Below are 144,179 nucleotides of genomic sequence, written 5' to 3'. Positions count from 1 at the left end.
CTCAAAAGATTGAAATTCTATAATCTAATATCAACAGGAAGCCAAGATTGTACTATCACTATCTAGACTATAGTCAATGCACAACCAATTGAGGTTGTCAAATGATTTTTCATCTATCACTACTCAATATGTTGGACTATGGTGAAGATCATGAGAAGTGTCTACATCAAATAACTCAACAAATCAATGACTCAACCTTCTAAAGACATATTCCAAGCCATACATTGCAATTAGTGATCTTAGTTATTTAGCATTAATTTTTGTAAGGCTAATTAACCTCTCCAAACTTACATATTTTGGAGGTAGTTATTAACCAAAAAGGAGTATTTATTAACCTCTGTGTCTACATAAGGAGTCATTTTGGCTTTGTAGAGGAGACTCTTTGGACTTTTGAATACGAGAAGACTTAGGTTAGAATTTTGATGATAAGATAATATTTGGAAAGTATGTACAAATTTTTTCTTTGTAATAAAATATTCCTCTTAGATTCTTGGTGCAAGAAAATAAAGGAAAATGTTATTTAAGCTTTCTTCTTTCAAAATCTAAATTGTTAAAAATGTTGATTCTCTTTGCAGTGAGCATTTTCATGGTATTGTACAAATGTTTATGAATATTTGGAGCAACATTGTGCTAGTGGTAATTCTCAAGTGTAGATATTGATTGTTGTTATTAGTGGTTTAAGTTATTCCAAGAAATCTTTGAAGTCATGTTGTGCATTCATCATCAATGGATTTTTATTGATCTTTTAAATTTTGATTTCATCTTTATTTGAAAAAATTTAAAATTATATCATATGAGGGAGCTACCCCTATAAAAACAGAGGAAGGTCACATATCAATGGCCTATCCAACTATTGTAAATAGTTTTCCACATACATTTTGTTGGACCATTTTCAAGTGACAAATCTATTTACTAACAGATTGGGATGCAACACTCAAGATTATAATGAAGGTCCATAAAATATTTTTGGACAAACACATTATTAGTGTATTACCCATGACATAAGTGTCAAAAAAAGGGGGATATTGAATAAAAAGGAGGATTGAGAGACAAAAAAAGAAAGAATACACAAAGGGGGAGTAAATGTGAAAATAGAAGAAGACATCAGCTCAACAAATTTACTCTCAAGAGTAGTAGATTTAGATACAATAAAGAACAATAGACTTAAGGTGGAGTTATGAAGTTTTGAGGTGTGACTGATAAGTCATCAATTTTGCAAAATTTTAACATTTTGAAATTTTGTATGCAAGCTAAGTAAAGAATGTAGATAATCTGAGTTATGCTCATAAGTTAAGGTTATATATGCATGAGAAAGTATTTTTGCCACACACTTTAAAGGGGGATATTGTTGATCTCATTTTGGTTTTGACATATGAGTGAAAATACACTTAAGTCATTACATAATAGTACTTAGTGCATGCTAAGTAAGTACTGTATATTGAGCATAAGTTAGATAATGCATGTCAAGAAAAATACACAATATGTGTCGAGTCACTCCAAAGACGAGAAAACTAATACATGTCAAGTGATTTAGATGCCAAGTGAATAGTGGATGTTGAGTCATTCAAAGGATGTATTACAACATTGAAGATACAATGTATGTCAAGCATCAGAGGCTTCAAGTGTCAAGTAAATAGTTTTGGACATAGTTATTCATAATGGCACAAACTTCTATGTAAACCATTTTTGGGTTGAATTAAGGATTATTTTATGATTCTATAAGATAAGAATGAATCTACATTGAGAATCCCTATGAAATGCATGTAACCAATCAGATTAAGGGATAGTCTAATAAAAAAAAAAGGTGAATCATAGTCATTTATTTCTAACTAACCTTAGGTCACCTATATCTTCTTAAGGAGGCAAACCCTAAAGGAATTAGTGTGTGAAGGAAGAGGTTTGCATGCATAGATAGAGTATTCATGTCATTACACTTATAAGGTTGTTAGTATTGGAGACATAGAAATTAGATATTTGTATAGAAAAAATGGGTGAATCATAGTCATTTATTTCTAGCTAACCTTAGGTCACCTATGTCTTCTTAAGGAGGAAAACCCTAAAATAATTAGTGTGTGAAGGAAGAGGTTTGCATGCATAGATAGAGTATTCATGTTGTTACACTTATAAGGTTGTTAGTATTGGAGACATCGAAATTAGATATTTGTAGAGAAAACTATGTGTAGATGGAGTATTGAAGGAGGAAAACAAAATCATAGAGAGAAAAGGGTTAACCCATGCCCTAGATTTTCCAAATGTGTTCAAAATAGAATGGATTAAAATTTTACTTAACAGAATACATAATCACTCTATATGGTTGGAAACTGGCCTTATCAAGATCACAAAAAAGATCATCCACCAAGAATCAGGGTATCCTACCCTTAACAAACCTAAGACAATGGGAAGTGATGCTATTGATGAATATGTTTAGTTTGGTATTTTAGTTTACATGGAAATTGTGAGATGGATGTGTGGTAAAAGTTTTAATGGTTAGATTTTTTAAGTACTGATTCACCTCCACCCGTAACCCCCCCCACCTTAAAGTTTATTTCTCATTGTTAATTCCAACAACCTACTCTACAATCTTTGTCCAATAATGGTAGGGATGGGAGAAAGTAAATCTATACTCAAGGATAAGGAAAAAAGATGATATGTACCTGAAACATTTAGATGAAATTTCCATTGAATCTCCAATTGTTCTTTTAATGCCTAGATATAAAATTCCATAACATGATCCTAAACATAGAAATGTGAGGAAAAGGTTGTGAAAAGGGTTTTCCTTTCTCAATTCCCTATTTAGGGAATATCATTTAGATATGATAGAAATTTTACAAAGGAAATAATGTAAAAATGTAAATTGTTGATGTACCTCACATACAACCCTAATAAACAAATGTAGAAATTTTCAAATTGATCAAGATGCTTGAATATTCTTTAAATCTAAAGGGTTGACCTTAGATTGAGATACAAAAATAAGGATACCCTAAAAAATGGATAGATATATTATTACAGCTCCAAGATCTAGAACATAAGTATGGTTGATAACAACAAGCAAAGGAGAGAGAAGGATGAATGGATCTTCTTATTTGGTTGAGAATTCCTCTACTTTGACATTGTGGGAGAGAAACATGCATCAATTGGAGAATATTTCTATGGATCTTAATAAATTGAGAGTTGGAAATATTGAATTAGATGATTTCCTTCAAATCTTATGTAATATCCCTTGCCCAAACTGACTGATTTTAGCTCAAGGAATATTGTCAGACACTTGTATGCTACTTTTTAATGCTAAGAAATTTTCAAATGATATTACAATGCCTCTTACAATGAACTAATATGCAAGTGCAATTATTTTGGTACTTTCAATTCATATACATGGAAACTAGATAAGGAATGCATACCTACATCCAACTAAAATTTTGAAAAATAATTGACATACAACTATTATGCTAATCATATTTTTTATTAGATGGACATTTTATTAAACAAATGGTATACAACATATATCTCATTTATTGAATTCATTCTCATGTACAATGATTCTATGAGTTTATCAAGACAAATGGGCTTACAATAATGACTACAATAACACCAAAATTTGATTCTACATTATCACAAAAAAATTAGATGCATAAAAATTGCAATGCTAACTACTAATAGTTTCAAGAGGAACTTGATGATAGTGATGCCCAATGATGGAAATGAATCAAATGTAAATACTTTTGTACGGCATTGTGCATGCATACTATAGGAGCCAAAAATATATTCTCCAATTTAAGCACAACTAGAACTCCTGAATTAAAGCTCTCTTGAATACCAAATCTAGTGTATATTTCACCACCTCAAATGGTTGCAACACTAAAGAGTTGGCATTCTCCAATGACTAACTAAAATCAAAAACCTTAGTTTCTTCTCTCAACTTTATATTAAATGCAATTCACAATAATTGGATGATTAACAATGAATCTCTCACCTCTATTTATTCTTTTCCTTCACCCTTCTAGAAGGAAATAAAATATTATTTAATTGCATTCTCTAGAAGCTTCCCCTTTCCAATACAATAATTAGTTCTATTTCTACAAAAATGTACTCTCTAGAAGCTTCTCCCTTGCAATGTTGTAGTGCTTGCCCCTGGTTCACATTTTGTTATCATTGCTGAACTCTTTTAGAACTAGTTTTATGTTGTTGGTTAGCAGCATTCTTTTAAGATTATCAGATATTGTGCTATGGATTCAGTTTATTATGTGATGAGATTACTTAGACTCTACATTTCATGTATGTATGATGATTATTTTTAGTGTTCACAATTATTGATGATGATTATTACATTGCTTTTAATTATTAATGATGATTAGTAAGATGATTTATTATCATATGTGCTTTCTTATGGATACTTACCCCATACTTGCATGTTTATGGTGTGCGTGTTTGCCTTGTGTGTTTTCTTTTTTATGGCGTGTCTGATGTGGTTAAGGAAGGGAATCGTAGTCACCTGCTAGTCGGGATTTACACAATGCACCACTTCCTACCATTGTCTGTTTAGTTTGGTATATATTGTGTTTGTACATGCATGGTTTTTATGCAGGTTGCAAGTACCGGGTATCAACTTCCCTGAATTTCCAGGATGAGCATACCCTATCATCTCAATGATAAGAGAGGGGAGATAAATTCTCAAGTCCAAATCCCAACCCTTTGAGCCATTTGTCCTAATTGGAAAATTAGGACAAGTATCTGAGTTGAATACCCACCAAATGTGTCGGATGACATATTTCGTGATTTTTAACCCTTTAGATTTATTTTGTATGATTTGTTCTATGATGGGTTTTCATATTTTATCTTGGAGGTCTATGGTGAATTTTCTATTAATTAAGTCTTAATAAATAGATTTAATTAATAAATTATTTATTTGAAAAAATTAATAAAATATCATGATCTTTGATATTTTGATTGTAATTAATTAAATGTGAATTATTGAGGAAAAGGAATTAAATAAAAGAAAACTAGAAATTAAAATTAATAATAATTATAAAATAATAATAAAGTAATAAATAAAATAATAATAATAAAAGTTATAAAAATTAAAATGAAAGTTATAAAATTTAAATAAAGATTATTTAAAAAGTAAATTGGAGTTATAAGCTTGCATGGGCATTAACATGTGTCATCAACACGGGGGTTAGTGCATCAATTAAGCACAAGGTGTCTACAATTCTATGACTCATCAAAAAAGAATTGGAAAAGACCCATGCTTAGTTGGTGACACCTTTCAACGGTTTCAAGAAGCAATCCAAAGGTTTCTTGAGAGCTCTTGATATTCAAGCATTCATAGAAGCTTAAATGAAAAGCTTAATGGAAGCTACAAGCTTAATGGAAGCCTCGAGTTACAAGCTAAAAAAAAATAGAAACTTCAAAGCTTACATGCATGGGAAAAGATTCATATGTTCATATATTTTCTACTTGCTTCTATGCTCCTTCTAGCTCTTCTAATCACTTGGAAGATTCGATCGGCTTGGATTATTGGAAGAATTGTGAATGATGGAGAAGGAATGTATTTTCTATGGACTTCTAAAGCATGACAAATTAGCATCAGTGTCTAGGTGCACTCGTGATATTCTCATATTCCCTTTGCACTCTTTCTCTTCCTGTCTTCATCATATCTATTTTATGTGTCTGAATACTCTCTGTATTTGAAATTGGAATCTAAATATTTTATTTGGATGAGAAGAAAACAATAGAAAAATCTTAGATCCAATTAAGGAGAAATAATTAGATCTTAATCGGGTTTGGGTTCGAATTTATATTGTGAAATTAGATAGACAAGATTTGAAATTAAAATAAAAATTTTAAGTTGAAAATTTGTATGATTAGATGTAATCTTTCTATCAAATTATATTTTCAGATGCGTATGGACAAACCTATTAGATAGATGAATGGGTAAATTTAAAGAACAATTACCTTTTAAGAAGAAATTTTTAATTGTTCTGTCGCTGCCCTTTGGATAGACCCGAACTCAGTTATTCATAACTTTTTATCGGGATCAAATTTATTCGATTGCTCTAGTCAAAAGTGGCGCAACTTGGCTCTCTCCAACATATTTAAATTTCAGCCCGATCCAAGGGTTCATTAGGGAGATATGGTCATCGTACTGAGACTATTTTATTCAAAGACAGATATTTCTCTATTTCTCATAACCAAGAGTTCTTTATGCTTAACTTCACAAAAATAATATATATCAAAGCATGGAATGAATTAAGATATTATTGCAATCTTCCCTTATTAGAATCTTATTAATATGCAATATAATTAAATCAAATTTAATTAAGATTAATTAATAGTAGAAAAAGTGTAATTAATTACTAGACAATCTAAGTAAATGGATGAGAGAAAATTAAAATAAAAGAGATTTTAATATAGTTTATATAGTAGACTTTTTATAATGTATATTGAATACTATTTAATATATATTAAACAATTTTAGAGTTGTTTAATGAAGATGATAATGTTAAGAATTTGGAGATTATTCATGTTAAAATCTACAATGAGTCTTATTGGTTTGTGATAGGGATCTCTTTCAAACAACGTTTATATAGACAAAATATTATTAGAACAATTAGAAAATGGAGTCTAATGGTTGATTTTAATATTGATTAAATAATTGTAAGATGATCATTTATATTATGTTGATTTAAATTTAGAAACTCTGAATGATATTGGATTAAGACTGAATTATTATGTTATTGCTTAATATGTTTGAATACCTTAATGGACTTAAGAGTTAGCCAAATATTAACTAATGAGTTTATGGAAAGATTCTATAGATTGAGTATGTATAGTTTGAGGAGTTTATTATTTATTAATGTTTATAAGGACTAGCAAACTATTAATAAATAATGATTTAAATAGATATCAACAAATTTGATTAGAGTTAATCTAGGGGAGATTATTTATTGATTGAAGTTTGGTAAAAGATAATAATTTTTAGAGTTGGATTATAATTGATTTTTAATCAATTGATATTCATTGAGTTGATATTATAACTATGATATTAATAATTAAGTTGTGCGATAGAGTCTTATTTGAAAAGATTAATGATAATACGAATTTGTTAAGGGAATGTTGGTATTCTTTGAAAGATGACGAATATGGTCATTTAAGATTTTCAATAATTATTATTGAATTATTAATATGATCTTTTGAGTATTGAATTATAGTTGACTTTTACCATACAGAATTATAGTTAGTTATTAGTCAACTGATATTAATTGGAACGTTGCTATGATTATGTAATTATTAATTAAATTAATCAATGAGAGTTAATTAGATTTAATTAAGAATTAAGTTAAGTAATGAAGATTTAATTGATGTGATTCTTTTAACGAGGTTGTAAAATATTGATATCAAAGTTGATAGGCCTTATTCTCATGACTTGAATAATAACCTTAGATGTGTTAATGGTGAGACGTAGTAATATTGAATTGAAAACTATTAAATGACAAAAGTCATGGAATCATATACCTATGTTAATTGGTAAATTAAATTGATCATTTTAATTAAGTTATAATCTTCTTAATCGAAGATTGATAATTGGTTCTTTTATGATGAATAATGATCCTTTGATTATGTTGAAATGTAGAAGTAACATTAAGGAAGAGTTGATCAATTAGTACTATGGATCTAAGCGAATAAAGCAAATGATTTAATGAGTAAATATTTATCTTTAAGTTATTCTCAGAATGTAATTCTTAATAATGGAAGGATAATGCTATCGGGGAACAAATGGGTTGACTTGTAGGTCAAATGATAACTTTATACACTTGAAAGTATACTTGCAAACAGAAAACTGAAAACCCCTACACATTATTCAACTATGTGAATTTAGTAAACCAAAACATGTGTTTGCATCGTGTATTCTATATGCTTCTTGTTTTGGATTTTGGGTTGACTAGTGTTGACCAGTCCTAGGTTGTTACCAGAGGCTCGGGGGTTATGAGATGTGATGGCATGTTGATCTTATTTGGTCTTGATATTTATAAGCCCATCCATGGTTATGTGATCATATGCTCTATGAAATGTTTGTATTTTTTCTTCAGCCTTCATGTGTGAAGCTGAGATGTATATATATCTGAGATGCTTGAGCTAATCATTTTTGATTCATCGATCAGTTATCCTTGGATTACTTTCTAGTCACCATGATGGAACTGAAATATGGATTTATTTCTTGATGATGTCATATTGTGACATGTTTGACTCAACCATTTTGGAGTCTTCGATCAGTATGATTTTGAGATATTCTTGGTTGCTTGTTGAGAACCATTTATCTTGAGATATATTTTGGTTATTGAGAACCAATTGATACTTATGATTATCAGTGATGCCTTCAGTTGCCAATAGAGAACTGTTGTGGTCTTGATTTTCTATGGATGTTTTTTCAGATGCTCATGGAGATTTGATGATTCTTATCTTGGAGATTTGATGATTCTTATTATGGATATTTGATACTTTTATGCATATTTGATGATTTTATTATGGATTATCTTTTATGATTTTGAGATTTATGATTCCATGAGCTTAGGGTAGGTAATCTACTTGTAGTGTCGAGAAGTGGCTTGCAATGGGGGCCGGGGCCATAAGTGGCTACCAGGGTAACTCATTGTAAGTTTGGTTAATAAGTGATAACATTTACACACTAAATAGGGATTAAATGAACCTAAAAAGATAATTTTTTTGATGTTCTCACCCATGCCTTGAGTGCTTGTACAAGCTAGGATGGGAGTAGTGAGAACACATGGTTGCGATCGTGCATTCCGTAGTATGCTTTATCAGTATGAGAGGATACTAGTGGCCGCATGAGATCAGTATGGACCCGTGGAGTTTAGCTAACTACTAGGGTAACTTGTATGTGATAAATGCGATGACACTTTTCCGCTTGCAAAGTAGGTTTCCTACATGTCTTTGTGTGCCTCTGAGAATTAGATGTCAATTTTGTGATTAGAACCTTTGAGTTAGTATACTTTTAGGATTCTTGAATTTTTTATGCTATGTGTATTGATATCCTATTTGGGACTTGAGATTATCTCCTTAGCATGGTGGGAATGGACCACTTAGGTTACACGCGATCGGGTGGTAGTGTATTTTCACTCTTATCATTTGAGATCCATCCGAGACACGGTGGCTAGAGTATCCTTGGTTGGTATTTATTCTTCATTATGTTCTTGGAGCATTATGATAAATAATATACCTTATGATGGATGTATTTACTGTTATGTTTCTTATATTGATGATTTGCTTTATTTTGCATATGTTAGTTGATGATTTATTATGCTTTACTTTGCATGTTAGTAGGATGTTTTAAGAGTGACATTCCTACTATGTTAATACCGATGAACTCTTCGGTGCTTTGGAATGTTACGCACGGAGGGATGGCTAGGATCCACGATGGTCTAATGATGTTATTTATGGTTGGGAGGAACCATGCACTTAGTTATTTATGTTTGTGATGTATGGTTATCTTTTGTGATGGATGTTTATATCTTTTGTGATGATGTATCATGTATGATATGTGGTTTCATTTATGTTATTGCATCATGGATTAATATTAGATGATGATGATGTACTTTATTTACTTGGATGTTTATTCTTTTAAGCTTTTCATACTCTGTGATATATACAGTGGATGATTGAGCTAAACTAAAATATAATTACAAAAGGACACTTGTATATTGTTTAAGTACATTGGATGTATCATTGTTATTTCATAAGGATGGGATGTTAGATGAATATTTAATTTAGATATGATACAATGTTAAGAGATCTTTAAAGAATGTAGCCTGTTATGTATATATGTTATGTTTATTTTCATTTGAATTGTTGCTTTTGCTTCCGTGAATGTTATGAATGGTTTTATCTTTCATGTTTTAAAAAAAAATTGTTTGGCAAACTTAGTAAAATTCTTCGGATCCCTTGGCAGGGCATTACAAATGCAATTATTAATTATGCTTCTAGAAAATTAAATTAATTAAATAAAATGTCACCTTTTAATTTTAATTTTTTTAATGAATTTATAAGAAATTAATTTAATCAATTTCTCCTTATTTCTCCACTTAGTCTTTGGAGAATGTAAAGGCTAAGAACTCCACTGCGATGCTAAAAAGATGGGAACATTATTGGAATAATCAAATGGGAACAATACTTTTGAGAGGGGAGGTGAATCAGAAGTATCACACTTTAACCTTGAAAACTTTCGACTAAAAATAAATTACATGCATGTAAACATATCAATTAAGCATAAAATAAACACATGCATCAAAACACATAACACCAAATTTGGTAACCCAGAATCCCTCTTAAATGAGAAGGTAAAACTAGGGTAGGGATGATACCCACAAAATGACTATAGCAATAATGTTTGACCACTTCTGATGGTTGACCTTATTAAAGGCTTTACACTATATCAATAGTGACCTATTTAAAGGATTTACAAACACTTTAAATGAAATGTCACCATATTAAAGGATTTTATCACCTTTTCAAAGGATCTACAACCTAGCTATTAAGATAACCTATCAACATAGGATTTTCCTTCTAATACAATTGCTGGAGAGTATTAGACTAATAAACCTAATAGCTTACAATCCTTGATTGCAGAATTCAAGCACTTGATCTACTCTCTCTAATCTTGATCCTCTAACATCTGATATCTATTCGATGCCCTTGTTCTTTTTTGATCAACTGAATACTACAATACTGCATTGTTCCTCTAAGTCTTTTCACACTTTCCTCTAAGTTTCTCTGTAGTGTACCCTTACACTACTCTCATCCATGCATAAAATGGGGTTTTGTTCTCCTTTTAAAGATATTGAAGACTTAGGGTTAGTTATGACTCTATGATCCATATTAAATCTTTAATTCCCACTCATTCCTTGCACTTTTCTTATTGGTTGCATGCCTTCTCCATTTTTCTTATTGGGTGCATGTTGATTGCATAGGTAAATGAAAATATTTGATTTTATCTTTTAATCCCTTCATGATTCATCCAAAAATAGTTTACATTTGAGTTTGTGAAGGCACAAACTCATATACAAATTCTATGTCACTTGGCACATACTAGATTATGGTTTTCTTGGCACCTATTGCATTTTGGCTTGCTCAACATCAACTATGACTGGGCACCTACATATCACTCGGCTCATATGGTTCACTCAAAACCTAAAGTCACTCAGCACCTGTATCATACTCGGCACCTAAAGTCACTTGACACCTATTGGAATTCTAGCTTGGCATATACTATAGCTCAACATATATAGTGTACTCAGCTTCTATATGAAAATTGGTTAAGTGTGTTGACACTCAATTGTCAAAATCATTCTGAGACCAACAATCTCCCCCTTTGACATGAGTGTCAAAAACACTTAACTAAGCATTATGCTTAGTTTTGATACTCCTCCTGAGCTGATGTGCCTATTCCTATAACCAAAATTTTGTGCTATATGTGTCTCATGTTGAGTACCCTGCTTCTACTTCCTATACTATATCTTCCATTCTTATTTACAACTTCCCCAAAATATTATTTCTCCCTTTTTCTATTTACACATTATATCTCCCCCATAATTAATTCTCCCCCTTTTTGACACTTATGTCAAAAGGTGCTAAGGGTTAAGACCATATTTTGCAAAAAATGTACTATTTACCACCATAATCATATTAAGAGTTGCATCCCAATTCTCCAAAGCAATTTCCAATGACTTGTACTAGATGTTAGTCTCTCTAGAAAGATGTACAAGTCCATCTAAAGTAGAAAGATTAGGATCTTTCTTTAAAATAGTCTCTGCATAGGCTTATTCTTTATGGAGTACTTCCAAATATGGGGTAATGGAAGACTGTATCTGCATTAGTTTGGCCTTAATTTTGGCCTCCTTAGCTATCAACATAGCTAGTTCCTTCTATATATGAAGTGTTTGAGCAAAATGATTCTCACTCTAAGATGGATCATTTGGTAGCTGAGTGCTAGAAATCTTTAAATTTCTCTCCAAGCTCTAGATTCTTTGGCTTGTCTCCTAGGTGAAGTATGAAAAGTCACACAACATTTTGTATAATGAGAATACATTCTCAAGTACCTTTTTCACTTTGTCAATCTTCTATGCTAATTTGACCTATGAAAGTGCTATTTCACTTGATATTTTCTCGTTCACTTTCTCTTGCTATTTCTTCTCAGACCATTCCATAAGTTTTACATTGGTTTCTTGGTCTTCATTTGTCACATGTTCTACAATTTTTGACAATTGTTCCATTATTGGCTTGGTCTCATCAGGTGACTACAAGCTAAAGGCATCCAAAAGGATGTCCTTGATCTCATATAATGCTTGCTTTTGTTTATACTCCTTCCTGAGTATCTTTTTCCTTTTTCTCCTATTCAAGGCTTCTTGCATTTCAATAATTTGCTCGATGCTTATTGTTTTTGAGTCATAACTAGGTATGACTATCTCTCCATCTAACTCAAGGTCTCCATAGTAAATACCCTTGCCACCTTTGTTGAGCTCGAGTTTGGTGAAAAAGTTTTCAATGGCATTGCATCAGTGCTTGACTTCTAAATGACTTTTGTAGGAGTGCCAATAGTTGGTAGTTCTACCAACGTCTATATGGTGGCTTGCTCCTCTTCCTTTGATGTGTCATTGTATTCATCTAATCTCCCTTGATCAATTACAATTAGTTGGGGAATAATTTGTATTTGTACTATAGGATTATATATAGTAATCTATCATGTTTGCTCTATTGATGTATCTTTCTCTACTTCTACACTCAAATTTTGTTGCATGGTATCAACTGTGTCAACTATTGGAGGCATGAGAAGTTAAACTCTTGTAGCTATAGAGATTATAGAAGATGGTTCTTGTGGATTCACCTTGTCTCTAATTAGATCTACTACTACCTTTTGCAACTCATCTACACTCACCAATACTAGATTTGTGCATAATTGTGTTTGTAGTGTTGATTGGCGAAGAATCTTCTTGAGATCCTCTATAGTTAAAGGGTTGATGTTCTGAGTAGAAGTCTCAGGAACATGCTTCATAGTTATAGTATGTACAAATTTGGTAATGACATGAGGAGGGCTAGGAGGTGACAATTGTGTGTCTTGCACACTCTAATCTGTTTGCTATTCACCAGCTATTGCCATTTCATCTTGTTTCTCTGTCTCCTCCTCTTCACCTTTTTCTTTCTCCTCTTCCTCTTTCTTCTATTCTTCTCCTTTCTCTTCTTCTTTCTTCTCTTCTTCTCCTTTTTTTGTTTCCTTTTCTTCCTTTTGTTTCTCTTCCTTCTCCTTCTCACTAGCCTCAACCTTATTTGCTTTTACATCCTCCTCTTCTTCTCCATCCTTGTCATTTGTCAAGTTATATATTGACTTTCAAAATCTTTTAGAATTATTGACAACTTCTTCAATTTTATTTTTTAAAATGCTAAAGGCTCTATACTTTGGTGCAAACTTGCCCCAATGTTTCTTATTAAAGGTTAGCAATTTGACCTCTAGTCAATTTTAGCATCACTTGTGACAATATGGATTCTCTTATTTCTTTTTCCATCTTCAAGAAATAATGCCACTTATTTTCAATAATTTCATATAAATTATTGGGCATACTGCTATCTAATTCAAGAGTTGTGTTCTTGAATTCTACCATCATGGCATATAGTAATTATTCTACCTTATTCTGATCTTCTCTACTTAATTTATTGAAATCAATGCTTTTCAAATCAGAGAAGTCTACATTCTTAATATTTTCATAAATTTTATCAATATGTGACTTGGGAGGATGACTTATCACTCTAAACTAGTTGATTTCCTATCATTTTGTTCTTTCCTCATCCTCAGATTCTAGTTATGCAACATATTTTCTTCTTGGTTTCTTTTGCACTTGACCAGTCTGCTCAGTAGCCTTCTTCTTCTCTTTCATTTGCTCCTTGGCTTTTTGAGTTGAGGCCCTTGTAGTGGCTCTTTTCACTAGTGTTGGCTTTTCTTGGGTTGTCTTAGCAACCTTCTTGGCTTTGGGTTGGGTTGTAGGCTAAGTTTTAGCTTTTCTTTTCTTGAGCTTGGCTTGAGTTGGTGCTTCCTCTACTTCTTCTTTCTTTGCACCTTCTTCCTTTTCTTTATCAATTCTAGTAGGCCTTGCCCCTATTCATCTTCTTCACTCTCATATTCTTCTTCTTCTTCCTCAACTACCCCTTCAATACCTTCTCCAAATTTCTTCTTCAATCTCCTTACTAGTTTATCTTTCTTCTTTAAGGTGTAAGTAGTTTTTAGCTCTACATCTACTTTGGAATGCACAACATCATTTGTCCCAAAGTGTGATGCTTCCTTATCAATATCCTCTACAAGAAATGTTGTGATTGTTGTTGATGCTTCATCAACATCTAGCTCATAACCCAATGGTCTTAGCCATCTCACCCTCAGAACTGCTACTTGGATATAGTTATAATCAGTATCAACTAAGAAGTAGATATCATTGATAAGTTGTTCCCCTAGGGAAACTAGTATCCTCGATCTTTATTTCATGGATTTCTTGAAATCCTCAAAATAAATTATGATTTGGGCTTTAAAGTTATCACCCATTTGCTCAATGTGCTCATTGATTTGAGTAATGGCTAACTTGTTTGATTTCCAATTAACTTTCGCAATAGAAGGAAACTCTTCCAAAACATAGAAAAATATTTAGACCAAAACTAAACCAAACTTACACTAAGCACCTTTGGATCTTCTGATTGCTCCCAGATTCTCTATGATTTTCTATAACAACAACTCTGCTAGATCATATGTATGATCTTTCTTGACAAGTTTATATGCCACATCCATAACAATACATGGAACACTATTCAATCTACTAGATTGATAAAACTTATGAGATATGATTCTTATAGCAAATTAAAAAAAGAGATCTATGATTGTATCAATAGTCATGCCCCTTTGTTCTATTTTTCCTTGATGTTCATTTCAATAGCTTCTTTTGAATCACTTCACAGGGTCTTGTGTAGATCTAGGGTTGGAAAACTTATAACCCTATCCACAATTTTTTTAGTTATCTTGATAGGTCCTCCTTCTAGCCATAAGAAACCATTGTGTATTCTTCTTAGAACAATTCTTATCCATTTAATTTTAAAAATTATGGGAAAAACTAGGGCATGGGTTAAACCCTTCTTCTCAACTATTTGAAATTCTTCCTTAAGCACTCAATTTTCACATAGTTTATCATATGCTTGAAAAATCTCTAGGTCTCTTATTGGAACTATCTTGTAATTGTAACATTTCCTTATATATTGCACCATTATGACTTTGGGTGGAATCATGGATAATGCACCAACAAGGTCATTTTTATAAGCAACTTCTAGAATTGGTCTAAAATCTAGTTGTTTGACCTCATTGCTAACTGACTAAACCTCAAAACCTTCCTTTTCCTTAGGGTTTTTAGACCTGGAAGCCATTTTGAAAATCTAGGGTTTCAAAAGATATAAAACTTTATGTCTACACAACTTGACACTAGAATAGTACTTTAGATCAATGAAATCTATGCTTGATCTATGTTGAAATCTATGCAAAAGGCTTCAATTTTGTTTGTCAATCACTTCTACACTTGTCTTGTTCTTGCCTTGCATTTGAATGATGAGAAATAATCAAAATTTTGACACTTATACTCTTTCTGAACCTAGCATTAAATGCTTAGTGCATATAGCTATACACTCAACTCTCAAATATTTCAACATAACTCGACTTTCGTTGGTTTTCCATCACTCAGCTTCTACTAGATTTACTCTTCACTCAGCTTCCATTGAAATTCCCCAACTCAACATCAACTATCAACTCAATCACAACTAACTACTTGGCATGCACTAGAACTTTACTCAATATTTGAGGGAAACTTAGCATTATTTACAAAAACTTCAAGTTTGACTTTGCATCTCTATTCATGTTGTTTTCTTATTTGTAGTGCTTATTTGTCTTGGGACTAATGTTTGATATAGCTTTGTATATTAGTCCCATACACCTATCCATGCTTAGTTGGATGAGGTGTGACCACTTGACCTCTTGGGTAAAGTGATACCTCCATTTGATGAGGTACACTCGTCTTTCTTCTTCCAAGTCTTGTTCATGTGTCCTCTGATGTGTTCAACATCTACCTTCTCTTTTCCTTTGTTGACTTCTGACTTGGGTGCCTTTGAGTTTGTTGGGAAATTCCTACTAATATGACCAATCTTTAAGCAATTAAAACATGTGGTTTGACTTAACCATCTACTGTAGTTCCCTCTAAAATGTGTCCTTATGTAGTTTCTAAGAATGTGTCCATATTTCTGATAGTAATGATAGTTATACTTGGTGTTATAGTCCCAATTGTGATGATGACCATATTTACCTTCTCATATTGCCTAATTTGATGTCCACATAGGCTTTGATCTATACTCAAAAGCTTTATGTCCATATTTCTTGCAATTGTAGTAGTGACCTTCAAATTTTGGTGTCTTGATAGTCCTAGTCTTGCATTCATGTGCTTGATGTCCTTGGTTTTTGCACTTGTGACAATAGCTTTCATTCTTAGGTTTATCATGTTGATCGATCTTCTTACTCCTACATACATTAGTAGTGTGTTCCTTTTTACCACAAAAATGACAAGTAGGTTTAGTGTTTTTACCTTTGTTACTCCTTTCTTCTACAGTCTTGGAAGACTCTCCTTGTTTAGTATTGGTGTAACCAAGTTTTGAAGTATCATTATTGGCCCTTGGTGATTTTAGTAGCTGCTCAAAGTACTTGATAGACTCATTTGGTTTGTTGAAACTTTTTGCAACTTCCTTCTCTCTTTTCAAGTTATTGTGTAGTTGTTCATTTTGTATCTTCAGTGTAGAGATCTCAATGTCTTTCACATTTAGCTCATGATGTGCATTCATCATTTGACTTAAGGTGTCTGGTTGCATGTTTGAGATTCTTTCAATGTCAATTGTCTTTTCTTCCAGTCTATTGGTAAGATTTCTCTTGTCATCTTCTAGCATAACCTTGTCTTCAATGGCTCTTTTTTTCTATTTAGTTACTTGACAAAGCATTATGGCTTGTGATTCTTGTTCAAGCTTGAGTGTTCTGATTTCTTCTACTTGAGCTCTATTCTTCTCTATCAATTCTACTATTGCTACATCAAACTCTTTGGAATCTCCATTGGCAAACACTTTTGCGGTCTCAATCTCCTTGTAGTGTATGTCATTTTTAGCTATGGTTATATCCTTCCTTCTTTTCAAGGATTTTCTTAATTCTTCTCTAGCTTCCTCCAAGTTGTGTAGGGAAAGGTGCACATCAATCACCTAATTCTCTATAATCTTCCATAGTTTGAAGACTTCCATCTTCAAATCTTTTCTCTAAGTTGTTATGCTTTTCCTTTTGAGAACCTTGCTCTAATACCAATTGTTGGAATAATCAAATGGGAAGAATACTTCTGAGAGGGGGGGTGAATCAAAAGTATCACACTTTAACCTTAAAAAATTTTAACTAAAAATAAATTGCATGCATGTAAACATAACAATTAAACATAAAGTAAACACGTGCATAAAAAAATATAACACCAAATTTGGTAATCCAAAAATCCTCTGAAATGAGAAGGTAAAACTAGGGTGGGGATGATACCCACAAAATCATTGTAGCAATAATGTTTGACCAGTTCTGATGGTCTGCCCCGTTAAAGGCTTTAAACTATATCAATATTGACCTGTTTAAAGGATTTACAAACACTTTACATGAAGTGTCACCCTGTTAAAGGATTTTATCACCTTTTCAAAGGATCTACAACCTAGCTATTAAGCTAACCTATCAACATAGGATTTTCCTTCTAATACAATTGCTAGAGAGTATTAGACTAATAAACCTAATAGCTTACAATCCTTGATTCGTAAATTTAGGCACTTGATCTGTGCTCTAATCTTAATCCTCTAAGATCTGATATCTATTCGATTCCCTTGCTCTATTCTGATCAACTGAATACTACAATGTTGCTTTGTTCCTCTAAGTCTTTTCACACTTCCCTCTTAATTTCTCTATAGTTTACCCTTACACTGCTCTCATCCATGCATAAAATGGGGTTTCATTCTCCTTTTAAAGATATTGAAGACTTAGGGTTAGGAATGAATCTATGATCCATATTAAATCTTTAATTCCTACTCATTCCTTGCACTTTTCTTATTGGTTGCATGCCTTCTCCATTTTTCTTATTGGTTGCATGCTGATTACATAGGTGAATGAAAAGATTCAATCTTATCTTTTAATTCCTTCATGATTCATCCAAAAATGTTTTACATCTAAGTTTGTGAAGGCACAAACTCATATGTAGATTTTGTGTTACTCAACACATACTAGATTACTGGTGCTCGACACATGTATGATTCTAGTTTGCTCAACACCTATTACATTCTGGCTTGCTCAACATCAACTATGACTCGAAACCTACATATCACTCAGTTCATATGGTTTACTCAACACCTGAAGTCACTCAACACCTATATCATGCTCATCACTTGAAGTGAATTGGAACCTATTGCAATTCTAGCTTAGCACATACTATAGCTCAGCATATATATTGTACTAAGCTTCTATATGAAAATTGGTTAAGTGTGTTGACACTCAATTGTCAAAAACATTTCAAGATCAACAAACATTATAGTCTACCATCCCTAAAGTTTCTTTTCCTCAAGAAACTTCATGTCTAGATGGTGCAAAATCTCCTCATTCTCCCATGTCACATCCTCTACTAGTAGGTCTTTCTATTTTACCAAATACTCCCTTATAGTATGTCACCTCAATTTTATTTCCCTAATATCAATGATAGCCTTTAACACCAATACCAATTTTTTCTCATCATCCAAGGGTGGAAGCATTGTAGAAGGAACAATATGATGTCCTAGCACCTTCTTGAGGTGTGACACATGAAAAATGTTGTGTAGCTCACCTTGCTCTCTACCGACAAATCCAACTCATAAGCCACCTCTCCCACTTTCTTGGTAACCCTAAAAGGACCATAGTATCATTTCTTAAGTTTGTTGACACCACTCTTCTTGAGAGTGTATTGACTATAAGGCTGCAACATAAGATACACCATATCTTCAACTTCAAAAGTTTTCTTAGTCCTCTTTTGGTTTGCATTCTACTTATGTTGATTTTGTGCCTTGGTTATATTATCCTTGAGAGTCTTAAAAATGTCTTGACTCTCCCATAAAATACCACCTACACTAGGCACTTTACCATTGTTCAAAAGCAAATCCATAAAATTGGTACCTTATACTCATATAGAGCCATAAAGGGTGACATCTAGATAGACATGTGATAAGTGATATTGTAGCAATACTCACAAAGATAAATCCACTTTACCCATGCTTTTTGTTTCCCTTCTATATAATTTCTAAGATATCCCTCCAACCATTTATTCACTATCTTTGTCTAACCATCTATCTAAGGGTGATAAATAGCACTTAGAGAGATCTTTGCCATACATAACCTAAATATCTCCTACCAAAAGTGACTCATAAACCTATTATCTTTTTCACTCACAATTCTTTGAGGTAAGCCATGTAATCTGAATATCTCCTTGAAGAACAATGCTAACACTGGTGTAAAAGTATATGTAGTAGTGATCAAAAATAAGTGTTCAAAATTTATAAGAAAATCCACAACCATATATATGCCATCCCTACATTGGGCTCTGGCCATTCTTGTGATGAAGTCCATAGATAAACAATCCCACTTCCTATCAGGAATTGGAAGTGGCTAAAGTAAATTGGCTAGATAGGAGTGTTCCTGCTTCTTTGACAGGCAAGTGGGACACTCCCTAACATACTGAAGTACCTCTACTTTGAATCCTTTCCATGTGAAGTGCTCTCTAATCTTCCAGTATGTCTCGTAGAAACTAGGATGTCCTACAATAGGTGAATCATGAAAAGATTTCAGAACCATCCTCCTCACTATTGAGCCTAGAACCAAAAATATTCATCCTTTGTAAATGATGAACTCATTCACAAGGGTGTATCTACTATCCTAAATAGTTGCATCTATGAATTTTCTTATCCATGCATCCTTTGCATACTCTACAAGGATCAAGTATCTCTAATCCTTTGATATATCTATTAATAAGCACAAATGGGGCCTATGTGATAAAGCATCAGCAACTACATTCTATGTCCCCTTAAAATATGTACCCATGTTTTCTGCCTATCATTGAGATCTCATTGCCCCAAAACATATTTTAGGCTATTATGGTTGGTTTTGATACAAAATTTTCTACTTACCAAATATTCCTTGAATTTAGCCAAAGCATGCATAATGGCTAACATCTCCTTATCATATATGTTGAAGCGCTACTCTAGCCCTTTTAATTTCTTTCTCTCATAAGTAATAGGGTGCTTCTCCTACATAAGCACTACTCCAATGCCCTCTATAGAAACACCATAGTCTAGCTCAAAAGGTTTGCTAAAATCTAGTAATGCTAACACTGGGTAGAAATTCATCAAATCCTTAAATTTCTCAAAACACTCATGTGCATTAGGAGTCCACAAGAAAGCTCCCTTTCTTATCAAATCTGTCAAGGATATTGCATGCCTAGGATAGCCATCCACAAACCTCCTATAGAAACCACATAATCCTATAAATCTCCTTAACTATGTGAGGTTCACGAGTGAAGGCCACTCCATAATGGCATGAATGTTTTTAGGATCCATGTGTATGCCTTCTACACTAATGATGTGACCCAAATAAAATGATTCCATCATACCCAAATCACATTTCAACTCCTTTGTATATAAGGACTCTCTACCCAATATATCTAATACTATGTCTAGATGAACCAAGTGCTCCTCCCGAGATTTACTATACACCAAGATATCATCAAAGAAGACAAGTACATATTTTGTCAAATGATAGTGGAAAACTCTATTCATTGTTGCCTAAAAAGTAGTAGGTGCATTAGTTAGCCCAAATGGCATAACTACAAACTCAAAATGGCCACAATGAGATCTAAAGGTTGTCTTCTCAATGTCCTACTCTCTAATTCTAATATGGTGATATCTTGATCTCAAATCTATCTTTGAGAAGAAACAAGCTCCATGAACCTCATCTATCAACTCATTGATCTTGGGAATGGGGTACCTATTTTTAATTTCCTTCCTATTAATAACCCTATAATCAATGCACATCCTTAATGTCCCATCCTTCTTCTTCACCAACACCACTAAAGAAGCAAAAGGAGACTTACTTGGCCTAATGTGGCCCATAGCAACTCCTTTATGATTTTTTCAGTTTCATCCTTCAACCTCTTCAAATTCCTATAGGGTGTAATCATGATGGGCTTAGCCTCCTCCTCTAACTCAATGATGTGCTCAATACCCTTGTTTGGTGGTCTACCTAGTGGAATATCACTAAACACCTAAGAGTTTTAAACACCTAAGAGTTTTTAACTCTAAGCACCTAAATATTAGGAGGATATTTAGTCTACTATCCCTTCTATGATGGCATTAACATGCACTCTATTACCCACTCTACCTAATTATGTTGAATCAATCTAGCCATCCTTTGAAAAGAGACCATTATGAAATCACTGTCCCTGATTGCCTTAAGAATATGTGTCTTCCCATTCACTTTAAACCATCTCCATCTCCTTGAGAATAAGAGTGAACTCACCAATATCATGCAACCAACTCATCCCAAGGACTATATCTATATCTCCCATAGGTACAACATAAAAATCTTCCTTAAAGGAATAATTATTAACTTTCAATTAGAGTCTAGTGATCTTACAATCACAATTAGGGACATAGCCATCTGTTATGCTCACACTAATTCCCCCAAACTCCTCTATTTGTATGTCACACTTCTCCACCAACCTAGCATCAATGAAATTATGAGTGGCACCAATATCAACCAAATTTATAACTCATTGTCTAACAAGTACTCCTCTCATTTGAAATGATCCTTCTTGCTTAATACTAGTGAGACGAGCTTCCCTAAGTTGCTAATCTCCTTCCCTATCCATGGAGTCCATTTTACACAAGTTTTCAGCCTTGTGTTCATTTTTTTACCATCTATTTCCTCTATATTAGATTTCTGGTCTAAATTATCTGATTTTGATTCCTCATAGTATGCTCACATAACTCTGTTAGCTTTGCCCTTATGCCTAAGAGGATAGTCATGGTTTTTATCATAGGGTTCCTTATAGTAGAAACATAATTTTTTCTTCCTCAAATAATTTAATGTTTCCCTATCAAAAGGTGTTGGATTTTTATCCTTAAAATCATTTTTAAAATTGGTCCTCTTTGGATTTTTATTAAATGATTTGTTATCCTTACTAGAAGATGTTGATTTGGACTTAAATTTACTTGTTGGGATTGCATGTTCTATACTTCTTTCCTTCTTCATAGATTCCTATAAAGAAATGAGATCAAATGCCTTTATCCAACCTCTTAGTTGTTCAGATAGGCCATCAATGAAAAAAACTATCAATCTACACTCTAAAATGTTTGGCACCATAACTGCCAACCACTAAAATTCACCAATGAGATACTCAATTTGCTTATTTGTTTCAGCTATGCTAATTCTTAGAAGTAAAGCTCTAGATCTTTCTTGTCAAATCCTTCAACCAACCTATCCACAAAGTCTTGGTACTTTGTCACCTAATTATGTTGAAGTGTTACTATACCATGGTACTACCACCAATCATGTGATACTCCCTCCAAATGCAAAGTGGTGTATTTGATAGTTTCAATCTCTATCATTGGTCTCAATGCCAAGAATGTGTCAAGCTTATGAGTCCAAGCTTGAGCTGCCATCTTACCACTCCCATCAATTGTAGGCATAGTAAGCTTTCTTGTAACTCTCTTTAGCTCACTATTTTGACCCCTAGGCATCCTTTCTTGTCTAAGAGACCTATAATGCTCTCTTCTCTAATTTACAAAGAATTCAAAGGTTATCCTCTCTTGAACCTATGGTGCCAATAATTCCCCATCATCATTTGTAGCCATAAGGATATCTATAAATGTCTCATCCTCAACTTCCTTTTTTGGTTCTTGTACTAGTTCCTCTCTAAAAAAATTAGGATGTGTAGGCCTCTCTACTATTCTAGAAAGAGTTCTATGAGTTCTAGGTAATCCTACTACACTCATTTTATCCCCTTGTTCCTGATTCCATTTGTCTTTTTGGGTTCATGCACTCAACCATGGTGATGAGTTCTTGCAAAGCCTGAGCCATTTTCTCTTGTTCTATAACCATTACTCTAAAAAATTTCCTTGTTTCCTAATCCTCATTCCTATTTTCTCTTGGTGGGCTAGGCTCTTTCCTGTCACCCATGGTGTCTAGCTACCTGATAAAATCTTATTCCCTATCAAAAAAAGCTTGCCTGATAGTGAAAAATTTGTGAGAGCCAAGCCTAGGTGGCTTGTGATTGCCTAACCCTTTGATTAGCAAGATTTAGCTTTAATACCAATGTAATAGCCCTTGCCCAAACTAACTAATTTTAGCTCAAGGAATATTGTCGAACACTTGTATGCTTCCTTTTAATACTAAGAAATTTGTAAATGATATTTCAATGCCTCTTATAATGAACTAATATGCAACTACAATTCTTTTGGTACTTTCAATGCATATACATGGAAACTAGATATGAAATGTATACCTACAGCCAAATGAGATTTTGAAAAACAATTGACATACAACTATTATGTTGATCATAAATGCTATTAGATGGATATTTCATTAAATAAATGGTATGCAACATTTATCTCCTTTATTGAATTCATTCTCATGTACGATGTTGCTATGAGTTTGCCAAGACAAATGGGCTTATAATAATGACTATAATAATGCTAAAATATGATTTTGAATTATCATAGAAAAATCATATGCCTAAAAATTACAATGCTAACTACTAATATTTGCAAGAGGAATTTGATGATAGTGATGCCCAAGGATGGAAATGAATCAAACATAAATATTGTAGTGTGGCATAGTGCATGCGTAGTATAGCAGCCAAAAATGTATTCTCCAATTTAAGCACAAATAGAAATCCTAAATTGAAGCTCTCCTAAATACAAATTTTAGTGGATATTTCACCACCTCAATGGTTGCAACACTAAAGAGTTGACATTCTTCAATGGCTAACTGAAATTAGAAACCTTAGTTTCTTCTCCCAACTTTATATCAAATGCAATTTACAGTAATCAGATGATTAAGAATGAAGCTTTTACCTCTATTTATTCTTTTCCTTCACCCTTCTAGAAGGTAAAAAATATTATTTAATTGCATTCTATAGAAGCTTCCCCTTTCCAATACAATAATTACTTGTATTTCTAGAAAATAAACTTTCTAGAAGCTTCTCCCTTGCAATGCAATAATTAATGTGTTTTTAGAAAATTAAATTAATTAAATATAAAGTCACCTTTTAATTTTAATTTATTTAATGACTTCATAATAAATTAATTTAATCAATTTCTCCTTATTTATCCACTTAGCCTTCAGAGAATGTAAAGGCTAAGAACTCCATTGAGATGCTAAAAAGATAGGGACATTACATCTTAAACCTACATCCTTAATTTCTCAACTTGATTTCTTTTTTTTTAGATGGAAAAATTCAAGTTCATTATGATATATCACATGAGAGGGTAGGATTTCCATTTACACTTTGCTCCCTATTTTTAGGATTCTAATTTGATATAAGATTACCACAATAGAAAATCCTCTAAAAATGACCCCAATGTTAGGATTTATACATAATTTGGGCCTTAAATCTTAGAAAAAATCACCATTGGTGACATCTCTAATATAAAACAAGGCCAAATTTGATGCAAAGGCATCCTAGGCTTGTTTGCAATCCTATATGTTAGGATTAACCTCAAATAGAAATAACAATTACATAGAAATATCAATATGATAAACTAATAAATCTCATAGAAAAGAATACAAGAAACCAAGATTTAATGTGGTTCACCAAAACCCTAGGCTATGTCCACCAAACAACAAGTCTAATACTATTATGATCCAATGATTACAACCTTATTACAAATTGTAATCCCTTACAACTCAATAGCACCACAAGAAGCAATTTTTTCATCACAAATAATAAGAAAAAGGCCCTAACCCTAAGCTCTTGTATAAAAGTATTTTTATCACTTTAGGGTTATAATTAATTATTACATGTTGGTAATAATTAATTAATTATTACAAATATTTTTTCTCCGAAGAATTATGAAGTATGTATAATACTTCCTTGAATCAATCACTACAAACTAGCATGGTAGATACTGGTGCTCGATATGGTTTTCAAAACTTGGCATGGTCTTTGGAACTTAGCATGGCCTCTAGCACTTGGCATGGTCTCTGGAACTCAACAATGCTTAGGAACTTACTGGTGTTCAATTTTGATTTACTAACACTTGGCTTGGTCATAGATTTTGTTGTTGTTGAGTTGTCTATGAGCCAAATTTAGGATTTAAATTTTGTAGTGGTATTTAATTTAGTGTTGTATCCAACCTTTGTCTTGACCTATATTTAATGTAAAGTATTTAATTTAGTTTATAATGAGTTGGGCCAACTTGTGGCTTAGTTGGGTATAAGAAAGGGGTCTTTTAGATTCTTTTGGCATGATGATTCATTCCAACTTAGAGAAGGGAATGAGGTATAGATGTGAATTTTGAAGAGCTAGGGTGTGTCTTAGGAACTAGAAGATTGCTTGGTGGACCTAAGGGTATAAGTCTGAAATTCTTCTTGGTGTTCTTATCTAGTTGTGGATCTAAACTAGTTGGAATGGGTGTGTGGTAATTGGATCTTGCAAGATCTTGTGCATGTAATTAGTTATTTTTGAATAAAGAGCTATGATTTGGTATCAAATCTTGCATTCTTGTTGCTGTTTGGTGGGTTTCCAATGTGGGTTTTTTTGTTGGGGGCTTGGGCATCTCTTTGGGGATTCTTCTACCTTGCACTAGATTAGTTGGTATTAGAGAGAATGTTGTTCCTATGTGTGTAGACAGGTCACCGAAGTTGAGGTAGTTTACACTAGGATTTTTGGAGAAGGTTGATCTTGTGGAGTTGATTGATCTTCTAGATTTGTGGATCAATTTCTTAGGGTTTACAAAAATATTAGAAGATTCCTCCAAGAAGATTAGACCCTAGGGAAATTGATGATCTTAGAGATGCTATAGAAGAATGGATCTTAGAGAAGATTAGAGTAGAGTTCACATTTGAGATTGCATAGATGAAAAGTGACATGATTGCTGAAATTGTGAGTGCTTTAGGTGGTGTACCTAGGAATGTGGTTACTAAAGGTAGTTATGAGGAAGTTGTTAAAGACTTTGAAGTCATTAAATCTAGTTTTGAGGAAAAAATTGATTGTGTGGAGAGAACTATTAGAACTAGGGTTGGTCAATTTGTTGGACATGGATCTCAGTTGAAGCTAAAGCATAAGATGGAGCTTTCTAATTTCTTAGGTACGTTGACTCCTAAAGACTTGATTGATTGGATTACTAAGCTAGAAGACTACTTTGAGCTTGAGGATATTGAGGATCCACTCAGAGTGAGGTTGGCACAAACTAAGTTGAAAGGACATGCTACTCTTTGGTGGAAGAAACTACAAAGAGACAAAGAAGAAGAAGGTGAAATGAAGATCTCTAAATGGAGATTGATAGTAACTAATTGAAGACTAAGTTCATTCCTTCTGATTATGAGCTTGATTTATTTAAGAGGTTGTAGAATCTAAAACCAAAAGATATGTCTATGAGATATTATACTAAGGAATTCTTCAAGTTGACTATTCAGTCTAGTCACAAAGAATTTTTAAAGGAAAAGATAGCTTAGTAAATTAATGGTTTGAGATTCAATATTCAGGATGAGGTTGGTATGCTAAATATTTCTTCAATTGGGGATGCTTATCAGTATTCCCTAAAGGTAGAAGATAAGTTGAAGAGGAAGAGTCAAGGTAATGCTAGAGGAAAAAAGAAGCAAGATAACTTGGTACAAGCTAAACCAAGTACACAAGGTGAACCAAAACTCATAGATCAAAAGAAAAGAATAGGTGGAGGTGGATTCAAAGGTAATTGTTTTAAATGTGGTAAAGAAGGGTATAGATCTTTTGAATGTCTAATTGGTAGGATAGCTACTATTGTGAATTAGGTTGTAGTCTAGGACAATCATCCTAAGAAAGTAGAGATTTTTCTAGCTAGATGAGTATTGGTTGGTAAGAGAACATTGGATTCTTGTCAGAGGACTAGTTTATTCAGAACTTGTTATAAGGGTAGTGGTAAAGTTTGCAAGGTGATTGTGGATGGTTGTAGTATGGATAACCTTGTTGCTAGGGAGATGGTTTAGAAACTTGATCTGAAGAGTGCAAGACATCCTTATCCTTATAGGATTGGTTGGTTGCAAGGTGAACATTAGTTAGTATAAGGATCGAGTATTGTATGATAATGTGGACATGAACATTTGTCATGTGTTTCTTGGTGACCTAGGCAATATGATTGTAGGGTTATGCATGATTGTGTCAAGAATGTGTTTACTATTGAGAAAGGTGGAAGGAAGTTTCCCTAATTCCTTTTTAAAATGAAGATCTTAGTAGGAGGAACCTGAGTATTGGTAGTCAAGTTGAGTTGGTAGTTTCTAAGAAGGTTGGAGATCAGTATGGAAATTAAACCTATAGCACACTGAAGATGGATGTGAAGAAGAAAAAGAAGAAAAAATGAAAAAGTGTAAAAGTTGAAGACTTAGAGGATATGTGAACCAATTTTGGGTTTATGTGATGAATCCTAGATGTTCTTCCAGCTACTAAGAACATCTTTTCAAACTTGGGGTGACTGATGTAGGAGCATCCTAGGCTTGCTTGCAGTCTTACATGCTTGAAGGGATTTTAGCTTAAAGTTGTGGAGTTCGGTAGATACTAGTGCTCAACATGGTCTCTAGAACTTGGCATGGTCTCTGAAACTCAACAATACTTGGGAACTACTAGTGTTCGACTTGGTTTTGTTGACACTTAGCTTGGTCTTGGTTTCTGTTGAGCCAATTTGTTTGTGAGTTGACATGTGGAATTTAATTTGTGTAGGGGTATTTAATTGAGTGTGTTAGCCAATTTGTAGATTGACCTATATTTAATGTAAGGGATTTAATTGAGTTTTTAATGAGCTAGGCCAACTTGTGGCTTAGTTGGGTATAAGTAAGGGGTCTTGTAGAGTCTTTTGGCATAATGATTCATTCCATCTTAGAGAAGGGGATGAAGTGTAGATGAAAATTCTAAAGAGCTAGGGTTGTAGCTTAGGAACCAGAGGATTGCTTAGTGGACCTAAGGGTACAGGTGTGAAATTCTTCTTGGTGTTCTTATCTAGTTGTAGATTTAGACTAGATGGAATTAGTGTGTGGTAATTGGATCTTGTGGGATCTTGTGGGACTAATATTGTTATTATTGCTTGTATTTGGCCCTAACCCAGAAGACCTTACAGTCAAGCATATTACATGTAAGGGTATGTGCAGGATCATGGTGTGCCAAAAAGTGACGATGTGAAAAAAATAGAGTTTGAAAATGTCTAAAAGCATTTCAAATTTTTCTCTAAGTTTTTTCCACCCATACTAATACCAAAACTAAAAAAGTAGACCCCAAGCCTTATCAAGTATCCAATTTGATATCGATACTCGATATAATCAGATATCTGATATAAAAATTGAATATCAGATAATATTAGGTATCCAATATCAAATCAAATACTTGATAATTGTGCTATTATTTAAAAAAAACAAAACCTAAGGGTTGTTGTTTCGACAATGTTTTCACATTTTTAACTTAGATATCTGATTGTAAAACAAATACGCAATAAGGTAAGAGACTTTAGGTTTTTAATTTATGTTTTCAATCAATTTTATCATAAATTTATTATATTTTATTATAAATTTGTTAGTTTTAATTGAATTTGTTAAAATTTAGGTTTTTTTTAATATAAATTATGTTTTGTGAATTAATAGGTATGGCTAACCAAAAGATAATACTGAGGCAAGGAATATTGTTCCTTGTAACCACCCACCAAAAAATCCAATGCCCCCTCAAAATCATCCACAAAATGATCCTTTACCCCCTCAAAACCCTCTTTGAATCAAGGATTTGATATTTAAAAATCTCATTGAATTGAGGGCTTTGCAAACAATATATGATATTGTACTGGCATTGGCTCCTATATTATCCATGTTAAACACCATAGTGAATAACATTGAAACACATATCACGAAACAAAATGCTGCTCTTCGTTGGCATGACAAAATGCATGAGATGTTTGATGATGGGTTGGACTATGATGAGGTTGTCACACTTAATATAAGTAAAGAGGATTTGGTTGCCCTTTTTGTAAACCCAAAAATCAATTTACCAATCGGCCACAAAAAGCCCAAACTATCCATTAAATGGTGCACAAATGATGCCATACATGAAATGATGGGGACACAACCCAAGAACGGAATGGACACAACAAAAAAGGGAAAATTATATTAACTGAGAAAATAAGCTAGTACAACAGTATAGGAAAATAAACTTCAAAACATGCCCTAAGGGCTTACAATAGCATAAATCTGGAAATAATTTCTCCTTTCAGTACCTCCTCTCAAACTCCACTCTGAACTGCCTTTTACAATGCCAAAAATCTCCTTAAATAGACCCCGAAGGGTTAAAGACTAGGAGTTCATTTTAGAAAGTGCTAGTAGGCTTCCACCAACCAAATAGAAGGTTCTGGAAGCTACGGTAGAAGTTGGTGCAGATCTAGAAGAATCTAGAAATGGTAACCAAACTTTCGGGAGGCATAACTTTTGAATCGTAGCTCCGATTGATGAACTGTTTACATTTTTGAAAAGCTCTCAAAGAACTCTATAGCCCTATGGAAAAGCTTCACTCATCCCACATTTTTTTCCCTTTTCAAGGCCATTTAATGCCCCTAACCTGACTTTGAAGCATTCTTAGGAGGTCTCCAAAACTCGAAAAACTGCAATAACTTTCAAACCGTGGGGCCTTTTGACCTGATTCTTTTTTTGGAATGCTCTAAATCACAATTACATTCATCTAGCCAATTCACACCTTCTAGGTTACCAAAATGATGGCCAAATTGCATGCTCCTATTTTTTCAGGATTTTCTAGCACATTGATAGTTGAACTATGAGAGTTGGAACCTTTATTTGACCCAAATGGGTATCCAAAAATGTAAAGACATGAAACAAAAACTAAGTCTAAGTACATTTTTTTGGGTGACATAGGATTTCCCTTATACCTCTAGATGCTCCTGCATCATGAAAACTTTTGGGATTGTTGGGGGATGGTTTTTGACATCCCTCCACATAGCAATTTAGAGGTGTCATTTTATTTCCTTAGAAAATTGTATGCAAAATTTGTGTTGGGCCTCAAGGTAAACTATTGCAGCATGAAGCCCAACATGGGTGTAGGATTAGGAGCTCCTTAGGATAAACCCTCTTCTTAGTGGAAGAAAGCTAGCACTTTTGTCCCCTGTATTGATTTCTTCCCCCCTCCTCTAGTGTAGTATCCCAATATCATTGCAAAGGCTAGATCTAGCACTATTAGAGCCATCCATAGATTGAGTAGCCTATTGATATACTAGGCTAGGTCAATGTTGCCTCCCTATGTTGATGATGTTGGCATGAGGTCATCATCGACAAGCTCATCACATGTTATGTACAAGAATATTTGTTTGGGTCCCATATGTGATCATTCTAAATATTAGTTTGTATTTGACAAGGATGCACTAGATGCATGTGCAAAGGCTATAGGCCCTGATGTGAGAGAGGAGGGGCATGTAGAGGCATGGACTCCTTCTATGTTGGTATGTTTACACATTTTTTTGGTATGACATATGCAACTTAAAGTTAATCTTTATAATAGAGTAATTTTAATTTTTAAGCCATACTAACTTATACATGTATGTAATCTTCATTAATGGTTGATGACTGAGGAGGAGCTAAGACAAGTTAATGATGCCATGCTCTTAGCTATTTCATTTGGCCTTGAGACATCTACAGTACATGTGTTCTAATTATTTTTCTATTTGATATTGTAGTATATATGGTTTCTAATCTTTCTTTTATCTTATATGTATCACCTATCCCTAGGGAACAAAGTGCGGGGGATGAGCCAAGACCCATTGACAAAGGAAAGTTAATTAGGTGCTTTCTATTTGATGAAATATCAATGCATTCTTGTAATTTTTTTGTGGTAGTGTAATTTAATTACATTCTTTATTATATAGGGCATGGCTACTAGTGATGAGCCCATGCAGATTTGGCATCATAGATAATCAGGCATTTACATTTGCATTGAGAGCCCCATTGTATGTATAAATATCATTTTATTTTAATTTTTCTTATTTTCTTAAATAAATTCAAAACTGATTTCTGTGATATTAACAACTAGTATTTTGTATCTCATAGGAAACTCCTAGTGCACACGAGGTTGGACAATAGACTTTTGTATCTTTGATGATGCAGCCATTGTATCCTAAGGAGGAGCCTACACTAGTAAGTTGTAGTTTGAATTATTGATTATATATTATAAATTTAGCATGCTATGAATTATAATGTTATATTTAAATTTGTAGATTCATCTAACAAACATATTTGAACATACATAGGCCACAATCTGCAAGGTACAAGCATTGTTGAGGGCATATGAGAGGACTCCTGATAGGTGTAGGAGGTCGATGAGAGAGGTATTTATGACAAAATTTTAATAGTATAAATCTTCACTAAAGAAAAGATCATTATGCATTTAGGTAATTCAATGTTAGATACAAAGAATCATATAAATTTAGTAGTCTAACATTGTGTTTTCCTTTTTTGTTTATGTAGGAGGCATCTGATCCACCTAGTCTAGCGAAGAGGCTACATTTTGATCATCCACCAGCAACCTAGGATTTTATATTTGTCATAGGATGCATCATCAAACATTTTGAGATGGCATATGCCATATTGTTTACAGAAACATTGATATTATACACATTCTGATGGCATGATCAGCCACATTTTGTATATGGATCTATGTTTTTTGATAAATAGTTGTGTAATTTTTCTATGGATACATGAAATTTGATATCTATTTGTGTAATTTGTCTATCAATACATGTATTTTGATATATATTTTTATCATTTATGAGCACAATGATATACAAATTAATTTTGTAGCTAGTATTATCATGGATCATGTGTATTATTTGTGTTTATGGAATATCATTAATTTTGATCATATTTGTTATTTTTTATTCAAATGCAATAATTTGTGAATAAAATTTTAACAACTTTTATTATCAAATTTGGATGCAGTGTTTAATTTGAAGTGCTATCATGACATAAACACACTTGTTAACCTCCTACACAAGGTTCACATAACCCCAAATCTGATTTTAAACTCCACCTTCAACCTTGAAACTAATTCTTGGCTTCAAATCTAATCTCAACACATTTAAGGACTCCACTTCTCAACCATGAATTCTATTCCCAACCAAGAACTCATTCCTAGACTCATAATCTTTGATAACTAGCCCTTCACTTTGATACTATTCTCATACTACAACTTTTAAATTTCAACATAACCTCAAAATATCCCAACTTAAAAGACTTGATTGGATAAAACCTTTTTAACTTGGTTCCCCAATACCATATCCATATGAATAACATCTATACATTTCTCAAATTAATCAGACTATCCATTCTGATCCATTTAACAAAACTTAGGAACCAAATCATCCAAAACATTCCTTCTTGTTGTCCTTTGTATAGACACAAACACAAGCATTCATAACTTTTGAACCATACTTCATTTCCTCAATCCAACCATCAATTAATGCATTCTATCATTTCACACCTTATATAGGTCTTTCCAACCTTGAATGGTCATGCTCAAAGCCCTAACTAACTCTTTGCACTCATTTTCACTTTGCAAGAAAAATTGAAAAAGTTGCAAAAGTTGCAAAATTACAATTTTTACCAATTTTGGCTATAAAATTAAATTCTTAATTAGATGAGTTCACCAAACTTGGTAAGGGGTTATCGATAGCCTACATGAGCTTTGAGTTATGACCCTTGGAAGATCAACCTCAAAATGCACATAGAGCACCTTGGAGACTCCTTGGTACAAGGTGGTCGTAGACGATCAAGACTCTCCACACCTAGAGAAAGGGTGTCACTAGGGTTCACCTATCCATCTAGAGCTAATGGAATTGATAATTTAATGCCAAGATCAATGGTTTCAAAGTTACACTGTGGTACACCTATGAATTGAGGCACACTACGAGTTTTGGCATCAAGCAAGATCATTATGCCAAATCTAAATAAAATGTGATCTCTCACAAATGAGATAGGTTATTTTAGGCCTCAATATGATCATCCTATAGCATTCAACCTCTCACTGATAGCCCTCATGAGCTCCGAGTTATGACCTTCGAAAGATTGACCTCAAAACGTACCTAGAGCACCTTGGAGACTCCTTGGTATAGGGTGGTTGTAGATGATAGAGGCTCTTTGAAGTTAGAACAAGGCTGTCACTAGGGTTCACTGACCCATCTAGAGCTAATTTCATTGATGATTTGATGCCAAGATCAATGGTTTCAAAGTTACACTATGGTGCACCTATGAACTAAGGGACATTGTGAGTTTTGGCATCGATAAAGATCGTTGTGCTGAATTGAAATAGAATGTGATCTCTTGAAAATGAGATAGGTAATTTTAGGCCTTAGCATGACCATCTTGTAGCATTTGATGTTTCATTAATAGCCCTCATGAGCTCTGAGTTACGACCCTCAAAAGATCAAACTCAAAATGTACTTAGAGAACCTTAGAGACTCCTTGGTATGGGGTGGCTACAAATGATGGAGGTTCTCTATAGTTAGAACAAGGGTGCCACTAGGGTTTTCCCATCCATTTGGAGCTAATGGTGCTGACAGTTCAATGCCAAGATTAGTGGTTTCAAGTTACATTATGGTGCACCTATGAACTAAGGCACACTATGAGTTTTGGCATCGACCGAGATTGCTATGCCAAATCCAAATGGAATATGACCTCTAAAAATTGAGATAGATTATTTTAGGCCCTAGCATGAATATTCTATAGCATTTGTGATGTCTTATCAATAGCCCTTATGAGCTCCAAGTTATGACCCTCGAAAGATTGACCTTGAAATGCACTTGGAGCACCTTGGAGACTCCTTGGTATAGGGTGGCCATAGATGATAGAGGCTCTTTGTTGCTAGAACAAGGGTCTCACTAAGTTCACCCACCCCATCCAGAGCTAATGGCACTAACAATTCAATTCCATGATTAGTGGTTTCAAAGTTACATTGTGGTGGACCTATGAACTGAGGCACACTATGAGTTTTGGCATCGAACAAGATCATTATACCAAATCTAAATAGAACGTGATCTCTCAAAAATGATATAGGTTATTTTAGGCCTCGGAATGATCATCTTGTAGTATTTGAAATTTCATCAATAGCCCTCATGAGCTCTAAGTTATGACCCTTAAAATATCAACCTTGAAACACACTTAGAGCACCTTGGAGACTCCTCAATACAAGGTGGCTGTAGATAATGGAGGCTCTTAATGGCTGAAAAAATGGTGTCACTAGGGTTCACTTGCCCCTCTCTACATGCATCCTACACAACTAATAAAACATGTGAGCATTCTTGAATTGACCTATACAATTATCTAACCAAATGATATGTCTATCCATAGCAATTGCATGCTCCTATAAGAAATCAAATTAATTGGTGAAACAATGTTGCACAAACTCATGAGAGTGAGATCTATCATGACTCATATAAAAATGATACTCGTATGTTATGTGGATGAAAATAGCAATCTAAATGGAGTTGTAATACTAAGATTGTGTCTCATTTTGAGGTTGCAATGTGTAATTCTCAACAAAGTCAACAACTGATATAATAATTCCAATGGGAAAAGTCTCTTTACACATTCTAAATTGTTGATCCAACCACTGAGACCTATAACTAGGTATTGCATACTTGTAAAAAATATTTGTCTTGAAATATAAAATAAAACTAGCCACGCTAATTTATTTTTCAACCAATTCACATCTAGAGCCCACAACCCCCACTCTTCAATGTGTATTTCATGGTTTCATAAACCTTTTTTTATTATTGTTTTTCCAAGATCTTGTTTGCACCCCTCATGGAAACAAGTGCCAAACTTGGATAAGCCACCAATTCTCAACACTTCTCAATTAAGAAGTCATTTCTATAAAAGAAAAAACCATCAACTCAACATAAAAATTGATCTAATAAGTCTCTTGATAACTTTGGAAGCCCACTAGCACCACAATTCTCCAACATTTCTTTACTATGCAAAGTAGAATGGATGGAGCATAATAGTTCATGGTGCATAGAAAACATGACATGATATTTAGAACAGCATGTATTTCAAATTTTAAGTGGCACACAATAAAATGGCTTTAAAGATTCAAAAGCCCTTTGTGATATATGAAGAGTTGGATGACTCTCTCTAAATTGTTTGAACAACATAGTTTGATGTTCCTCCAAATAATGTTTAGGATGTGGAGTGTGGTCTCTAATGCCAATTATCAACTTTAACACATCTTTAGTATTGGGTGATACTCTTGAGCTAGAGTGCCAAAATTGAGTAATTTCTTCCTTCGCATCATTGGATAGCTTCTTATCAAAATGTCAAAATCTCCCACCAAAAGCCCATGTTTCATTTTGAACAGGATCATCAATTCTCTATCATCTACTAAGTGCTCTTCTCAAAGTAGTATGATTTAGGTCCAAGTCGATACATGTTTGTCTCATATATCTACCATTTCTCAAATGATGACTTAAAAAAGAGGTTGTAATAACCCTTTGAGCAGCTCTCTTATCCTTCTCCCTGCTAGTTTTCTCAATGCTATTGAGAGCACTAAAAATATTCTTCACAATAATAGAATTTCTTTCCAATTTTTTATTGACATGAATCTTCAATTTGGAAAGTATACATCTCATTTTTTGCATCTTTAATAAGTGCATAAAAAGTTGACATTGCTCCACCACTGTCTTGTTGCCAAAAAACATCTTATATAGTCTTGAAGCCCATAGCCGAATGATTCTTTCTGATTTTTTCCCTTCCAAATTGTAAATAATCATTTAATCAATTTAAATTATCCATTTTGGTGTTCTAGAACCTTCATGTCAATTATAATTAGGAGATATGTAAGGTTCCTATGCATTGTCATGTTTAGCATGGTCAATCATACAATTTACATTATGACCTGGTAGCATTTCATTCTCCAAATATTCATTCTCTAAATTTTCAATAGCAATATTATTGTTATTAGTTGGTACATTATCATTCCCCAACTACACATATTCATTATCTGACTCTATGATTTCACCTTCGACCAATACATCATCAACTTGACTCACATTTAACATGCCTTATCTTTTCCTTTGGTGAATTACCTTGTCCCTTTCCCTATATGTTGCAACATCTTCATTGGATAACTTCCTTTTGCATTTAGCCTTTCAATGAGTACTACTCCCCATTCAGATGACAATATTGGACCTAATGATATATTATCCAACCTTTTTCGATTAGTTGGTTTTAATGCATCGAGAGGGGTCATAGGTTAACCTATGACCCCTATCCATGTATTTCATGACAACATATGTACCTAGGAGTCCTACGGCCCCTAGGGACATACGTTATCATGAAATGCATCTATAGGGGTCATAGGTCAACATATGACCCCTCTTGACACTTTGGAACCAACCAAGCACTTGACCTATGACCCCTCTTGACACATTGAAATGTGTCAAGAGGGGTCATATGTTGACCTATGATCCCAATCAATGCATTTCATGATAATGTATGTCCCTAGGGGCCCTAGGACTCCTAGAGACACATTTGGTTAGATCTAATGTGTCAAGAGGGGTCATAGGTTAACCTATGACCCCTCTTGATGCATTTCATGACAACATATGTCCCTAGGGGTCCTAGCCCCCCTAAGGATGTGTTTGGTTGGTTCCAATGGGTCAATGTCATGACAATGTATGTCCCTAGGGGCCCAAGGACCCCTAGGGACACATTTGGTTAGTTCTAATGTGTCAAGAGGAGTCATTGGTTAACACATTTCATGACAACATATGTCTCTAGGGGCACTAGGGCCCCTAGGGATGCATTTTCTTGGTTCCAATTATTCACACATTTCATAACAACATATGTCCCTAGGGGCCCTAGGACCCCTAGGGATGCATTTGGTTGGTTCTAATGCATCAAGAACCTATGACCCCAATCAATGCATTTCATGACAACATAAGTCCCTAGGGTCCCTAGGGACATATTTGGTTGGTTTCAATGCATCGAGAGGGATCATAGGTTAACCTATGACCCCTATCAATGCATTTTATGACAATTTATGTCCCTAGGGGCTCTAGGACCCCTAGGGATGTATTTGGTTGGTTCTAATGCATTGAGAGACATCGTAGGTTAACCTATTACCCATCTTGATGCATTTCATGATAATGTATGTCCCTAGGGGTCCTAGGTCCCCTAGGAATGCATTTGGTTGGTTCCAATGAGTTGACAAGGGTCATAGGATAACCTATGACCCCTATTGATTCATTTTATGACAACATACATCCCTAGGGGCCACATTTAGTCAATTCTAATGTGTCAAGAGGGATCATAGGTTAACCTATGTCTCCTCTCGATGCATTTCATGACAGCATATGTCCAAAGGGGCCCTAGGGTCCCTAGGGATGCATTTGGTTGGTTCCAATGCATTAAGAGGTATCATAGGTTAACCTATGACCCTTATCAACACATTTCATGACAACATATGTCCCTAGGAGCCCTAGGACCCCTAGGGATGCATTTGGTTGGTTCTAATGCCCTTAAATCTATGACCCCTATCAACACATTTGATGACAATGTATGTTCCTAGGGGCCCTAGGGCCTCTAGGGATGCATTTAGTTGGTTCCAACGTGTCGCGAGGGGTCATAGGTTAACCTATGACCCTTATCGACACATTTCATGACAATGTATGTCACTAGGGGTCCTAGAGCCCCTAGGGACATATTTGGTTGGTTCTAATGCATCGAGAGGGGTCATGGGTTAACCTACGACCCCTCTCGATGCATTTCATGACAAAATATGTCCCTAGGGGCCGTAGGACCCCTAGGGACTCAATTTGGTTGGTTCAAATGTGTCGAGAGGTGTCATAGGTTAACCTGTGACCCCTCTCGATGCATTTCATGACAACATATGTCCCTAGGGGCCCTAGGACCCCAAGGGACCCATTGGGAATGTGTCGAAAGGGATCACTAGGGGCACTAGGGACATATGTTGTCATGAAATGCATCTAGAGGTGTCATAGGTTAACCTATGATCCCTTGTGATGCATTTCATGACAATATTATATTTAATAATAATATAATACTATATATTTTAATATAATAATAATATATTATTAGATTATATATTTAATAATAACAATAACCATATATATTATTATATATAATATTAATCATATATATTACTACATTATATTTATTTATAATTATTATTATTATATTTATACCTATATTATATTTATTAATAATAATCATACATATTACTATATATAATAATATTTATGATCATATATAATAATAATAATAGTTAATAATAATAATCATAATCATATGTAATAATAATATTAATGCCCACACTTCCCAAAAATAAATGTCCCTCTAAAACCCTCTAAAGTCTTGCACTAAAACTTTCCTCTCAAATTTCCCTCCAAAATTCCCAATTGAAAGTTCACACTAATTGAATACCCAATTTCATATCGGGTATTCGATTTCAAATTAGATACCCAATTTGACTTTGGGTATTTGATTAGTCTCGATATTTACCAAGCCTATTTGGTCAACCCAAAAAACATGTTTGAGAAGGGTTTCACCAACACTTAGACTTTAGGTAGCCATCTGACAATATTATTTTCATTGAAATTGAATGAAACAAAAAGGGTTTTTTTTATAATACTCTCAAGATTCCATCAATATAATTCCTATTAAATTTTGAGTTTGATAAGTATTTATTAGTTAATTTACAATGAAGATGATTGTAAAGTGCTAATTGACATACTGATTAAAAAATAGCTATAACTTTCAAATAGTATAACATTTGTTAAATCCAAAAGTTGTGTCACATTCGATGCTTCACCTAGTATAAGGGGGAAAAAAATTAATTTGGTAAAGTTTTCAATTAGTTAAGGTGGTCAAACATGGGATTTTTTTTCAAAAATGTTTTAGCAGAAAATTCATATTTAATTATTTATTTGGAATAAAAAAATCCAAAAATGTGTGTCACATCTGAGCATGAGTCTACTTTTTATATCAATAATTATATTAAAAAATATTATCATTTAATTTTGATTAAAGTGGTTAGACATACAACTACTTTTTATTTTTGCCCTGAGATTTTTGTAGTACTACTTTAAAATCCAAACTTTTGACCAATCAAATATTTTTTTCTCTAGATAAGGCCTAGAAACTACATTCAATTTCCTACATATTATTTTCTTACAACTTTTTGATATAAATTCTAGAACCACTTTAAAATTGTGTGTCAAATTGACATAACCCTGATTTGTTGGTTTTTCACTACCACTTAAGGCCATAGTTTGGTTGACCATGATCTTGCACTTACCCATAATTAGTTATTTATGAATAAAGAGATATGATTTGGTATCATACCTTGCATTCTTCTTTCTTTTTGTTGTGTTTTTGCTATGGGTGTTTTTGCTAGGGGCTTGGACATCTCCCTTGGGGATTCTCCTTCCTTACACTATGTCAAATTTTCATAGAGAGATTGGGGATAGTAAATATATGTAGGAAAATAAAATATAGGTCATAAGGATAAAGAATAACAATAATTTGGACCTCAAAATGAACAAAATGTGGCCTAAAAGGTCTTCAAATATACAGTTATGAGTGCTAACATTTTAGGTCTACATAGATATTGCATTACAGTCTATAATTCTTTAGAATTGTTATTATTTTCCTTATAAAAACTAACTACAAGCATAACTTTCCTAACTATTTTAATAACTACTTTATTTATTTATAAATTATTAACCTAATCCTAAACTAATTATTACAAATTTCAAGAAGACTAATTTTCAACTTTCTCTCTCTAAATAGACCTCTCCATCTCTATTTCCACCTCTACCTTCATATTTATCTCTATCCCTATCATATTCTCCATCTCTATCTCCTCCTTTGTCTCTCTTGTTCTACCCCACTCTATCTCTCCATCTTTCTATTTATATCTTCCACTTTTCCCTCTATCCCTATTGAAATAATAACATGAACCTTTTGGGAATAGATCCTAATTACCTTCTAATTTGTAGGCATTTTCATTTATATTTGGAACCTTGTAAGTGATTACAAAGATAATTTGAAGATATCAATTCACTATTTCTAAACCTTTGTTGCATAAATGGTTTCATTTTTAAATTTCCACCAATTCACTACATGAACTATACAAATCATTGACCAATATTGTTTACATACATGTAATCTTAAACAGCTCTCTTTCTCTCTCTCCACCCTACACAATCTTCTGTCTATTTATCTCTCTAACTCACTTATGTTTTCTAGGTTATATCTATACCTATATCCTTCTATTTTATCTTTATCTCTCCCTTTTTCTCCATGTCTATTACTCCCACTTATTTGTTTCTCTCTCTCTCTCTCTCTCTCTCTCTCTCTCTCTCTCTCTCTCTCTCTCTCTCTCTCTCTCTCTCTCTCTCTATGTGTGTGTGTATGTATGTATGTATGTTTGTGTATGTATATATATTGATTTGTCTATTTTTTCTACTATCTACCAAATCTTTATCTCTCTATTTATTTACATATCCTTCTCTACATATCCAGCCCTTTATCAATATCTCTCATCCCCTCTTCATCTCACTCACTTTCCATATACTAATCTCTTACTCCCTTGTTATCTTCTTAAATCTCTCTCCTTTCTTCTCCATCTATCTCTCAATCTTCCCAATCTCTATATCTCACCATATGTTCATTCTCATTTCCTCCCTATCTACCTATATATATTTATATATCAATTTCTATTCTCTTCATTTCTCTTCCATATCAAGATCTCTCCCTTTTTCTTCCCAAAATACCACTATATCTCCCTCAAATATATCTCCTATCTCCCCCACTCCTCATCTTTAATTTTTTATCTTCATTTCTCTCTATTTATTTATATATCTCATTATCCCTATATAAATCTATCTTACTATCTAAATCACTTTAGCTCTCTATGTCCCTCCATCCCTTTGTCTAGTTCTCCATATGTCTCTCCTCCCTCTCTCCCCGTCACTATCTCTATGGATGTCTCTTTCTCTATATACATTTATTTCTCTCCTTCCATACTCTCTCTCTCTCTCTCTCTCTCTCTCTCTCTCTCTCTCTCTCTCTCTCTCTCCCCCCCCCCCCCCTTCCTCCTCCCATTATTTTATTGACAATGGAATTTCATTATATTTCTATTTCAAATATTTTTCTTTTTTTAAAACAATAGAGACATTTTCTAAATGACCTATTGACCTTATCCATAGAATAAATATATGTAATAATAGACCAATTTTTACATCATACTTCTTCATCATTATCAGTATACACCAAGATGTAGGTATAGTAAAAAAGGTTGTGAGATGAAAAATGCTTTAGTCATTAAGTTTTATGGGTCAAAATTTTTGAGATACATTTCAAAACTTTCTACTAGCTCTCAGCCCTATGCTTTACTTTGGATGTATACTTAGACAATGTAAATGTTCACCCTTTCATCATTTCAAGGGACCAGAAGTATTGTATGGTCACTATAATTTCCAACCAAAGTGAATGTTTTCTAAAAATATTAAAATTTGACCCTAATATCTTTCTAATGAATGTCCACTCTACCATCTTTTTAGGGAACTTATGAATGTTGTGATGGCCACTATAATTTGCATCCAAAGTTGTTGACTTGAAATAAGAAAAGAAACATAATAAAAGATAAACTAAACTAAAACATAAAAATGAACTAGAAAGATAATAAAAAATGAAACACATAGGGTTATAGTGATTCACCATAAATTTTCGCTATGTCCACTCTCAAATGGGAATTCTCTTTATGATTCACATGCCAAGCTAGAAGATAGAAAGAAGGAAATATGAAGGGTCATGTGGGTCATGTGACCATTAGGCTTTACATTACCAATAATCCCCCATTGAAGTACAACTACCATAGCCATGCACTCTAAATCCCCTATGTTCACTTCAAAATTCATGGTAGAACCATGCATGTCAATTACCTAAGAATCTTTAAACTTTGTTCACCCAAATACAAAGTAGTTTTTGTCAAATAGGCCTAAGTCAAAAAAATCATCTCCTAATAGTTTACTCAAAAAATTAATATTCATTAACCTATATTGGTTAATGAAACTTCCAACATGTGAAAATGGTGCTCCTTCATAGGGCTGTGCACAAAGATTGTGTACAAAAAAGTGGACACCACCAAAAAAAACACAAAAAATGTCAATAATCCAATTTGGTTATTTAAAATTTCAAAAAGCGATCAAGCTTGGTAACCAAGCCTGCCCAAAATTTATAAAAAAATAAAACCTAATCAGGTTTTAGATGTTCAAATAACCCGATCAAGTTTTGAAGAAGTAAAAATGGGCTTTACTTTGGAGGCCATAACTTTCACATCTAGGAGTTCGCTTGAATCCTTTCAAAATGCATTGGAAAGGTATTGAAGAGATATATAATGTAATGGGAAAAAAAAATTCTAGGACATCAATATTTTTCTTTCCATCCATTTGAATCAAATATTTTGTAATATAAGTAGTCATTATTTCCCAAACATAGATCAAATATGTAGATAAGAGTGCTATCATATCCCTCCCCCCCCACACCCCCACCCCCCCTCTCTTACTAACTCTTAAAATCTCTCTCTTTCATACATTCAGACACTCATTAACTTACAACATTTATCTCTTACTATCTCTTACTAATTCTTAACATCTCTAATTATCTTACTAACTCTTAACTCTCTCTCTATCTCTCTCTCTTATTTAGAGATATAAATAAGTTAAATGTTATGAGTTAGAGAGCTAGTAGAATTTTGGCAAATAAATTACTATGTGACTAGAAATTTTAGTCATGAGACTGAAATTTTTTGTCATGTGACTAAAAATTGTCAAATTCTAGTAATCTTTTGCAATTTCTAAGTGACTAATTTGATCATCACATAAAATCACAAGGTTAGACAAAGATTGGTGACTAAATAAACGATCAAATAAATGACTAAATAATTGGTCACTAATAATTAGTTTCCCAAACAAATGACTAAATGAATGATCAATGATTGTTTTATCATATTAATACATTCTTTAAGCTTTTATAACTTTCATTACTCACCAATGAAGTTTTTGTCCTATTAATACATCATTATCAATTAACTTCCTTGAATGCCATTTCAATTAATTTTGAACTAGAAATGAACTCAAAATCACCCCAATCTATACTCAAACTCCTTAGAATCTATTTATGAACTTTTGAAGAAAATTAAAACCCTCATTGCACTCAAAAGAAAACTCCAAGTCTATCTATATATATCAAAAAACTAATTATCAATTAATTATTTTATAATCTCAACATATACTTGCTATTAATCATTAAAAAAAGTTACAACAACAATAATGGGGGTTGATTCAAACCATCAAGGGTAAGATAGGGTGATGTATGATAAACTTAAAGATTGTATCAAATGACACAAAATAAGACAAATTGGACATTAAAACAACAAGTTTATGGTAAAGCTACAATAATTTAGTAATAATATATACATCAAAAAGTTAATATTATTTTTTTCAAAATAAACAATATATATTAACTTAAATATAATATTTAAAATACATAAAATTTGTACACACTTGTTTTATTTTACATCTTCATTGATTAATGAATGTGATCAAATGTACATTTTAAGAACTGAATAAACATCAATATCAAATAGTTTATGATATAATAATTGATATCATGATATTTTAAAGAAGTATATCATAAAAATTAATAAAACCATCAATGTTTACATCAATTATCTATGATATGAGATCTAGGATCTAAACCCTTCTAGGTAAAACCTCATGAAAATCATTGTTTTAATATTTCAAATATGAACTTAATTCTAGACAGATCGAAGGGAGAGTGAAATAGAATTTGTTTCTCCAACTTAATTATGATCTTACTGGTCCACCACTAAATACACAAAGCTTACACCAGTAAATTGGGCTTTCAAAAATTGAAAAGTTCATTAGCAGTTCACAATCCTCAAGAATATTGGTTTTGTATATCTAGACACCACCAAGAATACAAAAGAAATTAGGTTTAGATAAATTTATCTTTTATATGTCAATTCTCTATCTCCTTTGCATGTATTATATTTGAGATTAGTTTGGCATGTTCTCTCTATTGTGCGAAGAAGTGGCTCAATGCTTCCAATTGTGATGTGTGATGGGTTGAAGCATCCTTTGAGTGACCAAGCATCTATTCATTCTAGCTATGACCATCTGGAACTTGGAAAGAAACAAGGTGGTTAATTCTAGGTATGACTTATTTATTTCCAAGTTGCATCTTTCCTTTGGTGCTTCCTTTCATAATTGATTTCCTCATGCCAGAGAAACCTTTCCTAAAATGTAGAGGTGGTGTATGTGATGGCAGTGATTCTCATCAGTGGTTCATTTGCACATGTGTGCTACTAGATTCATATATTTCCCTCTTATCAGTATGTACTAAATCTTCGAAGGTCCTACTCAATCTCTGAAGGTCCTACATATGTTTGTGCCATTTCTGATCTTATGCATTTATTATGCACAAAAAGGTAAGACAATCCTCAAAAAAGTTTAATTGGGAGGTGTAAAGCTATACTGAGAATATTTACCAACATCTTCCATGTGTATCAAAATTGCAGCTTTGGAATAGGGTATGGGCATACATCAATGCATTATGGAAGGGATTTCTTTTTTAAACCTTATAATTTCAATTTCTATGGTACAAAAGTATAAAAAAATAGAATTGTAGACAAGGTAATCAAACCATTTGACAAAATACCTAAATATTTTATGTATTGGAATGTAGTAATTGCAAGATATATCCTAAATGTATTTTATGTTAGGATTTAGAAAATGTCAAGAAGGAACTTATAGGCTTAGATGCAAAGACAATTTTGTAAACCACTAACAGTATTCTCCCTACCTATGCTAAGATAGAAGCTCTAGAACAAGGCATGGATGTCAATGAGAAAATGATAGAAGGGTCAAATTTTATTAGTTTATATCTATTCAAAAATGCTTTGGTAGAAAATAGACCTGCTCACAAAATGTGGAAGCATAGACAATGCACAAGAACTACTTGATGATAGGCCTCAAATAAATGTGATCTCATGGACTATGAGAATTGCAGGATATGCTCATGTAAATGAAGAAATTGATGAGGGAGATGAAAATTTTAGTAGTGCAGTCACCTATGATAGTAATACCTTCAACAAGATTAATGAATTCATTTGATCATCATGGAACTCAAGGAAACCATAAAGTGATTGGTTGTAGGTAACATTGGATCAATTGTTTTGACTGTAAAATTAGTTTAGTGAAATTTTTTATAAGGACTATAATTTTCAGCTTTTCCCATTACATCACTTTGATTTCTACCATCAATTGATATTTATGGAGTGGAATTTTCTAGCACAAAGCAAATTTGATAGTTCTATTCATGTAGTTTTTCTTATTATTAATAATCTCAGTTTCTATGGATAAGCACATTGATTGATTTAAATAAGATGAACATTGAAATAGATTATTTAAGCATATTGACCTCATTGATTTTCATTTCCTCTATTGCATATCATGCTTTGTTTAGAATGACATGCACAAAAAAGGCCATTGTTAGTATAACTTTACCTTTTTTTAGATTGACATGCATATTGTATCCAAAAATTAAAAAATTTGAAGTTAGAGATAAGTGAACAGACTCAAGAACTAGAGTACCAAAATATTTGATTCCACTACCAAATTTTTCATGATCATAGATATGTCAAATAGGGTTGTTTTAGAGACAAAAGAAATGGAACCTAAAGATCCTTAAAATTTATTTGAGTATTAACAAGCTAAAGAGGAAAGAGACAAGAGACAAGAGACAAGAAACAAAACCCTATCATGGAGCAAGAGACAAGATTGTATCATATTAATTATCTCATTGAATGAAAGACTAAATTGCAACTTGACAAACATCAACTACTAAAGAAAGAAATAATCAATGTGAAGCCTGACATACTATTACAACCTACTAAAGTCTCTATGGAGGTTTTCAAGTTTTAGATGACTTGCTAAAAAATTGTAGTTATAGTTTTGGATCTTATGATTCTAAATTTCAAATGGTTCCTCTAGGGATCTTTTTCATGCTCCTAATGGAACATTATTGTTGTTCTTAAGAACTACCACTTCCAGTCTACACCATTACTATTAGAGTTATTATAAAATCTATGATCATCACTATTGTATGGAACTTGGACCATAATTTTGTTTGAGAACATGTGAGACAAACCTTAGGCAAACAAAAGGAGAAAGGAGACTATGCACTATTTTATGAAGGAGAAATATCAAAAAATATCTAGTAATACCTACAAATACTAGTGTCTTGTCAATTACATGCTACAAGATTTATGAATGCTGCAACAATTTCCATATCTGAGAAGGTGCAATACAAATATCAAGAACATATACCAGCATAGTTCTCCTCAAGATTGTGGAAATATATAGATTCCTAAGAACATTCCTTTACAATAATTTAATTTTTTTTTGGAAGTATAATAGCCCTTAAATTTTATGATTTTAAATTTATCATAGTTATTCAATCTTTCTTAAATAAAGTACCTTTTGCCAGTTTCAGTCTTAGAGAAAAGTTATAGTCTTCTTTTTGACATGAATGTTTTAAAGGCATATTACACATAAACAAAAAAAAAAGAGTCCTCAAAGTCTCACCATAAGTTTTCTTTACTTCCTTTCGAGTTGGAAATACATGATAGTTATAATGCCCTTATAAAACTCCTTATTAGGATACCTAGTCATTCAATCACATAAAAAATGTCCACTTATAGTACAATCTTGAATATATATATATATATATATATATTGTGGTATTAAGACAAAATTTTTCTTACTCTTTCATTCTCTTGAGTGTGAGCTACAAGTGAGTCATAATCCTATCCATTTTTCAACCAAGTTGGAATAAGAATAATGTGATAGTTCACAAACTTTATCAACAAAGATAAAATAAATATAACTATCTTCATGGTAGAGAAAGCATTAGATAGAACATTGAAGACTATGATTCTAATAGATCAAATTGAAAAAAAATAAGGGTAGTTTTGGAATTCATGAACTGGCCTCTATAAAATTTTGAATGATCATGTGAATATCATGAGAAATCCTATCTAACTATTTTATCCCTGAGTAACACAATTTATTCATATTTCTATGTTGTACCATGTATATGCAGACAATGTAAAGTTGATTTATTCCTTCCATTACAAATGAATGACCATATTTGGCTAGAAATTGTAAGAGTCGGAATGGGCCTAGTTGGGAAGTTTGAGAGAGAGAACTATAATAGAAGAATGAGCTCATTTAAGAATAAGATTTTTATATTTACAAATAATCCCATTGGTAGACGTAAGAACATAAAATAAATGTGGAAGTGAATAAAAAATGGAGATCCACCCTTGTAACAAAACACTAATACAACTTACTTTTTCTAAACAAAATTAGTAAATAATTATATTATAAAAAATAGAGATATTTATAATTTAAGAGTAAGGGACATGTGATATTTAAGGTCATCTCATTGGTGAATGATCAGAAAAATATGCGTTACTTTCTTCAAGAGTTAGGCAAGTCTCTTGTTACTTCCTATAGGGTCATTACTTGTATTTTTTGCCAATGATTGACTCAATTTATTTTACACTTTCTACATTTTTATTAATGTCATCATTTAATAAGTAGTAAATTTTTTCACATATAATAATTCTATTAGGATTCATCTATTTAGTTTTACTCATTGACTCATGTTTCATGAGTAGTGGATCACCAAAACCCATGTCTCATGAAAATGAATAGAACTCTTACTACTCATTAAATATAGGTAATTCTCATAGAGGGGATGTACAAGGACTTCCTAGGAGGTCACTCATCCAAGTACTAGTACTCTAGCTCAAGAATGCTTACATACAAAGTTTGCTCCATAGTTAAGTTGGCTCTTCTTGCAATTCCATTTGGAAAACCTTTAGGAAGTGTTAAATGAAAAAAGTATTGTTGGGCTATATTTGTGACTATAAGAGATTTTTTAACCTTTATTTGGCATCCATATTTTTTGGTGTTGAATCTATTGTGATTTTGAGTCAATAGATAACCTAGACCATAGATTAAAAAGGAAAAAAAATTACATAACCTTCAAAATTGTTAGATAGAAGACATTGAATTTGAATTTGAATTAGATAAACTTAATTAGGATTTGGAAAGCACCTTATGCTAATTTTTATTGTGTCACAAATATATACACAATTTTTTATTTGACTTGAGCATTTGAAATAAATAATAGCACTCTTTGGTTGGATCTCCTATTTTCTTAGACATTTAATCACATTGACTTCTATCTCTTCTCTATGCTGACTTCACCTCTTCTAGATGTAGCTTCATCCTTTGGTAAGCTTGTTCCTTTTAGAATCTTTGATCTCTCTTTTATGCGATGAGATTAACCTCTTTTTAGAGTTAGCATTTCATCCTTTCAACTTGGATGACTTCACTATTAAGAGGTGGCATCTATCCTAGTGGCAGCAAGTTTCACTTCATTGTTGTTGAAAACACTTAGATAATTTAATTGGGACAACTTCATGGGTCCATGCTTTCCCTCCTAATGGTTGCTATCTTTAGCTTTTAAATTTGAGTATTTTTTCTTACCTAGTTTAGGTTTCTTTATTGAAGGCTTTAGGTTTTAAAAAAAATTGAGATGATGGAGGAAATCAATTTATTCAATCAAGCTTTATTAAAGCATTTGAGTTATTGGAATCTTGAGACACTTAAATGGGTATTATTTGAGTGATTGGTATCTTGAAACACTTAAAGTTGAATTATTAACATGATAATCTAATGAATGTTATAAAACTATTCAACTTAGCTTTGTGATGTAAAAAACTTGGACTCTAATTAAGAACATAAAGTGATCCTAGTGATTTGGAGTTCCTTAGAAACTAATTTAGGTTGGAAATTCAAACTCAGTTGAAAATATTGAAACTTGAAGAAGAATAGAAGCTAATTGTATGATGGAAATGGACTGAAGTAGCACATGAAACTCAACTCTAAGTGAGCTATTTATACCATCAAAATTCAAAGAAAAAAATGAGATAAATTTGGATATTCAGCTTGACTTTTGGAAGTCTTGGATGCTTTGAAGCCGAGAGGTTGAATAAGTGATGCTTTGGTTTTGAAAACCTAATGGAGCTATATATATATATATATAGTTTTGAGTGTCATTGGATCTTGAAATTTATTTTTTATATTCAAGCTATGAGGTATTAAATGTGGAAACTAAAAGGAAGAGCTCAACCAAGACATTTTGAGCCTTGGCCAATAGCAAATCCTTTTTGTTGAAATGAGATGGTGAACTCCTTGGTTTAGAATAGAGAATCAAAAACTCAAAATAAAATAAAGAAAAACCTAAATGGAAAACAAAATAAATAGACAAATATTTTGTTAATGCAAGATTGTGATTTGGCCTAGTACAATCCAATATAAAGATGACTTTGGAACCAAAAACAAGGAAAATAATTCTACTTCTACCATATTGGAGTAGAGTGGGTATTAAATGCATTTCTAGCACTAATAGCTCTAAGATATTCCTCATTTGTATTGTCATAAGTTAGAACTATTGTTGTTATCATGTCTATACTACAATGTGATATAGCTAGGATTATATAGATGTTGAGAAAGGGAAAATAGGTGGAAACAAATTTTCTTTTCAGTTTAGAAAAAAGCAATTTGTTGTATTTCAAAGGTCTTTTGAAAAAGAAGGTTGAAGAATTAGTAGCCAAGAAGTGTTATGATATGGGGGGATGCAAAAATATTAAAAATATTTTGAAGAAGTATTTTAGTAGATCTTAGGCTATTTTTTCAAGCTATCTATTCTTGGAGGCAGCTGGGTACAAATTTTACTATCAACTAGAAATTTTACATTAGCATAGATTAAATAGAGTATAATAAAAATAGAATAGATGGAAAGTAAAAATCCAAAGATATTACTTGCTCTATTGTTCATGCACAAATTTTACAAGATGAAGCACCTAGAATTGCACATTTTATTGAAAATCATACCTCTCCTATAAGAAAAATTGCTATGGAACTCTGAGCTCAAGTGTCATGTCTTAAGAATTTGGCATCTCTAGAGTTCTTATTCCAAAAAAATATATTTTGAAAAATATATTGATAGTAATTATTGTTGTTGTATTGATTAAGTATTTTTTTCCTCTAAAAGTTTCTAAATATTACATTACAATGTTTTTCCTTTGGGTATAATCAAAACAAAAGACAAAGATTGTGTGATGGAGGAATGTGCATATGGGAAGGAGAAAGGTGTAAGCTTTTGTGCCTAAAGGCATTAAAGGTATCTATAAATGGGCTTTCATGAAATGCTTTTTATGCCTATTTTAAAGGTCTATTTGTTTGGTTTTGTCACACATTTGATTGAAAGTAATTTAATATTATTTTATGCATTGGCACTCTTTTCTAGATGATATAGAAGCATCTAGTAGTAGTCCAATATGCCCTCCCCATCAACTTATGTGGCAAGTTTGGATCCAATGTGATGTGATGAAACTAAACTTGGATTTAGATGATCAAATTGGAGTTTCTCTTAAATATATTCATAAGATATCCATTTTATGAAATCCAATTGCATGATTTAATTATTTGTTTAATTTCCTTGAATTGTGGCTCAATTATATAAAAAAACAACCTTTCTTAAATGTTTTTAAAAACTGATTCTCTATAGACAATACAACTAGTCTTAAATTTTCCTTTTATAATTCCCTACATTGATCTTTCAGCAAATAAAATTCAATTATATATTTATGTAATAGAAACCATTTCATATGTAAAATTTTTTAGGATTTTAAGCTCACAGATAGAGAATTTTCATGGTTACATGATATTGATCTAAAGAAGTTACTACAAAAAAAGAAACTCTATTTAGCATTGGATCTAGATCACACATTTCTTAATTTTTCTCATTTTGTTGAAGTTCCCCATAAAGAGGCAGCATATGTCACATCAACTTACTTAGAGGACATATCAAATGTTGAATCAAGTGTGCTAGTCAGTATGTTACCTAGATATTTTTTAAAATATCATTTTAGTCTTTGAAATGATTTCTTCTATAGTTGTAAGGACTTATGCTTTAGTTACCTATTCATTTTCCTTGATTGCACCTTTCCATGTTTGTTAGCAACTCTTATTACCTTTTCTATTTGTTATTGTTGTTTATTATTAGTCTATACACTACATATTTTTACTTGATTGTTGACTTAAGATTACTTCCTTAGACTTATTTATTCTTATTCACTACTACATGACTTGCAATCCTTTTCATTCATGATAAGAGCTTCTTATTGAACTGGTGCTATGATAATGTTTTTAGTCTACTTTTGTAAGTTAAACAAATTTGATTTGATGTCATTTTCCTCTTGAATGTTGATTTCTTATCTTTCAATGAGTGCTTATTCTAAATGGTTTGATTTGGATATTTGATTGTTGAAGAGTAATATCAATGGATTATTATCCTTCTTTTTCTACTATGTTTTATATTCATCCAACATACTAATTAGAGATTTTATGTCCAAGGGCTTTGAATATTGGTAAAGACAATATTTTAAGGTTAAGAAATTAGAAGAGAAGAAAAAATATTTCTTCATTTTTGTTGTTTGGAGAATAGAGATAGAAGTGGAATAGAAATTGATTCTTTTAGGAAGAATTTTCAGAGTAGAGATGGCAAAATTCCTCTATCTCCTATGAAAACTATTGGTAAAGCCATCACTTGCAAAGGCAAGATGTCATCTTTCATTTTGAAATTTGCATTTCTTGTCAATTTTCATACCTCAAGATTCATGGGTTTTCTAAAATGTTAGTCATATTGTTGTTCTTTCTCTAGATTGTTTAGTTGTGGTAGCATGGAGGGATAAGGAGCTATTGGTAATACAAGATGTTCAAGATGAGACTTTTATAATGGTCCCTAATATTCTTATTAGGCTAATAATGATTTAACTAAGGCTTTGAATCTTGTCTTGGAAAAGCTTACATTTCCTACAACATTTTTTCATTTTGTTTTTTAATGAACCTTATTTACATCTTCTAACCATGTTGAATAGAATTCAAGATTTTATTCATACAAAGTGTAAATATGATGTTAAATTTTTCTTTTATCAATTGTATTTTCTATTCTACCACATATAGTTCTGATTTCTTCGACAAAATTAATTGAGCCAAAGGTTTAATAAATGTTATTCAACACATTTATGTCTTAATTGTTGTAATGGGTTTGGACTTGTCTAACAATGGAATTATAGGGACAAGAAATTTATTTGAATTTTCATTCTTGGAGTTGAAGCATGTTTGACCAATTTTTTTGGTAGTCTTTTTTTTTCCTCTAAAAAATTTTGTCCAAAAAAATAGTCTCTAGATCATGGCAGGAATTGGCATAGTCCAATGTATCCTTTGTACATCCATCATACACAACTTTTGCATGCTCTTGACATTGGTATTATTGTGTTGATTATATTTCATCATTACAAAAATTAACTCTATTTTTTCAATGCATGCAAGCTAGTCTCAATTATTGTAGAGACTATGTAAAGAAAAAATAGTTGGTGGAGACCTACAATGGCCTACATACTATTCACATAGTAATTATTTTCCCTCAATCGCAAGTCAATTGTCTATTTCTCCAAGCTTGTAATTCCTCTTCTATAAATACTCTTAAAGATCTTATAGAAAATGATTACATGATGTAAAAAGTGCCTTCAGATAATCACATTTGCTTCAAAGTTTTCTACAATTTCAAGCTATGATTCTTCTTTTTAATAAAATTTATTTTTTCTCTAGATAGTGCAAATTTTGATGATGAACCAAATTAGGGGTTAGAATCTCTATCTATAAAAAATAAAAAAAATTACACACCATATTAAGGCATGGTCAAACAATTTCCCCCTTCATTTGTATGTTATGCATTCTCATTTAAGAAAGAGTAAATATTGAACACTATCTTGTTTGATCACAAGTGGCTTTAAGAATTCCATTATGCATAGACATTTGGCAAGGAGGGGATATGATATGAAACCTAAAAAAACATTTTTCTTGTTAGTTTTGAACACTTATGCTCATAAATATTTTGTAACTTTGTTCTCAAACCAAATTCTTTTGAGGCTTTCTATCAAATAATTTTCATGGCTAGGTCATGCTTCATTTTTCTTGCACACGATGATGATAATACTCCTATTGATCACATCGGTCTCTATAATTCATGGTTTTATCTTTTGGGATGTCTTATTTACTCTTTTGTAGATTAATGTATTGATATTCTTAAGTGATTTCTAAGATAGTTATATAGGTAGTGACATGGATGACACAATGATACACTTGGTGTGCCTCATCTCTACTTGTACATTTTGGAAGTACAGTACATCTTACATGCTTTGCCTCTATGTCTACATTTTGTTTACATATTTGAGATGCTCACCTTTGTCTCACATTGCATCTGGCTCAATATCCTAGACTAGGATGCCTCCCCTTAACTTTTCAAAGTTCATGGAGCCAACACCAAGTATGCTTATTTGTAGATAGACTGTTGATTATCATTATGCTTATTTTTAGTACAATTGTTAATTAATCCTTTTGGTTCATGTCAAATTAAGAGTCACTTGTCTTTCTAGGGGATTCATTTCATTCCCTTTTAAGAGTTGAAATACACTTTTTTCTTAGTGTGCATGGCTTGAGTAATGAGGAATCCATTTTCTAATCATTTAATTCCTTGTCTCAGTTGTTAACAATAGTCTATAGTTTTTCATCCTTAACATCACAATCATCGATAGGGCTAGCATGCTGATTAACTCAAACCTATTATAGATCTAGAGTTTGTATGTCTAATTTTAGTTTCCTAGCAAGGATTTTACTACCCTTGTATTTGATTGAGTAGGTATTGATCAACAATAACATTGGATTGTACTACAGTAAAATGAATATCAATTTTTTGCAAGCTACTAATCTTGGATTGGTTTTGGAAAGGCAGTGACAAAAAACTTGGTCATTATTTAGTAGAATTTTAGAGTAAGCTGAGTAATTAGAGCAATTCAAGTAATTAGTGTGAACTAAGTGATCAAGGCACACTCAGCATAAGTCTCCAACTAATATATGTCAAGTAATATACTTAGTCAGTGTTGAGCATGAGTATGTGTCGAGTAGATAGTTAGTGCCGAGTCACTCATGAGCTAAGTAAACAGAGTATGCTAAGTCATTTAGGAATCAAGTTACAACATTGAAGATATAGTGAATGTCGAGCATCAAAGATTTCAATTGCAAAGAGAATAATTTTGGACATAGTTATTTGTAATGGCACAAACTTCTATCTAAACAATTTTTGGGCCAACTTAATGATTATTTCATGATTCTAGATGTATACAAATCTATATTACAAATCCCTATGCAGTGTATGCAACCAATAAAATTGAGGGATGTTCTAAGTAGAAAAATGGATCAACCTTAGCTATTAATTCTAAGGTCTAACCCTAGCCTACTTGTGTTTACGTAAGGAGAAAAACCCTAAACATTTTTTAATGTATGAAGGAAGAGAAGGAGATGCAAGAGAGATGAATAATAAGTATAGAGAGAGCATTCATAGTGGCTATTGAGGTTGTGATGATGTTATTAATTGAAGAATTAGTTAGAGAGAATAGAGGAAAGTAGAGAGAGGAAAGAGGAGACATATTTCATCAAAAGGATCAAGTACACACCAAGAAAGAGAAGATTTGACATTTAGCAATAGAGTGATAACTGAAGGATCATGGTGCTAAATCATTCTAACAGGTGATGCAGAGAAAATCTCCTAACAGTGTAGTCTTAATAGGCTTGTATAAATCTGTTAATAGAGTTCTTGTTTTATTTCAAGTTTAATTCCTCTAACAAGGAACACTTTTAGTAGGGTGTTTAAATCCTTTAACAAGGTGAGACTTACCAGTTTTTCTAAGTCTTAATTAACAAAGTAGACCTTTCACATGGTAGATCATAGTTTATGGTCAAACTTCTTGTAACCTTAATTGGATACACTTACCAGTTATAGTAGTGAATATTTGTGGGTGTCATCCCCACCCCAGTTTTACCTTCTCAATGGAGGGTTTTTGGGTAACAAACTTATTATGTTATGTGTTATTTTTCTCATGCTATGGATGAGCATGTGTAGTTAGCTATTTTTGTTTACATGTTAAATTGTGATATTGAAATGTCCCTTTTTCTGATTTTATATGTTATTTCAAGCCTCTAATCAGATTTTTAAAATCAAACAACCAATATTACAAAGATCCGCCAATTTCTCAATAAACACCAAATCAGGTATGTCCGAAATAGTGCCAAAAATTTCACAACTTCACATATTATTAATAAATCTGAAAATGGACATTTTTACAGAAATTTCAGGAAAATAACAGCCTAAAAAATGACATTTCTAGATCTGTATAGAATTTACACAACAGCTCACAAACGTAGGACAAATCTATGCTCATCGGGCTCCCGAAATTAACACAAAAATGCCCGAAAACACCACAAAAACACTAATAATCTATCTCATAAGTTTAACCATGTCCCAATACATATATTTAGGTCTATTTTAACATCTTAAAGTCTGAAATACAGAAGCAATCCAAATTGATATGAAATACTCAACTGAAAACACCAAACTCTTACAAAAAAAACACACCCGAAAACCCACAAATTTGCACTGTCCAACACAAGGGAAAACTCTGCATGAGCTTGCACATGGAATGACTTCAAACTCCCATCCTTAGCCTTTCTATAAACCTACAAACTTCTTTCCTTGGGTCTCCTTCTCCACAGGTTTGGCAGCCTCTGAAGAACAACAAAGCAATAAGCGAAAATCAAGTTCTGGAATGAGCCCAAAGTGCCTCCAAACCCCTTAAAAGAGGGCATAACCCTAACTCACGTACAAGAGGGGTTAATAAAATATAATTTAATAATAATTTTTATTTATTAGTCCATTGGTTTCTAAAGATTAGCCCTTTTTACCAAAACTTCACCTTTTCGGAGCCTGCCTGCCTTAGCAAAGTTTATTATTTTTAATTATTTGAAAAGGGGACATGACAAGTCCTCCCCTCCCAAATATTGCTTGTACTCAATCAATGAAGGTTGGAATTCTCAAGAATATGTGCTCCTTCCCAAGTTGCATCCTCTAGTGGTAATCCTTTCCATTTGACCAAATGCTCTATGACACTCCTATTTCTCAATCTTTTCTCTCTTGTATCCAAAATCTCTTTTGGTATCAGAACTAATTTCCTTTCATCATCAAGAGGTGGTAATTATATTGATACTATGGTTTTCTAGCCTAGAACCTTCTTCAAGCAAGATACATGGAAAATATTATGTATTTTTCTGTTTGGTGCGAGCTCCAATTCATAAGCTACCTCTCCTACCTTCTTGATGATCTTATAAGGCCCATAGAACCTTGGCTTGAGTTTCTCTGCCCCACTCCTCTTCAAGGTGCTTTGCTTATATGGCTGAAACCTAACAAATACCAAATCTCCTACCTCAAAAGATCTTTCAATCCTTTTCCTATCAGCATATAACTTTTGTTGTTTCTGTGCATGTTGTAGATTATCCTTGAGGGACCTTATTATGTCTTAGCTTTGCTTGACGAAATCACTTGCTGCAGGTACTCTGCTAGCGGAAAGTATTAGATCAACAAAGGAAAGGGCATCATAACCATAAAGAGCACAAAAAGGAGGTATACCAATAGACATGTGATGAGATGTATTGTAACAACACTCCCCTAGGTGTAACCATTTCACCCAAGCATGTTGTTGATTTGAAACATAGTTCCTCAAATATCCCTCTATCCATTTATTAACTATCTCTATTTGTCCATCTGTTTAAGGGTGATAGCTAGTACTGGGAGTGAGTTTAGTTCCTACCAAATGAAAGAGCTCCTTCCAAAAAGAGCTGAAGAATCTACTATCTCGGTCACTAACAATGTTTCTAGGCAAGCCATGTAATCTAAAAATTTCCTTGAAGAACAATTCGGCCACTTGTGATGCCTTGAAATCAGATGTGATAGGAAAGAAATGTGCATACTTAGTTAGTCTATCTACCACCACATATATTCAATCCTTACCTTGAACCTTGGGCAAACTAGTGATGAAGTCCATGGAAATACTTTCCCATTTTTGTTCAGGAATAGGAAGTGGTTGCAACAACCCTACAGGAAAAATTTTCTCACTCTTGCTTTGTTGGCATACCATACATTCCTTAATGTGTTTAAGGACATCCTCCTTCATACCCTTCCATGAAAACCACTCTCGAATTTGCCTATATGTCTCGAAGTATCCCTGATGACTAGCCAAAGGTGTGTCATGAAAGGCCCTCAATATCCCTCTCCTTAGTTTTTTATCCTGGCACTAAGAAGATCATGTTCTTGTAATAAATCAATTGATCAAAAACCTTGTACCTGTTATCATCCACTAACTTATCCAAAATCTTGGTGGCAAAGGAATCTTTAGCATACTCTGAAATTATGGAGACTTTCCAATCAGCAGACATAGATGTTAAGGAACACAAAGTGGGCTTTCTTGAGAGAGCATCAACAACCACATTATTCTTTCCTTTCATGTATTCAATATCAAAATCATAAGCTTGCAATTTTCTTACCCATTTTTGTTGACGATCATTCAAATCCCTTTGGTTCAAGAAGAACCTGAGGCTATTATGGTCTATCTTTACAATGAATCTCCCACATACCAAATATTGTCTAAACTTATGAAGTGCATGCATGATTGCCAACATTTCTTTATCATAGATGGAGTAACCTTTCTCCGATTGATTTAATTTTCTACTCTCAAATGCTATTGGATGTCCCCTTTGAGTTAGGACAGCCCCCATACCTTCTCCAGAAGCATCACATTCAACAACAAAAGGTAAAGAGAAATTTGGAATTGCAAGCACAGGGCATGAACTCATTACCTCCTTAAGCTTATCAAATGTTTTTTGTGCCTCTTCTGTCCAAACAAAAACTCCTTTCTTTGTCAAATCAGTCAAGGGGGTAGCAAGCTAAGAAAATCCCTTGGCGAATCTCCTATAGTAGCTACACAACCCGAAGAAACCTCTCAACTATGTAAGATTAGTGGGTGGAGGCCAATCCAAAATTGCCTGGATTTTTTGTTGATCAATCTGTACTCCTTTAGAACTTATAATATGTCCCATATATAGGATCTCTATCAAACCAAACTCACATTTAGATAGCTTAGCATAGAAGGATTGCTGCTCCAAGATTCCCAAAACAGTGTCTACGTGCTTTAGATGCTCTTGCCATGTTTTACTGTAAATCAAGATATCATCAAAAAATACCAAAACAAATTTTCGAAGATGCTAGCTGAATACCTTATTCATACAAGATTGGAATGTTGCAGGTGCATTAGTGAGGCCAAATGGCATAACAAGAAATTCAAAGTGCCCATAGTGACATCTGAAAGTAGTCTTTTCCACATCTTCACTCCTCATTCAGATTTGATGGTACCCTGATCTTAAGTTAATTTTTGAGAAGTATACAGCACCATGTAACTCATCAATGAGTTCATTTATGGGTGGTATGGCATACCTATTTTTTATGGTCTTCTTGTTTAGAGCCCTGTAGTCTATACACATTCTCATTGTACCATCCTTTTTCTTAACAAGTATCATAGAAGATGCAAATGGACTAGAGCTAGGCCTTATGAATCCCATGTCCAGGAGTTCTTTAATGGATTTTCAATTTCTTCCTTATAACCTCTTGGATGGTGGTATGGGGTTGTTATAACTAGTTTGGCACCCTGTTCTAACTCTATAACATGCTCAAAACCTCTATCTGGTGGTAATCCTAGAGGCAAGTCATTGAAAACTATACTATGCTTATCAAGAATATTTTGAATTTCAAAATGGAAATTACCTTGATTCTTTGGAGAGCTTGTTGGATGGATTATGACTCCTACTACCCATGCTACTTTTCCTCTTCGAAAAAGTCCTCTCCATCCTCTTTTTAGAGACTACCTTAGGTACTCCATTTGATAAGCCTCTCAATATGATTTCTTTCCCATTGGAATGAAATTTAAACTCCATAGTTTGATGGTTCATGTAATAACCTCCAATAGAGTGCAACCATTGAACACCCAATACAAGATCTGTCTTCCCAATACCAACCACATAGAAGTCATCACATAACTCATAATCTCCTAAGGTCATCTTGAGTTGTTTCACCAGCCGTGTGCAAGGCATAGTGAATCCATCAGCTATAGTAACATTGAATCCCTCAAAATCTTCTACTTTAAGCCCTCTTTTCATGACAAATCACTCATCAATAAAATTATGAGTTGCCCCACTATCAAGAAGAACTGTCAACCTTTGCCCTACTAGTACCCCTCAAATTTGAAAGGGATGGTATCTTGGGACTCTTGATAATGCTGCTAAAGTGCCATCCTTGCTGATTTCTTTTTATTTCTCTTCTTCTACCTCCTCCTTAGTGTCATGAAATTCCTCATGCTCATCTGAATGAGATTCTGAAGCAACTTCAATATAGTGCACTTGACCTTTCCCCAAACATCTGTGCCCTCGAACCCATGGTTCTCTACAAGTAAAACAAAGCTTTTTCTTTCGTAATTCACTCCTAGTCTCTTCATCTACCTTATTTTTTGCCACATTTATCATATCTTTTGGTGGTAGTGTTGGGAAAGTCTTTTTCTAAAATTTTCCCTTATGTTGCCAAAGATTTGGGGGTTTTTGATTAGTGACTAGTTTCATAGGCACGCAAGTTTCAAGTTGCAAGCTTCTTTTGATAGCTTCCTATAAGGTTGAGGGTGAGAAAGCCTTAACCAAACCCTTAACAAAATCTTCTAAACTATCAAAAAAAAGATAAACAATCCTATTTTCACTCATATTAGGTACCATAATAGCCACTTTTTGAAACTCTTCTATATACTCATTAACTGATTTGGTTTGCTTCAACTTTGACAATTCTTTAAAGTACTCTTCATCATCCTTGAGGTCAAATCTATCTATCACTCTTTGACTGAAATCATCAAATGTAGTTACCTGATCATGACCTTGAGTAGTCATTCCATGATACCACCAATCATAGGCTACATCTTCCAAGTGTAGACTTGCAAATTGAACAGCATCACTCTCCTTCATGGGGTTAAGTGTGAAGAAAGTCTGTAATTTTTGTAGCCATGCTCTAGAAGAAATTTTATTTGTTCCATCAAAAGTAGGTGTTGTAAACTTGCTTATTTTATTTTTGAGCTCTCTTCCACTTATGACATGCTCCCTCTTATTCTCTTTCTTTGGCATCAAAGTGTTCATCATATCGACATATTCTCTAAAAGGAACCGAACTACAAAAGTCATCATTTAAGCCATTGTAAGTAGCTCTTAATGCAATCAAGTTACCTGTAACCTCTTCCACGGGATTAAGGGCTGGATTCGATACCGGTGGCTTATCTGTAGGCAAGAAAATAGTTTTGGTTGATTTAGATGGTGTGGATTTCAGATTTCTTGGCTCCTCTGAAGTGCTCCCTTTCTCATTAATAGATGCAACTCCTTGCAATTTTTCAGTCAATATTCGCAAAGCCTCTCTAATTGTTGCCAAACTATCCATTGTTTGCTTTTGAGTATTTTGGATGTCTTGGAAGAATTTATTTGCCATCTCATCTGGATCAACCATACTTTTCCCTTCCTTGGATTTTGTACTTTTACTTTCAACTAGAGGTTTGATCAAAATTTCTTTATTCTTTTCTCGCTGCAAATATATTTTTTCTCTTTCACTTAGTTGCATGCAAACTTCTACAAACCCTCAGGCTGGCAAGATAATAGCTCTGATATCATTAAAATGTCCTTTTTTCTTATTTTATATGTTATTTCAAGCCTCTAATCAGATTTTTAAAATCAAACAACCAATATTACAAAGATCCGCCAATTTCTCAATAAACCCCAAATTGGGTATGTCCGAAATAGTGCCAAAAACTTCACAACTTCACATATTATTAATAAATCTGAAAATGGAAATTTTTACAGAAATTTCAGCAACATAACAGCCTAAAAAATGAAATTTCTAGATTTTTATAGCATTTACACAATAGTTCACAAACGTAGGACAAAACTATGCTCATCGGGCTCCCGAAATTAACACAAAAATGCCCGAAAACATCACAAAAACACTAATAATATATCTTAGAAGTTTAACCACATCCCAATACATATATTTAGCTCTATTTTAACATCTTAAATTCTGAAATACAGTAGAAACCCAAACTGATATGAAATACTCAACCGAAAACACCAAACTCTTACAAAAAACACACTCGAAAACTCACAAATTTGCACTGTTCAGCACAAAGGCAAACTCTGCATGAGCTTGCACATGGAATGGCTTCAAAATTCCATCCTTAGCCTTCCTATAAACCTACAAACTCCCATCCTTGGGTCTCCTTCTCCATAGGTTTGGCAGCCTCTGAAGAACAACAAAGCAATAAGCAAAAATCAAGTTTTTGAATGAGCCCAAAGTGCCTCCAAACCCCTTAAAAGAGGGCATAACCCTAACTCACATCCAAAATGGGTTAATAAAATATAATTTAATAATAATTTTTATTTATTAGTCTATTGGTTTCCAAAGATTAGCCCTTTTTGTCGAAACTTCACCTTTTCGGAGCCTGCCTGCCTTAGCAAAGTTTATTATTTTTAATTATTTGAAAAGGGGACATGACAGATATGGATGTGTGGTGAACATTTTCTGGTTAAATATTTGAAGTACCTATTTACCCCACCCCCCTCATAATTTACTTTCCCATTGTTATTTCAAACAATTGGTATCAAAGCCTTGTTCTCTGGAAAGGAAAGCTTTATAGCTTTGAGGAAAGATCTTGAAGATGGAAGTCTTCAAGTTGGAAAAGACTATTGAGAACCAAAAGATTGAAATCTATCTTTCCCTACACCAACTCATGGAAGTAAGAGAACAACTATAGGGTCCATTTGTTAATCTCAAATTGGTTTTGGCAAGTGAGTATCTATACACTTAAGTCATTTACTTAGTCCATGATGAATAAGTAACATATGCCAAGCACAACATGTGAATTATAGCATGCCAAGTAAATAGTGAGTGTTGAGTCACTCATGTGCCAAGTCGTTCAAGTGCTAAGTAGATAGTATGTGCTAAGTGATTTAGGAGCCAAGCAAGCAATGTATCTCGAGTCATTCAGATGTCAAGTGATAGCATTAAAGCCATAGTTAGTGTCTAGCACCATGGACTTCAGATGCTAAGTAACACAGTTTTGAAATAGTTTTTTGTATTAGCACAAACTACTATGTAAACCATTTTTAAGCTAACTTAAATATTGATTTACCATCTTTTTTTGATAATAATGAATCTTAAGTGTGAGTCCCTATGTATTACATGCATCCAATTAGGAAAATAGAAGGTTTAAGTGACAATCTATGTGAATCATAGCCATTAATTTATACCTAACCCAAAGTCACCTAGGTCTTCTTAAAGAGGACAAACCCTAAAAAATTTATAAATGATTAAGAAAAATTGAAGGAGAGTTTGCATGTGCAAATAGGACATTCATGGTGACCAAGGTATTATGATTTGAGATACTTTTTAGAATCAGTTAAAGGAGAAAAGAGGAAGGAAATATTGGACACCAAAGAGACATCTAATTAGAAAGGATCAAGTACACATCAGTATAGAGGTGATCTGACATCAAGCATCAGAGTGCTAATCATAGGATTATTACTAAGAGATTCTAACAGGTGAATCAATTAAATCTCTTAACAAAGTAGTCCTAACACATTGTATTGAAATCCTCCAAAAAAGTACCTACTTAATTATGAGTTGAAGTCCTTTAATCAAGAACACTTCTAACAAGTGTTAAAATCATTTAATAAGGTAAGACCTAACAATTTTTGTAAGCTTTTAACATGGCAGACCTTTCATAGTGTAGATCATGTTTCATGAACAAATGTTGTAACCTTCATTAGATACACTTTATTAATATAGTAGTGAAGATTTGTGGGTGTCATCCCCATCACAATTTTACCTTCTCATTGGAGGGTTTCTAGGTAATTATATCTTGTGTCATACATGTGTGAATAGTTACTTGTTTGCATACTTTATATGGTATTTTAGTTTACTTGTTGAATTGTGAGATAGATGTATAGTGAATGTTTTTCTGAGTAAAAGTTTGAACCACTTATTCGACACCCCCCTCCCCAAAGTTTACCTTTCCTATTATAATTCAAACAATTGGTATTAGAGCTTTGTTCTCTAAAAGTAAAGCTTTGAAGCTTTGAGGAAATATTTTGGAAATGGAAATCTAAAAGTTGGGAAAGATTATTAAGAACCAAGAGATTGAAATACAACTCATTCTACATTAGTTGAATGAAGCAAGAGAAGATCTAAAGAAATCATTGAGAAGAAGGAAGGAAATTGTTATTGAGGAGAATGGCATACAATACCAAGAGATGGACACTATTAAACAATTTAAAAATGGAAACTCCAATGAATATGATTTAGTAGTTGTAGATCTAATGGAAAAGAATAGAACTCTAGTTGAAGAGATCAAAAATCTAAAGATAGAGCAAGAATCACAAGCCATATTACTATGAAATCTATGGAAAACAAAGTCATGATTGAAGATGACAAAAGAGTTCTGACCAATAGAGTAGAAGATAAATCATTAGAAATAAATAAGCTTGCTCACATGCAATTGGAAACAATGAATCAAGTCATGATTGCTAATCATGAAATAAATAGTAAAGACATTGAGATCACAAGAATGAAATTGTAGAACGAATAGTTGAGCAATAATCTAAAAAGGGAAAAGGAGTTTTTTTAAAGTTTCAATAAACCTAGTGAAGCCCTCAAGTACTTTGAACAATTGATGAGATCCCCTAGATCTAACAATGATACATCTAGATTGGGATATACAAGTACTGAAGAAGGAGAATCATCCAAAAGTGTTGAAGAAAGAAGTAACAAGGGTAAGAACTCCAAACCTACTCATCATAATTGTGGTAAGATAGGACATACTACTAATGTTTGTAGGAGAAAGATTGTAAATTAGAATGTTAAGTAAAAGAACATGAGGCACTTCCATAAGTGCAACAAACAAGGTCATCAGGCACATGAATGCAGAACCAAGACCATGCACACTCAAAGATTTAAAGGATACTATCATAACTACCAAAAGTAGATACATAGAGCTTTTAAATGCAAATCCAAACCCAAGTGGTCATCAAACAAGAAAATAAAGACAAAGAATATTGGAAACTCTTATAATTGGGATTATAATACAAGATATAGTTGTCACTATCATCAAGAGTATGGAAATATTCCTAAAAATTGTATTAGAACACATTTCAAAATTGATTGCAAAAGGTGGTTGAGTCAAACCACATGTATTAGTTGTTTGAAGACTAGTCACATGAGAAAAAATTTTCTAACAAGATCAAAGGGACCAAGTTGTGAGTTCAACAAAGGAAAAGGAAAGGTAGATGTTGAGAATGTCAAAGATGATATAAACAAGACATGGAAGAGAAAGGAAGATTGTAGCACATCAAGTTTAGATGGGATCACTTCACCTAATGGGTTAGGTGATCACACCTCACCAAATTAAGCAATCAAGAGGTATGTGGAATTGATATTTAAAATATATACCATACATTAGTTCCAAGGATTTAGTTTTGAAAATATTACATATGCATGAATAAAGATGCAAAGTGTTGTTAGGATTGAAGAATAAATCTTTAAGTTTTGTCAGTTTTCATGTTATTGTCGAGCATGAAAAGTTTAACATGGTTGCAGAGTGAAATGTTAGTGGATGCCAAGGTAACATAATTTGTTAGTCAAGGCTGAGCTCATAGTGTTTGCTGAGTGTATTGAAAAACACATGGATGCTGAATGAGCTAGAAATTCAATTGAAGCCAAGCTTACAACCATGTAAGCACTTAGCATTAAATGCAATGTTTTAAGGGCTATTTGATCGATTTGTGCTCATTTAACATCATTCAAATTTGAAGAAGAGTACAAAGAGATGAAGGAAGTCTAGATAATTTGATATGAACATTTGCAAGAGATTTAAAAGGTTGTTCAGCATCATTCCAATAGAATTCACAAGGTATTTAATGTGTGTCAAGATATATAGTTTTGAAGTTTGTAAACCCTAGTTTGATGCAATGTCATTTAGTTCTTTAGTAGAAAAAGTTGTAGAGGGAAAAGAAGTTTTAAATTTTAAATTGACAAGTAATAAAATCAAGCAACCTAGTTTTAGGGCCATCTCGGATATAGCTTACAAATAGGATCCCTTTGGTGTGTTATCCATGATACCACTACAAGTCTTGATGATTCAAGATGTTAGGAATTGTTACACATTAAAAACTAGAAGTATAAGAGATGTGTAAATTAGGGAAACATATAAAAAACTATGTGAAAATGGAGTGTTGAAGGAAGAGCTAAAAATTGTTGAGAAGAAAGGGTTAACTCAAGCCCTAGGTTTCCCCAATGTATTCAAGACAAAGAGAATAAAAATTGTTTTGAGTAGAATTCAAGATAACTCTGTTTGGCTAGAAAATGGTCCAACAAAAATTACTAAGAAGATTGTTCCTAGAGTGATAGGGTATCCAACCCTAGATAGGCCAGAGACCATGAGAAGTAAAGAAAAGGAAATAATTGAAACGAGAACAAGGGTTGTTTGGAATAAAAGAGGAATGACAATTGATACTATCATAGATTGTTTGATATCTTTTATAGTAATAGTCATATCTAGTAGATTAAATAGTGTACCTTCTATTGCAGTTGACATGGGTTACAAAATTGTGAAGAAGGATCATACTTATGATCTTGCCAAGTCATAGTTGCAACAATTATTTGAGAATTTGGGAGCTATAAGGACCAAAAGTGCATAGTGTAAATTTGGATCTATTCTTGTATGTATTTTCTTTTATGTGCAAAATACATTTCCAACATTTAGAAAAGTTGCATGGAAGGAAAATAGACCTATTGTAGTTCAGATAGGTGAATTTATTGAGCAACTAGGTAATAATTTTTAATCTATCATGATAAGTGATTTTAAAGATTTCAAACAATCTATGAAGAAAAGATTAAGGATATTAGTCTCACTAGTGGAGAAACACTTTGATGATGTTTGGTTCCTAGTTGATATTGATTTCACATATGTACAAGTAGTAATTCCCAAGGTGAGATGGCTAAGGCCATTAGGATATGAAATAAATGTTGATGAGGCCCCTACAAAAATCATGGAATTACTTATAGAAGAAGTAGATAAGGAAGCCACGGCATTTGGAAATTATGACTTGGCCAAATCAAAGATCACTATGGAATTGAAGACTACTTTAGTGATCAGGAAAAAGAACAAACCGATAAAAAAATTGAACAAAATATTTGGTGAAGGAGCTGAAGAAGATGAAGAAGAAGAAGAGGAAATACAAGCTCAAGAACCATTGGCATTGACACAAGGTTAGGGAGAAGACCAAGAAGAAGATGAAGTAGAAACTGTCGAAGGTGTTGAGGAAGAAGAAGCCAATGAAGCACCTACAACTATGAAGAAGAAAAATAGGAAAGAAAAGACTCAAGCAATGAAAAAATGAAAGAACGTTTCTAAACCTAATCAGACCAAACCTATAGCACCTACCACAAGGGCTAGCACTAGAGTCACTAAACAAAAAGCTAAAGAAGTAGCCAAGCCTAAGGAGAAGAAAGTTGAAATGTAGAAGAGACCAAGGAGGAAGTAAGCTGCTCAAGCTAAATTTGATGAAGAGAAGACCAAATTGGATGACAACAACCAATTTGAAGTGGTGAGTCATAGCCCCTCTTCAAATTTAGACAATTTATGTGAGAAAATTAGGACCAATGTTGATCTATCAGGATTCTCTCACATTGAGTTTGACAATCTTGGGAAGATTGAGAAGAACCAAGTTGAAGAGGTGGTACATGCCATGATGGCTATATTCAAAAAGACTTCTCTAGAACTTGCCAACTCTATACCTAAAAGTCTATATGATATAGTTGAGCAAAAATGGCATTATTGTTTAGACACTAAAAGAAAAATTAGGGAGACAACCCTTGCTCAAGTTATGTCAAAACTTAGTAAGGCTGAAATATCTAAAGCCATTAAGAAGTATGTTGTAAGATTTATGCCAAAATACAAGGCATTCAGCATATTGCACAACAATATAGAGGATGTTGTACAAAAGTCCAAACAAATGTGGAAGATAACATATGGACTAAAAATATCTACATAGGCTAACTAGATGCCTATTGAGGTAATAGAGGATGAAGAAGATGATACTAAAAAAGACATAGTTGAGGGAGGAATAGATATGAATATTGACAACCAGGCACTAGCTAAGGGAGAGAAGAAAATATAATAGAATGTACAAGATACATAAATGCTGAGTGCTAGCCCTCCATAAGAGACAAGTGAAAATATTGAAATTATCAAAGTGAAGGATGTTTTTCAAACTATTGCTCAAAACATCAATCCCCTTACAGAGGATTGATTGAAAATGATACTTTTCTAGTCCACTCTCTAGGCCAAACTATGTGACAACCCTATACTAGTGAGTGTAGATGAAATTTAGAAGATAGAAACAATAATTGTAGGAGAGGAAGTGAAAATACAAGAAAAATCTATAATCACTCCTCAAGTCACAATTTTACACCCTTCACAACCTATAGTGGTATATCAAAAGAATGAGACAACAAGTTTCACTATCAGTACACTTATGCAAGACACTCTAGTCTTAGTGAATGTACAAGAAACTAAAGAAGAAAAGGATGAGATAGATGGAGAAGATAATATAGAAACACCAGAAAATGATGACACATAAGACCAAATAGGTCAGGTAGATACACTTGCACCTCCAACAAAAGATGAAGGTGCAACTAGAACTAAAAAAGAAGAAAAGGACAATACTAAAGAGTCAAGTTTGACACCCAAGCCAAAGGAGTTACTAGTTATACAAGCACTGGTGACATTACTAGAATTTGGTACTCCTAGTTAAGCTCTTTAGTGGTCCAAGGTAGATGCTACACCATTACAATTCTAAAGGTCGATTCCTAGCTCATCTATGGTAGAAGAGGTAACTACTTATGGTGTTGTTGGCCTAGATGGAGAGATTGTATTGCCTACATTTAATTTGGAAACAATAACAATTGAGTAGATGGGTATATTACAAGAGGCCTTAGCAAAGAAGAAAAATCAAGAACTTCTTAGAAGGGAGCATAGGCAAAAGAAAGCTTTAATTTAAATCAAAGAGATTTTCCTAGATGCATTTAGTCTATTAGGAATAAGGTGTCTCAATCTTGGATAATTCCTATTCTTATTATTTATTTTGTAAATGTATTTTTTGCAAATAATGTAATTAAGTGTGTGTGTGTGTGTGTGTGTGTATAAGTCTAGTTGGCACTGTGTCACTCCACTTATATGAGTTGGCATTTTGAATAGTGTGTAAAAATATCATGACTAAAATAGTTATGATAGATTCCTATGATGCATAAGAGTTATCTTTGGAAAATATGATGATGGGTGAAGATGTGGCAATTAATCATTGAGTACTATACACTTGAGTCTTCATCTAGAATGCAAAGTTCAAGACATTGGCCCAAAAAAAATTTTGGGTTCCTACTTTTCCAAAGAATGGAAAAACCCTAATATGGTTTTTCTTTGGAAGTTGCCCTAAAATGGAAAGTGCATGATATAAGTGACTTTAGGGTTATAGATAGGAGAGAGTGAATGTGTATTTTTGGTAATATTTTGTTGCAATTGGATTTTTCTTCTGTGTCGTGAAAGAACTTGCACTACAACTATGTTGTAACCTTTGTGTTGAAGATAATACATTTTGTAGGTTTTGTAGGGCTAGAGTTGTTTTACTGAAAGTTTATTCCCCACTGGTATATCTTTGTGTTTATGTGTTTACTTTCTCTATCTATTTCTTGTATTCATGGTTGACTATAATATTATTTTTTACATAATATCAAATCTAAAATTGTAAGCATTTAATAGGAATTTACACAATACTCCTTAAGAGATTAGTGAAGGAAGTTGTTTTCGCACTTGAGTTTCCTTACAAATGGTATCAGAGCTTGATCAACTTTTGATCCTAGTTGTTGAGTAGGCTTTTCAAGCTAATATCAAGTTGAGTGGGAGTTTTTTTACAGAGCATTCTAAATCTTATTTGCAAATTGAGATGGCTAGTTCATCATATAGAAAAATGGAGGTGGACAAATTTAATGGCGGTAATTTTGAGTTGTGGAAACTCAAGATGGAAGACTCGCTTCAAGATCATGATCTATGGGAGGTGTCTTAGCTTGATGTGAGATCTACAAAAATATCTCAAGTGGATTGGGATCTCAAGGATTGAAAAGCTAAGGGTCTCATTAGACTCTATCTAGCTAATTTAGTTCCCCTAAATGTTCTTGATGAGAAGACCACAAACAGTTTGTGGACATGGCTCAGGTCTGTGTATCAGGCCAAATCTCTAGTGAACAATTTGTTCCTAAAGAAGAAGTTGTATTCTCTAAGAATGGAGGAACAAGAATTTATTATAGATCATCTAAATGCTTTTAATTTACTAATTGTGTAGTTGACATCATCTGGTGTCAAGATAGAGGAGGATTGATGTATGACCCTATTATGTTCCTTGCCAAATTCATGACAACATCTTGTGATGGCTCTTGGAAGTACTTTAGTCTCTTTTAGAATGGATGATGTGGTCTCTTTGTTGTTATCTAAGGAGACATGGAGAAAGTCTATAGATTAGGCTAAGGAAGTTCTTGTTATTCATGGTAGATCCAATGACAAAGGGAAGAAAAATGACAAGAAGTCTAGAAAGGGTAGATCCAAATCCTATGGAAAATCAATGACTCATGGAAAGTCCAAGGAAAAATGTTGGAACTTTGATAAGACTAGGCACTTCTGTAAAGACTATAAAGAGCCAAAGAAGAAGAAGAAGGTCTCAGATTTAGGTTTAGAAAAATTTCAAGAAGATGGTGATGCTTGCTTTGTAGCCTTGGCAGCACATACATCTGATGATGTGTGGTTGATAGACTTGGAAGCTTCTTTCCACATGACCTCTCATCAAAGTTGGTTCTCAAATTATGAAGTTTTTGATGGTGGAAAGGTGTACTTGGGTGATGATTCTCACCTATTGATAGTTGGACAACGATGGTGTTGACATATCAATCAAGATTGTTATTAGTGACACACACTTATTCAGATTGTATATAGCTACTGAGCTCATTGTACAGTTCACAATTTTTGCCATGTATTTCAGTTGTTAACGAGTTCTACAGTTTCTACCAAGTCCTTTAGAAAAATCTCAGTGGTTTCTAAGAAATCAAAGTTTTAGTGAAGATCAACAGTGTAAACCATACATCTTAGTGTATGCTAAGTTTACTAGTGCAAGTTGAGCCATGTAGTATTCATCAAGTTTGTAGTGTATGTGATGTGAGTCTAGTGTTAACCAAGTGACTTAGTTTATACTGAGCTCAAAGTGATAGTGTTTATCAAGTCATATAATGTAAATAAAGAGACTCAATTTATATGATGAGTTTCATAGTATCTACTAAGTCACCAGTGTAGACTAAATTCAAGACTACTTGGAAGTGATCAATATGGACTAAGCTTCTACATCTATCAAGTGCATGATAATACTGAGTAGTGACAATGGATACCAAGTACCAAAACCTCACTAAATTAGTCTTCAAAACCTAAGTGTCTTCATGTGGGCTGAATTTGTAATATTTGAGGTAACTTGTATTGTGGCCAACTTTGTAATTCATATAATTGGATTGATATATATGTATTGCATTGTATCATATCCAAAGTATGAATATGTATGAGAATACGAAGATGTGAATGTGAACTAAATTAGAGAAAATTAGGAGTGAATTACAAAGGCTATAGTAGTATAAGGAGTAGCAAAGTCATAGCTATCATAGCAAGGTGATCAGCACCTAAAGGAATCTCATTCAACAAACCAAGTTGTAGATCAGAGATCATCTATTGTTTCATCCTAATAGGTAGATTAGTCAAATCCTTTCATAAGGTAGACCTAACAGTCTTTTTTAAATCTCTTTATTGAGTGCATACTTAATTGTATGTTGGTAAATCCTTTTATAAGGTGGACCTAGCAATCCTCACTGCTCCTAACAAGGCAAATCATCAAAAGTGATCAATGTAATATTTAACAAGATAACTTTATACTACAATTCTAAAGTTGTAGGTATCATCCTCACTCCAGTTTTACTTTCTATTTGGAAGGTTTCTAGATCACCAAATCTTTGTGTCACAGTGTTATGAATGTTTTCTTATTTTTAGTTTCATATGCATGCAACTATATCAAATTATATGTGATGGATTATATGCTAATTGAATGATTGGATTAAGGGGTTAAATTGTTGAAGTTTTAGAAGTTATTGATTCACCCCTCCCCTCTTAGTAATTTAGCTTAGTCTTAAATATTTCCAATAGAAAGGTCACTATTAGATTCCTTGATGGATGAGTAAAGGGGATCATCGGGGTAATGCACATCCCTAGTTTGGCATAACACCTATTATTTGTATGTACATTGAAAGATGTAGGTGTGCAAGTTATTTTTTCTAAAGATGGATGTAAGATGATGAGAGGAGCTATGGTAATTGCTAAGGGTACTAGAAGAGGTACTATATTTCAGCTTGGTGCATGCATTTCTCAATGCAATAGTTCTTCTATTTCAAAGAAGAGAGTAGCTATTACTCATCCCCACCATCTGAATGAGAAGTAAAAAGGACTTTTGTTATTGGTTCTCATGGTAGTGCAACATCTATACCTAAGGGTGCAAACACATTGGAAGAAAAACTTCCTACAGACAAGACTATGTTGTGGCTTATGAGATTTGGCCACATTGGTGAGAAAGATCTCAGAACCATGAAAAATAAGAACATCATTGAGAGGTTAAATGATTATAATCTTGAGTTTGAGTTATTGGTTCTAATGGCTATACACCATGTGTACCTAAGGTTGCAAACACATTGGAAGGAAAGATTAATGTAGCAAAGTCAGTGTTGTGGCATATGAAATTTGGCCACATTGGTGAGAAGGACCTCAAAACCCTGAAAAACAAGAACATCGTTGAGGGGTTAAATGATTGTAAGCTCAAGTTTGACTTCTATGAACATTATGTCTATGAAAAAAAAAAGTGTGTTCAGTTTTACTCTAATTCTCACAAATCTTCTAATGTTTTGGGTCTTATTCATTCTGATGTATTTAGTCCTATAAAAGTTCCTTCAATCTCCAAGTCTATATTTTTTGTATTTTTTATAGATGATTATAGTATAAGGACATGGATTTATTTCCTAAAATGTAAGACACAAGTCTTTAGTCAGTTCAAGGAATTTAAAGCTCTTGTAGAGAATCAGACTAGAAAGAAGATTAATGTGTGATAACTAACAATGGTGGTGAGTTTTGCTCAGTAGAGTTTGAATAGTTCTATAAAGAACAAGGTATCGAGAGACATAAGGAAACTCCTTATACCCAACAAAAAAATGGAGCTGCAAAAAGAAATAAAAGGACACTGATGTTGAAGGTTGGGAGTATGTTTAGTGGAGCTAGTCTTGAAAAAAAGATTTTGGGTTAAAGCTATGGCCACTTCTTTCTATCTAGTTAACAGATGTCCTACATTAGCCCTTGTTGGTAAGACACCCATGGAGATGTGGTCTGGTAAGAATCCTTCAATTAAAAATCTTCAGGTTTTTGGTTGTGAATCTTATGCACATGTTCCAATCGAGAAACGATCTAAGTTGGAAAACAAAGTTCTCAAATGTAATTTCATTAGATATGGTATTGGTGTGAAATGATACAAGCTTTGGGACCCTATGACTAGTAAGGTTTCGTATAGAAGAAATTTTATTTTTAGAGATCTAACATCTTCTCCTATTGTGCTACAACTAGATGAAAAAGAGAAGAAAGAAGATATTGTTCAATTGCCTCCTACCCTTGAGAAGACTAACAAAAAGACCATGTTGGGTCTAATGATGAGGAGAGCTCTAGTAGCTCTAATAGTTTAGAAGAAGAGGAAGAAAAATCTCAACATCAACCCTTGAGGAGATCCATGAGAGTAAGAAATCAACCAAAAAGGTTGAGTTATTCTATCTTAGATTCTAGTTGTGCTTTTGCTTTGATTACTAACACTGATGAGCCTAGATCTGTGAAAGAGGCTTTAGATATGGAAGATGCAAGTTATTGGATTGAAGCCATGGATGATGAGATGTCTTGATGAGATGTCTTGGTTGTGAAGGGGTACTCCTAGGTAGAGGGAATAGATTATGGTGAAATATTCACTCCTATTGCAAAGTTTCCATCTTTTATATTTCTTTTATCTCTTGCTACATCATATGATTTAGATATAGAACAAATGTATGTGAAGACAACTTTCCTTCATGGTGATTTGGAGAAAGAGATTTATATGTCAAAGCCTAAGCACTACATTGTTAAAGGTAAAGAATCTTTGGTTTGCATATTAAAGATGTCTTTGTATGGTTTGAAACAATCTCCTAGGATGTGGTACCTTAAGTTTGATGCCTTTATGTTGTCAATTGGATTTGTAAGATTAAAATTAGATCATTGTGTTTATTTCAGAGTTGAAAATTATTATCTTTTTATTTTTGCATTATATGTTGATGATATGTTGCTATTTGGGAAGGGTAAGGGTATGATTTCTAATTTCAAATCTTAGTTGTCATCATAGTTTGACATGAAAGATCTTGGGGAAAAAATGTATATCTTAGGTATGGAAATCAGTAGAGATAGATCTAACAGAAAACTTTGGTTGAGTCAAAGTAAGTATTTGAATTTTGTGTTTGACAGGTTTAGCATGGTAGATTGTAGACCATTGTGTGCTCCTATTTCTATGGGAACAGAGTTATATGTAGATGATAGTCTAGAATATCCTAGTGAGGTGGAGTACATGAGTACCTTATTTTAGTACAGTTGGCAATCTTATGTATGTTATGGTCTATACTAAACTAGACATTGCCCAAGTAGTGGTAGTTCTAAGCTGGTTTATGGATAATATTGGTCAAGTACATTGGGATGTGGTTAAGTGAGTAAATATTTGAGGGGTCCATCAAATTAATCCATTTTTTATCATCGTAACCTTTCTATAGCTCTACATTCAGTTTATATTCATGGATTTGTGGATTCAAATTGGGCAGGTGATATTAATAGCAAGAGATCCACCAGTGCTTATGTGTTCACAACGTTTGGTGGTGTCATCAGTTGGATGGGTAAGTGAAAACCTATGGTTGCTTTTTCCACTATAGAAGCTAAGTACATGGCTACTACTCATGCTATTAAGGAAGCCATTTGGATTAGGAGATTGTGTTCTAATATTGGTGTTGATGTAGGATAAATTACTATTTGGTGCGATAGTTAGAGTGTTAGTTGCCTTGCAAAGAATCCAACTTTCCATGCCAAAAAAAAGCACATTGATATGCAGTTTCACTTTGTGAGAGATATGGTGAATGGTAGAAAGGTAAATTTGGAGAAGGTAGATACTATATATAATGTTGTAGATGCATTGATGAAAATAGTACACATAGTTAAATTTGGATGGTCTTCAGAGTCTATGGGCCTTTTGAGCTATGGCAGTTAGTTCCTATTATTTTCCTGTTGCTCTTACAAGGTGTTCAACAAGTGGGAGAATCTTAGGAATAAGGTGTCTCAATCTTGGATAATTCCTATTCTTTTTTTTTTTTGTAAATGTATTTTTTGCAAATAATGTAATTAAGTGTGATTGTACATGTCTAGTTGGCATGTCTATGTGTCACTCCACTTGCATGTGTCGACATCTTGAATAGTTTGTAAGGAGATCATGACTAAAATGGTTATGATAGATTCATATGATGCATAAGAGTTATCTTTGGAAGATATGATGATGGGTGAAGATGTGAAGACATGTGGCAATTTATATGTGTATTAGGCCTAATCTCTAGTGAACAAGTTGTAACTAAGGAAGAAGTTGTATTCTTTAAGAATGTAGAAAGGAGAATCTATTATATATCATCTAAATGCTTTTAATTTACTAATAGCATAGTTGAAATCATCTGGTGTTAAGATAGAGAAGGAGGATCAATGTATGACCCTATTATGTTCCTTGCCAAATTCATGGGAACATCTTGTGATGGCTCTTGGAAGTACTTTAGTCACTTTCAGAATGGATGATGTGGTGTCTTTGCTATTATCTAAGGAGATGTGGAGAAAGTCTATAGATTAGGCTAAGGAAGATCTTTTTGTTCATGGTAGATCCAAAAACAAAGGGAAGAAAAATGACAAGAAGTCTAGAAAGGGTAGATTCAAATCCTATGGAAAATCAATGACTCCTGGAAAGTCCAAGGCAAAATGCTAGAACTGTGATAAGACTAGGCACTTTCATAAAGACTGTAAAGAGCCAAAGAAGAAGAAGAAGGTCTCAAACTTAGGTTTAGAAAAATTTCAAGAAGATGGTGATGCTTTCTTTGTAGCTTTGGTAGAATATGCATCTGATGATGTGTGGTTGATAGAATTGGGCACTTCTTTCCACATGACTACTCATTGAAGTTGGTTCTCAAAGTATGAATTTTTTGATGGTGGAAAGGTGTACTTGGGTGATGATTCTCACCTAAAGATAGTTGGACTAGGATGGTGTTGACATATCAATCAAATTTTTTATTAGTGATACACACTTATTTAGATTGTATATAGCTACTGAGCTCATTGTAGAGTTCATAGTGTTTGCCATGTATTTTAGTTGTCATCGAGTTCTAGAGTTGCTACCAAGTCCTTTGGAAAAATCTTAGTGGTTACTGAGAAATCAAAGTTTTAGTAAAGATTAGCAGCGTAAACCATACATCACTATATATGCTAAGTTTACCAATGTAAGTTGAGCCATGCAATATTCATTAAGTTTGTAGTGTATGTGATGTGAGTCTAGTGTTAACCAAGTGACTTAGTTTATACTGAGCTCAAAGTGATAGTGTTTACTGAGTCATATGATGTAAATAAAAAGACTCAATTTATATGACAAGTTTCATAGTATCTACTAAGTCACCAATGTAGACTAAGTTCAAAACTACTTGGAAGTGATCAGTATGGACTAAGCTTCTACATCTGCCAAGTGCATGATGATGTCGAGTAGTGACAATGGATGCCAAGTATTAGAACCTCACTGAGTCAGTCTTTAGAACCTAAGTGTCTTCATGTGGACTAACTTTGTAATATTTGTGGTAACTTGTATTGTGGCCAACTTTGTAATTTGTATAATTGGATTGATATATATGTATTGCATTGTATCATATCTAAAGTATGAATATGTATGAGAATATAAAGATGTGAATGTGAACTAAATTAGAGAAAAGTAGATGGAGTGAATTACAAAGGCTACAGTAGTATAAGGAGTAGCAAGGCCATGTCTATCATAGCAAGGTGATCAGTACCTAAAGGAATCTCATTCAACAAACCAAGTTGTAGAGTAGAGATCATCTATAGTTTCATCATAATAGGTAGATTAGTCAAATCTTTTCACAAGGTAGACCTAGGAGCCTTTTGTAAATATCTTTACTGAGTGCATACTTAATTGTATGTTTGTAAATCCTTTTATAAGGTGGACCTAGCAATCCTCATTGCTCCTAATAGGGCAGATAATCAAAAGTGATCAATGTAATATTTAACAAGATAACTTTATACTATAGTACTAAAGTTGTAGGTATCATCCTCACTCCAGTTTTACTTTCTATTTGGAAGGTTTCTGGGTCACCAAATTTTTGTCTCTCAGTGTTATGAGTTTTTTTCTATTTTTAGTTTCTTATCCATGCAATTATATCAAATTATATGTGATGGATAATATGCTAATTGAATGGTTGGATTAAGGATTGAAATTGTTAAAGTTTTAGAAGTTATTGATTCACCCCTCCCCTCTTAGTAACTTAGCTTACTCTTAAATATTTCCAACAGAAAGGTCACTATCAGATTCCCTGATGGATGAGTAAAGGGGATCAGGGCAATGCACATCCCTAATTTGGAACAAAACCTATTAGTTGTATGTATGTTGAATGATGTAGGTGTGCAACTTGTATTTTCTAAAGATGGATGTAAGATGATGAGAGGAGCTATGGTACTTGCTAAGGGTACTAGAAGAGGTACCATATTTCAGCTTGATGCATGCATTTCCTAGGGTAATAGTTCTTCTATTTCAAAGAAGACAGTTGCTATCATTCATCTCCACCATACTAATGAGAAGTAAAAAGGACTATTTTTATTTGTTCTAATGGTAGTGCAACATGTGTACCTAAGGGTGCAAACACATTGAAAGGAAAGCTTCCTATAGATAAGACAATGTTGTGGCATATGAGATTTGGCCACATTGGTGAGAAAGATCTCAGAACCCTAAAAAATAAGAACATTGTTGAGGGGTTAAATGATTATAATCTTGAGTTTGAGTTATTGGTTCTAATGGCAATACAACATGTGTACATAAGGGTGCAAACACATTGGAAGGAATGCTTCCTGCATAAAAGACAATGTTGTGGCATATGAAATTTGGCAAAATTGGTGAGAAGGATCTCAGAACCCTAAAAAAAAGAACATTATTGAGGGATTAAATCATTGTAATCTCAAGTTTGACTTCTATGAACATTGTGTCTATGGTAAACAAAATTGTGTTTAGTTTTACTCTAATTCTCACAAATCTTCTAATTTTTTGGATCTTATTCATTCTAACGTATTTCTTCCTATAAAAGCTCCTTCAATCTCCAAGTCTATATTTTTTGTATTTTTATAGATGATTATAGTATAAGGACATGGATTTATTTCCTGAAAAGTAAAACACAAGTCTTTATTCAATTCAAGGAATTTAAAGCTCTTGTAGAGAATCAAACTAGTAAGAAGATTAAGTGTGTGATAACTAACAATGGTGGTGAGTTTTTCTTAGTAGAGTTTGAAGAGTTCTATAAAGAACAAGGAAACTCCTTATACCACATAGGAAAATGGAGCTACAAAAAGAATGAATAGGACACTGATGTTGAAGGCTAGGATTATCCTTAGTGAAGTTGGCCTTGAACAAAGGTTTTGGGTTAAAGTTGTGGCCACTTCTTTCTATCTGGTTAATAGATGTCCTATATTAGCCCTTGTTGGTAAGACACCCATGGAGGTGTGGTTTGGTAGGAAGCTTTCAATTAAACATCTTCATGTTTTTTGTTGTGAATCTTGTGCACATGTTCCAAAGGAGAAAAGATCTAAGTTGGAAAACAAAGTTGTCAAATGTATTTTGATTAGATTTGGTATTGGTGTGAAACGATACAAGCTTTGGGACCCTATGACTATTAAGGTGTTGTATAGAAGAAATGATATTTTAAGAGAATTAACATCTTCTCCTATTGTGCTACAACTAGATGAAAAAGAGAAGAAAGAAGATATTATTTAGTTGCCTCCTACCCCTGAGAAGACTAACAAAAAGACCATGTTAGGTCTAATGATGAGGAGAGCTCTAGTAGCTCTGATAGTTTAGAAGAGGAGGAAGAATAATCTCAACCTCAACCCTTGAGGAGATCCATGAGAGTAAGAAAGTAGCCAAAAAGGTAGAGTTATTCTATGTTAGATTCTAGTTGTACTTTTGCTTTGATTACTAACACTAATGAGCCTAGATCTATGTAAGAGGATTTGGATATGGAAGACGTAAGTTCTTGGATTGAGGCCATGGATAATGAGATGGCTTCATTGGCTAAAATCAAAATTTGGGACCTTGTACGTTTTCCTAAAGGATGGAAACCTATTGGTTGCAATTGGGTGTTCAAGAAGAAATTATGTGCAGATGCAAATGTTGAAAGGTACAAAGCTAGATTGGTTGTGAAGGGGTACTCCCAGGTAGAGGGAATAGAATATGGTGAAATATTCACTCCTATTGCAAAGTTGACATATATTAGATTTCTTTTATCTATTGCTACATCATATGATTTAGATATAGAATAGCTCGATGTGAAGACAACTTTACTTCAGAGGAAGAGATTTATATGTCATAGCTTGAGCACTACATTGTTAAGGTAAAGAATCTTTGGTTTGCATATTAAAGAAGTCTTTGTATGGTTTGAAACAATCTCCTAGGATGTGGTACATTAAGTTTGATGCATTTGTGTTGTCAATTAGATTTATAAGATTAAAATCAGATCAATGTGTTTATTTCAGAATTGAAAATTATTGTTTTTTTATTGTTGCATTATATGTTGATGATATGTTACTATTTGGGAAGGGTAAGCATATGATTTCTAATTTTAAATCTTAGTTGTCAGCATAGTTTGAGATGAAATATCTTGGGGCAGCAAGGTATATCTTAGGTATGGAAATTAGTAGAGATAGGTGTAATAGAAAACTTTGGTTGAGTCAAAGTAAGTATTTGAATTCTGTGTTGGACAGGTTTAGCAAGGTAGATTGTAGACCATTGTGTGTTCCTTTTTCTATGGTAATAGAGTTATATGTAGATGATAGTCCAAAATCTCCTAGTGAGTTGGAGGACATGAGTAGAGTACCTTATGTTAGTACAATTGTCAATCTTATGTATGTTATGGTCTATACTAGACTAGACATTGCCCAAGTAGTGGAAGTTTTGAGCCAGTTTATGGATAATCTTGGTCAAGTTCATTGGGATGTAATTAAGTGAGTATTCAAATATTTGAGGAGTACATCAGATTAATCCATTTTTTATCATGGTAACTTTTCTATAGATCTGCATTTAGTTTGTATTCATGGTTTTGTGGATTCAAATTGAGCAGGTGATATTAACAATAGGAGATCCACCAATGCTTATGTGTTCACTATGTTTGGTGGTGTCATTAGTTGGATGAGTAAGTGAAAACCTATTGATTCTTTGTCCACTAGAGAAGCTAAGTACATGGTTGCTACTCATGCTTGTAAGGAAGCCATTTGGCTTAGGATATTGTGTTCTAAAATTGGTGTTGATGTAGGATATATTACTATTTGGTGTGATAGTCAGAGTGCTATTTGCCTTGTAAAGAATCCAACTTTCCATGCTAGAACAAAGCACATTGATGTACAATTTCACTTTGTGAGAGATATGGTGAATGATAGAAAGGTAAATTTGGAGAAGGTAGATACTATAAAAAATGTTGTAGATGCATTGATGAAACTAGTACGCATAGAGAAATTCAGATGGTGTTTAGAGTCTATGGGCCTTTTGAGCTATGGTGGTTAGTTCATATTGCTCTTACAAGGTGTTCAACAAGTGGGAGAATATTAGGAATAAGGTTTCTAAACCTTGGATAATTCATATTCTTTTTTTTTCTTGTAAATGTATTTTTTGCAAATAATGTAATTAAGTGTCAATGTAGATGTCCAGTTGGCATGTCTATGTGTCACCCCACTTGCATGTGTCAACATCTTGAATAGTGTGTAAGGAGATCATGACTAAAAAGTTATGATGGTTTCCTATGATGCAAAAGTGTTATCTTTGGAAGATATGATGATGGATGAAGACATGAAGACATGCGGCAATTGATCATTGAGTACTATACAATCGAGTCTCCATCTAGCATGCAGGGTTCAAAGTATTGGCCTAAAATTTTTTTAGGTTCTTAATTTTTGAAAGAATGGTAGAACCCTAATATGGTTCTTCTTTGGAAGTTTCCCTAAAATGGAAAGTGGATGGTATAAGTGACTTTAGGGTTGTAGATAGGAGAGAGTGAAAGTGTATTATTGGTAGTGTTTTTTTGTAATTGGATTTGTCTTCCCTGTCCTGAAAGAACCTTTGTGTTGAAGATAATACATTTTGCAAGTTTTGGTGGTGTGGGGTTGTTTTACCAAAAGGTTTTTCCCCACCAACATATCTTTGTGTTTGTGGTTTCTTTCTCTATCTATTTTTTTTGTATTCATGATCGACTACAATATTGTTGTTTACATAATATTGAATCTAAAATTGGAAGGATTTAAATAAAATTTTTACAATACTTTCCTTAAGGGATTAGTGTAGGAAACTATTTCTGCACCTAAGTTTCCTTACATAGTCTTCCAACTCCAGATGAAAACAAGCCCATCATTGAACAATAAACCAATTTAGTGGTAAGGGCTAGTGATACAGACCTAGATACTAATTTAAAACTCCTCGAATGGGCTGAAAAGAAGTTTCAAAACAAGGTAAATGAGAAGATATCAAGTGTTACTGCACTAACATTGGTTGAGCTAGCAACCAAGATAGAGAGTGTGAAGAAGGTACTAGAGGATATTTTCTCTTTGTACAGAAAACTCTGTAATCCAACACTCTTCACACAAGTAAAGAATCACATCCTTAATTTGGAGAACCATATGCAATCATCTAATGCTACTTTTCCCAAGTCTCCAGCTCAAAGTGAGAAACATTTTAGGTACCTCTTGCAATCCAAAAGTTAGTTAGCATCATTGCACATAGATAAAACCAACATAAGGGATAAACTAATCAACATCCAGTCAATATTGACTCCTCACATGGAGATATTACACAAGGAACTAAGCTATGCAGAAACACTTATGAAGAAAGACCCCAATCTTTCTACATTAGATAGTTTATTTTGTGGTGACTAATTAGGGAAGCACTGTCCCCAAAAAAAATTTGGGCTACTATTCACCAATGGTGGGCTACTATTCACCAATGTTGGGATACTATTTGCCAATGGTTGGCTAATATTCTCCAAGCTATTGTTTATGTTTTCCAATTTATGGTCGACATGTTGTAACTAGTTTTAACCCTAAAGTGGAAACAATATGTGTATAAAAGGGATTAGGTTTAGGGATTGTTTCATAAGATGTGATGCAAAAATTGGTTCTTATGGTGGTATTGAGTTATAAGGGATTATGGATTGTAATTAGGTTGTAATCACTGGATCATAATAATATTGGACTTGTTGTTTGGTAGATGTAGCTTAGGCTTTGGGTGAAACATGTTAATTCTTGGTGTCGTGTTCTTTTTTGTGTGATCTATTATTTTTTCATAATTTTTTATATTTTTATGTAATTTTTATTTATATTTGAGGTTTAATCCTAACAACTGGTAATAGAGAGAGGTTGTTTTTTCAATCATCCTCTACAAGAAAGTCTCATGGTTGAGTGGGAGTCTCATGGTTGAGTGGGAGTGATAGTAAATGCGGGTAAGCTAAGGGTTGACAAGTTTAATGGGCAGAACTTTCGATTATGGAAGATGGAAATGGAAGACTATCTTTATCAAAAGGATTTATGGAAGCCTTTGGAAGGAAAAACTAAGAATTAGGGATCTATGTCAAATGACAAGTAGGATTTTTAGACAGAAAGGCACTTAGAAGCATTCAATTATGCCTGGCACCATTAGTGGCATTTAATATTACAAAAGGGAAGATGAAAGAAGAGTTGATGGAAACCCTAGTGAAATTATATGAGAATCTTTCCACTTCAAATAAGGTATTTTTCATGAAGCATTTATTTAATATGAAGATGGTAGAATGTGGATCTATTGTAGATCATGTATAATTTTAATACTAATACTAGTCAATTATCCTCTATGGGTATCAATTTTGATGAAGAAATTAGGGCTCTCTTGATTTTGTGTTCTTTGCCTAAAAGTTGGAATGGCTATGAGAAATTTTGTTTCTGGATCTAATACCCTAAAATATGATGATGTGATTGGTGTTATTTTGAGTGAGGAAACTCATAGGAAATCCTTAGGTGGATTTACATCAAGAAGTGCTTTGAATGCACAAAAAAGAGGTAGAATGACTAAAATAGGAAATAATTCTAGATATTATGGAAAATCAAGAGGAAAGTCAAAGGGGAGGAGGTCTCAATCAAAAGGACCAAATGACTATTTGTACTATGGGAAACTAAGACATAAGAAGAAAGATTGCTGGACTCGAAAGAAAAATGAAGTAGATAAACCAAATGGAGACAAGAAGGAAAATGTGGTAAATAAATTTTTTGAAGAGGATTCTTTGCTTTTGTCTTTAGAAAGTGTTGATGATTCATGAGTTTTATATTATGGTGCTTCATTTCATGCTACACCTCATAGAGGTTATTTCATTGATTATGTCCAAGAAGATTTTGGGCTTGTTTATTTGGGGGATAATGAACCCTATCAATTTTTTGGAAAGGGAAAAGTTAAGATTAAGTTGCAAAATGGGAATCATTGGCTACTACATGAGGTAAGATATGTTCCAAGGCTGAGTAGGAATTTAATTTCTGCAAGGTTTCAAAAGGTTCCCTTGTAGTAGCAAGAGGTGTGAAAGTAGGCACCTTATATCTTTGTACAAGTCATATTGTTCCTTCTACTTTAATTGTTTTAGAGAAACATGAATGTTCAAGAACAGTTGTTACAATTGAGTAGTGAGAACAAATAGTTGTTGTAGATTTTGATATAGCATTGTAGCATAGTAGCCTTGGGCACATGGATGAGAAAGGTATGAAAGTAATTCATTCAAATAAAATTTTATCAGGTCTAAAATGTGTTAATATGGATTTTTGTGAAAGTTGTGTGTATGGAAAACAAAAGAGAGTGTGAGTTTTTTGAAGACTGGGAAGGAAAATAAAAGGGAGAAATTGGAGCTTGTGCATACATATGTCCCCCAGCTTAGGTATCTTCCCTTGGTTGCTCTCATTATTATGTTACATTTATTAATGATGCAACTAGAAAAGCATGGGTTTATTTCCTTAGCCAAAAATTTGATGTATTTCAAAGTTTTAAGAAATAGAAATGCTTGGTTGAAAATGAGATTGGTAAGAAATTAAAATGTCTCAGATCTAATAATGGTGGTGAGTATTATAGTCATGAATTTGAAGATTATTGCTCCACTAATGGTATTCATAGATAGAAAATTGTTCCAAGGACTCCATAGAAAAATGGAGTGGTTAAACATAAGAACAAGACTATAATGGATTATGCAAGGAGCATGAGGTTGCATGTTGGGTTTCCCTTACACATATGGTGGAGGCTATCAAAATGTTGTATATTTTATTAATAGAAGTCCCTCTACTCCTTTTGGTTGTGATAGTCTAGAGGAAGCATAGACTGGTAAGATGGTGAGTTATTCTTTATCAAAACTTTCAGTTGTGAAGCATTTGCTCATATAGATTCTAAAAATAGAATCAAATTGGAAGCTAAGTCAAAGAAATGTGTATTTTTTGGATATGGAATTAATGAATTTGGTTAGAAGCTTTGGGATTTTAAAAATTATAAAATTGTAAGAAGCAAGGATGTCATATTCAATGAGAAAGTCTTATACAAAGATCTATTGCAGCAACATGAGAAGAAAGAAGATGATTATCTAGTGCTAGATTATACTCTAAAAGATGATGTTCCAGAAATTCCTCATGATGTGCAACAACCGTAACAACAAATACTACACACACTATTCAATATTAGATAGTTAACAAGGCTAAGTAGACCTCTAGAAAGATTTTCTCTTTCCTTGTATTCATTTTACTTACTAATGCTAGTGAACCTAAATATTCTGATGAAGCTATAGAGGTGGATACTAAGATTTAGTGGGAGTCTACAATGAAAGACAAAATGGACTCTTTGCTGAAAAATAAGATATGAGATTTATGCAAGTTTCCTATAGATAAAAGGAATTTACAAAATAAGTGGGTTTATAGGTTGAAAGAAGAGGATGGAGGTCAAAAAAGATTTAAAGCCAAGTTAGTAGTAAAAAGATTTGCATAGAAAAATGGAATTGATTTTGATGAGATATTCTCTCTTATTGTTAAAATGACTTCTATTTGTATTGTTTTAAGTGTTGTGGCTACTGAAGATTTGCATTTGGAATAGCTTGATGTTAAAAAAGTCTTCCTTTAAGGTGATTTGGATGAAGAGACATATATGGCTTGGCCACAGGGATTTGGGGTCAAAGATAAGGAGAACTTAGTGTGTGGATTGAAGAAAAGTTTATTTATCTTGAAGCAAGCACCTTGAAAATGGTATTTGAAATTTGATAGTTTTATGCATGATCATGGATATAGTAGGTGTCATTCAAATCATTGTGTTTTTTAAGAGGATGGATGATGATAGCTACATTATTTTATATTTATATGTTGATGATATGCTTGTAGCAAGGTCTAACATGGATCATGTTAAGGGGTTGAAATGCTAGTTAGCACATGCATTTGCTATGAAGGATTTGGGGGTAGAAAAACAAATACTTGGTATACAGATTTGTAGAGATAGGAAGAATAGGAAATTGATGCTATCTCAAGTTGATTATGTTGAGAAGGTATTGCAACATTTCTCTATAGAGAATTTTAAAATTGTCAACACACCTTTTCCTAGTCATTTGAAGTTGACTAAGGAGATCTGTCCAATGATAGAAGAAGAGGAGGATATGATGTCCAAGGTACCCTATGCTTCAACTGTAGGAAGCTTGATGTATGCTATGGTATGTACAAGGTCAGATATTGCACATGTAGTGGGAGTTGTTGGTAGGTATATGAGTCATCCAAGAATTGAGTATTGGAATGTAGTCAAATGGATTCTCAAATATTTGAAAGGAACATCTAGTAAGTGTTTACACTTTTTCTACTCTACTACTAACTTACAAGGCTATATTGACTTAGAATTGGTAGGGGATATTGATACCAGGTGGAGTATTATAGGTTATGTATTTACTATTGGTGGGTATCCATGAGCTGGGTTTCTAGGTTACAAAAGGTTAATGCTCTATCCACTATAAATATAGAGTATGTTGCTACTATGGAGGTAGAAAAGGAGATTACATGGATTTAGTTCTTCTTGGAAGAATTGGGACATGCTTAAAGGGATAATTATTTGTTTATAGATAGTTAGAATGTCATTCATCTTGCAAAGAATTCTTCTTTGCATTCAAATACAAAACACATATAGTTGTCATACCATTTCATTTAGTCAGTTTTAGATGATGGATAGTTAAAGCTAGGCAAGATACATATAGATGATAATCTAGTAGATATGTTTACAAAGGTAGTGACAAGGAAGAAGTTTAATTCCTCTTCAACTTTAGTTGGTCTTCTAGACTGAATAGGCATAAAAGAATAGGAAAGTCCAAGGTGGTTTGATCCAGTGGGAGCCCCATGTAGTAGCAATATTACTACAAGATTAGTCTCTAAGTGGGAGATTGTTTTCTAGTGTGGAGTTTGATTAGTCCCCAAATGGGAGATTGTTAGTTTGTGGTGATTGATTATGGAAGTATTGTGCATACTTCATAAATTAAAAAAAATTGGGCTACTATTCACCAATGGTGGGCTCCTATTCACCAATGGCTAATATTCACCAATTGGCTATTGTTTATATTTGCAAATTTATGGTTGACTTGTTGTAACTAGTTTTAACCCTAAAGCAGAAAAAATACTTGTATAAAAGGGCTTAGAGTTAGGGATTTCTTTATACGATGTGATGCAAAACTTGGTTCTCGTGATGGTATTGAGTTGTAAGGGATTAAAAATTGTGATTAGGTTATAATCACTAGATCATAATAATATTAGACTTGTTGTTTGGTGGACATAGCCCAAGGTTTGGGTGAACCATGTTAAATCTCAGTGTCTTGTATTCTTTTCTATGTGACCTATTATTTTTTGATATTTTTTATATTTGCATTTAATTGTTATTTCTATCTAAGTTTTAACCCTAATTGATGTCTTAGTCCACCTTGTTGTCAATTTGGCCATCTAAATCAAGTCTTTGGAGGTAGCTTATGATAATTGGGATGCAGCTCTAAAGATTATACTTAAGGTCCATAAACCTTTTTTGGAAAAATACACTATTAGTGTATAACCCATTGACATCAATGTCTAAAAGGGGGAGTGAGAGAAATGGGAGAGCAAGCAAGCAAAGCAAACAGATATCTATAGCCAAGGGAGAGTAAGAAGAGTAAGAGAACAACAAAATGCAAATATTAGTTCAGACAAGAATAGAGAAAGAGTACCAACTAATGCAAATCTACTTAGCAAGAGGAAGATTTTGATATAAAATGCAAAATAGAATTGAATATCCAACTCAAGGGGAGTTATGAAATTCTAAAAGATAAGTAATGTGTTGCAAGATTTCAATATTTTGAAATTTTGTATAGAAGCCAAATAAATATCTATGTTATGCTTGCAAGGATATGATCATTAAGGCATGACCAAATATTTTTGACACTCATGTCAAAGGAGAAGATTGTTAATCTCAAATTGGTTTTAACAAGTGAATGTCTATACACTTAAGTCATTTACTTAGTTCATGTCAAACAAGTAACATATGTCAAGCACAACATGTAAGTTAGAGCATGCCGAGTAAATAGTGAGTACCAAGTCACTCATGTGCCCAATCATTCAAGTGTTGAGAAAATAGTATGTGCCAAGTGATTTAAGATCTGAGCAAGTACTACATGTCAAGTCATTCAGATCTCAAGTGATAGAATTATAGTCATAGTTAGTGCCTAGCACTAGGGACTTCAAATGTCAAGTAACACAATTTTGACATAGTTGTTTTTATTAGTAAAAACTACTATGTAAGCCATTTTTAAGCTAACTTAAGGATTGATTTATGATCTTTTGTTGATAAGGACAAATATTAAGTGTGAATCCCTATGTATTACATGCATTTGATTAGGAAAATGGAAGGTTTAAGTGATAATATGGGTGAATCATAACTGTTAATTCATACATAACCCTAAGTCACCTAAGTCTTCTTAAGGAGGACAAACCCTAAACTTTTTTATGAATGATTAAGAAAAATTGAAGGAGATTTCACATGTGCAAATAGGACATTCATGGTGACCAAGGTATTATGATTTGACCTACATTACAAAATTAGTTAAAGGAGAATAGAGGAAGGAAATAGTGGACAGTAGAGATATATCTGATCAGAAAGGATCAGATACACATCAATATAGAGGTGATTTGACATCAAGCATCAGAGTGATAATCATAGGATCATTGCTGAGACATTCTAAGAGGTGAATTAGTTAGATCTCTTAATAGAGTAGTCCTAATAGGTTGTATTGAAATCCTCTAACAAAATTCTTACTTAAGTGTCAGTTGAAGTCCTCTAATCAAGCACACTTCTAATAGGGTGTTGATATCTTTTAGCAAGGTAGGATCTAATAGTCTTTGTAAGCTTTTTTTCATAGGATAGATCATGTTTCATAATCAAACATTGAAACCCTCATTGGATACACTTTATTACTACAAGAGTGAAGATGTGTGGGTGTCATCCCCACCCCATCTTTACCTTCTCATTGGATAATCATATCTTGTGTCATACATGTGTGAATACTTATATGTTAACATACTTTAGATGTGTATTTTTTATATGGTATTTTAGTTTACTTGTTGAATTGTGAGATGGATGTATGGTGAATGTTTTTATGAGTAAAATTTTGAAGCACCAATTCATCCCCCCACCCCCTGCCTAGAGTTTACCTTTCCTATATTAATTCCAACATCATTGAGGAGAAGAAAAGAGATAGATATATAGAAAAATGACACTGATTACCATGAGCAAGATACTTCTAAATTTTTTAGAAATGGAAACTCAAGTAAGTTTGATGCAATTGTTAAAAATTTGATGGAAAATAATGGTGCCCTAATTGAAGAGGTCATTAATCTTAGGATAGAACAAGAAGTACATTTAGTATTTCTACATGAGGTGAACAAGTGGGAAAAAAAATCTAAGACAAAGTCATGATTGAAGATAACAAAAGAACACTAACCAACAGATTGGAAGAGAAGAAATTAGATGTGCAAAAGATTGCTAACATGCAACTAGATACAATGAATCAATTGATGATTGTAAACTATGAATTGAATGGAAAGGACATTAAGATCAAAATCCTAAAATTAAAAAATTAAAAACTAAGGAATAAACTAAGAGTAGAGAAGGAATTTGTTGAAATTTTCAACAAAGCTAATGAAGCCATCAAATACTTTGAGAAATTGATGAGATCTCCTAGATCTAACAATAATATTGTTGGATTAGGATACACTAGTACTAAGGAAGGAGAATCATCTAAAAGTGGTAAACAAAGAAATAACAAAGGTAAGAATTACAAACCCAGTTGTCATAATTGTGGAAAGTTAGGTCATACAGAAAATGTTTGTAGGAGCAACAATACAAATTAGAACCCTAAGAATAAATTCAAGGGTTACTATCATAAGTGCAACAAACAAGGACATTAGGCACATGAATTTAGGACCAAGAAATTAAGCACATAGAGATTTGGAGGATATTTCCACAATTGTCAAAAGTATGGACATAAAGCATATGAATGCAAATCTAATGCCAAGTAGACATCAAACAAGTAGACAAAGTTACAACAAAATGTAAAATCCTACAATTGGGATTACAATACAAGGTATAGTTGTCACTATTGTCAAGAGTATGGACATGTTCCTAAGAATTGCATTAGAATACATTTCAAATGCAACTACAATAGATGGTTGAGTGTGACTACATGCTTTAGCTATTTGAAGACTGGTCATATCAATAGAAATTGTCCAACTAGATCATCAACGCCAAGTAATTGAAAAAATAAATGAAAAGAAAATGTCAATGTTGAGAAGTTAAAAGTGTAGATGAACAAGACATGGGAGAAGAAGGAATATTGTAGCACATCAATTTCAAGTAAGGTCACTTCATCCAATGGATCAAGTGATCACATCACCTTCAACTAGGCAATCAAAAGGTATGTGTGGGACTGATATTTCAATAATATATTTTACATCAATTCCAAGAATCTAAGATTTGAAAAGATAATATATAAATTAATTAAGATGCAATGTATTGGTTAGAACCTAGAAGAAATCTATAGTTTTTTTAGTTTTCATGTTGTTGCCAAGCATGAAAGGTTTCACAATTACTATCGAGGGTGAATGAAATTCCACTTGCTACCAAGTAATAAAGGTATGGTAGTACTGACTGATTTTTCCATGTGAACTCAACATAGTGGAAATCATGTGTAAGATGAGTGAGTTGGAAACCCTATGATGATTGAGCTTATAGTTGTGTAAGCATTAAGCATTTATTGCATAATTCTTAGGGTTATATAGTCATTTATTGACTCATTTGCATTCACCTACAATCAAAGAGAGCATGAAGAGTATGAAGATATATTGAAATAGGAGATTCTTGTGTTTGTGAACCAAATTAAACTACAAATCAACATATTCATCAGATTAGAAAGGTATTTTATTGTTGTAGATTTCATTGTTTGAATTTTTGTGAACCCTAATTATCCAATATGGTAGCTAGCTCTTTTGCAAGTGTCAAGAAAGAGGGAAAGGGAGTGTTTAATGTGCAACTAATTAGTAATGATGTAAGAAAATCACCTTTCTAAGCAATATCTAAAATTTCTTATAAAGGAGACTCATCTGGTGCATTATCGATGATAAAACCAAAAGTTCTTATGATTCAAGATGTCAAGTGTTGTTATACTTGCAAAGTTGGAAGTATAAGAGCCATGGAGATAAGGGATTTATATAGTCACCTTTGTGCAAATGGATTTTTAAGGGAAGAGAACAAAATTGTAGAAAAGAAAGGGTTGACCCATGCCCTAGATTTCCCTAATGTATTCAAGACTGAATAGATAAATATTATGCCCAATAGAGTACATGATAACTTCATATGGTTAGAAAATGGACCAATTAAGATCACCAAAAGGAGCATCAATTGAGTGATACGGTATCTTATCCTAGATAGACCTAAGAGCATGTGAAGTGATTCAAAGGAGATAATTGAGAACATAGGTGCAGTGTGGAATAAATGAGTGATGTCTATAAATTATATCTTAAACCCCCTAATTTCTTTTGATATGAGAGTGATGGATCACAAGTTCTTTTAGTCTAGCAGACTAACCAGTGTATCCTATATGGTTATAGATTTGGGATACAAAATAGTGAAGAGGGACCACACCTATGACCTTGTCGAGTTACAACTTTAGTAACTATCTAAAAACTTGGAGGACGTAAGGAAAACAAAGAGTGCATATTGTCAATTTGGCTCTTTACTATTTTGCATATTCTTTTATGTGCAGGACATATTTCCTACATTTGGAAAAGTTACTTGGAAGACCAATAGGTCTATTATAGTTCAGATTGCAAAGTTCATAGAATAGCTTGGAGATAATTTTGAGCCAGTAATGACTAGTTATTTTGAGGATTTTAAGAAATTCATGAAAAAAAGACTAAGGATTCCTATGTCACTAGTGGAGAAACATTACAATGATGTTTACTTCTTAGTTGATGCAAATTATACATATGTGCAGGAAGCTATTCCTAGGGTTAGATGGCTTAATCCCTTGTCATATGAGATTAATATAGATGAGGAATCTATAGCTATCATAGCTCTACTAGCAGAAGAAATTGATAAAAGTGCCACCTCATTTGGAAACTATGAGGAAGCCAAGTCTAGAATTACAATTGACTTAAAAACAACTATAGTTTTAAATAATAAGAACAAACTTGTGAAGAAGTTGAAAGAGAGATTCAATGAAGTGGGGAAGAAGATGATGATGATGATGATGATGAAAAGGACAAACTATTCTAAGCCCCATTGGCACTAACTCAAGGTAAAGGAGAAGATGATGAAGTTAATAGAGAAGGTTTTGAGGGAGCAGAAGTCAAGGAAGCACCTAAACTAGTTGAGAAGAAGAAGAGCAAGGATAAATATCCTAAAGTGGAGAAACCCAAGAATGATCTTGTAAAAATTTCATAATAGAAGCCAACACTACTTGCTACCAAGTCTAGCACATGGGAAACCATCAAGAAAGTTAAGGTTGCTGAGAAACCAAAAGGAAAAAGGACTATTACCTTAGTAGAGTTTAGCCAACTTATAAAGAAGACATATGTGAGGAGAAAATACACCCTATCAACCAAGTCAGATAAGAAGAAAATAGAATCTAATGACATGAGTCAATTCTAGGTGGTAAACCATAATCCCTTCTTTGACTTAGATAATCTATGTGGCAATATTAAGTGAAATCTAGATTTATTTGGTTTTGCACATATTGATTTTGATAAGTTAGGAAAATTTGAATAAAATATTGTTGAGGAAGTCATATATGTGGTGATGGCTACATTCAAATCAACTCCTATTGAGATTGCTAACTCCCTACCTAAGAGTCTATATGATGGAGTTGAGTAGAAATAGCAATACAAGTCAAAATTTACCCCTAAATATAGAGCTTTCCATTTATTGAATAAGAACATTGAGGATTTGGTAACCAAAAGCACAACTATTTGGAGATCTATTTATGGGTTGCCCACTCCTGCAATGAAAGAGAGGTGAGCAAGAAATTCAAGACCCTAAGCAAGTTGAGAAAGAGACAATAGAATTAGCATAAGAGGTATCAATTAAGAATGGTACTATGGGAGGCATTAAGAAAGAAATAGCAAAAGAGGCTACAACTGAAGAAGAAATGCAAGATCAATAGAATGTACAAGTGCCAAACAATAGTCCCCCACATGTAGACCAAGTGAGTCAATAGGACTCAATAAAAATCAAGGATGTTCTTGACAATTATTCTCAGAACATCAATCCTTTGACTAATGATGATTTGAAGAAGATATTGAAGGATTCTACCATGGCAACATAGTTATGCACAAATCATGTAATGGTGAGAATAGATGAAATTGAAAAGGCCAAAGTGGCAATAGCAAGGGAGAAACAAATTGACACATCTAATGTGGCCCCTACAACTATAGAGATAGAAGACCAAAGTGAAAGCACTAAAAAACTAAGTTTTATTACTACAACACAAGTAGAATTATCTCTAGTGCCACTAATTTCAACTAAGAAAGCCTTAGTTATAGTCAAGAAAGATGGAACTAAAGTTAAACTAGGTCAGAAATCTAGTCCTAAAACTACTCCACAAACTCAAGATGAAGCACAACAAACAAAAGTAAGAAAATATGATAAGTCTAAAGAGTTGAAGGTGACTACTTCTCCAAAGGAACAAACTACCATCCAAACTCTAGTTACCTTACCAATTTCTATTACTCCTACTAATAGTCAAGTTCTTCAAAGGTTGAGCACTCATGAAACACCATTGTAGATATCTAGGCCAAGTGTAGAAACATCAAGGAGCTTAGATGAAATATATTATGGAGATGTAAGCCTAAATGAGGTGATTGAACTAACAAAGTTTGATCTTAACACAAATTGAGCAGATGAGCATTCTACAAGAAGCTCTATAGAGGAAGAAACAACAAGAGTTACTAAGAATGGAGGATAAGAAGAAGTAAGTGCTTCATGACATCAAAGATATATTTATTGATGCTTTTAGTCTTCCAGCTACTAATGAAGACAAATCAATTATTGAGAAACTAGTACACATTGTTGATAAGATTAGTGATGAAGACCTAGATTCAAATTCTAAACTATTGGATTGGTTTGAAAGAAAATTTCACACTAAGGTACCTAAAAAGACATCTAGTGCTATTGCACTATGAAAAGTTGATTAAGCAACCAATATGGAGAGAGTAAAGAAGGTGTTGGAGAATATTTTCTCTCTTTACACCAAGTTATGTGATGTGAATATTTTTAAACATGAGATTCAGAGGCATGTTGACCAACTAGAGCTAGATCTAAAGACTATAGGTAATACCTTAATACTATCTCTTGGTCAAATTCAATCACATTTTTAGAGGTTTCTATCCACTCAAGGTAGGCTTGCTGAGCTTAAAGCACAAGATGCTAACATTCAAGCTACCTTGATTAGCATCCAATCCATGTTGACCCTACACATGGAATTATTACACAAGGAACTAGCCTATACTAATACTTTGATGAAGAAAGGTTCTCATCTTTCCACTCATGATGGTTTAGTTAACCTTCTTGCCAAGCTAGATATCCAATATCAATCTCTAGAGGTAGTGTACAACAATTGGGATGTAGCATTGACATTTATAATGGAGATCCATAGATTATTTTTTGATAAACACACTGTCAATGTACCACCCATTACATAAGTGTCAAAAAAAGGAGATTTAGTAAAGTCAAGGGGGATAGTAAATTAAAGGGTATCTAATGTAAAAATAGGGTAAATTAGATATATTCAGCAAGAGTATCATATTTAGATATAGAAAGGAAATATTTACTTAGGGGGAGTAATGGAGAAATGAGGTATGATTATTAGTCATCCATCTTACAAAATTTTGAAGTTTTAAAATTTTGTATACGATTTGAGTCATAGATATATATTGTCTAAGTTATGCTCATAATAAGGATTGTATATGCATGACAATGTGTTTTTTCCTCTAAGGTCAAAGGGGAGATTGTTTATCTTGGATTGGTTTTGACAAGGCAGTGACAAAAAACCATCATTATTTAGTAGGATTTTAGTGCAAGCCAAGTGATTAGACCAAGCCAAGCAATCAATGTGAGCCAAGAGATCAAGGCATGTTGAGCATAAGTTGCTAGACAATACATGTCAAGTAATATACTTAGTCAATGTTGAGCACTAGTATGTGCCGAGAAAATAATTAGTGTTGAGTCATTTAGGAACCAAGTTACAAAAATGAAGATATAATGAATATCTAGCATCAAAGACTTCAATTGATGAGTGAACAATTTTGGAAATAGTTGTTTGTAATGTCATAAACTTCTATGTAAATAGTTTTCGGGCCAACTTAATGATTTTTTTACAATTCTAGAAGATGTATATAGATTTATATTATGAGTCCCTATGTAGTACATGCAACCAATCAAATTGAGGGATGTTCTAAGTAGCAAACTGGATCAACCTCGGCCATTGATTCTAACCTAACCCTAGCATACTTTTGTTTACTCAAGAAGACAAACCCTAAATAGTTTGTAATGCATGAAGGAAGATAAGGAGATGGAAGAGAGACAAATTATAAATGTAAAGAGAGAATTCATTGTGGTTATGGAGGTTGTGATAATGTTATGAATTGCAAAATAGAAAAGTAGAGAGAGGATAGAGGAGGCATATTTTATCCAAAGGATCATGTACAAACTAGGAAAGAGAAGATTTTACATCTACCAATAGAGTGCTAACTAAAGGATCATGGTGTTGACTCATTCTAACAAGTGATGTAGAGAAAATATCCTAATAGAGTAGTCATAATAGGCTTGTGTAAATCTCTTAATCAAGTGCTTGTTTTATTGCAAGTTTAAGTCCTCTAACAAGACACACTTTTAGTAGGGTTTTTTAATCCTTTAATAGGGTGAGACCTAACTATCTTTATAAGCCTTTAAAAGGGAATACCTTTCATAGGGTACATCATAGTTTATGGTCAAACTTCTTATAACCTTAATTGGCTACACTTTATAGTTGCAGTAGTGAAGATTTTTTGGTGTCATCCCCACCCCAGTTTTACCTTCTGATTGAAGTGTTTCTAGGTTAAAAAATTCATTGTGTTATGTGTTATTTGTTTCATTCTATGTATGAGCTTGTGTAGTTAGCTATTTTAGTTTACATGTTAAATTGTGAGATGGATGTGTGGTGAATATTTTATGGTTAATGTCTGAAGTACTTATTCACCCCTACCCCCCATCTCAAAATTTACTTTCCCAACACAACGTCTCTAGAATACAACTATCCTCAACATTCCTTATGCACATATTAGAAATAGATGACATTGCTAGATTAGATGATGCATTAATCTATGTCATCTCCTCCACAGACTAGTGTAGTTGTTCCAACTAATAAAGGGATTAGCTAGAACATACCAAAGAAATCAACAAACACACCTCCTGATATTACAATCTAGATGTTACTCTACCACAATGATATTAAATTTTGGATGGAAGGGGTAATTTGATTTGTGACTTTAATATTGTGTATGTCATTTTTTCTTTTTTTTATGCAATTGATCATTTTATGTTAATTGGGTTATCTTGAAAGGGATATAGCTATGGAAATATAGTTCGGCATTCTCTAAAAACCCTAGTTTTTTTTCCCAAAATAGTTAGATTTTGAATCCAATACTTATTATTTTTTAAGGATGTAGATGATTGTTGGGAAGTACCCTATTGTGATAGCAATGTAAGCTACTTATCACATTTCTATATATATCCCTTTGAAGTGTCATGACTAAGTACATGTAGCTTTATCATATTTGATGTTACTATTTTATTTATAATGATATGTTATATTTTTTATTACATTTGTAATATTTTAATATTGACTTGGGATAAGATTATTATAGACGCTTAAAATCATCCCAAACACTATATTAATTTATTTAATATATCCCTTGATATTATAATTGATTATTTATTAATCAATTATATTTTCCATATTCTTCTACTTATTCAATTAAATTTATTTAGTTAAATAGGTTCACCTCACTAAAGTATTTTAATTTAATTTAAAAACATCCCCTCTAATGTGTTAAATTTATTTAATGCACAGTGCCCCATAAATGCCCTTTTAAATAAATTCCAATTTATTTAGTTCCCTCCACTTTATTAAATTCTATAATCCTATGATTAAATTAAATCCTATTTAATTTAATCCTAATCCCAACTAAAACCTAGCCTACCACACATCACTCTCATCCTTCTAAGTCTACCCACTAGTTTATCCCACTAATCAATTATCATAAATACCCTCTTAAATACTCTTAGCCCCTAAGTGGTTGCTCACACATGTGTTATCAACTCAAAGCCCAATAAATTCCCCCTTTCATTAATCTCCCCAAAAATCCTCTTACACACTTGTTCCCCTTTCCTTTATCCAAGGTTGCCCACACATGTGTCAGCACACCTTGAGCCATCTTAATCATAAAAAGGCTTATGTTGACCTTTGTATGGCTTATCCCCATAGCTCATGTGTCTCCCTTGTGGTATCTATGTGGATGCCACATAGATGCCACCTCCTTAAGGCCTCTCTCAAGCCTATAAATAGATCCCTTGTCTCAAGTATTCTTCATCTCCTCCATTGCATTATTATCATGCTAGTTTAAGTTTAGAATTTTTAGAGATTTTCATGCTTAGATGTAGTCTTTGGTAGTTTTTTGTATTATTTTTCAGCATAGTTTCATGGTAGCATAATATTGTTAGCTTTCTTCATTGCATCTCATTTCCACACTCACATCCTTGGAATTCTTTTGAGGTTTGCTTATTCATAGTCATTTCTTTAAGGTATTCCACATACATTTTAGTATAGTTTCATATTTTCATTCTTGCATTCATTCGATCGGTTTGAAGGAATTCATTCATAGTTATGTTTGAGGAGACTACATCCACATCCCTCATCATTGATCACACCAACAAGGCCTCTTGTGGGAGCCCTTATTGAGCTACTCTAAGGTTACATGAGGACTCTTATCTTTTGGTTGTATTATGTTTAAAAACTCTAGTAGAATTAGTTGTATTTCGATTTACTTGTATTTTGATTTACTTGAATCTTTGATATGCATGTACAACTAATGTTTGTTTTTTTAGACTTTTTCCCAATAGGTTAGGTTTTCACATATACACTTTTCCATGCCTAATGAGACCCACATCCCTTTTTCATATTCAAACTTGGTCAAAAACTTAGATTTTTCTATAAAAAATTATGCACTATCATCTCTATTAGGATCTAGTGTCATCTACAAAGATGCTTCATCATCTCCATAGATTCTCATTTCTGTAGTTTAGTGTCTCCACCTAAGAATTTATAACCACCTCAAACTTGCAAACATTTTTTTTTATTTCATCTCTATTTTATTGACATCTCCGCAAACTTGAATATCATTTCCATAGTTTCATATCATGTTGTTTGAATTGTGGGTGGCCAAAGCCTATAATTTCTATTAATTGTCATCTATGCAATTTAATATCTATCATTGATGTTATGGGTAGCTTAAAACCTATTATTTCTATTAACTATCATCTTCATCATTTCTTATTTTTTCATCTACATTGTGGGTGGTTGAAAAGTTTGGAGGTTCAGTTGATTATCATCTTTGATTCTTCTAGCATTTGTGAGATTTGTTGCCTATGATACTATTATGTCATCTAAAATCTACAAGTGTAACTACTAGGTATATTGTACTTTCTTTTGTTCTATCATCTTCATTCAGTTGTCTCTAAAGTTTTGTCATCTACACCTACATTCTATTGTCATGGCTTTTTTATAGATTGACTAATTTATTGATACTTAACTCACTATTTTTTTGACATATAGGGATTACTAATCAAATTTTTATTGCAAGAGATGAACTCTAGAGGACTTTAGACTTAGGGGATAAATGAACTTGTATGGCTTAATCATTTGTCCTTGGAATGAATGTTGCAACTAATACCAAAATCCAAACAAACTCTCAAATGCATTTAAAAGAAACATTAGACACTTACTCTTGAATTTCCTAAAGGGGATTTTACACATATTTCATTGGAATGGATGTTCAAACACAATCTTGAATGACTTAAAGGAAGTAACAAGCTTTTCATTGGAATGTATGTGTAGAATTAAAAGATTCAATCTTGAGTGCCTTTAAAGAATTGACAAAATTTTCATTGGAATGAATGGTTAGATAGTAAAACACACTCTTGAGTGCTTAAAGGTTAAAGAAGAATGTGATGAAATATTTCAATTTGGGTTTAAAACATTCTGACACAATCTTGAATGCTTAAGGAAAAAAGAAGCTATATATGAAATATTTGGACTTGATGCTTAAAATGAACACACTCAATCTTGAATGACTTGAGGGAATTTGTTCTACTTTTATCAATTTTCTTATGTTAAAGATGATCAGTTTAACTTTGTTGATGAATCCTCAATTTTATTATGTTGATGATGTTGTCAAGTTGGGAAGAACATTGTATGCTATAAACATGAGTATCTTCAAAAGTAGATAGAAAATATAAAGCTTCAATTGGAAAAGAACAAGTGTCTTTTAAACTCTGAGGTCACTTACTTATTCTCTCCTCTAGCACCTCTAGGTGATCTTGTTTTTATTTTTAGGAGGTCTACTTGGGGATTTTATCAATCCTTGGGATGACCTTAAGTCTAGTAATCTCATAGAGTATAAATATTGGGAGGTGAATCTAAAGACACCTCTCTTGGAAGTACAATTTTGTCACTCTTGGCTAACCCTCAAATAACTTTATACCTTTGGGAAGTGAAGGTTGAGATTTGTGTTACCATTTCCTCTCAGCTATGTGGCACTATTTTCTTTCATCTACAAATTTGGGCCTCACGTACCTTAGGTATATTATGGATGCCCTCTAGTTGATCTTTATACATCCTAGATGAGGCCTTATGAGGATTGTTGATGTGTTTGGCATGCTTGAGTGTTTAAATCCAAAACCAATACCAAACATCAAATAGGTCTAAATGAGAGAAATGGTGAGTTAAACATTCAGTGAGAAAAAAGGTTATAAGTGGCTCCTATTGACCTATGGTTATTTCATAATTCTTTGTACTTGGTCCAACATTTGAGATTCATTGGTTTTTTTATTCACAAAATTTTTTGTAATATTGTTGTGTTTGGTCTTGTAATTGGGGTTATTTTGTTCTTGTCATGTCTAACAAATTCAAAATTAAGAAGGTGAAGTTATTCAATCATTTTCCTACAAGGAAAGTAAAATCCTAGTACACAATGATAAACAATTCTAATATACTATCAAAGACATCAAAAAGGAAGAGGATGAATAGGATTATTATAACAAAATCTTATATAATGCTAAACTTTGAAATTGGTTTTTTTTCCCTGGTGTAAACCCAAGATTTCTATTTCTAGTGAGAGAGGATTAAGATACCCACATAATGACCATATCACCCTCATTTTTCACATCAATCCATTTTTGTATCTTCATTTTCAAAGCTTCTAGTCTTCCATTTACAAAATTTCCTCTAGAGAGATTGATCATTTGAACCTTAAACCTTTGACCTTGGAAAATCTTAGTTACAAGACTTCTAAGATTACAACACTAGACCTTTATCCACAAGAAAATGTTTATCATAGTTACACTCATTGATTTGGGATCACAAGTCCATTTCAAAATATTGAGTCCTCTATTCAGTGTCATATCTTACCCAAAGATCATTTGTCCAACTTTGGTAGGAGAAAGATACTTTTATCCTATATCACACTTGGTTTTCCAAGTCAATAAAGTATTTTTCTCACATTTAGGTTGTTTGCCCCTTTTATCATATAAGGTTTAGTTTCTCTATCACATCTTCTCCTTCTATAAGCTTTCACCCATTAATTTTGTCACAATTGTATGGTACAAACTTGATCCAAAAAACATGTATTTAACCATATCTCTCATTTATTGGAATCACTAAGATAACAAGAGATGGGGAATCCTTTTCCTCCTCAATCAACCTCATTGGGAAACACATTTCCCCCTAGTACAAACTTTGGTATGCCTAGCTCAACACCCACACAAGAACTAAAGAATCATTTTCAAAACACTACTATAGGAAGTAACACACATGATGAGGAAGAAGTATACCAAAGACCCCATTTAAAATGACATTCCTAGTGATATTAAAACATTTCTTTTAGACCTACACAACTTGGAAATGTTGGAAAAATCTATGAAGGAAAACAAAACTAAGATCTTCCTAAATCTTTTCAAGGATGGTGTTAATGTCTCTATGAGTTTTGATGAGAGCACTTTGTTTAGACAAATTACCAAGGATGATGTTCCCGTATTGTTGAATCCCATTGTAGCACAAACATTGGGAAAGAGAAAAGAACCTATAGTGGGAACTAGTTCTATACCTACATCAACTTTAGTGCAACCCACATTCTAATTAAGTGTAAAACACATTAAAAAAATCATTAGTGTTATACCCAATGCAACTACACATGATAGTATTCCATAGTCAACCTTGATAAGTCCAGATATAGGATGCTTAAACATTGGGCAAGTACCTATTCAAAAAATGGTAGTCCCTACACAACCAATATATTCCTCCTATTTACAAATGCCAACAAATATATTGAAAATGTGTATGTCAATCCCAACAACTGCATACCAATACATTGGTTAAAGTGGTGGACCACCACCTCCACCACCTCATAATCCACCACCACCCTATATTCTATTCATAAAATCATACAACTTTAAAGGTGGATTCAACATCAATTCCCAACCATCATAGATGCCACCAAACTAGGATTTATCCTAGCAGTTACATGAACTCTAGAGTTTTGTTGACAATATGAAACACAAAAGGATGAAAGATTTCTTTTTGAGAAAATTTTCCCTTTTCTATTTGAGAGATCTATTAGCATGACACCATTTCCACCAAGCTTTGAGATTCCCAAATTTGAAAAATACATAGGAGAAACATGTCCTATGACACATCTCAAAGATTTTTTCATCTTATGTCAAGAAGTCACCTACAATGAGGATTTCCTTAACAAACTCTTCATAAGAATCCTTGGTAGCCCTACACTTCAATGGCTAATGAACTTACCTACAAGTTCCATCACCTCCTTTAATGACTTGAAGGGAAAATTTGTAGCACAATAATCACACATTATTGAACATCATGCCTCCTTGAGTGATTTGTATAACACAATACAATAAATTGGTGAAATATTTTCCCATTTCCTATAACGATGGTGAGATCTTGCCAATCACATGCCCTACAAAATTGAAGATTCCCACCTTCTAGGCATATTCATCAAAAATTTGATTCTAGAGATGTCTTTCAAAATAAAGATGGCTAGTCCTAGAGACATTTCTATATTAGTCAGGAAAGAAAAGAACATTAAAAATGGACTCTTAGATAAGGGTTCCATTAAACACTATAAATTGTCATCATTAACTAATGCAATGAACAACAATGGAAAACCAAAATTCTGGTCCAAAAACAAAGGTGTTACCCAGAATGGTATCACTAATGTCAAGAGTGTGCAAAATGTTCAAGATGGAGACAATAATAATAACAATAACTATCATCATCAAAACAACAAAAATTCAAATCATGATACTTAGAATCAAAATCAAAACAACCAATAATCTCATAATCAAACACAATTCTTTCCTCACAACAACAACAATACCAATAACAACTACAGTCATGACTACGACCAAAATAGAAAGTTCACTAGCTTTCATGAACCCTTAGATGCCATATTCTAGAAACTAATGGATCACAATTTGGTGATTTTTCCCATCACATGACCTTTTGATGAAAATCAGCCCAAATCCAAGTGGTATAGGGAAAATGAATATTGTAATTACCACCACATCAAAGGGCATGACACTAAGAAGTGTATCAAGCTAAAAATCTTCATCCAAAATTTTTTGAATAATGGGGAAATTGAGGTTGAAGGAGGACCATCCTCTAAAAATGCTAAACTAAAGATTTTTCAAAAGTCATTCCTTGACCACAACAATGACAACAACAATGGAAACAACAATACAAACAATGTCAATCGAGCTTCCACATCTAATGCACTCCATTATGACTATTCTAGTAACCACATATCAGGCTTTGACTCCTTTTGTGGTAAAATAGAAACAAATGATATATGTGGTTTTGACTCCATGTGTAGCTAGATTGAAGAAGTAGACACCCATGTAAATACCCTTGTCTTACAAGAGGTTGATTGTGGCACAACCACTAAAGAGGAAGAATTATTTTGCAAGCTTCCACTCCCAATGTCATCTATCTATTAGTTCTACATGCACTTGCTATTACATCTACTTTGTAGAGACCCACTTCTCACTATGATGTCCTATGTCGATTAGGGAAGACAACTGCACAAATCCCTATTCTAGAGATTCTCACCACCTCAACTATCCATAAAGAAATCCCTTGGACTAAAAACATCAATACATCTCAATTCACTACCATGAATGGAAATCTTGCTACACAACAACATCTTGTCTTCATAGACAAATATTTCAAAGGTCTTGATCACCACCACAATTTGTCACTCCAGATTGAAGTCCTTATATAATGAAACAAATTAAAATGAGTCCTTATAGATAATGGATCTAGTTTAAACCTCTTACATTAAATATGATGCATTTCTTGGGGCTCCTAAAAGACCTCTTAGATATCAATAAAAGGATAACCATTGAAGCATATGCTAAAAGAGAAAGAGGATCAAAAGGAGTTATCATACTATCACTACAAGTCAAGGCACTTATAATCAACACCGAATGTCATGTCCTAGATTTGGACTTACCATATAACATCTTGCTCAGTCGACCCTAGATACATACACTAAAAGTGATCCCATATACTTATCATTATTGCTTAAAATTTCCCCACTAGGGAAGAGAGGTCACAATTCTAGGAGATCCTTTTCCTTTTTCTTGTTGTAAGAGATTAGAAGGTGCCCCAATGAATTTTTGTCAAGTCAATGAGTTTGCTAAGGTTATACCTAGATCTCTCACCATAACTGAAAAGCCTTCCACAAAAATTCTAGAGTCATCCAATATTGATTCCAATTTTTGTAAAAGAAAAGAGAAGGTTGAAGCTATTAAGGTCAATACTGCAACAAAGAAGGTTACGTTAACTGATCAAAGAATGGGAGACTATAAGTTTGAGAATGCCTTGTGTGTTGGACAACTACCACTCTCCCCTATCCTTTGGTAAACCTTCCCAAATACCTCCTTCTACAAATAAGAATACTATGCATGTTAATAAAAAAACCTTTGAATATTGGGTTTCACTTAGTGATGAACACATGGAATCTAATATCTTAGATTGGTTACATTATAAGGACAAAGATGATCCTATGGACTTCCCTAAAGATAAGTATGTCAAGGCTCCTCCCATCATTGAGAACATATCATGGTATAGGGCTTGGACCTAAATATAATGGAATTAGGCAACCCCTTGAGGATTCTAGCTATCCTAAAGGATGAGGTTTGGGCTCCATTAAACCCAAGGTGTCCTTTGCTAACAATGATTGTATGGTTGAACCTAATTCTAAGACTGAAGAGGAGGAATTCTTTGAAGTACCTTTCCAATACATTAAGGATGAGCTAGATAAATATAACCATGCCATCACCATAGTTGACCTCTCATCCACCAAACTACCCCTCAATAACCTTGACATGATATACTGGGACCTTCAAGACTCTCCACTAGCTCTTGATATCTGTAACTTTGATGAAGTAGTGATGGCTCTTTTTGGCCTTAAGAATCTCCAAGATTACAAGAATGAGATACAATAAAATGAGGAAGCCTACTTTGATATCCAATTCAACTCTCTTACTTGCAAAATTGAAAAATATCCAATACAATGAGGAAGCCTACTTTGATATCCAATTCAACTCTCTTACTTGCAAAATTGAAAAATAATACAATTTTTTTTTTAAATAGAAGAAACATCCTCTAGTGAAAACTCTTTTACAGCACTCTTGGATGAAGAAAAAAGATAAAATAAAGGATGCATCTTCTGATGAAAACCTCCTATAGGTGCTAGAATAGGAAGAGGTTAATTTTACATTTAGAACTCTACCACTAGAAAAATCATCTATATAGAAAGAAGACATAATTCTAGTTAACTTGGGTATAGTAGATAATCCACAAATCACCTACCTTGTTACAACCCTAAGTCCTCAAGAACAATATGTAATGGATCAGTTCCTACAAAAAGGAAAAATAAATTTTACATGGACATACAAAGACATGTCTAGTTTAGACACAAACTTATTTATGCATCACTTAGCAATGGATCCAAAGATTAAACCTGTTAAGAAAAAGTTACACAAGATGCATCCTAAGGTAGCACTTTTGGTCAAAGAAAAATTACAAAAAATGTTAGAAGCAAAGTTCATCTAACATATTGATTATCCTAAGTGAGTTTACAACATTTTTCCTGTAAGTAAAGCCTCTAAGGGCATCCACATATGTTTAGGCTTTCAAGATTTGAATCTTGTATGTCCTGAGGATGATTTTCCACTACCCAACATAGACATCATAGTGGATTTGACTATTGGACATGAAATTTTATCTCTAATGGATGGTTTCTATAGTTACAATAAGATCAAAATTGTAGAAGAAAACGAACACAAAATGGCATTTACTAACCCATGGGGAACTTTACGTTATCAAGTCATGTGTTTTGGCTTAAAGAATGTTGGCACCACCTATCAACATGCAATGACCACAATATTTCATGATCTTCTACATGTAATAATGGAATACTATGTTGATGACATCCTAGGAAAATCTAAGACATGTGATTCCCATAAAAAAATTCTTACCTCCATATTTGAAATGTTAGAGAAATACAAAATTTTCCTTAATTCTAAGAAGTGTGTTTTTGGGGTCCAATTTGGAAAATTGTTAGGTAACATAGTATCAAGAAGAGGTATTGATGTATACCCTACAAAATTAAAATCCATCATGGAAATTCCTCCACCTACTACATTGAAACAACCTGTAGCTTTCAAGGGTAGTTACAATCAATCATATAGTTTGTGTCCTAGTTAGCAGATAAAGTTCATCCACTTCAACACTTGCTTTGAAAAGACACCAAATTCTAATGAGATTGCCTATGTCAAAAAAATTTTGAGCAAGTTAAGTTATACATGCCTAATCCATCAATATTAGTCCCTCCAATTTTGGGTTGACCATTGATTCTCTATATTTCTTCCACTTTAGTTGCACTAGGTGCTCTTTTAGCACAACTAGATGAAAATGGTAATGGGAAAGCTATCTACTATCTCAGTTGAACATTAGTTGTCTATGAGTTAAACTACACTATTGAGAAAGCTTGTTTGGCTATAGACTTTTACACACAAAAACTACACCATTACATGCTTAATCATACTACACACCTAATTGCTAAGATAGGTCCCCTCAAGTATTTTCTATCAAAAGCTCCCCTCATTGGTTTTGTTCTTAAATTGGTCTTGATTTTAAGTGAATTTGACATTGTCTATAAAGATCACAAGTCCATTAAGGGACAAGTTATTATCAACCAACTTGTAGAAGCTCCTCTTCAAGGAGACCATCCTATCATAGCAAATTTTCCAGATGACACAATTATGACGGCTACCCCTAGTACACAATGGAAACTATATTTTGATGGTTCTTTCATATAAAAAGGTTTGAGAGCAAGAATTTTGTTTGTAACACCACAAGGAAACCTTATCCCTAGGTCTTACAAAATTTCATTCCCTTATACAAAAAACATAGCTGAGTATGAAGGACTAGTACTAGGGCTACATCAAGCTATTTGATGGAATATTAAGAGCCTAATTGCCTTTGAAGAATATCAATTGGTCATTAAACAAGTTATAGATGAATATCAAACAAAGGATGAAAATTTCCTTCAACTCCAATTTCACAAAAATGGTTAGACCTCAAAAATTTGAGGTGGGTGACCTAGTGTTGCAGCATAACATGAAAAATCTCCAAAACCATGAAAAGAAAGAAAATTTTAAAGCTAATTGGCTTGGTTTGTTTATTATTATTGGCAAGAATGGTTTTGGGGCATATCTAATTGCCACTTTAGAGGGAGATCCACTCCCTAAGCTTGTAAATATTCAACACCTCAAGCATTTCTATGCTTAAGTTCTATAGTCCCTATACAGTGTTCTTAAAGTTTTGCAAAAAATTTAAGAAAAATAAAAAAATCCATAAAAATTTACAAAATATTTTTGAAGAAAAGACTAAAAAGAGAAAAAAAATCCTGAGAAAATTTTGTTGTCAATAAGGTCCATTATTTATAAAGCTCATCTCACTTCACCATATTTCCCCCATTTCATCCCATCTTTGAGTAGAAGTCCTATCTAGCTTGCACTTTTCATGCACCCAATAAAAGACCTCTTGTCTACGAGGCTACTGTCCACTTTCATCTTTCAAAAGACCTCTAGTCTAAGAGGCACTTTCTTGTTGAATGTTCACCCTATTCCCATTATCCTAATCTTTTTCCCACAATAGTTACTACAAAAAAACCAAAACAAATCATCATTGAGACTTAATGATTTGAAAAACTTTCTCTTTTTAGAGCTATTTCCAACAAACACTTATGACAACAACTTATAAAAACAAATTTTCATAGGATGACTCCTTCCTACACATGACACTATAACCTTCACTCTCAAACTAACATTCCTAGTAGGCACTATGGATTAAATGACTACTTGGTCATGTGGTCTCTTTTGGTCAGTGTAGTCAGTGTGATACCATACAGAGTTTTGATACCATAGATATGATAGGGGCCACCTCTGACATGATAGGGGGATGTAGATATAGTTAGGGCCGAGTGAGATAGCCTCCAAATAGAGGTTACCTAACTAGAAGGGAAGGTATAGGTAGAGTGAGCCAGGGAAGACAATGAAGAGGAAGCCTTGGCAGCCTTGTAGGTAAGGATAAATGTTGGTGAGCTTAGCAATCTCACTATGCATGTAGGTGCAGAGGGGTTTGTAGAGATAGACACTCTATGATAGGATGTGACCTCCCTTTGGGTGGACTAAGAGACCTTGCAACATTAGATAGATGAGTATCATGGTCATGGAGACATCTCAATGCAAATGACTTAGGACATGGGGATGATCACTATGATGTAGGAGGCCCTAACTGCATGCCAATATGAGGCATGTGCTATATAAGAGGTAGGCTACTATTGAAAATTGTATCATGATTTTGTGCTAGAAAAGCAATGATAGCCAAAATTTTAGGAGGCATTTAGCTCATGGGCTACAGGTGGCCATCAAAGATTAGAGTCATCAATTGGGTAGGGGAGGCCTCAATAAAGGGGAGGGATAGGAGGGATAGGGCCCTCATAGAAAATCACATGATCCCTAGAGTGATCAATTTTGACAAAGTGGTGTATATGCAGATGCAATGAGTTTTCGATGATGTATCATGCATGATGTACTACACAATATTTTGTATATGGACTATAAATGGACACTTTTTTTTATATATATGAAGACATGATTTGATGATCCTAAATGTGTATGTATGATGGTGTTTTATGGATGCTTACAATGTTTATTTTTATGAGGTTTTTTGAGTACTATATGTGATGCATGACGTTATGATACTACTACTAACATTGGTGATGTAGGATGTGTGTGATGTGATGTATTATTTCCTATGATGCATAAATGATGGCTACTATGTGGATGATGCAAGTCCTAGATTATGGTGATGTATGAGATGTATGTATTTTTTTATTTTATATGTATGGACTCACTATATGATTTGTGTTAATGAGATAGATGTAACATAATGTATATGTGACTAAATGTAATATTATGATGATGATACCTAATAGATTAATGTAATGAATAAATATTATAACCTAATGATGAATAAAAAATGAGATGCATAATGTAAGTGTAATGAATATAATATATGAAAAATGAATGCATCCTAAATGAAAATTTCAATAACATAATAAGTCACACTAATCATGAATGAGATTAAAATTCAAAATGAAATGATGTAAACACAAAGTGTGAATGTAAAACATGAAGATGTAATATGAATGATACCTAATGGATGGACTTGTGTCAAACTTTAGATTGTAGGAATCAAGAAACCTATCGTAGGATGGGGGTTGGGATAAACAAAACCCTTGTCTCAAGTAGAGCATAAAAAAATCCTATACTACATGATATCAAGGGATTTAGTTGTGTTTATATGGGAGAGTGCACCCTAGTTTGATTTTGAAAAAATAGTTATGATCCAAATGTTATAGAAGCATAGATGACAAGATTCCTTTTCATGGGCTAGACTCTCAACAAAATAGAGACTTTAGGACAATACATGTAGTTTTCATAGTCATGATGGAGCAAATGACATATACACACTAGAGAGATCTAGGCACACCCAAATTATTTTTAGGGATCTTGGTGAAAAGTGTACTAACCTATTGCCCCTAGCGAGTAGCACAGAGTCATAACTTTGAAACTAACATATATATACTAAAGCATAAAAAAAAAATCTTACCACTAATGACACATGTAGTTAGTTGGAATTGAGGATGGTTGTCTTGCCTAGGCTTCGTCCATTTAACCTAAAAATTTATTGGAGCCTTTAGAAAATTTAGTGGACCACATAAACTTACTCACCACCACACATTATGCCAACATTTATTATAGAATTTATGATGGATTGTGCTCACACAAATTTTGGAATGGTGAGGATTTTTTGGCCAAATCATGCCAGCACACAGTTCATTGGGGACTCCTATCAAGTGCTTGATTAATGCATTGACCTAGAGTTCAAACCTCCAAATGAATCACATAAATACCTACATTTTCTTGAGATATATAAAGTATTTTTTTATACATTAGGCTTCGTATTTAGTGCTCCATCTACTTGGCATGTAGGTTGTGTTCTCCATGATCTGTGTGATTACTTGGTGGTGCAGTTTGGCTGATTTGTTTGGTTTGAGAGAAATCTTGTAGCTTCAAATCAAAAATTTGAGCCTCTTATTTAAGTGCGCCTAACATGCCCACGTTAGCAGTCTTGAAGACATGTGGAGTCCCTATTCTACCCACTAGTCCCATTTTATGTTGGCCAATGTTTGTTTTAGTAGCAAATATTGGACCCTGCATCATTGTCATTTTTTTAGATTTCCATGGTGATTTAGTTTTTGCATAGTGGTTTTCTCACATGTACATAATTCCCTTTAACCATAGGTAGAGTTGGAGTCTTTGTTAGTGATTTTCCATTTTTTTTTTGGGCAATATTCTTCATTTCACTCAAGAAATTTTTTTTGGCTACTAGATTTGTTTTTACAGCACCAACCTTTTATCCCGCACATGTTTTCAATGGTTGGATATTTTTTTTTGGTAGGGGTTATTTTTAGGCATTTTTTCCTTAATGACTATTTGACTATCAAATTTGGGCTCATTTCTTGCTAAGGTCAGCACCATGTCAACACTACATCATCAACCTTTTTGCCTTTTAAGCTCTATTTGGACCTAACTTCATGATTTTGTTCATATCTTGAGCAAATAGACTCCATTTTATAGAAACAAGATATTGCCAGAAAGCTGGTTCCAAGCTTGTCATAGTGGTTTAGGTGATTTTTAGTTTTAATTCATTTTTTATATCTTTTCATTCTATAAAATGTAGGGGTACAATTTTTCACTCCAAGAGACATATCTAGAGCATTCAGTCTCCAATTTGGGAATTTTTTATATTATTGGAAAGGTCTTTCCAAGATCTTTTCAATGATGGTGGTTGTTTTTCTATATTCTACTCTAGGAACATTCTATTTAGTCTTTTTTTTTTGTATTCTAGTGGATATCTTGGTTATTTTAGGTCTGAGGATCAATTTCATTGCTTTAGATGATTTTTCATGACTTTTGCTATCTATTTTACTAGTCTTGTGTCTCTTCTGGTTGATTTAGACATCATTTGTTTGCATTCTTGCAAAAACATTGGGATAAAGTTCCATACTACATTTGTATTTTTGTTTCAATTTTTTCACCTTGTTTTTCCTTCTAATTCTAGTAGTTTCATCTAAGGACACTCATATAGATTATTGTATTATTGGTATTCACCATATGTTATGCCTTATTGTACATGCACTACTCTGATTAAAGTGCCATGGGGGGTTTGATGTTTTGCTTTTTTTTTCCATCTTTCTTTGTCTAGTGAGTTTCCCTTCTATGACATTAGCCTCATGATGTGTTTGAGATTGATCACCTTAGTACACATATATGTACTTTTTTGTGCATCTTGATCATGGTTTCTTGACATGTAGTTATTTTCACCCATTTTTCCATTTGTCTATCACCTCACCCTTGTCTATATTAGGGGTAGTTCCTCTATTATTTCTCATGCTTCCTTTGTGCAATGGAGTGAGCTATGTATTTAGTTTCTATTCCTATGTACTAGGTAGATGAAGTGGCTAGGCACCTATGCATTTTGGTGAGATAGATCATTTACCATATAGTCACTCTTCTTTTGTTACTACTTTGGATGCAACCTTCCATGTTTAATTGATATGCTCTTCAGGCTTTGGTATTTTTTGCCATATATATCTTTGAGTTTAGTTATTTTCCTTTGTATGCCTCCTAATTCGATGTAGATTATAGTATTCTTCAGTTGGTCAGGTTCTATTGTAGTGGAGGTTCTTTAGATCAATAGTTACTTTAGACAGAGCTTTACAACTTTTATATACTTCAATGATGTTCTTCATGATCATCTTTTTTTCCTATCTTTTGGGACATTCCTTATTTTGGAGGCTTCTTTAGTCCTTCACTAATTTCTTTCAGCATGTTTTCCATCTCTTTTTGGAGTAGTATTTTTCCTATGTGGTTTTCTCTATTTCTCCTTTTTTAGGAGATTTGGTTGTGCCTGGGTACCTCACTAGGCTTTGTTGTTGGGACCCAAATTTAATTTTAGTAATAGTTTCCAATTTTTTAGCTACTCCCTAAGTTTATCTTAAGGGGGGGTTGTCAGAATAATTAGATATTTCCTTATTAACTCTAGTTTTCTTAATCTAAACTTTAGGCTAATAATAATTAATTATTTTATTGATTATTATGATGTAAACTAGCTTAGATCTTTTTAGATTTTTGATCTACTTTATTACGACGATCTCTCATTGTAAAGATTAATTCACTTTTGATTATAGCAATTTAGCTTTTTACTCATCAAGAATGTCTCATCTATGGATCTAGCAATTTGAGCCTCCATAGCTTTTGCTTCTCTCTTTCTATGAAAGGTGTTTGCATGCAAGTGATTCTTAGGAGCTATGGGGTTGATCTTTCATCAAGTTCAATAGAAATAAGAATCTAGGTCAAGTAATCCATATAGAAATCTATCTCAAAGGGACCAAGTACACAAGAAAAATATAATCCCATAGGTAGAAAAGACACATAGGAAACCTAATATGCATGTGAGAAAGTATCATCACATGAGCCAGCTGTAAGGTTATTCTGGTAAACTCTTTGGACTCTAGTCCCCTAGTGACTATACGTGGCATCAATATCCTCTCTTATAGACAAGGCATGCTAATGAGCAAAGGTCACAACCAGGCATCCTCTCTACTCCCATCCTAGCCTATACTAGCACTCAAGGCATGGGTGAGGTAAAATACTGACTATTATTAAATCATTTTAACCCATTAAAAGAAATTTTATCACTTATTAATACAACTTATGATGGGTTACCTAGGAAGCCTGTTTAGGGCTCTAACCTCTATGGAAAGCCACTTCCCAACATACACAGATAACCAACCCTAAGCTCATAAAAGTATATTTCATAAAATTACAACATTCACCTCAATCCTATGCAATCAACTAGAAAGCACTAATAGATAAATCACAATATTCACCCTAGTCCTATATAAGTAGTAGGAAAGCACCAATAAATAAATCACAATATTCACCTCAGTCCTATACAAGCAACTAGAAAAAACCAACAGATAAATCACAATATTCACCTTGGTCCTATACAAGCAACTAGAAAGCACCAATAGACAACTGATAAAAAACCTCATAGGTTACACAAGAAAATCACAATACATGAGCTTACAAAAAAGAACTTGATCCCCTCACACAAATAGGTGGATATAGTAAATTGTTTGGGAATAAAATAATTATGGCAAAATATCACATAAAAATATCACAAAAACAACCAATTCCCGAGCCTATGGTATCCCCCATACCCACCATAAAATAAAACATGACATCTCGACATGCATTTAAAATAAGTGTGGTTATTTAGTCTTTTAAAACAAAATATAATTCCATAAAAATTGATTTGTGTCAAATTCAATTTTTCATTTCATACTTGTATCACAGTTGGATAAAGGTTATCAATTATGCAATATTATCATGTTATTAATTTAAATAATCTTAAATTGTGAATGACATAATTAGTAATATAAATGTATATTATTAGATTAAATCGTAATATCCATTTTATTTCTAAAATATTAATTCGACTTCTATTTAAGTCTAATATTAATATTTACTTTTCCTTTAATTCATAATGCAACTTGAGATAACTCAAACTTGAAATTATAACTGTAATTAAGTTATCTATGATTTCTCTCATAATATTAAATATTCATAACTAGATGATTATTTAGTAAACTCTACTATAACTTCTCTTAAAATATAACTAAATTACAATAATTTATTTAGCAACTTTCCACTTGCATTAATAAATATAAAATCATTTATGTGCAATTAATAGTTTAACTAACTTAAAGATTCTTTGATACCAACATCCACTTTATAACTAAATGAGCAGTATTAGTTTAATTTTCAAAATAAATAAATAATATAAATTAAAAAATAATAATTAATTTTTTTGGAGTCAATAAATAATTCCCAAAAAATGTTTTTTTAAATTTTTTAAAATAATAAATAAATTCAAACACTATATTATATTTTTATAAAATAAAATAAATACCCAATTATTATTTTTGGATGCATTTGATCTCTCAAATCATGCAACCATAATATACTTAGTTTTCTATATTTAGTATATCTGTTTTCAAATGCATGTATAAGTTTAGCTACAACATGTTTTCCTCTCAATTAATCTTTTATTTTCCAATAAATTTTACAATTCAAGTATTTTAGATATAAAAGAATATTTATCTTTATTTAGAAAATTCATGATAATCACATGGCATATTTAAAGTTCAAATCCTAGTTTTTCAATTTGTTGTTGTTTTCCCAATTTTCTATAACTAATTAGAAAGGGTTTTAAAAGAATACAATCATAATAATTTTCTAAATTTTTCTACAATTTTCCTCAGGCACATTTTCTTGATTAATAACCATGAATACATGAAATAACTCAATATCAAGTAGCTCATCAAATATATAAACTAAGTATGAATTAACATCAATCAGATCAGGGAACCAAGTACCACTAAATCATAACACATACCCATAAAAGCTCACCTAAAAAAAATTTGACAATATAAGATGAAAGTAAACTAGGGGTAGGTACTATATCCACCCCCTTAGACTTAGGCTTACTCCTGGAAGCTAACTATCACTACTAAGATAACAAAAATGAAATATAAAATCACAAAATGACATTTGTAACACCAAGTGTTATGAATCTAGGTTTTATTTTCATAGTTCTATTGTTTCCAATTATTTTCTTTATATTTTGAGTTAATAAGACTTGTTGTTTAATCTTGTTGCAAGTTTAACTATTTGTTAATGATATACAATATGCTCTGAGTTCCCAATGTTGAAACTCAGGCTCTGATACTAGATATAATGCCTCACCAAGGGACCCAAAAGAAATTAACCTAATTATGTCACTGAGTTCATCAAACATTTTTTTAAAGATTAAAACAACAAGAGATAACATAGCAGAAGCTATAACTCACATACATACATAAACAATATAATAACAGCTACATCTTTCAAGGGTTCCATGACATTGAATCACACACATAAGTTTTATTAAAATTAAATCTAATACATAACAAAGTCCACATCATAGGATAACCATAAGTATATAATCAAATGAAATAATAGACAAGTACATAAGATGTCACATGACATAATCAAAATGCATAATCATCCTTTGTGCAAGTCATAGGATATGAAATCTTAAAGAATATACATCATGGTAAATATGACATCCCATAGGATCTCAAATAATTAAAGAATAATAAATCAGAATATAATCATAGAACATAATCACAAGATTACAAGAATAGAACAACTGGACAAGTACATCTAGTAATGGCATCTAACTATCAGATCTCAATGATATAAGAAACACTACCACCCAACCTCATGGAACCTAAATGGCCCACTCCTACCATGCTAAAGAGATAATATCAAGTCCCAAATGGGTAACAACCCACAAGTCAAAACAAGAATCTAGGTCAAGAATCCTGGTAGCAATCCATCACAAAGGTACCAAGTACACAAGCAACATCTAATCCCAAAGGCAACAAAGACATGTAGGAAACCTACTATGCATGTGGGCAAGTGTCATCATAACCTCTTTGGACTTTGACCCCCTAGTAACTCTATGTGACATTAGTATCCTCTCTTATAGACAAGGCATACTAAAAAGGCAAGGTTGCAACCAAGCATCTTCTCTACTCCCATCCTAGCTTCTACTAGCACTTGAGGCATGGGTGAAGTAAAACATTGACTCTTATAAATTTATTTTAACCCATTTAATGAAATGTTATCACTTATTAATACAACTTATAATGAGTTACCTAGGCAATCTTTTTAGGGCTCCAGTCTCCATTGCAAGCCACTTCCTAGCATACACATAGATAACCTACCCTAAGCTCATAAAGGTATATCTCATAAAATCACAATATTCACCTTAGTCATATACAAGAAACTTGAAAGCACTAATAGATAAATCACAATATTCACCTCAATCCTATACAAGTAGCTAAAAAGCACCAATAGATAAATCACAATGTTCACCTCAGTCCTATACAAGAAACTAGAAAGCACCAATAGATAAATCACAATATTTGCTTCAGTCCTATACAAGCAACTAGAAAGCATTAATCACAATATTTGCCTCAATCTTATACAAGCAACTAGAAAGCACCAATAGACAACTGATCAAAAACCTAATAGGTTACACCAAGAAGATCACAATACATGAGGTTACAAATAAGAACTCAATCTTGTCACACAAACACACAAATATAGCACATTGGTTGGGAATGAAATAATTGTGACAAAACAGGATCACATAAAAGCATCACAAAAAAAACCACTTCCTAAGCCTCTAGTAAACATGCCTATATAGTCAAACTACTAGGTATCTCCCAAACACATCACAAAATAAAAAATGACATCTTGACATGCATTTAAAACAAGTGCAGTTATTTAGTGTTTTAAAAAAATATAATTTCATAAAAATTGATTTGCATCAAATTCAAGTTTTCATTTCATAATCATATCACAGTTGGATAAAGGTTATCAATTATGCAATATAATCATGTTATTAATTTAAATAATCTTAAATCATGAATAGTTTATTAATTAATAACATAAATGTATATTATTAGATTAAATCTTAATATCTATTTCATTTCTAAAATATTAATTCGACTTCTATTTAAGTCTAATATTATTATTTATTTTTCCTTTTATTCATAATGCAACTCAAGATAACTCAAACTTGAAATTATAATTATAATTAAGTTATCTATATTTTCTCTCATTATATTAAATATTCATAACTAGATGATTATATAGTAAACTCCACTATAACTTCTCTTAAAATATAACTAAATTGTAATTATTTATTTACTAACTTCCCATTTGTATTAATAAATATAAAAGCATTTATATGCAACTAATAGTTTAACTGAACTTAAAGATTCTTTAATATCAACATTCACTTTATAACTAAATGAGTAGTACAAATTTAATTTTTGAAATTAATCAATAATAATAAATTTATTTCAAAAAAATGTTTTCTTCAATTATTTCTTTTTTGGAATTAATAAATAATTTCAAAAAATATATTTTTTATAAATAATAATAAATAAATCTAAACACTATATTATAGTTTTATAAAATAAAAATGAATATACAATTAGTATTTACACATGCATTTGATCTCTCAAATTATGCAACCATAATATACTTAGTTTTCTATATTTAGTGTATTTGCTTTCACATGCATGTATAGATTTAGCTACAACATGTTTTCCTCTCAATTAATCTTTTTCTTTTCCAATAAATTATGTAATTAATTTTTTTTAGATATAAGAAGAATATTTATCTTTATTAAAAAAACTCATGATAATCACATCACAAATTTAAAGCTCAAACCCTAGTTGATCAATTTGTTACTTTTTCAATTTTCTATAATCAAATTAGAAAAGGATTTTCTACAATTTTTCTTAGTCACATTTAAATGATTAATAAGTTTTCTTTTTCAAAATCTACAAAATAATTCTTTATTCAAAAATTAATACAATAAATCGGTAAGAATTATGCAGACACCTAGGAAGACACAAAGTAAACAGATCTTTCAATAAAATTCTACAATGAATTTTCAAACCCTTACCTCAAAACAACATTTAAAATTTGAGACAACTATGAATACATGAAAATCCAAACCCTCCAAAACTTTCAACAATTTTTTTGCTCTAATTCCAAAATTTTCTCCCCAAAACCTATGTGTGTAGAAATGAGCTCTAATCTCCTAATAAAGAATTTTCTCAACCTAGGGTTCGATTTTCTGAACATGCAAATGCCTTCACTTTTATTGTTTTAATTTCTTTCTTTCTTTTTACATACTTTTTTTAATTAGAATAAAGTTTATTTAAATTATTCTCACTTGCTTTTATGAAATAATAAGATGTATTTATAAAGTTTATTTATTAATTTAACTAATAATAATATTTAAAGTTCATTATAAAATGAAACTTCTAAATTTATTATTATTAAATTAAATAAATATAATTACGCTAAATTTGAACTTTTAATTAAATCTTTAAATTTATTTCCTCTATTTAATTAATTTATCAATTAATTAAATATAATTTAAAATTGATTTTTCTTTATAATCTTTTTCTTTAATTAAGTCATTTAATATATCTTTGTTTGACTTAATAGAAGTCAAAAATCACAGTTGACCCACAAACCAAAATAGAAAAACTCATCTAAAAAATGAATTATGATATCAAAGTTAAAGGGTCAAAATTACAAATTCACATTACTTGATGAATTCAAAAGGGTACATAACTTAGATACTTAATTGGCTTACGGTTAGGATTTGGACTCGAGAACTATCTCCCCTCTTTACTATTGAGATACTATGATAGGGAACACTCATCCTAGAAGTCCATGTGTGGTACCTGCAATTTGTATAAAAGCTAAACATGTACATATGCACATATATCTAAACTAAACAAGCAATGGTAGGGTGTGATATATCATGTAGAGCTCAACTAGCAAATGACTACAACTCCCTCCCTCAACTACATCAAAAATACCAAACATAAAGTAAAACATACATGTACACCATACACATGCAAGTAACCATAAATATCACATATAAATCACTCATATAATTGTAATTACAAAAGCATCTAAAATCACTATATGAAACATACAGAGCATCATTGCCAAAAAAATCATGAACACATGAAATGATCGAGTATCAAGCATCTCATCAAATATATAAACTAGGTAAGAAATAACATCAATCAAATTAGGTAACCAAGTACCAGCAAATTATAAAACATAACCATAAAAGTTGGCATAAAAGAATTTGACAATATAAAATGAAAGTAAACTAGGGATAGGCACTACACTTATTCTCTATCCATCCTCCTATCCTCTAATCTCCCACCACCCCCTCTCTCCTATCAATATCTCTCTCCATCCTATCTCATTCTCTCCATCTCTCTCAATCTATTTTTTCATTTCTAATCCCCCCTCTCTCTCTCACTCTCTCTCTCTATCCCCTTATCTCTCTCACTCTCTTCATCTCCCTCTTACTCTCCATCCTATCCTATTTACCTCTCTCTCTCCTAATCTCACTAATTCTCTCACTAACTAATAATATCTATCTAACTCATGAGTCTTAACCTTTCACCTTTGTCTCTCTAACCAACCTATAACTCCCTCACACCCTAAACCCTAACCCATCTCTCTCTCACTCTCTCACTAACTCCCAACCTCTCTAATTCTCTCACTAACAACATCTCTTTAACTTATAACTCTTACCCTTTCACCTTTCTCTCTCTCTAACTTATGTATAACCCCTCTCTCACACTAAACCCTAACCCACATCTCTCTTTTTCTCACTCTAAAATACACACAAAATAATAATCTCTTTCATTCTCCTACTAATTCATAACCTCTCTCTCATACACACAATTCTAATATCTCTCTCTCTCTCTCTCTCTCTCTCTCTCTCACCAACTCCTAACCTTCTCTTTCTCTCACTAAATAATATCCTCTCTCTTTGGCTAGCTACCAACTAGCTCCCCAACCAACCCTCTGTCTCACTCTCATATGTACACATACTGACTCCTAGGATCTATCTCCTATGAATATCTAATATCTTGCATTCTTTCATGAACTAATAACATCTCTCTATCTACCCACTAGTACAAAAATAATAATATATTACAAAATAAACTACTAAAACTTGTAGATGTGTGACTAATTTTGATCACGTGACTGATGGTAGTTTATTGCTAGAAATTTATCTCCCAACTAAATTTATGACTAAACTATTTTAATCATTGATTAGGTCATTTGTTGTTGTTACTTGGTAGTTTATTTGGTAATTTTAGTAGCTTATTTGGTAGTCTATTTGGTAGCTTTTTGAGTAGTATATATGGTAGTATATTTAGTAGTTAATTTGGTAGTATATTTGGTAGTTGATTTGATAGTTGATTTGATAGTTGATTTGGTAGTTTTTTGGGTAGTATATATGGTAGAATATTTGGTAGTATATTTGGTAATATATTTCGTAGTTTATTTGGTAGTTTATTTAATCATTAATTTACTCATATTAGGTCATGATGGAATTGAACCATCATCTTGTTGGCGTTCCAGTCATGTTTTTATTAGTGACATACAATTACTTAGATTATAAGTTCATATTGAGCATATTGTATAATTAACAATTTTAACCGAGCATTTCAGTTGTTACCAAGTTCTACAATTGCTACCGAGTCCTTTGGATAGATTTTAGTTTGCACCGAACATTTAATACTAAGGTGATTATTGGCAAAGTAAACCAAGCATCTTAGTGTATGTTGAGTTTACCAATGCAAACCAAGTTGTGCAGTGCTTACCGAGGTCGCAATTAAGGTGATGTAAGTCTAGTGTTAACTGAGCTACTCCATGTTAACCAAGAGGCTCATTTTATGCAAAGCTCATAGTGATAGCATTAACTAAGCTACGCAATGTGAATCAAGTGATTCATTTTATATGTTGAGTTTCATAGTATTTTCCAAGTCAACAGTGTAGACCGAGTTTAAGACTACTTGGAAGTGATTAGTATGGACTGAGTTTCTATGTTTATCAAGTGCATGATGATGTCAAGCATTAATAGTGGATGTCAAGTATTATAACCTCACCAAGTCAATCTTTAGAACCCGAGTTTCTACACTTTGGCCGACTTTGTAATATTTGTGTAAATTTGAATTGTTGCTGACTTTATAACTATGTAATTGGATTGATATATATGTAATTTATTATATCACATCCAAATGGATGAATAAAAGGAATGAAATCATTAGAGAAGAGCAGAAGAATGAATTACAAAGGCTACCATAATATAAAGAGCAGCAAAGATTTATCTATCATAGCAAGGTGATTTGTACACTCATAGGAATCTCATTCAACAAACCAAGTTGCAAATCAGAGATCAACTACCACTTCATCCTAATAGATAGATTAGTCAAATCCTTTAACAATGTAGACCTAATAGTCTTATGTAAACCTCTTTATCGAGTGCATACTTCATTGTATGTTTGTAAATCCTTTTGCAAGATGGACCTAGTAGTCCTTATTGCTCCTAAAAGGATAGTTAATCAAAAGTGATCATTATAAGCCTTTATAGGCCAACTTTATACTATAGTAGTAATGCTTATGGGTATCATCCCCACCCGAGTTTTACTTTCTATTTGAAAGGTTTTTGGGTCACCAAATCTTGTGTTAAAGTGTTGTGTTGTAATGCCCCGCAAAGGGATCCAAAGAATTAACCTAGAATTTCACTAAGTTTGGTAACATTTTTTTTTTTACATGAAAGTAAATACCATACATAACTTATTCACAATAATGGAAGCAATAGCAATGTCCATCTAAAAATTAAACATAACATACATAACAGATTACATCCCTTAACGTTGAATTACATACATGAATCCATCTAGTACAACAACTACATGAAATAATAATGATAAGTCCAATGTTTAAACATTACATTTTCAAATGCTCAATCATCCTCTGTACATGTCACAGGGTATGAAGGCTTAAAAGAATATACATATGTGAAATAAGGTACATCATCCTATTCTAATCCATGATACATCAAAGACAATCACATGATACATCATCATAGAAGACATATACATCCATCATAAAGATCAAAAAAAAAAAAACTAAGTGCACGGTTCCTCCCAACCGTTAATAGCATCATTAGACCATCGTGGGCCCTAGCCATCCCTCCATGCGTAACATCCCAAATCACTGAAGGGATCATCCGTATTAACATAGTAGGAATGTCACTCCTAACATATACAACATCATATGTAGAAAGTAATCTAACATGGAAATATAAGCATAAGATAACATCATCTAACATATGCTATCATCAATGAAAGGATACATATCCACCATCATGAAGGACGCATCAGCCATGATGTCTCGATGAATCTCAAATGATAAGAGTGGAAAATACACTACCACCCGACCGCGTGGTACCTAAGTGGTCCACTCCCACCGTGCAAAGGAGATAATCTCAAGTCCCAAACAGGCTATCCATAACACATGGCACAAATCTCTATAGTCCAGGAATCCTAAAAGTATACTAACTCAAAGGTTCCAATCACGAAACTGACATCTACTTCCCAGAGGCACACAATGACATGTAGGAACCTACTATGCAAATGGGAAAGTGTCATCGCAATTATCACGTACAAGTTACCCTGGCAGTTAGCTAAACTCCACGGGTCCATACTGATTTCATGCAGCCACTAGTATCCTCTCATACTGATGAGGCATACTACAAAATGCAAAGTCGCAACCATGCATCTCACTACTCCCATCCTAGCCTGTACAAGCACTCAAGGCATGGGCGAGAACAAAACACTTATCTTTTTAGGTTCATTTTGTTAGTATTGGGTGTGAATGTTATCACTTATTAATCCAACTTACAATGAGTTACCCTGGCAGCCTCTTAGGGCCCCGGCCCCCATTGCAAGCCACTTCCCGTCACTACATGCAGATATCCTACCCTAATGCTCATGGACTCATAAATCTCAAAATCACAAAAGATAATCCATAAAATCATCAAATATGCATAAAAGCATCAAATCTCCATGAGCAAACATCCATAGAAAAACATGAACACAATAGCTCTCTATTGGCAACTGAAGTATCACTGATAATCAAAGTATCCAATGGTTCTCAATAACCAAAATATATATCTCAATCATACTGATCGAAGACTCCAAAAATGGTTGGGTCAAACATGTCACAACATGAAATCATCAAGAATAAATCCACATCTTAGTCCCATCATGGTGACTAAAAAATAATCAAGGATAACTGATCGATAACTCAAAAATGATTAGCTCAAGTGTCTCATACACATATATCTTAGCTTCACACATGAAGACTGATGAACAAATACAAACAATAAATACAAACATTTCATAGAGCATACAATCACATTACCATGGTTGGGCTTATAAAGATCAAGACCAAATAAGATCAACATGCCAACACATCTCATAACCCCCGAGCCTCTGGTAACAACCTAGGACTGGTCAACACTAGTTAACCCAAAACCCAAAACAAGAAGCATATAGAATACACGATGCAAACACATGTTTTGGTTCTACTAAGTTTTCAAATTTGAATTTAGAAGTCTCAGTTTACGTATTCCCAAATTATATTAAGTGGAGAAATTTCACGTTTTTCCTAACCCATGTATTTGTTTGATAGATAAAAGTTTTTCCTCAAAACTACTAGACTCCATTTGCTAATTGTACTAATAATATTTTGTCTATATAAACGTTGTTTGAAAAAGATCCCTATCACCAAACCAATGAGACTCATTGTAGATTTTAACATGAATAATCTCCAAATTCTTAACATTATCATCTTCATTAAACAACTCTAAAATTGTTTAATATATATTAAATAGTATTCAATATACATTATAAAAATTCCACTACATTAAAATCTCTTTTCTTTTAATTTTCTCTCATTTAAAAATCTATTTACTTAGATTGACTAATAATTAATTACACTTCTTCTACTATTAACTAATCTTAATTAAATTTGATTTAATTAGATTAGATAATAAACCATATAAAACTAATGCATATTAATAAGATTCTAATAAGGGAAGATTGCAATAATATCTTTAATTCATTCCATGCTTTGGTATATTTTTATTTTTTCTTGTGAAGTTTTAGCATAAAAAACTCTTGGTTATGGGAAATGGAGAAATATCTGTCTTTGAACAAAACAGTCTCAGTACAACAGCCATATCTCCCTAATGAACCGTTGGATTGAGTTGAAATTGAAATATGTTGGAGAGGGCTAAGTCGCGCCGATTCTGACTGGAGTGATCGAATAAATTCGATCACAATAAAAATTTATGAATGACTGAGTTCGGGTCTATCCAAGGGGCAGCAACAGGGCAGTTTGTGATGAATTAAAAATTTCCTCTTAAAATAATTGTTCTCTAAATTTAACCATAAAAGGGTTTATTCATACGCATCTAAAAATATAATTGATAGAAAGATTACATCTAATCATTCGAATTTTTACCATAAAATTTCTATTTTAATTCCAAATCTTGTCTTTCTAATTTAATATAAATTTGAACCCAAATCTGGTTCATATCTAATTATTTCTCCTTAATTGGATCTAGGGTTTTTTCTATTGTTTTCTTCTCAACCAAATAGCATATCTAGATTCTAATTTCAAATTACAGATTCAATCATAGAGAAGTTTCAGACACATATAACAGACACGATGAAGACAGAAATGCATGATGTGGAAATAGCATAAGTAAAATCACAAGAATCTACCCGGATTCTGATGCTAATTCGCTCTTCCTCAGAAAACTCGCAGAGCAAGCTCCCTTCTTCAAAGTTCTTGAGTCCTCCAATGCTCCAATTGCTCTCCACCCTCTCCCTAAGCTTCTATGAATGCCTGAATACAAAGAGCTCTCAAGAAACCTTTGGAATGCTTCTTGAAACCGCTAAAAGGTGTCACCAACTAAGCATGGGTCTTTTCCAATTCCTTTTGATGAGTCATAGAATTGTAGACACCTTGTGCTTAATTGATGCACTATCCCCCGTGTTGTTGACACATGTTAATTCCCATGAAAGCTTATAACTCCAATAATTTCTATTTAAATTTTATAACTTTTATTATTATTATTTTATTTATTATTTTGTTATTATTTTATAATTATTATTAATTTTAATTTTTAGTTTTTTTTTATTTAATTCCTTTTCCCCAATAATTCACATTACAATCAAAATATCAAAGATCATGATATTTTATTAATCTTCTCAAATAAATAATTTATTAATTAAATCTATTTGTTAAGACTTAATTAATGGAAAATTCACCATAGACCTCCAAGATAAAATATTAAAACCCATCATAGAAAAAATCATACAAAATAAATCTAAAGGGTTAAAAATCACAAAATATGTCATCCGACACATTCGGTGGGTATTCAACTTTGATACTTGTCCTAACTCACTAGGACAAATAGTTTTTAGGTTTGGGATTTGGACTTGAGAATTTATCTCCCTTCTCTTATCATTGAGATAGTATAATAGGGTATGCTCATCCTGGCAATTTAGGGAAGTTGATACCTGGTACCTGCAACCTGTAGAAAAACCATGCATGTACATACAATATATAATGCTAAGCTAAATAGACAATGGCAGGAAGTGGTGCATCGTGTAGATCCTGACTAAGCAGGTGACTATGACTCCCTTCCTTAACCACATCAGAACTGCCATACAATAAGAAAACATGCACACCATACACATGCAAGTATGGGATAAGTAACCATAATAAAAAAACATAAGATAATAAACCATCTAACTAATCATCATTAATAACTGAAAATGATGTAATGATCATCATACATACATGAAATGTAAAGTCTAAATAATCTCATCATATATCAACTGAATCCTTATCATAATATCTGATAGTGTCAAAACAACACCACTAAACCATCAACATAAAACTATTCTACATAGTCTGATAATAATAAGTCTAGAAAAGATGTGAACAAGGGTAGGCACTACATGTGTATGCTTTCAAATTTTTAGTTTCGCATGCATGTAGTTAGATTAGAATTCACATAAAGGATTAATTGCTAATAAAGGATAAAGTATTATAAAGTTTGATAAGAAACTAATTCAACCCTCCCCTCTCATTAACTTAGCTTGTCATAATATTTCTAACAATTGGCATTAAAGCTTTGTGGTTCTTACTGAAAAGTTTAATAGCTTGAGAAAAGATCAAAGGAAATGTAGGTATTCAGACTTGACAAGGCTATTGATAATGAGAAACTAGATTTGGAATTAGCTATTGCACAACTCAAGAAAATAAAAGAGAAACTCTCTCAATCGCTAAAAAGAAGAAAAGGACTTGCAATCTAGATGAATGATTCACTCTACATTAAAGAAAGAATTGAAGACTTCCATTGAAGCAATTTAATTGAAGTTGATGAAGCAATCAAAGAACTATTGAAAAAGAATAGTGCTCTTCAAGAAGTAAGAAAACCAAGAAGAGAACAAGAAATTTAGTCAGTAATATCATGTGACGTCATGGAAGAGAAAAACAAGATAAGAGAAGAGATAAAAGAAAAGAAAAATGAAATTCAACACCTATCCCTTCAGCAAGTAGACTTCATTGATCAGCTCACAAATGCAAATGTAGAAATCATGAACCTGAGATTGGAGAATGAAAGATTGTACAATGATCTAAACATTGAAAGAAAAACCAATGAAAGAATGATGAAATCCCTAGAAAACATGAATTAGTTGAATAATTAAAGTCACTATAGACAAAAAGGAAAAGCAAGAATTGGATACATAGAAGAAGGCGAATCATCTAAGAAAGGAGCTCCAAAGAATAAACCTACTTGTAGTTTCTATAGTAAGATAGGTCATACTTCAAACAAATGTTGGAGCAATGGGAAAGAAAAATTCAATGAAAATGCTACAATTGTAATCAACATGGTCATAGAGAAAATGAATGCAAAGAGAAACCAAGATTTGAATGCAAATGTCATAAATGTAAGAAGCATAGGCACAAGTCATCAGAATGTAAAACTAACATATTTAATCTAGTATAACAAATTGTGAAAGCTATAATTGGTTGGGACTACAACACTTGATGTAGATGTCATTACTTGTGGAGAATTTGAACACATTGGAATGAATTGTGTAAATCATCACATGAAGAAAAGAGATACTACCAAAGGATATTTCATTTGTACAGAATGTGGTCATCTTTCCAAGAGCTATATGAATATTGGAAGAATAGAAGATGAAAAGAAGGAAAAAGCTGATAACATCATAAAACAAATGAGACAACAATGGTTTCCAAAGTCTACTAAGAATGCAAGTATGAGCAATGATGATCAAGTCATTCAAGAATTGGGTGACTCCACTATTTCAACTTGATTTCTTAAAGGAGAACTGGAACTAGGCTACTAAAGAAGACATCTAAATTAGTTCTAGTTGACAAGACAAAAGATTCATATCAGCATTCAAGATGAAAAAGGATCACTGAGTAAGAAGTACAAGTTACTACCGAGTTATCTTCCTTACCGAGCAGGGTTAGGTTATAAACTCCACTGAGTGAGGTTGAGAGTAACAAAATCCTATGTTGTTACTGAGTCATGAAAGAATCCAATGACAATTCAATGCTACCACAGTGGATGATAGTCTATCAATTTGATCTAATATTTATACCAAGCATTTATGGCAAAATTTGATAAAAGGAATGAAATTAAAGTCATTTTTCATCATAAATTTTTGAGAGCTATTTGCATAGAGCGGTCTTCAAGAGAATTCAAGCAATTTGAGTGAACTATTACCAAACATTTTCAAATTCTCTCAAACCCTATAGAGTAGAAATGGCAGCTACCAATAGTAAGCTAAAATGAGGTTCAAAAATGTTGGTTTGTGGTGTAGAATGGAAGGAAATAGATTTTGAGCCTACTGATGTAGTTACAAAAACCCTAGATCTGAGTGGAGCATAGTCTCAAATCCCTCCTAAGATACTATTGATTAAAAACATCTATTCTCATTTCAAATGTGTAATTTAGGATATTGGTACACTACATATGGATGAAACCCTAGAGAAACTATGTGTTAATGGTGTGTTAAAACCTAAACACCAACGTCTACAAGCTAAAGGTTTAACACATATTCCACATATGCCACAAGAATCTCAAATAAAATGGATAAAATACATCCTCATTCATGTGCATAACTATTAGTTGTGGTTGGAGCAACCAATTTTAATCACAAAGTAGATGATCCACAAGATCATCGGTCTCCCCATGTTATCAAAAGCCAAAATGACTAAAACCCTAAGTTGGGTTGAATTGGAAAAGAAAATCCTAGCCAAGTGGGATGGAAAGGGAATAAAAATAAGTAGCATGACTGATATGGAACTAATGTTTAGCATTCACATCACTACACACAAGGTATACAACTCTAGTAGGTTGAATAGTGTGTCATGTGAAGTTGTGTACTTGGCTTACAAGGTATTCAAGAAACCTATCTCTTAACCTTGCCAAGCTACTATTGAATTAGTTCAACAAAAAAATGGAGAGCATGAGGACATCAAAGAAAAATCCATGTAAGTTTGGCTCACTATTGACATATTTATTTTTCTATGTTAAGAAATTATTTCCATCAAAAGGTACTATTGTTTGGAGGAAAGATGTGCTAGTAGTTTATTTGATTAATGAATACATTGTTGAAATGGGAGAGAATTATAGAAGTATCATGGACAATTATTTTGATGCATTTAAGGAGAAAATGAATAAAAAATTTGAAATCCATAGAAAACTAGTTGAGGATTATAAAGATGATTTTTCTTTTATGGTAGATAGTGACAAGGTGTATATTCAAGTAGTTAGGCCTAGAATTGCATGGGTTAAACCTCTAGGGTATGAGGTAAATATTAATGAAACAAAAGATATAATTGAGGCACTAATAAATGAGCCAGTGGACCCCAAGGTTTCTTACTTTGGCACCTTTGATGAGGCAAAGGCTAGGATAGAACTTGAGATCAAGCTTCCTTAGGTAGTTAATAAGGGCAAGAAGAGGATTGCCAACTTGAAAACTAGTTCTACTCTTTTGGTATCTAAAGGAAAAGGTGAGGATGAAGAAAAATTAGAGGAAGAGGAGCCTCTAAAGAAGAAGGGTAAGGTAATCATTACCAAGCCTACCAAGACATCCACTATAGTATTCACCAAGAGATCCTCCAGAAAGAAAGTATATAAAAAAGGAGAAGACATAATTTTCAAGAGGTCTCCACCCACATTTGAAGAAAGAATAAAAGAATTGGAATTAGGTTATGGAATTAGAAACTTCAAAGCATTAAAATATGATACTAGAACTACTAATGAGCATAAGCATATTGTAGATATACTGATATCCAAAATGCATAAGTGGAAGTACTCACCTGATCAACTTACTCAGCACATTCCAGATGCATTGATGATCAAAATCAAGCCAAGATGAGAACAAGCAATGCAAACCACAAATATTTATGAGCAGCTCTTAAGGAAGCTTATGCCAAATTAGAATGACAAGGAGGTAAAAGAATCTTTAAAGAAAAATGAAGTAAATTTAACCTTAAGATTCAATACCTATCTTATTCTATTGAAAGATATAGAACATGTTGTGAAGAATGCCACAAATACATGGAAGAATGTCTATCTTCTTCACAAACTGAGTGCTTTTGTTGTAAGTTTAAGTGATAAGGATGGTGATGATCAGGAAGAAAAAGATGAAGTGAAAGATGATCAAGAAATAACTCATTGTGATAATTTAGATGATGATGAGGAACAGGAGCAGGAGGCTAACAAGGAGGATACACAACATGTTGAAGAAACTAACCTAGTTAAGATTGCTATAGCAGTTATAGCCTCACTTCCTCACTCTCCAAGAAAAACATTGATAACATCAAGCAATAGAGATAGCCTCAATATGATTAATTGTGACTATTACTGCAAGCACAAACATTTAATCAATCTTTGCATCAGTCCAGCTATCCACATCATTGATTGAAGTGCCAAGAACTTCATCTACCAAGCTGCAAGCTCTACCCTTTACATCAATTTTGGCTACAATAGGTATTCCTACCACCAACATTTCAATGAGTGTAATGTCCATTTTTGTAGCAAGCCCTACTATTTCAATAGTTGTTTCCATTCCTAGTATGAAATAAATAAGTGCAAGGATAGTTCAGACCAAGCCTCAACTAAGCACAAAATGTTTGGGTAAAGGTGAAGAAAAGGAGGAGGATATAGATCTTGATGAGGAGATTGAAATTCCCAAATGGGACATCACAAATCTTAAATTAGATCAGATGAAAACTTTTGGTGAACTCCTTCAAAAGAAAGCCAAGCAGAAAAGGCTAAGAGAAGAAAGAAACAAAGAGTTCAAGATCATTAAGGATGCAAGGAACATCCTAGCAAAGGCTCTAGGCATAGAGGTTGACACTTCTCAACCAATTTTATATTAATTGGGAGAGGCAGTCCAAAAATATAATGAAGATTTGAATGGACAAGATAAATTATTGTAGAGAGCTAAGAAAAAGTTTGACAATAAAGTTTTAGAACTCATTTCTCAATAGATTATCATTCATCAAGTAGAGTTATCTACTATTGTGGGCTTCCTAGAAACCTCTTGCATTAATTTAAATTTACTTTTTGGTAAGTTATGTGATACATCAATTTTCACAAAAGAAATAAGATACAAATTGTCTAAAATTGATGAAGATATAAAGGCAAGTGCACAGGAGTTGCAACTTGACCCGAGTTCTAGCTCTGCTCACTTCAAAAAAAATAGATTTTTAATAGATATGTAGGAAAAACTACTTAGATAAGAAGTAAGAATCAGATCTACATTGATAGATATCCAAAATATGATTCTCCCTTTAACTTGGATGCACTATAGAAGCATATTTCCCATTCAAAAACATTCATCCATGACAATAACTTCTTCATTGCAGATCACATGATTAAATTTTTAGTAGAAGTGTAGGTTGCATTACACACATGCAAGGTCTTGCAAGAGAATAGGGTCAAGACTTTGGCACTCATCCTAAAGGAACACTCAATTTTCTTATCTCATTTTGGCATTACTATGTAAATATAGCATAATTCTTTCACATTAATGTCAAAAAGGAGAAGTTATAAGGAGATAAAAAAGGGGGAGAAGATTGGATAAGATGTAAAAAGATAAAGGAAGAAAATTAAAGGAAAATTGTAGATTGTACAAAAAAATTATATTATATATATAGTATACTATATATTATGTATGGGGAGCATTACCATGTATAGAAATGTATTCTTTACAAAACCAATTTTGAAAAATCTCAAAAATAGTATACTCTACTAAGTTAAAGACATCAAGTGATGGAAAAAGATATTCTTGAATTTAGTTTTGATTGATAAGTGTTTTTGTCACTAATCCCAAAGGGGGAGATCATTAACATTCTAGTCATGTTTGTTATTAGTGACACACACTTATTCAGATTATAAGTTCATACCAAGCATATTCTATAGTTAATAGTGTTAACCAAGCATTTCAGTTGTTATCAAGTTCTACAGTTGCTACTGAGTCCTTTGGAGAGATTTTAGTTTGCACTAAACAAGTACTACTAAGGTGACGATCAGTACAGTAAACTAAGCATCTCAGTGTATGTCGAGTTTACTAGTGCAAACCAAGTTGTGCAATACTTATTGAGTTCATAGTTGAGGTGATGGAAGTCTGGTATTAATCGAGCTAATTAGTGCTAACCAAGAGACTTGGTTTATACTGAGCTCACAGTGCTAGCATTGACCAAGCTATGTAGTGTGAATCAAGTGATTCAATTTATATACCAAGTTTCACAGCATTTGTTGAGTAACCAGTGCAAACTAAGTTTAAGACTACTTGGAAGTGATCAATATGGACCAAGCTTCTACATCTACCAAGTGCATGATGACACTAAGCATTGATAGTGGATGCCAAGTATCAAAACCTTTCTATGTCAGTCTTCAAAACTCGAGTTTCTACACTTTGGCCAACTTTGTAATATTTGTGTAAACTTGTATTGTGACTAACATTATAATTATGTAATTGGATTGGTATATATATAATATCTTGTATCACATCCAAATGTATGAATGGAAGGAATGTAATCATTAGAGAGGAGTAGAAGAACAAATTACAAAGGCTACAATAGTATAACGAGCACCAAAGATTTATCTATCACAGTAAGGTGATTTGTACACTTAGAGGAATCTTATTAGCAAATCAAGTTGTAGATCAGAGATCAAATACTACTTCATCCAAACAGGTAGATCAATCAAATCTTTTAACAAGTTAGACCTAACAATCTTAAGTAAATCTCTTTACTGAGTGCATACTTCATTGCATGTTTGTAAATCCTTTTGCAGGGTGGACCTAATAGCCCTTATTGCTTCTAATAGGGCAGATCGTCAAAAGTGATCATTGTAAGCATTAACAGGCAAACTTTATACTATAGTACTAAATCTTGTGGGTATCATCCCCACCCCAATTTTACTTTCTTGTGTTAAAGTGTTGTGAATATTTTCATATTTTCAGTTTTCCATGCATGTAGATAGACCAAAATTCATATAAAGGATTAATTGCTAATCAAGGACAAAGCTTTATAAAGTTTGATAAGTTACTGATTCACCCCTCCCCTCTTAGTAACTTAACTTGTCATAGCATTTCCAACAATTGGTATCAGAGCTTTGTGGTTCTCAGTGAAAAGTTTAACCGGTTGAGCAAAGATCAAAGGAAATGGAGGTATCCAGACTTGACAATACTATTGACAATGAGAAGCTAGATTTGGAATTGGCTATTGGACAACTCCAGAGAGCAAAAGAGAAACTCTCTCAATCCCTAAAAAGAAGAAAATATCTTACAATCTAGATGAATGATTCATTCTACATTGAAGAAAGAATTGAAGACTTTCATTGAAGCAATTCAAATGAAGCCCATGAAGCAATCAAAGAACTATTGGAAAAGAATAGTACTCTTCAAGAAGTAAGAAAACTAACAAGAGAAGAAGAAATTCAATTAGTAAGATTGTGTGAAGTCATGGAAGAGAAAAACAAGATAAGAGAAAAGATAAAAGCAAAGAACAATGAAACTCAACACCTATCCCTTTAGCAAGCAAACTTCATTGATCAACTCACAAATGCAAATGTAGAAATCATGCATCTAAGATCAAAGAATGAAAGATTATAGAATGATCTAAACATTGAAGTAGAAATTAGTGAAAGAATGATGAAATCCCAAGCAAACAGGAATTAGTTGAATGAGAAAAGTTAGTATAGACAAAAAGGAAAAGGAAAAATTGGATACACAAAAGAAGGTGAATCATCCAAGTAAGGAGCTCAAAAGAATAAACCTACTTGTAGTCACTATGGTAAGATAGGTCATACTTCAAGTAAATTTTGGAGCAATGGGAAAGAAAAATTCAATGGAAAATGCTACAATTGTAATCAGAATGGTCATAGAGCAAATAAATGGAAAGAAAAACCAAGATTTGAAGGCAAAAGTCACAAATGCAAGAAGCATGGGCACAAGTCGTCAGAATGTAAAACTAAGATATTGAATCTAGTAGAACAAATCATGAAAGCTATATTTATTGGTACTATAACACTTTGTGTAGATATCATTATTGTAGGGAATTTGGACACATTGGAATGAATTGTGTAAAACATCACAGGAGGAAAAGAGATACTACCAAAAGATGTTTCATTTGTACAAAACTTGGTGATCTTACCAAGAATGATCTTGCCAAGAATGATCTTGCCAAGAACTATATGAATACTAGAAGAATGGAATATAGTGATTTTAGATGCTTTCATAATTATAGTTATATGAGTAATTTATATGCGATATTTATGGTTACATGCATGTGTATGATGTACATGTATGTTTTACTTTATCTTTGGTATTTTTGATGCAGTTGAGGGAGGGAATTGTAATCACCTGCTCCTCAAGATCTACATGATGTATCACTCCCTAATATTGTTTAATTAGATACCTATGCATATGTACATGTTTAGCTTCTATGCAGATTGTAGGTACCATGCATTGACTTCTAGGATGAGTGTGCCCTATCATAGTATCTCAATAGTAAAGAGAGAGATAGTTCTCGAGTCCAAATCCTAACCCTAAGCCAATTAAGTATCTAAGTTATGTACCCTTCTAAATTCATCAAGTGACATGAATTTGCAATTTTGACCCTTTAGCTTTGATTTCTTACTTTGTCTTTTAGATGAGTTTTTCTATTTCAATTTGTGGGTCAGCGGTGATTTTTGATTTCTATTAAATGAAATAAAGATATATTAAATGACTTAATTAAACAAAAAAATTATAAAGAAAAATCAATTTTAAATTACATTTAATTAATTGATAAATTAATTAAATAGGGGGAATAAATTTAAAGTTTTAATTAAAAGTTTGAATTTGGCATAATTTTATTTATTTAATTTAATAATAATAAATTTAGAAGTTTCATTTTATAATGAACATTAAATATTATTATTAGTTAAATTAATAAATAAACTTTCTAATTACATCTTATTTCATAAAAGGAAGTTTGAAAAATTTAAATAAATTTTATTCTTTTTTTTTTTTAATCAAAAAGTATGTATAAAGAATTAAATAAATTAAAATAATAAAAGAGAAGGCTTTGGCATGTTCATAAAACCAAAGTCCTAGGTTGACAAAATTATTTATTAGGAGATTACAGCTCATTTCTCCACACATAGATATTGGGGGGGTGGGGGGGGGAGCCGGGGGGGGGAATTTAAAATTAGAGCAAAAGATGTTAAGATATTAGACTTAAATAGAAGTTGAATTAATATTTTAGAAATGAAATAGATATTTAGATTTAATCTAATAATATACATTTATATTGTTAATTAAATAAATTATTTATTATTTATTATTATTTAAATTAATAACATGATTATATTGCATAATTGATAACCTTTATCCAACTGTGATACAATTATGAAATGAAAACTTGAATTTGACACAAATCAATTTTTATGAAAAAAAAAAAATTTAAAGACTAAATTACTACACTTGTTTTAAATGCATGTCAAGATGTCATGTTTTATTTTGTAGTGGGTTTGGGGATACCTAGTAGTTTGACCAGATAGGCATGTTTAGTAGAGGCTTAGGAAGTGGTTGTTGTTGTGATGCTTTTATGTGATGTTGTTTTGTCACAATTATTTTATTCCCAACCAATGTGCTATATCTATGTGTGTGATGCAATCAAGTTCTTATTTGTAACCTTGTGTATTGTGATTTTCTTGGTGTAACCTATTAGGTTTTTGATCAGTTGTCTATTGGTGCTTTCCAATTGCTTGTATAGGACTAAGGAAAATATTATGATTTATATATTGGTGCTTTCCAATTGCTTGTATAGGATGTAGGTGAACATTGTGATTTATCTATTGTGTTTTTTAGTTTCTTGTATAGGACTAAGGTGAATATTTTGATTTATCTATTGGTGCTTTCAAGTTGCTTTTATATGACTGAGGTGAATATTGTAATTTTATAAGATATGCTTTTATGAGCTTAGGGTAGGTTATCTATGTGTATGCTAGGAAGTGGCTTACAATGGAGATTGGAGCCCTAAAAAGGTTGCCTAGGTAACCCATTGTAAGTTGCATTAATAAGTGATAACATTTCATTAAATGGATTAAAATGAGTTAACAAGATTCAATGTTTTACCTCACCCATGCCTCGAGTGCTAGTACAAGCTAGGATGGGAGTAGAAAAGATGCTTGGTTACAACCTTGCCTTGTTAGTATGTCTTGTCTGTAAGAGAGGATATTTATGCCACATAGAGTCACTAGCAGGTCATAGTCTAAAGAGGTTATGAGGGTAACCTTAGAGTTGGCTCATGTGATGGCACTTGACCACATGCATATTAGGTTTCCTATGTGTCTTTTTTGCCTTTGGTATTAGATGTTACTTGTGTACCTAGTATCTTTGAGATGGATTGCTATTAGGATTCCTTGACCTAGATTCTTTTTTTGATTTGTGGGTTGTTATCTATTTGGGACTTGCTATTATCTCTTCAACATTGTAGGAGTGGGTCATTTAAGTTCCACAATGTTGGTTGTTAGTATTTCTTATACAATTGAGACCTGAGAGTTAGATGTCATTACTAAATGTACTTGTGTAGTTGTTCTATTCTTCTCATCTTGTGATTATGTTCTATGACCATACTCTAATTTATTATACTTCCACTATTTGAGATCCTGTGGGACGTCATATCTTATCATGATGTATATTCTTTAGCATTTCATACCTTGTGACTTGTACAAAGGATAATTATGCATTTTGATTATGTCATGTGACATCTTATATACTTTTCTATTATTTCATTTGATTTTCTACTTATGGTTATCCTATGATGTGGACTTTAATATGTATTAGATTTAATTTTAATAAAACTTATGTATATGATTCAATGTCATGGAACCCTTGAGAGATGTAGTTGTTATTGTATTTTTTATGTATGTATGTGAGTTATTGCTTATGTTGTGTTATCTCCTATTGTTTTAATATTTAAAAAAAAAATTAGCAAACTTGGTAACAAAATTAGGTTAATTTCTTTTGGGTCCCCTGGTAGGGCATTACATCTAGTATCAGAGCTTGAGTTTCAACATTGAGAACTTAGACCAATATTGTGTGTCATCAATTAACAAATAATTAAACTTGCAATAAGATTAAACAACAAAGCTTATCAACTCAAAATACAAACAAAACAATTGGAAACAATAGAACTATGAAAATAAAACCTAGATTCATAACACTTGGTGTTACAAACATTATTTTGTGATTTTATATTTCAATTTTGTTATCTTAGTAGCAATAGTCAACTTCTAGGAGTAAAACTAAGTCTAAGGGGGTGGATATAGTACCTACCCCTAGTTTACTTTCATGTTATATTGTCAATTTTTTTTAGGCGAGCTTTTATGCTTATGTGTTATGAGTTACTGGTACTTGGTTACTTGATCTGATTGATGTTATTTCATACTTAGTTTATATATTTGATGAGCTACTTGATTCTTAGTTATTTCATATATTCATGGTTATTCTTTCGATGATGATGCTTTGTATGTTTCATTAAGAGATTTTAGTTACTTTCATAATTGCAATTATATGAGTGATTTATATGTGGTTTTATGGTTTCTTACCCCATACTTGCAGGTGTATGGTGTACACATATATTTTACTTTATGTTTGACATTTTTGATGTGGTTGAGGGAGGGAGTCGTAACAATCTACTAGTCAAGATCTACACAATGTACCTCTCTCTATCATTGCATGTTTATTTTACATATATATGCATATGTACATGTTTTTCATTTATGTAGATTGTAGGTACCAGCATTGACTTCCCTAAATTGCTAGGATGAGTGTGCCCTATGGTAGTATCTCAATGGTAAAGATGGGAGATAGTTCTTGAGTCTGAATTCTAACCCTGGGCCAATTGTCCTAGAATCTAGGACAAGTATCTTAGTTATGTACCCTTACGAATTTGTCAAGTGACATGAATTCATGATTTTGACCCTTTGAGTTTGATTTCATACTTCATCTTTTTAGATGGTTTTTTTGTTTCAACTTGTGGGTCTGCTATGATTTTTTATTTTTATTAAATCAAACAAAGATATATTAAATGACTTAATTAAAGAAAAAATTAATAAAGAAAAATCAATTTTTAATCATATTTAATTAATTGATAAATGAATTAAATAGAGGTAATAAATTTAAAGATTTAATTAAAACTCCAAATTAAGCATAATTATTTTTATTTAATTTAATAATAATAAATTTAGAAGTTTCATTTTTAAATAAACTCTAAATATTATTATTAGTTAAATTAATAAATATACTTTCTAATCATGTCTTATTATTTAATAAAAGCATGTGGGAATAATTTAAATAAACTTTATTCTAATTAAAATGCAAAAAGTATGCAAAAAGAATTAAATAAATTAAAACAATAAAAGAGAAGACTTTTGCATGTTCATAAAACCAAATCCCTAGGTTGAGAAAAAAAATTATTAGGAGATTAGAGCTCATTTATCCACACATAGGTTTTGGGGAGAAAATTTTGGAATTGGAGAAAAAGAAATATTTAAAGTTTCAAGGGTTTGAATTTGCATGTATTCACAGTTGTCTCAAATTTTAGCATTTGTTTTGAGGTAGGGTTTGAAAATCTATTGTAGAATTTTGTTGGAAGATTTGTCTACTTCATGTCTTCCTGGGTGCTTGAATAATGCTTATTAATTTATTGCATTAATTTTGTAATAAATAATTATGTTATAGATTTTGAAATAGAAAACTTATTAATCAAGAAAATGTGAGTAAGAAAAGCTGTAGAAAAATTTAGAAAATTATTACAATTGTATTCTTTTAAAACCCTTTCTAATTAGATTATAGAAAATTGGGAAAAGAACAACAAATTAGAAAATTAAGGTTTGAACTTTAAATTTGTCATGTGATTATCATGAATTTCCTAAATAAAGATAAATATTCTTTTATATCTAAAATACTTTAATTGTCAAGTTTATTGTAAAAGAAAAAGATTAATTGAGAGGAAAGCACGTTGTAGCTAATCTTATACATGCATGTGAAAACAAATATACTAAATATAGAAAACTAAGTGTATTATGGTTGTACGATTTGAGAGATCAAATGCATGTGAAAATACTAATTGTATATTTATTTTTATTTTATATAAATATAATATAGTGTTTGAATTTATTTATTACTTTTTTAAAAAAATTAAAAACTATTTTTTTGGGAATTATTTATTAATTCCAAAAAAAAATTAATTAAATTTTTTATTTCATTTTTTTAATTATTATTATTTATTTATTTCAAAACTTAAACTAATACTACTCATTTAGTTATAAAGTGGATGTTGGTATCAAAGAATCTTTAAGTTTAGTTAAACTATTAATTACACATAAATGATTTTATATTTATTAATGCAAGTGGGAAGTTACTAAATAAATTATTGTAATTTAGTTATATTTTAAGAGAAGTTATAGTGGAGTTTACTAAATAATCATCTAGTTATGAACATTTAAAATTATGAGAGAAATTGTAGATAACTTAATTATAATTATAATTTCAAGTTTGAGTTATCTCGAGCTGCATAATGAATTAAAGGAAAAGTAAATATTAATATTAGACTTAAATAGAAGTCGAATTAATATTTTATAAATGAAATGGATATTAAGATTTAATCTAATAATATACATTTATGTTATTAATTAAATCATTCACAATTTAAGATTATTTAAATTAATAACATGATAATATTTCATGGTTGGTAACCTTTGTCCAACTATGATACAATTATGAAATGAAAACTTGAATTTTTCACAAATCATTTTTTATGGAATTATATTTTATTTTAAAAGATTAAATAATTACACTTATTTTAAATGCATGTCAAGATGTCATGTTTTATTTTGTTGTGGGTTTGGGGGATACCACAGGCTTGGGAAGTGCTTGTTTTTGTGATACTTTTATGTGATATTGTTTTGTCATGATTATTTTATTCCCAAAAAATGTACTATATCCACCTATTTGTGTGAGAAGATCGTGTTCTTTTTTGTAAGCTCATGTATTGTGATTTTCTTGGTCTAACCTATGAGGTTTTTAATCAATTGTCTATTGATGCTTTCTAGTTGCTTGTATAGGACTGAGGTGAATATTGTGATTTATCTATTGGTTCTTTCTAGTTGCTTGTATAAGACTGAGGTGAATATTGTGATTTATCTATTGGTGCTTTCTAGCTACTTATATAGAACTAGGGTGAATACTATGATTTATCTATTGGTGCTTTCTAGTTACTTGTATAGGATTGAGGTGAATGTTGTAATTTTATAAGATATACTTTTATGAGCTTAGGGTAGGTTATCTATGTGTATGTTGGGAAGTGGCTTTTCATGCAGGCTAGATCCCTAAAGAGGCTTCCTGGGTAACCCATTGTAAGTTGTATAAATAAGTGATAACATTTCATTCAATGGGTTAAAATGAATTAACAAGAGTTAGTGTTTTACCTCGCTCATGCCTCGAGTGCTAGTACAGGGTAGGATGGGAGTAGAGAAGATACTTGGTTGCGACCTTGCCTTGTTAGCATCCCTTGTCTATAAAAGAGGATATTGATGCCATGTATAGTCACTAGGGGGTTGTAGTCTAAAGAGGTTGTGAGGATAACCTTAGAGCTGGCTCATGTGGTGACACTTTCTCATATGCATATTAGGTTTCCTATGTGTCTTTGTTGCCTTTGGGATTAGATGTTTCTTATGTACTTGGACCTTTTGAGATAGGTTTCTATATGGATTACTTGACCTAAATTCTTGTTTTTACTGAAGTTGATGAAAGATCAACCCCACAACTCCTAAGGATCACCTACATGCAAACACCTTTCATAGAAAGAGAGAAGCAAAAGCTATAGAGGATGAAATTGCTAGATCCATAGATGAGACATTCTTGATGAGCAAAAAGGGAAATTGCTATAATCAAAAGTGAATTAATCTTTACAATGAGAGATTGTGCTAATAAAGGAGATCAAAAACCTAAAAAGATATAACCTAGGTTACATCATAATAATCAATAAAATAATTAATTATTAGATGCCTAAAGTTTAGCTTAATAAAACTAGAGTTAATCAGGAAATATCTAATTACTCTAACACCCCCCTTAAGATAAACTTTGGGAGCAGCTAAAAACTTAGAAACTATTAATGAAATTAAAGTTGGGTCCTAGTAGAAAAGTTTGATGAGGTACCCAAGTACAATCAAATCTCTAAAAAAAAGGAGAAATAGAGAAAATCATATGGAAAAATCCCTACTCCAAAAAGAGATGGAAAACATGTTGAAAGAAACTAGTGAAGTACTAAAAAATCCTCCAAACTAGGGAATGTCCTAGAAGATAGGAATAAAATATGATCATGAAGAACATCCCTAAAGCATGTAGAAGTTGCAAAGCTCTGACCAAAATAACTATTGATCTAAAGAACCTCCACTAAAATAGAACCTGACCAAGTAAAGAATACTATAATCTACATTGAATCAAGAGGCACACAAAGGAAAATAACTAAACTTGAAGATATAAATGGCATAAAATACCAAAGCCTAAAGAGCTTATCAATCAAACATGGAAGATTGCATCCAAAGTAGGAACAAAAAGAAGAGTGACTATATGGTAGATGATCCATCTCACCGAAATGCATAGGTACCTAGCCACTGCATCTACCTAGCACATAGGAATAAAAACTAAATACATAGCTCACTCCATCAAACCAAGGAAGTATGAGAAATAATAGAGGAACTACCCCTAATACAAACAAGGGTGAGGTGATAGGAAAATAGAAAAGTGGGCCAAAAGAACTACATGTCAAGGAACCATGATCAAGATGCACAAAAGAGTACATATATGTGTACTAAGGTGATCAATCTCAAACACATCATGAGGCTAATGTCATAGAAGGAAAACTCATTAGACAAAGGAAGATGGAAAACAAAGGCAAAATATCAAACCCCCATGGCACTTTAATCAAATTAGTGCATGTAAAATAAAGCACAATATATGGTGAATACCAACAATACAATAATTTGTATGTGTGTCCTTAGATGACATTGCTTGAATCAAAAGGAAAAACAACTAAAATGAAAATACAAATGTAGTATGGCACTTTATCCTAGTGTGTTTGCAAGAATGCATACAAATAATGTCTAAATAGACTAGAAGATACATAAGACTAGTAAAATAGATAGTACAAGTCATGAAAAATCATCTGAAGCAATGAAATTGATCCTCAAACCTAAAATAACCAAGATATCCACCAGAATGCAAAAATACAAATGACTGAATAGAATGTACCTAGAGAAAAATTGAGAAAAACAACCACCATCACTAAAAAGATCTTGGAAGGGCTTTTCCAACAATTTAAAGAATTCCCCAATCAAAGATCAAATGCTCTAGATATGTCTCCTAGAGTGAAAAATTGTACCCCTAACTTTGATAGAATGAAAAGATATCAAAAAAGAATCAAAACTAAAAATTACCTATACCACTATGGTAGGCTTGGAACTAGATTTCTAGTAGTATCTTGTTTGCAAAAAAATGGAGTCTATATGCCTGAAATATGAACAAAATCACAAAGGTAAGTCTAAACATAGATTAAAAGGCAAACAGGTTGATGATGTAGTGTTGACATGGTGCTGACCTCAATAAGAATTGAGCCTAAATTTGATAGTCAAATAGTCATCAAGGAAAAATAATACCTAAAAATGACCCCTGCTGGAAAAAAAATCCAACCATTGGAAACATGTGTTGGATAAAGGGTTGGTGCTAGAAAAACAAATCTAGTGGCCAAAAAAAAATTCTTGAGTGAAATGAAGAATATTGCTAAGAAAATGGCAAATCGCTGACAAAGACTCCAACTCCACCTATGGTTAAAGGGAATTATGTACATGTGAGAAAACCAATATGCAAAAACTAAATCACCATGGAAATCTAAAAAATAGCAATGATGTAGGGTCCATTATTCACTACTAAACAAACATTTCGCAACATGAAATGGGCCTAATGGATAGAGTAGGGACTCCACATGTCTTCAAGATTGCTAATGTGGGCATGTCAAGTGCACTTAAATAAGAGGCTCAACATTGTGATTGGAAGCTACAAGATTTCTCTCAAACCAAATAAATCGGCCAAACTACACCACAAAGTAATCACATGGATCATAGAGAATAGACCCTACATGTAGAGTAGATGGAGCACCAAATATAGAGCCTAATGTATAAAAAAATGATTTATACATCTCAAGAAAATGTAGGCATTGATGTGGAGCATTTGGATGTTTGAACTCTAGGTCAACGCATTAATCAAGCACTTGACAGAAGTCCCCAATGAAAAGTGTGCTAGCAAAATCTGGCCAAAAATCCTTGCCATTCCAAAATTAGTGTGAGCACAATCTGCCATAAATTCTAGAATAAATGCTGGCATAATGTGTGGTGGTGAGTAAGTTTATGTGGTCCCCTAAATTTTCTAAAGGCTCCCAATAAATTTGTAGGTTAAATGGATGAAGCCTAGGCAAGACACCCATCAAAATAGGGTGGTCTAGAGAGAGGCTAAGACTGCCTTGACATTGAGTTCATGTGCAGGAAGTGGAGCCAGTAGGGCATGGAAGCATGCTTAAAAAAAGCGATCACCAACTAGGAATGACCAAAGCTTCAGCCTATGTGGACCAAAAAACCATAGCTCCTCCCAAATAGTGGTGCCTCCAAGCACATCTTAGTGGCAAGATTGGTGGCATGGGGTGCCCAAAAAAAATGCCAAGATCTACCAAAAAATCCTCCAAAAAAAATGAGATAGCTAGAAAAGGGGAACCAAATGCCTCATAAATCACGCACATAGATTGAGACATGAGGTGTGACATCCAAGGCCCATGGGCCCTGAACTTCAAGACACTGTACATCAAAAAGAAACATGCCTATGAAAAAATGGGTGAGGTCTCCAATGTGGGAACCACAAGTCCTTTGCTCTTTTAAAAAATGTAGCCCAAGGTTGGTGTTAGGCTGAAAAGGAGGCAATGTGGTCTCATTAGTTAGTGCAAGGGCTAAAATTAAATGGAGAGGGGTCCAAAACCTAGAGTTGTATCACTTGGAGGTGCAAGTGAAGAGGAATGCATGGGAAGTAGTGTTGGCACAACTTTGGCACAGAGGGGATTCGCTTGGGTGGCTACATATTTACCACTACATACACTGCCTGACAAACCTGTGCTTGATGGGTATGGGACAAATAAAATCCCCAACTAATAATATTCAACACCAAAAAAAAAATCTCCTCCTTTGACTAATATGAACTCTAAAAATATAAATTTTTCTATAAATCTTTGATAAAAAATATATCATCACCTTGAAGTGTGTGCCCAAGTCAATATGGCTTGGGTACAAAAAAGATTTTGCCTCAAATTCCAATAGCATCTAAATTGGGCATATGTTATATGGAAATAGAGGTTTTTGAGTGCTCTAAGGTCAACAATGATCTCTATCTGAGCTCAAAGTGCTCTAAAAAGTAGGTCCCCTGGATCTAATACAACATCCTCTAAAAGCCACAGATTTGAAAACTAATGTCAAATCTCTCAAGAATATAATATGGGCATGAAGATCTAGAGTTGGATGTCATTGTTGGATGTACTTGTGTAATTTTTCTATTCTTATAATCTTGTGATTATGTCCTATGATCATATGTTGATTTATCATACTTTGATTAGTTGTAATTTTTCTATTCTTATAATCTTGTGATTATGTCCTATGATCATATGTTGATTTATCATACTTTGATTAGTTGAGATCCTATGGGATGTCATATCTCATAGTGTATATTCTTTACTATTTCATACTATGTGATTTGTACAAAGGATGATTATGCATTTTGATTATGTCATATGACATCATATGTACTTTTCTATTATTTCATTTGATTTTATACTTATGGTTATCCTATGATGTGGACTTTGTTATGTATTAGATTCAATTTTAATCAAACTTATGTATGTGATTCAACATCATGGAACCCTTGATAGATGTAGTTGTTATTACATATCTTATGCACGTATATGAGTTATTGCTTCCTCTATACTATCTCTTTTTGTTTTAATCTTTTAAAAAAATTTTTAAAAAACTTACATAATTAGGTTAATTTCTTTTGGGTTCTCTTGTGGGGTGTTATAATGTGTATGTGTGAGAGAGAGAGAGGGTGATTGAGGGTAAAATCTCAGAGAGAGAGAAGGATATTTTAGGACATAGTAGGAGAATGAGAGAAGTTAGGAGTTAGTAAGAGAGATATTTTTTGACTG

This window comes from Cupressus sempervirens, chromosome 7, assembly GCF_028749045.1.
Source record: "Cupressus sempervirens isolate cs-2001-9-10 chromosome 7, ASM2874904v1, whole genome shotgun sequence".
In the NCBI taxonomy this organism is placed as follows: Eukaryota; Viridiplantae; Streptophyta; class Pinopsida; order Cupressales; family Cupressaceae; genus Cupressus; species Cupressus sempervirens.
The sequence above is the reverse complement of the archived record's forward strand: the minus strand, read 5'-3'. Positions refer to the sequence as shown.